This window comes from Camelus bactrianus, chromosome 17 (genome assembly GCF_048773025.1).
Source record: "Camelus bactrianus isolate YW-2024 breed Bactrian camel chromosome 17, ASM4877302v1, whole genome shotgun sequence".
NCBI classification, from domain to species: Eukaryota; Metazoa; Chordata; class Mammalia; order Artiodactyla; family Camelidae; genus Camelus; species Camelus bactrianus.
This window is the reverse complement of record NC_133555.1, coordinates 2,006,073-2,143,925: the sequence shown is the minus strand read 5'-3', so window position 1 is coordinate 2,143,925 and position 137,853 is coordinate 2,006,073. Positions and strand designations below refer to the sequence as shown.

General features: G+C 59.8%; 1 protein-coding gene, 1 long non-coding RNA gene and 1 other non-coding gene across 16 annotated transcripts; 1 reads left to right on the top strand and 2 right to left on the bottom strand.

The window, feature by feature from the left end:
- The first annotated feature begins 31,886 nt into the window (after positions 1–31,886).
- On the top strand, positions 31,887–135,042 carry IQSEC1 (IQ motif and Sec7 domain ArfGEF 1). 11 transcript variants are annotated; one of them, XM_074344235.1, is made up of 14 exons: positions 31,887–32,366; positions 98,786–99,080; positions 103,173–104,383; positions 111,324–111,485; positions 113,155–113,277; positions 114,589–114,755; positions 118,379–118,518; positions 118,922–118,951; positions 120,086–120,211; positions 121,212–121,311; positions 123,259–123,420; positions 124,136–124,312; positions 129,644–129,693; positions 130,916–132,004. In XM_074344235.1, the coding sequence occupies exons 1-14, from the start codon at positions 32,299–32,301 to the stop codon at positions 131,471–131,473; spliced, it is 3,369 nt and encodes a 1,122-aa protein (XP_074200336.1). In that variant the 5' UTR covers positions 31,887–32,298; the 3' UTR covers positions 131,474–132,004. The 11 variants fall into 11 exon arrangements, 9 of the variants coding, with proteins under 9 accessions (XP_074200336.1, XP_074200335.1, XP_074200337.1 ...); XM_074344234.1 differs by lacking the exon at positions 31,887–32,366 and adding an exon at positions 37,987–38,109; XM_074344236.1 differs by lacking the exon at positions 31,887–32,366 and adding an exon at positions 77,478–77,783.
- On the bottom strand, positions 39,630–57,460 carry LOC123618713 (uncharacterized). 4 transcript variants are annotated; one of them, XR_012499804.1, is made up of 4 exons: positions 56,149–57,460; positions 54,760–55,083; positions 54,351–54,402; positions 39,630–42,764 (listed from the first exon to the last, which is right to left on the bottom strand). It is a non-coding gene; the product is annotated as an uncharacterized LOC123618713 (long non-coding RNA). The 4 variants fall into 4 exon arrangements; XR_006727165.2 differs by lacking the exon at positions 54,760–55,083 and having other exon boundaries at positions 39,630–41,529; positions 42,578–42,764; XR_012499803.1 differs by having other exon boundaries at positions 54,351–55,083.
- TRNAG-ACC (transfer RNA glycine (anticodon ACC)) lies at positions 64,248–64,316 on the bottom strand. Its single transcript has one exon. It is a non-coding gene; the product is annotated as a tRNA-Gly (tRNA).
- Positions 135,043–137,853: the final 2,811 nt, after the last annotated feature.

Sequence of the window (137,853 nt, the reverse complement as noted above, 5' to 3'; positions counted from 1 at the left end):
GCAGAAGACTTACCTCTCTGAACCTCAGATTTCTTTTCTGTACAATGGGGCCTCCATCGAGGCTGGAGACAGCCCACCAGCTCAGTGGGGCCCCTGGCCCCTGCCTGGAGCCTGGAGTCATGGGACTGAGTTCCAGGGGCTCCGTGGCTGGGATGAGAGGGTTCGTGGCTGCATGTTTGGGTGAGTCCGCAGTCCCCCCGGTGCTAGGGCTCTGGCTGACCCTCCCGTCCCCCACTCGGTGTCATGTCTTCCTCTTTCTTAGCCAACTGGGACCTACAAATGAGAATCTTTTACCTTAGTCTTTCATCTTTCCTCTTTTCTCAGTGGTATATATTGGAAATTTTTTTAAAAACCCAGAAGCTGCCTGGGGCATTTTGAGTTATCCAAGAAAACGCAGCATCTACTTCAGGTCGACCTCACACCCTCAGGGAGGGGCCCCTCCCGGCTGTGCCAAGCCTCGCTGGGGAGAAGGAGTGTGGGGGAGTCAGAGCGAGGACTGGAGGACAGGCGTGCCCTGTCCCCATCTGTCAAGTGGGCCGTTTGGCTCTGAGGCCGGGCGAGGACACACAGAGGTGGCCGCGGGCAGCACCTGGTACTCAGGTGAGGGCAGTTTCTCAGCCAGAGTGGGGGCCGCGGAGGGCTGGGACCCTGCAGCTGGAGGAGCCAGCACCCGCTCGTTCGTCCTCGCGCTTCCCGGTTTACAGAGCGCCCTGGAGGCAGGAGAAGACAGGCTCCAGGAGCCAGTGGCTCAAATCCGGACCCCCGGGCGGGGGCTGGGCCGTGCACTCAGCCCCCGTGCTCCGGGCCTGGTCTCAGCCCTCTGTGCCCTCCCTCCTGTCCTCAGGGCTGCGCTTCCCCCTGCAGCCCCGGGTGAGGAGTCTCCTAGCCCGCGGGCAGGCCGACCCCGGGCCCTCCAGCCACCCGCCCGCGCCGGCCTGTGCTTTCCTCCATCCTGTCCTTGTTCACAGCCATGCCCTTGGCTGGTGTGCCTGCCAGGAGCCCCAAGTCCAGAAGGATGCCAGAGAGGGCAGGGCTCTCCCTGGGGGGCAGCCCATCAGTGGCAGGCCAGCGCGTGGGGACAGCAGGGCTGCTCACCCTCCCCTAGGGCCCCGTCTGTCCCTCTGAAGGCTCACGCGTATCAGGTCACAAGGTGTCCCTTCCCCACCCCTCTGCCTCTCTAAACCCCTTACTCTTTTTGGTGCCAACCCGCCTGGGTCCTGCCTTTGTCCTTTTAGGCCCAGCTTTCCCACCAGACTGTCGCCAGCCTGGGTGCCCGGGTCCGGAGCAGCACTGGGTGCGGTTGCTGCTCTGCAGATATCCCTGTCCTGGTGGGCCCAGAGCCCCTGGGGCTGCGGCTGGAGGAGGTGCCCCTGAGCTGGGCCTCGGTGAGGGGCCAGAGCCTGGCTCGGGGCAGTCCAGGTGTGTTGGTGAGGAAAAGGTGTCCCCTGCTGTCCCTCAGCCTAAAGTTAGTTTTCTCTCCTTTCATCCAGAAGCACGTCCAGAGGGCACCCCCATGCCAGGCCCAGGCTGGGTGGGGTGGGGAGGCTGGGAAAACCTGGAGGGGTCTGTTGGGAGCCATGCCCAAGGGTGTGGCTTGGGGGTCTGGGTGGGTGGCAGTGCCAGGGAGGGGCCAGGGAGCAGCCAGCTCAGTGTGTCTGTAGACTGGGGCTGGGACAGGCCCCCACTCCCACGCCCCAGTGAGGATGCTGCCCCTCCACCCACCCACTCGGCCCTGCGCCCGGGGCTCAGCCCTGCCCAGCTGCCCAGGGGCACTTCCCTGGGCTGCCGCCGCCGCCGGCCGCCCCATGGGCCGAGGGCACGTGAGATCTCCTGCCAGGGCTCAGCCATCTGCCAGGAGAGAGCTGCGCGTCGCAGGCAGAGACCAGACGCGTGGGGAGCCTCGTGCTGTGATGGCATCTTGCCGCCCCTGGAACGGACACCCCCATGCCACAGCCTTCAGGCTGAGCGCTCCTCCTCCTGGTGAACAGAGGTGGCTCCCGTGTCTCCAGGGACCACCACAATGGTGGGTCCAGTGGCTGGGGGTCCCCACTGTGGCTCCAGGCCCCTCTGCAGCCCTCCAGGAGAGCTGGGGTCCACCCCCTGCTGCTGTGGGCTGGGGTCCGCATCAGCTGTGCCAGCTCGGCCTCCTCCCCTCCCTCCTGCCCCACCCACTCCCCAGTCCCATACGCCCTGCAGTCAAAGGGTTTCCCGGGGCGAGGGGCCCCTCACTTACTGAGAGACTGGGGACCAGCCACCTCCCCTCTCTGCAGCCAGCTCTCTCCTCTGCAAGTTGGGGGTATAACAGTGGCAGTGCCCCTGGGGCGTTGAGTTGTTGAGTGCAGGGCCCGGGGGCCCATCCCAGCCTGACTCTTGTGGGTGTGCGACCCAGAGACTAGCCCTGGGGCCAACCAGGGTGGGCCCCACCCTCACAGGAGGGTCTGCGTGCTTCTGTGCACGCATGTGCGTGTGTGATGCTGTAGAGGGTGTTGTGTGTATATCTGGTCATGTGAGGTCAGCGTGGAGCTGAGAGTGTGTTGGTTGGGGTGCCGGCCAGTGGGCCCCGCATCGGACAGGGAAGGGGAGGCAACCCCGCCATGGTCCATGGCCAGCTTGGCTCGGCCCACGGGGCGTCTGGGAGGCGTCCACCAGCTCCAGAACAGGGGTGTTAGGGGAAAGCAAGGGCCGAGTGTCCAGATGGGGTGAGAGCCAGGTCACACGCGCGTGCACAGCACACACACCTGGGCATGTCCGTGCCTGCCCCTCTTTGCATAAAGGAATTCTGTAGGGGTTCCCAGGAAGCTCGTGACAGGACCCCCGGGGGGCAGGGGCTTGGGTGGACGTGGGACTGTGGGAGGGGGCTTTTCAACTTGACATCTTTTTGTTGTTCTTTTGAGCCGGGAGAGCGCATTAGAGATTTGAAAGTAATTTTGAAAAGTGTGTCAGTTACTGGGTTTGAAGTGAATTGGCTTCTTTTCCGGAGATTCGAGGGGCCCCCACCATGGAGAGACCTCCGCGTGTCCTCCACCCTCAGGGCCAGTGGGGTTGGCATATCCTGGTTGGGGGCAGCCGCCTGGATGACTTCCAGGGGTGGGGACCTGGGAGCAGAGGGCAAGGGACCCAGGCCAGAATCCGGGTGAGGCCTCTTGCCAGCTGAGAGGCCTCGGGCAGGTCTCACCCTCTCTGAGCCTCGATTTTCTTGTCTGTAAAGTGGGGATACGACACTCCAGCCCCTGGACGATGCAGTGAGATCATGGCAGCATCTGAAGAGGGTTGCAGCATGGCCCTCCCTCCTGGCGGGGCTGGACAGACTGCATCTCTCTGCTCCCTGCCTGCCAGCGAACCAGGCACAGGATTAACAGGACCTGGTTCCCAGACGCGACACCCAAGGGCACTGGGCACAGGCCTGTCCAGGCTCCCGGCTGCGAGGCAAGTCCTCAGCCCCACTCCCTTGAGCCAGGGGAGGCTGGACGTGCCCTCACCCTGAACATGCTCAGACCCCACCCTTGCTGCCCACCTGCGGGCAGTGCCCCCACCCATCCTGAGCGGAGGTCTGGGCTCAGGGGTCATGACTCCCTGGGGCTCTTCCCGGCCAGGGTCTGAGGGGAGCCCCCACCCCTGCTTCGTCTGTGCACCTGGTCACGTGGTCCAGCTGGGATGCGCACCTGCTCTTCCTGTCTGCCCCTCCCTCCACGGGCAGCGGTGTCTCTTACTCCCTGTCGTTTCAGCCTGGGCTCTGAATGATGCCTCTGTTTCCTCATCTGTAAAGCGGGCTGGTCGTGAGGGGTACCGGTCAGGACCAGGCTCTCAGAGAGCGGGGCAAGGCAGGGTTGCGCGGTTAGTAGGTGGGATGGACAAGTCCTTGTCCCGAAGTGGCCGGAGACACCCCCACCCCCAAAGTTAAGAGCCGTTTCTCTAGACAAACGTCCTCATGGTGCAGGTGGGGAAACTGAGGTGCAGAGAGGGACGAGGGGTTCCCCCCACCACCTGGTCTCACCCCAGGGCCCCTGCCACCGTTCCAGCTCTCTCTCCACACCTGTGTCCAGGGGAGCCGGGCAGAGACACCACCTCCCCCTGCCACGGAGGGTTTTCCAGACTCGGGTTGAGCTCTGGGCAGGGCAGCCTGGAAGGACGGAGGGGCACGGAGGCCAGCCCAGGACAATCACTCACTGTGCCTGCAGTCAGGGCTCTCTGGGGCCCAGAGCCAGGACAGGAAGGCTGGGATAGGCGGGCAGGGCTCTGTGGCTTTCTCAGCGGGAGGCCCTGGGGGGATTGGGGGGAGGGGGTGCCAGCCTGGCAACGCCTCACGTCTGTCTAGTATACAAGAAGCCCTCAGTCCGCCAGCCTCCAAAGCCCCTGGGGCAGGAAGATCACACCCATTCTACAGACAAGGAAACTGAGGCTGAGGCAGACTGGAACTGGGCACCCTGGCGGGTGACATCCAACAGCAGCTTCACCCCTCAGGGATAACTGGACAGGGTCAGAGGGCAGCCTGGTCACCTCCCACCTTCTCTGCATCCCCGATTCTGGAGCCCCAGAGAGGAAGGGTGACAGAGGTGACAGCTGACACCCGGGGCGGTGGTTGGGAGTGAGCGAGCCCGGCCTGGCTGGCCACTGGGTGCTCTCTGTCCGGGGCTGGCCGGGGACTCAAGAACATGGGCACAGGGAGAATGGTGCCCAGTGTCTGCCCCAGATGGAAACTTCGGGAGCCCTGGGAGTGGCAGACACCCCTGCCACTGTTGTGAGAGCATCAGTCCAGCCCCTTGGGTTGGCATCCATGTGTCCCCAGAGCCGTGCAAACATCCCGCCCTGTAAGCCAGAAATTCCAGGAACGGGTCCTAGAGACACATCCGCCACCTGCACAGAGACCTCATTGAGGGGCAGCCGCTCAGCCTCTGGATGGTGTCGGGGGACCACACGGGCAGCAGGGTGTGTGCCCGGGGTTCCGGGCAGCTTCCAAAGGGTGACACAGAGGAATGTTTGACAACCGAAAAAGCACATTGCAGAGAAGTGTGAAGTGAGGGGGAGCATGTGGTACAGGACAGAGCGTACTTTTGTGTAACCAAAAAGCACTAAGACCGGGTTTGGGTCCCAGGCGCACAGAGAGGCCGGCCGAGAGGTGTCCTCAGACACCACCGCTGGCTGGTCCCTCGGGAGCTGGGCCGGGGGCCGTTTTGTTTCCCTTGTGGGGCTCTGCTGTTACTTGCGGTGGGTACTGTGGGTACGTGTGACTTATTTAGTGAGAGGGAGGTGTGCGGTTTCCCTGCCCCTTTGGTAATGGAGGTAAATTTCACAAATAACCCCAGTCCAGGGCCCGTGACTGTCTGGAGCCACCCTGTCCCCCAGGCCAGGCCCCCACCCCCTGCTCAGGCTCCTGGGGGCTTTAAGCAGATGCCCTGGGGCGGGGGCCCCGGGGAGGGTCCCGTCACTCACGCCACAGCCTCCAGAACCTGCCCTCTGCCCGTCCTGCCCCTGTCCTCTGTCCTCTCCCTGCTTCTCAGAAACACAGTCACCCTCCGGCCAGAGACACAATGGCCCAGAGCCACCCGTGACAGCCCAGACCCCACCCTAGGGCCCTCCAGGGGTTTATTCCAAAAAGCACAGGGTGCCAGGAGGAATTCTTGCACCGGTCAACATGTTCTTTTTAAAATTAACAGAACTTTCTAGGCTGGGAGGGCCCTCGAGGATTAGCTGGTTAGACCCATCTGGGGAGCTTTTAAACACGGAGGGGCACCTTTGTTTCACTGAACAAAATGTGCAGGTGGCAGGTAAACACATGGGACGGTGGTCAGCGTTGAAAGCCATTAGGGCAACACAAACTGAAACCACAGTGAGATTTCACGCCACGTCCGTCAGCACAGCTGCAAGTAAAACGCGCCACGCCGAGCGCCGGCAAGGCCGCCGAGAGAAGCGGCCCCTCGGACGCGCTGCCGGGAGCGTGAACGGTCCGGCCGCTGGGAGGCGGTGTGGTGGGCTCTTCTCAGAGTTAGTGCGCTCCTGCCAAGCGACCTGGCTGCCGCACTCCTGGGCACGTGTTCCAGAGAAAGGAAGGCTTACGTTCACACAGAAACCTGTCGGAGAACACTCATAGCTGCTCTGCCCCTCACAGGCCCCCCAAAACCGGAAACTGCCCAACGTCCCTCAGCGGGTGAATAGATAAACAAATTGTGGTACATCCATGCCCTGGGACGTTGTTCAGCTGTAAAAAGGAAGGAACTATTGATACGTGAACAATTTGAATAAACGTCCAGGGAATGATGCCGAGTGGGAAAAAAAAAGCCAGTCTTGAAAAGTTATATACTGTACGATCCTCTTTGTGCACATCCTGAAATGCCAAAATGACGGACAGAAGCCATCAGGGGTGAAGGATGGGGAGAGAAGTGGGTGTGTCTGCAGAGGGAGGGGTGGCGCCTGGAGAGGGACCGGTCCCGGAACGCCCGTGGTGGCGGGCGCTCATACACAGCGATGTGTGGCAAAACTGCATCGCCTTAGACAGGCCTCTTCACTGTCTCGGGCCAGTCTCCTGTTTTCTCCATCCTGAGTCCCCCTGGGGTGCACTGCTGGGGTGGCTGCAGTGGCTGATGGCTGGCTGGTTGGTGGCATTTTTTGTCCACAGTGTTATTACTGGAGGAGGCGGGGGGAGGGGTCTTCCCTGCATATTTTATTTTGCAACTTAATGTGAATCTGTTGTTATTGTATTTTATTTTAAATTTATATTATTTTTTGGAGGAGGAGGTAATTAGGTTAGTTTATTTTATTTTTAGAGGAGGCACTGGGGATTGAACCCAGGACCTCATGCATGCTAAGCATGCGCTCTACCACTTGAGCTATACCCTCTCCCACCTGTGGTTATTTTAAAGTAAAGAGTTTAAAAAAAATACCGGAGGTGCAGAAGCATGCCCCCGGAGGTTCTGTCCTGGGCTGGAGCCCAGGTGTCAGTACAGCTGTGTTTCTTAGAGGCGTCCCAAGTGAGGACCGCGCAGCCCGCGGTGGAAGCACTGGCCACTGCCTTGCTTATTAGCAGAGGGAAACTGAGGCCAGAAAGGGGAATGGGACTTCCCAAGGCCACACAGCTGCTCCAGGAGGACCCTCAGTGCTGAATTAAGGCTTGGGTTTTTCCTGCTGCTCCAGGCTGGGGCTGGACCAGGCTGGTTTGGGTTTGGGGGTTTTTGAATGTAAATATGTATTGAAATCCAGCGTACGGCTTGTTGAATTGTCGCAAACCGAACCACAGTCATGGAACCAGCACCTGGGCCCCCAGGCAGAAACCACCTAGCCTCCCGGGATCCCCCTGGGGCCCCTGCAGGGGCGCAGCCCACCCCCGAAAGACCCCTCTTCCTGACTTCTCACAGCACAGGCTTGCTTTTCCTGTTCTTGGACTTTGTAGGTGGTCAGGTGCTGGTTGGAAACCGTGCCAGGGAGGCTGAGGGCCAGTTTACTCTGAGGGAGATGGAAGTGGCCTCCCCAGGAGCCTGATAAAGTAGGGCTGGGGGCAGGGATCCAGGGAAAGGACAGTCCCCTCATCCAGGGAGGCTGGGACGGGCTGTTCACCCCAAGCCCACGGTGGAGGCAGGAGGAGGAGCTGGAGCCCTGCCCGGCTGACCCAGAGCTCCGCATCCATGAGCTTGGTCCAGGGTCCCCCAAATATCTCGGGGCCCCGTGCGGGGGGCGGGCAGGAGCTCCAGCAGAGAGACAGAGCTCTGGGCTTGGGGCCGCCACACCTCAGTAAGAGCCAGTGGCACTGAGCAGGTTGCCTCTCAGAGCCGCGGTTTCCCCTGTAAATGAGGATATTACATATGTGAATAAAACAAACATCTACTAATACAGAATCAGTGTGTTAAAACGCAACACGTTAACATTTCATTTGCATGCTGTCGGAAGCATGCCTTCGTATGATGCGTAACGTAACATGCTCCTGTTTGGGGCCTTATCCTGGCCATAGCTGGACTCATAGAATGCTGACTCTGCGCTGTTCTCAGTGTACTAACCTATTTAATCTTCCAGAGCATTATAAAAGAGGAGTGAAAACTGAGGCACAGAGAGGTTCATTAACTTGCCCAAGGCCACACAGCCAGTACATGGCAAAGCTGGGATCTGAACCCTCGCCCTCTTGGCTCCAGAATTAGCGTTGTAAGCTTTAGGCTCAATAAACATCTCAATAAACACTCTTGGGTGTGCTGTTAGTAACAGCGTGTGGGTATCAAGGACCTGCCGGCCTGTGCCTCCCAGTTTACAAAGCACTTCTCCCCCGCGGGCAGCATCTCCCTTTCTCGCAGCATCTGGGCGAGGTGGGGCTGTTGTCGCTGCAGCTCGTTCCTGGTGAGGAGGCCGAGGTGTAGGGGGCCGTGTCCTGTCCCATCCTGGCCCTGAGGTTTGAGCCCAGGCCTTTGGTTCCCAGTCCAGCTGCTCCACGCTTTCCACGCACCTGCGCTCTGGGACCTGTCCTGCCCAGGCTGTACCTCTCCTGTTTGCAGTCTGGCTGAGCAGTGAAGGAGGGTGGTGGGCAGAGTAGGCCTCAATCTGCAGCTGCGTGGACCCGGCAGGGTGCCTGGAAGAGGGAGAGTGCTCATTCACAGTCAGTCCCAACAGGGCGATCAGGAGGTCAGCGTCACAGGGTTGAGGACTAGGCCACGGCAGGCCAGGTCAGCCCTGCTGGACTGTGAGGGCAGGTCATGCCCAGCAGAACATCCCCACCTTTGTGTGTGCTTTGGTGATGGTACTGTCTGATGGAAAATATTGTGCCCCCTGCAATATCTTGGACCCAGGTGCCACAATATGGTGGAGTGTCACCTTACCTCCCTCACAGGCTGTGATGGAGACTTGTCAACGGTCAAAACCAATGCTGAGTACATAGGAAGTGCTCAAAGAATATTCACTGTTCTTAGGGAAGTGGGAGAGAGAAGAAGGGGGGGCAGGGAAGGAGGGAGAGGAAAAAAGGTAGAAAGGAGTCTGATTAGGGGGACAAAGTAGGCAAAGAAGTCTGCACAGAGGAGTTGACATTTGAGTAGGGTTTTGGAGGGTGAATAGGAGTTTGCTGCAAGATAAAGAGGTAGGGAGTGGAATGGTGTTCCAGGTACAGGGAGCCCCGAGCCGCATCATCAGCATTTGTAAACGGGGATCATGATGCCATGTGCCTCCTGAGATTCACACGGCAGTTAGATAAGGAAGCGTTTGGAGAAGGGACTGTGAGCTGGGCAGGCTCTCTGTGGCAGGCCAGCATGGTGCCACATGACCATGATGCGGCCATAGCTGGACTGGAGCTGGGAGTGGAATCCCTTTGCTGGTGGCAGGGCAGCCTGGGGCCTGGGCAGGACATGCCCTGGGGAGCCCCGCCCCGCCTGCTGGCATCCCTGTCACATCGCAGTGGAGCTGCCTCATGCAGCACATCCACATCGGTGCGGCCAGGAGTGGGTCATCCTAATCTGGGGCTTCCTGGCGGCCAGGATTCCTCACCACACCCCACACGGGTCCCAGCACAGTCCCCGCAGGGGAGGGAGGGGAGGCCCGCCTGGCCATCCCTGCCCTCTCCCTCCTAGAAAGCCTCTCAGAGTGTTGGCCACACAGCATTTCCCTTCTCTGAGCCTGTTTCCCTCCTGGGGCGTCTGTGGGGCCTCGGGCAGGGCTCCCCCCCCAACTATACTCCCCACCTCTAACCCATGGTTTGTAGCAGGTAACAAGGTCAAAGGAGACTCCCCACTTCACCTCACCCGGAAGTAGGAAAGTTGTTGAATGTGATCAGGGACAGAGCACTCCATGCAGAGGCAACAGCAAGTGCAAAGGCCCTGGGGCAGGAATGAGGCTGGTGTTGCAGGAGCAGGGAGCCCCAGGTGGTTGGGGGCGGGGGTAGGATGAGATGAGGGTGAGGGGGCAGGGCCAGCTCATGCTGGGAAGGGGTTGTCTGTGCGGGGACGGAGCCCATGGGCAGAGCTGCCAGCTGGCGGGCTCAGGCCACACCCCAGGGCATAGCTCTGACTGCAAAGAACCTCTGCTGGGAGGAGTCCTGTGGAACCTTGGGCCTTGGCTTCCCCATTCAACGGGGAACAGTTGGACTTGACATTGTCAAGGGCCCCTTGGGACTGAGCGAACCCCCAACCTGGTGTTGGGGTGGGGACGGGGCAGCTGTTTGGCTGACCCATCAGAGGGAAAGAAAGCACATGGTTTCTCGCACGTGGGGCCAAAGGCTTTCCCCAGGGCTGCTCACCTACCCCAGGACCTGAGCTGGGACGCAGCATGGCCTGAGCTCGCATGGCCCTGGGAGGTTGTTGTGTGGGGTCGTCAGTAATCCTGTCTCACTTTTGGCACCTCAGGAGCTCCCTGGAGACCGGAAGCAGCCTCTCCAGTGACAGATACAGGTACTGTTGCACCGTCTACTCCTGGCCTGCACCAGTGACCAGGACCAGCCCGAGGTCCCCCCAGTGTCCGGGCTCAGCCCGAGGTCCCCCCGGTGACCAGGGCTCAGCCCGAGGTCCCCTCAATGATCAGGATCAGCCCAAGGTCCCCCCAGGACCATGCTCAGCTGACAGTTCCTCTGAGATCCAAGGCTGTTGGTCCCCCAGGGGCTGGGTGGCAGCCGCAGTTCCCATGACAACCAAGGTTACAGCCCGAGGGAGAAGTGACAGTTTCCATTAGTTTTCAGACCGTGCTTGGTGGACTTGGCGGGTGTTTGAGGGTCTTGAATCTTGGTGTTTCTGTAAGATGTCTTGAGAAGAAAGGGCTGGAGACTGGCCTAGGAGAAGGCCCCTGGACAGGGGTCAGCAGGTCTCTGCGCACGTCTGGGGGCATGAAAGACCAGGCACCAGCAGTTGGTCCTGGAGTGAGGTCGGCGGGGGGTGGGCTGGGAGGGGACGTCTGTGCCACGCGTAGGGGTGACAGAAGTTGGCGAGGGTGGGAGGTGAGCCTCTCCCAGGAGAGGGCATGCTTTGTGAGGCCCTGAGAGGAGTGGACGTGGCCGGGGCGCTGGGAGGGAGGAGAGGGCAGTGGCGGGGCATGAGCAGAGCCCAGCCCCCCGAGGATCTCGGCCTCAGTGAGAAGGGATTTCTGCAGTTCCCCATCCTGCCCCGTCAGGTGGCCATAGGTGCTGTAACAGGATGAGATGGTCCTAGTGACCAGCTCTGAAACCTGGAGGTGGCCAGGGCTGTGAGAAGGGTTGGGGGTGGCCATCTGGGTGCTGCCTCCCTGAGCCAGCTCGGGGCTGGGCATCCCGGCAGCCCTCGTGGAGGACGGAGAGCAGGGCCGTCCACACACGTCCACACGCCGTGTAGTCCTGTGCTCGGACGCTCCACAGCCACGGCGGGCGGTAACAGCGGGCGCTGGCGGTAGGGGAGGGCTGGCGGGCTCCCACTTCCTCACGCCCACACAGAGCTCCTCGCCCGTTTTACTGAAGTCCCTTGTTCAGGGTTCTCAGCTGGTGGGCGGAGCTGGGATTTGAACCCAGATCCTGGTGTGGACACTGCCTGGTGCTGCAGCACACTCCATGCCCGTGTGTGCACATTTCCTGCACAACCAGAATCCAGAACGTTCTCACACTCCATTCCCTCGGCAGCCAGACCCTCGCACCGTCACTCTGTGTATGGTTCTCGCACACTGCGGTCACACCCCGGTTTCAGCCCAAAAGTGATTGCACGCTCACACTCAGACATACCCACACACTCAGGGGCCCCTGCCTGGCTGGTCCCAGGTGCCCTGTGTGTGTGTGTGGGAGTCGTGGCAGGGCCGGCTGGGCCCCGGGGGAGAGAAGGTTCAGGAAAGTTCTGTAAGCAGCTGGGCCCTGACTGCCCTTCCCCCCTGGGGAAGGCCGCCCGCTCTGCCCCTGACCACCCGCGGCCCTGCCTGGGGTCAGGCTGGGGAAGGGGCTGGGTGGGCTCTGGCCCCAGGGTGTCTGGGGGCTGTGTTCGGGCTCCAGCGAGTCCCCTGCCCCCTCATGTTTGACCGTATCGTTCACCACCAAAGCTAGGCCCCGCTCTTGGCCACATAAGGCAGGGCGGTCATGGTCAGGGAGTGGCCACAGTGACCGGCGCTCCCCAAGGCTGGCCGCGCTTGGCCTCACAGCCAGTGGCCCCGTGCCTTCACAGCCGGGGGGACGAGCCGGGCCCCTGGGCTCTCCTCACCTCACCCCCTCCATGCTTAGACCTGATTTCCTGAGCACCCACAGGTGTTGGAGGCTCAGAGACCACAGCGAGCTGCCCGCTGCCCGCGCAGAGACACTGCAGCGGGGCGGCCAACGGACAGAGAAGCCGAGTTTTAATGTAACATGTCAGGTGGCGACAAGGGTGTAACCTCAAAGCTGAGTCACGCTTTATCCGGGGCCTTACTGAGAGTGCTAGGCCGGGAGACAGCCTTTCGGCCTCTGAGGGAGGCTCTGAAGAGGTCGGGGAGGGGCCAGGACAAGGAGGAGGTTTTGCTCAGGGCGGGGTGGGGGTGGGGGGTGGGGGTGGCTAGGCAGACCTACATCAAAGAAGGCTGCTGGTCACAGAAAAAGCCGTCTCAAGCTAGTGACTGCGGTGCTTCTCTGTGCAGGAAGATGCAAGCGTCAGGGCTCACTGAAACGGCTCCTTAGATGTGCATCTTAACTGCCCTGAATCCCTGCAGGGGCACCTTCAGGGGCTGCCGTGGTGGTTGGTGGATTGGTGACTAGCAGCATTCTTTGCTTCTGAAATGGCGGGCAACGTTGTTGTTGTTGTCCCCAAGCGCTATAAAGAAAGGTAAGCCAGGGTGAAGGGGACAGTGACGGGAGGTAGTCAGGGAAGGCCTCTTGGAGGAGGCATCGTTCAGCCAGACCGTAAGGAAAGGGGGGCGGGCAGGGGATGAGCCATGCGACTGTCTGCAAGAAGAGCATCCAGGCAGTGTGACAGCCAGTGCAAAGGTCCTGAGGTGGAGCTGGCCCAGCACGTTTGAGGAACAGCAGGTGCTTAATGAGCTCTGCCCGCACCCCAGCGGTCTCGCCTCACGTCTCACCTTCCCAGTAGCCTTGGGACGGAGGCAGAGCCCAGCTCAGACCTCCCATTTCACAGATAAGGAAAACTGAGACCCAGAGCCCCAAGGAATGTTGGTGCCAGACCCAGGCCCCCGCCTCCTGCTCCCGCTGCTGCCGGGCCTCTGCCCTTTCTGTGCAGCAGGGCCACTGGCCTGGCGGCTTCGTGGGAGCCTCTGAGCTGGCCGGTCCCACCGGAGGAGGGTCTGAGGCCTGCTCACAGCCTGGGAATTCAGAAACAAAGGTCCCAGCCAGTAATTGCCTCCTTTCAAAGACACAGCCGGCTTCCTCTGCTGGGCGGGCGTGAGAGGGAAGCTGATGTCCTGTCGGGGGAGGGTGGGAGGCTGGCTCTGCCGGCTGGAAACAGGCCCCCTGCCCTCCTTCCTCGCCTGCCCTGGCCGTCAGCCCAGTTACCCAGCGGCTCACCTCTCCCCAGCCTGGGCGGTGGACTGCGCCCCACCTGCGTCCAGCCCGGCCGTCCTAATGATGCTGGCTGCGCCCCCTCCCCTCCCTGGGCCTCACACTCCCCATTGGTAATTGGGAGCCTCCACGGAGCCCCTGGGAACGCCTTTCCATCCACTCCCGAGGGAGGGCTGCTCTCCAGAGCTGCTAGGCTGGGTCGTTCCTGGTGGGGGGGGCTGTCCTGTGCACTGTGGGACGTTTGACAGCATCTCAATGCACGTCCCTCCCCACTGTGGCAACTCAAAGTGTCCCCAGGCATGGCCAGTGTCCTGTGGGGGCAGGAGGTGGTGGCACAATTGCCCGGATGGAGAAACACCCTCCTGAGGCTGATGGCATTGTTTTTGGTTTTGCCAGCACAGGGGAGGGGGTGGGGGATGGGATCAGGCCTGGTTCCACACCCAACCTTGGGTGCCAGACAGCCTGCGTGGGATCCGCGGGCCCAGCCCTCCTGTGGCACCAGCTCTTGTCTGAGGCCAACGTGCCTGGATGTCATCCCTCATACACAGGGATGGGGTCTTCTCCGAGCCTCTGTTTCTTCATCTATGGATGGAGAGGAGCAGCGAGCTCTGCTTACGAAGATGCGATAAGACCACTGCTTTTTAAACAGTGTTGAGCAAACAAGGGGCCCCAGGGAGCAGGCGGGGCGAGTGTGGTGCATTCAGGAGCGCCCTGCCGTCCCGCCGTCCAAGACCCTAGACCCCTGCACCAGACGGCGATCGGGCCCCTGCACTGGCCCGGCACTGCGGCGAGCCGGGCTGGGCTGTGGTGCTGGTGCCGCAGGTCCAGGAGAAGGAGGCAGGACACAAGCAGACAAGTAAATAAATGGTCCTTGCAGAGGATGGCGTGTCCCGGGGAGAAAGCCGGGGTGGAGGATGCGGGGGGCTCAGATGGTCAGGGAGGCTCTGAGGGGGCTGGAGGTGCGGTCTGGAGGGTGGAGAGGAGCGGGGACGGCATTATCTAGCAGAGGGAGGGCCCAGAAGGCGGAGGTGGATCTGGGGACCTGACAGGAGCCAGGGGTCTGGGCACCGGGAGCCGCAGAGCAGGCAGACGGTCAGTAGGAGCCTGGGCACTGCAGGCCAGTGGATGATCGGGAGTTTGGCCTTTACTCTGAGAGCAGGGGGTGCCGCGTGAGGGTGTGGTGCAGAAGAGAGGCATTTTGAGGTCCCTGTGGCGGGTGTGTAGGGAAGGGGCCACGGGGCGTCCAGAGCGGGAGCTGGACCTTCCAGGATGGGCGGGGGCGAGGCTGGGCCTGGTGGTTCCGCTCGGCCGCCTGTGACCCGTTCTGCCTGTGGTTCCCGGACCCTGGCCAACAATGTCCCCGGCTGGCTGGCTGCCCCCCCACAGCCCACAGGAGTCCCCTCCCGGCAGCCAATGAGCTGCTGTCATCGAGGTTCCATGTTAGATTTTATCGGTGTGTCCCTGTCACCCGGGCAACCGCGCCAGGGGCCCTGTCAGTCTGTCTCCGCTGCCTGCTCCCACCCACACCACGTGGCTACATGGTGAGTTTTTGCTCACGGGCTGGATGGGGATTCCGCTAAACGTACTCGATCTGGCAGACGAGGTGGTGTTTGTCATCTTGCCCTCTCCCTGCCTGCAACCCCCACCCCCAGGTCTTCCTGGCCTTGGCCACTTTGGGCCAGGCAGGTGGCTGGGTGACGGCCTTGCCAGGTGCTGCTGCGGCCACCAGGGGCCCGGTTGGAAGAGGGGGCTCACAGAGCCAAAGTCGGGAGCCCAGACATCCAGGCCCCCAGGATGCTGGGCCTGGGGCCCCCGCAACTCGGCACAACCAGAGCTTCCCCCGTTCGCCCCAGGGTCCCACTGGGGAGCCCCGAGAAGCACCCGCCACCAGAGGCAGCCTGAGCCTGAGGTTGCCTGGCGAGCCCCGCGAGGAGTCGCTGGGCTTTTGTGCGCTGCTCTTTGTATTGGAGGCGTGTGCTGCAGGAGCCGGCCGGCGGGGCTGGGCCATGTGAGTGGGGCTGCCGTGGCAGCAGGGGCCGGGGCGGCCAGAGTGGCCCGTCCCTCAGCTCCCCAGCCCCTTTCCCAGTCTTGGTGGAGGTGCCACGGGGGTCGAGCCACAGACTGAGAGGCGAAAATGCTCAAGTTCAAGGCCTTTTGCCTGGATTACTGGCAGTTCCTGTGCCTGCAGCCGCTGCACGGAGTCTATAAAAGGTATGTGGACCCGGGAGGGACCGTGCCATGGGGCAGCGGGGCTGGAGGGACCGTCCCCGCCTGCCGAATGTAGGGCCTCCTCGTCCCTGCGCAGGGCCCCCGCTGGCCTTTGCTGTGGGCCACACTGTGCAACTCGGCTTAATTGTATCCCCCTCCTTCCAGCCCAGAAACTGGTAGGATTTCTATGGAGAAGTGGTCACCCGAGACAGCCCTGTGGCCAGGCGCTGAGTTTCATTGTTCCTTGCTGCTGGGATCGGCCCTGGAGTGGACTTGCTCTGAGCAGTCGGACCCCACAGGAGGGCAGCCCCCACCCCGGCCTGGCCCTGCCATCGTCCACTCCCTCTAACCTCACCGGCAGCTCATGTGACTAATGGGCTTGACTGCCTCCATCCCAAGCAGGGATCTGAAACTTATTTCGGGGTGGGGTGCAGAATGGGGAGAATCCCTGGCCTGGAAGTCAAGAGACCAGAGCTCAAGTCCCTCCCCCTGCTGTGTGACTTCAGGCAGGTCACTTTCCCTCTCTGAGCTGGATCCTTAGGGATTTGGACCTGATGATGATGTAGGGGCATTTGGGGACTGCTCCCTGAAATGATGCGGGCTGTGGACATGACCCCCATGTCAGGAAACCTGACAGTCTCTTCCGCGGGTGTGTTCTGTCCACACACACGCCCTGGCTGAGAACCACCAGTGCCAGGCCAGCGGGAGGGGCACCCTGGATCCACCGCTGTGGTCACCTTCAGTGGCGTGTAATTAAAGACCTTGGGGGAGGGCGGCAGCACCCCAGCTACTCGAGGGACACTAGTTTGATTCCGCACTCGGCGAAGTCTGTGTCTGCGGCTATTAGCATGCGAGCGGTTCTGGGGGAGTGTGAGAGCTTTTCTTTCTCTTCCAGAGGGCTTTCTCATGGGGGCGGGGTCTGGAGGTCTCACAAGCAGCCTCCAAAAGGAAGTCCCTGCTCCTGGGTGGGTGCCAGGGAGAGGGCCCGCCCAGCATCCGATGAGCACCAGCCCTGCCCGGCACACCCTACGCGCGTGCGGGGGACCAGCCTTTCCCGCCACCCGGGGAGTTTGTTCTTATGGGCCCGGGGCGCCTGGAATAGTCTGGCTGCTAGTTATTAGGCGTCCACCGAGGGTGCCCTTTACTCTCTGGTCAGTCCCCACCCCTACTGCAAAAGGGGCACTGAGGCCCCACTTTGAGCAGTTAAGACCCAAGGGCAGGCGGCCAAGTAAGTGTGGCCACAGGATTTGGACCCAGGTCTCTCTTGTTCCAAGCCGGACACTCTCTCTCCTGTTCCACAGCTCAGGTGAGGCAGTATGCGAGGGCAGAAGGGACAAAAGCTGGGTGGCCCCACGCAGCAGGGGTCAGGCAGACAAGGCAGGAGTTGTGGTCAGAGTGCTGATGGAGGCACTAGTGGGTCTGGACGTGGGGCTTCATGGAGGAAGTGACAGCTGAGTGGGCAGTGAGGTGTCTGGAGGAGTTGGCTGGACCGAGAAGGGGAGGGTGAGTGTTCCAGGCAGAGGGAGATGCACGTGGGAAAACCCAGAGGCTTTCAAAGGCCAGGTGTCTTCAGGTGGTGGTGAGAGGCCCTGGAGCTGGGAGGGGGTCAGGGTATCGGAGACCAGGACCAGGGGCTGGACTTCCTGCTGCGCACAGCAGAGGATGGTGGGCCGGGAAGGGTCTGAGGGAGGGAGTAGCAAGTTGAGAGTCACCTCTGGGAGTCACATGGTCCTTAGGGAGGACCTGCCTCGGACTCCAGGGGCAACCAGTGAGAGTGCCCTTGGCCCCGCCCAGCATGAGAAGTTCTTATTCAGAGTAGGTGCCCTTTTCTCAAGCCCCGAGTGTAGCCCAAGGACAAATGGGACACTGTCCTCAAGGAGCTCCCTGCCTTCTAAGGGAAAGAGACCCACTCACAAGCCTTGAGCGTTAAGGGTGGGGGATAAGTAGAGGCGGCACAAAGATACCATCAGCCCGAAGGAGGCCATCTGGCCTCGGAGAAATCAAGGAAGGCTTCCTGCAGGAGGTGTCAAGTCTGAGCTAGGCCTGAATGTAGGAGCAGAATTTTTCCACATAGGGAAGGGCACTGTTGGCAGAGAGCACAGCATGTACAAACATGTAGAGGTAGGACCGAGCCTGACGCAGTTCAGAAATGGTCAAAGCTGAGGCGGAAGTGTGGGGTACCTGTCAGGCAGTGAGGCTAGGAAGGAAGGTGGGGGTGGGACTGGTGGTGCAGAGGCTCACCGAGCATCGGCTACAGGACGTGGAGGATGCAACTGTCCCATTTCCCAGATGAGAAGATGGAGACTCGGGGAGGAGCAGTAGCTGGCCCAGGGTGGCCCGGCCTGGCAGTGGGGCCCTGGGACCTCGCCAGGCCGCACGCTGCCGGCTGAGGAGGTCCGACTGCGCCCTGGCAGATAAGATGCTTGGGGCTGGGGTCGCTCCTCTTTCCATTGATTAGTGTCCAGAAATAACGGTGGCATGTCAGTCAGTGAGCGAGAAATTCCATCTGTACGGCTAGACCTCGTCCGGCGGGGCTTCGGAACGTGCTAGGGGAGCGGCTCCTGGGGGCGTTGCGGGGTCAGTGCCGGGGAAGCACTCAGGGCGGCTCACGTCCGGGGCTTAGGAAAAGGCGGTCGCCGCGGCCCCAGCACCGCCCACACCAGGAGCTTCCCAGACGGACCAGTGGGCTTTTTTCCTGATGCCCTAAGTCCGCCTTGTTTAAAACAGCGACCCAAAACTTGCGAGTATGAAAAGGGTGTTTTGCAGACAATGCATAATTAACCACTTCTAAACACAGGGTGTGAGAGGCTCCCTCGAAGCTGTTAATTATTCTTCATTAGTAATCTTAAATTCATGCAAAATAATCCTGGCATCCTGCCAGAGGCTGGGGCTGCGGGAGGAGCAGAGCTGCTGATTTCAACTGGAAAATGCACAGGAACGTTCTGGGCATCTCTGCCTGCTGCCTGGGGCGATGGCCACCCTGCAGAGCCTCAAGCTTGGGCCCAGAGGCCACCGTGGGAGGCACAAAACCCTGTCCTCCGGCCCCAGGGTGCAAAGAAACCGGGGACAGTGGTCTACCCATCTGTAGCCTGGCTTCAGAAAGGAACTGTTAGAACGTAGGAGACGGCTGTCAAGTCCCATTCCACACCAGTCCCAGCGCCAAACCTCAGCAGGGCCCCTGTTTGGGGTGTTTATGTCCCACACACGTTTTTATCACTTTGCTGACACAAAAGACCATTCTGTGCGTTTGGGAACTTTACGTAAGTGATGTCGTAATTTGCTGCTTGCTTTTTCAAAAGTTTTAACTGTGGTAAAATACACGTAACTTGAAACTGACCGTCTTAACCATTTTTGAGTGTGCGGTTCAGGGACATTCAGCACGTTCAGGCGCTGTGCCACCCGCCACCCCTGTCCATTCCAGGACTTCGTCATCTTCCCAAACTGAAACTCTGCCCCCGTTAGCCACTGACTCCCCGGTTCTGCTCCCCCACCACCCTGCTTTCTGTCCCTATGAATTGGACCTCATGTAAGGGGAGTCTTCGGGGTTTGTCCTTTGTGACCGGCTCATTTCACTCAGCATCATGTCCTCAAGGTTCAGCCATGTCGTAGCAGGTGTCAGAATTTCCTTTCTTTTTTAAGGCTGCCTAATACTCCGTGGTGGGTCTAGACCACGTTTTTATCTGTTCATCCACTGATGGACACATGGGTTGCTTCCACCTTCTGGCTATTGTAAGTGAGGCTGCTGCAACCTTGGGTGTGCAGACATCTCTTTGAGATTTCCTTAGTACTATTCCTTCAAATAAAGTAATTTGGTGCCCTGCCACCCCAGAAAAAAGATGCAACTTGGTTTTTTGCAGTTCACATTTTACTGGTGAGGGTTGTCTGTGTTGCTGGGTCTGTTTTCACTTGTGTATAGTATTCCACAGTACAAACACCTGTTTCTCTGTTAATATGTATTTAGGTGGTTGCCCATTTTTGACACTCCAGGCGGGCTGCAGGGCGTGTTCCTGCGTCCTCTTCCGGTACCTGTGTGTGGAGTTCGTAGGGTTGGTACCACGGTGGCAGCTGAGTGCCTTTGACTCTACTGGGCTTTGCAAACTGCAGCAGGCTTGGGAAGAGAAGCTACCTGGCACCAGGGTGCCCGGGACACACTTGGAACTTGATAAATAGTTGGGTCTTCTTTTTGTCAATGAAGTGAGTTGGAAGAAAGTGTAGGTGTTATTCAGGAGACGGAGCGATCATTTCAACTGGGAAAGTCAGAAAGCGTTCTTGTAGAGCAGAGACGGTCTTGGGGGATGAAGAGGGATTTCCCACCAACACAGGGGAGGCAGTGCTCCTGGCGGAAGAGGCACGGAGAAGATGCGAGGACGGTGGTGTGTGAGCCTTGGGTCCGGTGTAGTCTGGTGGTGAGCCTCAGAAGTCCCGTGAGGCCAGCAGAGACAAGGGAGTCTCCTGGCCCGCTCCTGCGCGTTCCGGCGGTCAGCAGCTCCGCACCCTGGGTGGGGGAGGCCAGGCCGCAGGCCACCGGGGAGGGCGGTTAGGAAGGCGTCTGTGTGCTGGGCCGTGCCAGACGCCCCTCGTTTCCTGCAAGCTTTCCCTGCTCGGGCGCTTCTGCTGGACCAGGTGAGGCGCGGGTGAGACACACTGAGGGCTCCGTTCGACCACGTGGTCGGGGGACTTGAGAAGCATGTCTTCCGCGGGGAAGCCAGTGAAGGTTTAGGAATCCAGCAGCCCGAGCCAGACTCCACCCCGGGTTGGAGAGAAGTGTCCCCGAGTAGGGCACCAGCATGTCCTTGCCAGGGGCACCCAGCGGGCGCTTAAAGCAGGCAGCACAGGCGTGGAAGGGCTTCGTCCCCTCTGCTGACGGCGGCTTCCTGTGTCACAGCCAGAGCCCGCTGATGGCTGGGGGGAGGGGATGGGTGGGACGGCCATGGAGATTTTACTCAGGGGAATGCTGCTGCCAGGACAAGGCCCCATGGGCTCTCCCTGACAAACGCGTCCTGCCTTCGGCAGCGGGAGACTTAGCGCGTGAGAGTAACCCATGCTGAGCGGCCGTCTGCACCGCAGCCGTGTGCCGGCGCCCCTCGGGTGGGTGGGCAGCCTGCCTGGGGTCTCAGGTGCCCAGGCAACTGAGAGGAGGGAAGAGCCAGGCCCGGGGCTTCTGAGCTGATTCTCTTGTCCTTCAGGGCCTGCTGGGGGCGAGTTGTGTCTCCCAGAATTCGTATGTCGAAGCCCTAACCCCCAGTGCCTCAGAATGCGACTGCAGTTGGAGAGGGGGCCTTCAAAGAGGTGGTTAAGGTGCACGGAGGTCACGAGGGTGTCCCTAATGCAGTAGGTGTAAGAAGTGGAGATCAGGACACATCCACAGAGGTACGACCACGTCTAGTGGTTGATGTCATGCATCTCATCGACGGGCCTTGGGGCACCCAGCTATTTGGCTAAACGGTATTCTGCAGGTTTCTGTGAGAGCGTTTTTGGATGAGACTCGCATTTAAATTGGTGGACTTTGAGTAAAGCAGGCGACCCTCCCCGGTGTGCGTGGGCCTCGTCCAATCAGCTGAGAGCCTGAATAGCAAAAACATTAAGCCGGAACTACACCTGCCTGACTGCCCTCCGGTTGGGATACCAGGTCTTTTCCCCGTGTCTGGACTCAGATTGAAATGCCGGCCGTTCTGGGTCTCAAGGCTCCAGGCGTGGGGATTAGAAGCTTTCCTGGAAGGGCTAGAATTCAAGGCCGCCAGCTCGCCAGCTGCAGATCTTGTGACTTGCCAGCCTCCGTGGTGACGTGAGCCAGACTTTATAATAAGTAAATGTATGTATTTGTTTTTAAATAGGTGTGTGTATAATCAAATAGAGTGTGTGTATCCACACACACACACGCACGCCCTAATGGTCCTCCTTCCCTCGAGAACCCTGAGTCACATGCCACGTCAGGAAACGGGGAGAAGGAGGCCGTCTGCAAGCCAAGGAGGGAGGCCTCCGAAGAAGCCAGCCCGGTGGACACACTGATCTCAGGCTTTGGCCTCCGGCTGCGAGACAGTGAATTTCCGTTGTTTAAGCTGCCCGCCCGGCCCGTGGTCTGTTACAGCAGCCAGAGAAAAGTGCTCCGGGACCTCGCTTGCTTCATCTGTGAAATGGGTACAAGGACCCACCCTCAGGCTTATCAGGGATCTGTGTAGAGCACAGTGTACGTGCACACGCTCTGCTCACCCAGCAGAGCCCACATGTCCGGTGTGTGGTGGTCAGGGCTGGATGGGAGGCAAGGGAGGCATCCGCCTTGGGGGCGGAATTTAAACGGACGCCAAAAACTCTCAGCGATGAAGCAGACAAATGTCAAAACAGGACGTGCAGGCAGGCTGCTGCTGTGGGTCTCCCAACCCTGTGTTACTGTGTGACCGGAAAGGTCACTTCCAAGGAGCCACAACCCCCTGCAGGGCCGAGGGTAATGTGTGAACAGGCAGGTGGTGTGGAGCTGTTTTTATAGGCATTTTTTAAATTTTCAAACTTTGTTAACTTTTTCCCTTGGGTCAAAAATACAGAGGCCAGAAGGAGGGTACAGCTCAGTGGCAGAGCACGTGCTTAGCATGCATGAGGTCCCGGGATCAGTCCCCGGTGCCTCCGTTAAAAAAAAAAAAAAACAGAGGCTGTTGTGGAAGGTGTGTGGACGGGCGCATTTCCCATCTGCTTTAGCCTTCAGCACCCTGGCCCGGAGCTGGCCGATCCGCGGCTGCATCGTCCACTCCCAGAGGGCCGGGCAGTGCTGTCCTTGAAGGCCGTCCTGAGAACACATTTCCCTCTGCTTGTTTGCAAAGGAGGCTTACGGTCAGGGACTGTTTCTCCGTAGAGGACGTCGTCGGTCGGATGGCACCGCTGGATGAGATCTGAGGATTAGATAGTAGTGTTGAACCGGTGTGCACGTCCCAACTCTGAAACCTGTGCTGCGATTATGTCAGAGAAGGTCTTCTGTTTTCCGGGAAGACACTGAAGTAGCAAGGACTTGAGGTGGGCACCGATGACAGGTGTGCGTGTGTGTGTGTGCGTGTGTGTGCGCACGCCCATGGATAGAGAGAAGGCGTATGATAAAGCGAATGGGGCACAACACAGGACCCTGATGAACAGTGCACAGAATTCTTCCTACTTTTCTTGCAACTTTTTTTGTAAGTCTGAAGTTAACTCAAAATCTAAAGTTTGAAGAAAAAAAAAAAAGAGCCAGAACTTGCTGAGGCCTGTGCTTAGGCCCTCATTTCTCCTGGCGCCGCCTGCCCCTAGGTCTCTCCCCCTGGTCCCGCCTCAGTGCTTCGAGTCTCAGCCCAGGTAGCACCTCCTCAGAGAAGCCCTCCCTGATCACCTCATCCTGCACCCCCCGATCTCCCCACCCCTTCTTTCACGTCCTCCAGCTTTGTTTCCTTGTTTGTTTGTTCTATTTTTTCTTTTATTGTAGTATAGTTGATTTACAATGTTGTGTTAGTTCTTGGTGTACAGCATGATTCAGTTATATATGTGTATATATATATATATATATATATATATATATATTCTTTTTCATATTCTTTTTGAACCCAGCTTTGTTTTCTTATCATCCTTACCAACATCAGAAGTTACCTCATTCGTTTGCTTAGCGTTTGTCCTCCGTCCCCTGCCTCCAGTGTCAGCTCTGTGGGACTTTGTCTTGTTCGCCCCTGCTCCTCGTCCCCTGTGCCTGGCACACAGTAGGTGCTCAATAATCATCTGTGAACAAGGGAGAGGTTCCGTGATCGTTGGGCTGAAGGCCAGAAAACCTGGAGTCTTGTTGTTCCCGGTTCCCCTCGCCCAGACTTGCCATGGGACCCTGGGCAGTGCCTGCGCCACCTGGACCTTGGTCTCTTCGTCTGTACCCCAGCTCTGAAGCAGGTGGATCACGTGATGCAGGGAGGCGCAGGCTGCCGCCAAGGCTGAGTCCCCACCGCACCCCTCTCTGCTGCAGAGACCGCTGCCGGGGTGGGCCTGCCCCCCCCCCAGCTCCACTCCCTGACGGAGAAGATGTACCTCGTGGGCCTTACCCGCAGCCCCGTGCTCCTGGGCAGGTGGCCCCTGACGAGCGTGTGCTCACCCCCTCCCTGGGCTTCCCGGAACAGAGGCGAGCGGGCGGGTTCACGCCGGCATCCTTGGCAGGAAGCGGTACCCTCCCGACATCGGATAGCGCTGTCTTGTTTTCTTGGTAACCTTCTCCTCACAGTGAGTGACACTAGTTTTCCATTTCAGGGAGCAATATCAAATTTCCTTTTGAAATAAACATATTCGGGGGAGAAACCAGTTAACCTGGTATTTTGTGCGTTGTTTTTTAACTCGTTATGGTTACAAATTGAAACTCAGTCGGACGCAGGGAGAATGCTGCTCGGAGCCCCGCCATGAACCACAAGCCAGAACCGGACATCGTGGCTTTGCCAGAGTGTCAGGTCCCTGCCCCCCGCAACGCGCTGTTTGTCACATTCAGCTTTGTCCCAGATGGTCTCCAAGAAATGTCTTTTTACAATCGATTTGCTCAAATCGGGAGCCTAACGAGATCCACGCACTGCGTGCACCTCTTATGTCTCCTTTTCTCTGGAAGCGCCCCGCCTGTGTCGTCTGCGCAGTTCTTTGTTGAAGAAGCTGGGCTGTGTGCCTTCAGCACATCCCACGTTCAGAATTTGGCTGAGTTTCTCCCCAAGGTGTCCTTTTTCCTTTTCCTCTGTCTCCTGCAGCTCCTAACAGGGAGTTAGGTCAGGAAGCTTGATTATACTAGTCCAATTTTTAAACCAGTTGCTTTTAAAGGAAACACTAAATAGTATCAAATTAAATGCTAGAATGTCCACAGGGAGGGTCTTGGGAATTGTCTGTCCGTGGAGGCAAGCCATGGGGAAGGTTCAGGTGGGGCACTGCCCTGGGACAGGTCTGGGTGTTGGGAAACAGCCTGGAGGCAGTGGATGAAAAAGAGAGGGGGCAGGTGGAAGCAGGTACCAGCCCAGGACGGGGCAGTCGTCCTGTCCTCTGTGCGCCCGCGCACCCACACCCATCGGGGAGGCTTCCCGTCTGGGTAACTTGGCCTGCGTGCCAGGACCTGGGGAGCTGAGAGCCAGGGGTCAAAGAGTTTAGCCCTTTCGGCACAAGATGGGGATCAAAGGGAGAGCTTTTCTCCTTTGCCCAAGAAGGAGCTGGGGAAGGGCACAGCCTGCAGCAAAGGGGATTGAGGTTAGACCTGGAGAAGGACTTCCATGCCAGGCTGGGGCAGTCGTGGTGCAGAGTGGTTAAGGTGTGTGTTTGGGAGCAGAAATTGCTTCAACTCCTGGCTCTCCCATTTCCCATTTGTGTAACCCTCGGCGTGTCCGTGAACCTGTCTGTGCCTCGGTTTCCTCGCCCTGCAGACGAAACACTAGAACCAGCCTCTAGGATGGGCCTAAGGAGCCATGAGTTCATCACACCGGGGGCACTGGCGCCAGGAAGCACCAGTGACCACTGGGTGTTGTTAGTATCGGACGATGATGAGATGTGTCTCCCTGGAGGTTGTAGGGGTTGCTGCACGCAGAACATTTGAACATTCTGCTGCTCACAGAACATTTCGTTTTGCAGAAGAGGACGCTGAAGGAGGGGAGGGTGTGGGGGTGGATTGCAAAGACCCCAGCCAGGCAGGGCAGCACCCTGGAAAGGTACAGGTCTTGGCGTGGGGCCCCGTGCAGGTCCCAGATCTGTTCCCTGGCTGTGTGACCTTAGGTAAGTCACCGCACGCCTCTGAGACTCCTTCTCTGTCCAGCCCTGGGAACCGGGCTGAACCTCTCTCACCTCTGCCGTCTGATTTCTCTCCGTGGCAGGTCTGGGCACAAACCCTGAAGGTCCCTGGCACTGACTGCCGTCCTGGGGCGCAGAGGGAACTGGGTCCGAACTCTCAGAAGAGAGAGCCTGGGAGGGCTGGCAGTCGTTTTAACTGACAGCAGATGTCAGACCCTGCCCTCTGGGGCTCCCTCTGGCCACAGCCAGGCCACCTGCAGCAGTGTCCAGTCTTAGGGGCTGCCTCTGCCCTGACGCCAGTTGGCGGCCACCAGAGCCCTGGGGTGGCCCCCCCCAGACCCTCGGGAGCCACCCAGGATCCCGTGTTTCCCTCAGGCGGCAAAGCTAGGTAACATTATGCAGCTGTCACCATACTTCCTGCTCTCCTGGCCTCGGAGGAAGCTGACTAGCAGGCTGGCCAGTAAGCAGGCCCTGGACCCAGACCCCACCCTGGGCAGGTCACCTCCCTTCCCTGGGCCTCAGTTCCTCATTTGCAAAGTGAATGGCGGGAGGATCAGGTGAGAGCGCTGTTCATTTGTTCGGCAGATGTTCAGTCACCAAGGCCTCCTCTTAGCCAGACTATTCGCTGGGGGCTGAGAAACTCATAGACAAACCCACGTCCACCATCAAGTCACTGCCAGTCTGGCATTCCCAGTGCTGTGAGGAGGCACAGGCATCTCTGGAGCTGGACCAATCATGGGCGGCTTCCCGGAGGCAGTGGCAGCTCAGTGAATCTTGGGTGAGAAGGAACAAAGGGTATAAGAGGTGGCCTGTGGGCCAGACACCCACAGATGTACTTTATTTGGTGTGCATGGGATTAGCCCACATGGGATTTTAAATTTGAATTACTGCAAACATCTATAACCCAAGAGCCTTTAGGAAAAAGGCTGGCTTTCTGACTTCTGAAAAACTAGAGCCCTCATTGCTACAGAGAGACAATTTTCCCTTTAGACCAGTCATGGGCCTCCCCGCTCTGCCGCCCCTGATCACCCCCATCCCTGCTCCCCCCTGCCATCCCCAGGTCCCCGTCGCCGTCAGTGGGACCTCCGTCCGCCCAGTTGTTTGGGTGAGAAATGCAGGCATCACTGTATCCCCCTCCCCACCCCCTGCTGGCTCCCCACTGTCAGCCGCCCCTGCTGGCCCTGCTTGGCAGATGCTCACAGAGTCTAATCACTTGTGCCCCCTCCCAGGCCACCACTTAGCCGCTGCTGCCTGGTCCTGGCCCTGCCCCTGCCTCCACAGCCTCCTCCCTGCACGCCCTGCCGGGGGCTTGGACACTGGCCCTCGTGCCCCAGCCGCGGACTTGGCGAAGCTCTTTTCTGGCTTCTGCACCCCACCTGCCCCCTGAGCCCTCAGCGGCCTCCTAGGCTTGAGATAAGATGGCAGAACTCAGGTTAAGCTGCGCTTGGGGGCTGAGAGCCCACGGGGGTCCCTTGTGACCCAGCGCTCTTAGCCTTCAGCTCCTGATTTCCCATCTGGAAGATAGGGACACCCAGTGCCCCCTCCTTACAAGGTACATGCTGCTTAAGAAGCAGGACGGCCATGGGTTTTGACTGGTGGAGCGCCTGCCTGGTGCTGGGCCCTGCTCTGGGCCCTCCTGGAAGAGGCCAGCGTCCGCAGACACAAATGCCAGTGACACACTTTGCTTTCAGCCTGAAGCAGGGAGAGTTCGACTTTGGAGTCAGGCTGGCAGCGCGGGGACTGGGTGGCACCCCGGGCGAGGGGTCTGACCCGCGGCGTACGTGAGTGTGTGGAGAAGGGAGACCGTAAGGACGGCTGTGGCGCAGGTCGCCGCAGGGCTGGCTCGGATAACGTGCGCGGAGAGCAGAGCCACACGGACGTCCTCCTGCACCTCCCACGGGCCCGCAGAGCAGAGAGGCGGGGGGCACGGACTCGGGTGCCACAGGATGAGGGCCACAGCCCAGGCTCAGGGAACGGGGGTTCGGGGGCAGGGAAGGGGGACCAGGGAAGGCTCTCAGCACAGGAAGCTGTGCTTTGTTCCTCTTCCTCGGGGCACAGATCACTGCCGGGGGCGTCTTGGTTTATTTGCTTACTTGGTGCTGGTCATTCCTTCCAGCTGGAGTGTTCGCCCCACTGGGCCCCACCATCTTTTTCATACTGTGCTCAGAGGGTGTTTGTTCCTGAATGGATGAAGGAACAAACAAATAAGTAGTTGGCTTCCTGGAGGCGGTGGCCTTTGAGTTGCCCCTTGAAGGGTAGTGTATCAGGTCCTGGCAGGAACGGCGGGGTCAAAGGAGTCAGAGTGTCGCGCCGGCTGCGATGGGGCTGTGTGCGGGGGCAGGGCGCGGGGCATGGGGTTCAGGGAGCTTACAGGAGAGGGTGCAGCCCCTGGGCTGGCAGTGGGGGAGGGCCTGACCAGCCCCGGCAGGGTGGGGACAGGACCCAGTTACAAGAACCCAGAAAGAGCTGTGTGCAGAGGCAGCCCACCAGGCACCGTGTCTGCAGCGGGCACAGGAGGGGCAGCAAGCACCCGACCCCCTCCTCCTCCACCTGCCAGGGCCTCCCGCTGGCCACACCCACCGGGTGACAGGGACCTGGTGATGCGGTCCGTGGCCCAGAGAGTGAAGAATCGTTCTGCAGGCGTGGGAGGGACAGCCAGCCCAGGCGTGGGCCCCCTGGAGGCCCAGGAAGCCCTGCGGAGGCAGGTGGCTGGAGGGGGGGCCACTTTCAGGAAGCTCAGTGCAGGTGGCAGGCGGAAAGGGCCTTGCCCACCTGACCGAGGTCAGGAGGAGGGAGGGTGCTGGATGTTGGCGCAGCCCTATGGGAGACCAGGGGAGACCGGCCAAAGGGTGCCCACTGGAGGGGCCACACAGAGACCCAGCCAGCAGGGAGAGGGCCAATGTCTGGTCTCAAAGACGCCCTCGCCGCCAGCTCACCGCCAGGGACGGGTGGGGGACTCCTAGTTCCTGGATGAGACGGGCAGACGGGGACAGCCCCTGAAGTCCGAGGAGGGAGTCGGGCGTGTTTGGAGCCCTGAGATCGTGGGCACTCCTCACCAGACAAGTTGACAAACCTGGCTGGGCCTGGAGGCTGGACTGAAGCTCGTCGACCTCACTTGGCCCCCAGGGGAGGGCCACACCCCCCGACTGGGGTCCTCACCCATCACCCTCCCTAGTGAGGCTGCTGCCTCCCTCCAGTGAGTGCGAGCCCCCGCGGGCCAAGTTCACTGCGGTCAGCATCTCCCAGGAACAAATGTGTCCATTCCTCCGCCTGGGCGGCAGTGACCTCACCCCCAGGGGGCCGTGTGAGTCACTGGGCTGAGGGTGGAGGGCCGGCCAGCTCTCCGCAGAGGCCCGGGAGAGGGAACAGAGGAGGGTGTCAACATTTCCACGCCGACCCGCTTCCCACCGCCACCACTTCCTGCTGTGGCCCTGTGTCCTACTACGGAGGGAGGAGGGACAGTGGTCACTGGGCCCCTCACACATGCCCAGTGGTGCCGGGGGCTTTTGAAATGATGCTGACGTGAGCTCACACTGTCCTTCAGAAGACGGCCCGTATCCCACTCCTCGCCCCAGCCAGGAGGGGAGGGACATTTGTTTTCATTTTGGAGGGGAGAACACTGAGGCTCAGAGAGATGACACACGTAGGGACAAAGGAGTCAGATGAATCAGGAGTCTGTCCCCGTTCTCAAGGACAAGCCACTGTCACTGATGAAGATCGTCAGCATTCAGGAAGCCTGAGAGCTCTCAGAGCCTCAGTTTCCTCATCTGTAAAATGGGGATAATGATACCCACCCCTCAGGGCTGTTGGGAGGCTGAGAGAGGACCTAATGGGAGCAGGGTTGAGACGGCGGGGCAGCCCCAGCACACCCCTGGGCCACCCCGCCAGGCACTGCTATGTGACAGCTTCCGCTGCCGTCCCATCAGCCCCTGGGCTGGTGGGGAGTGAGGGCGGGGCCGTGTGCAGCTCAGGTGCGAGGCTGGACCAGAGTGATGGCCGTGGGGTGGGGGCTGCCAGGGATGCAGAAGGTGGTCGTGATGGAGAGTGTGGGAGGTGGCTCGTGGGTTGGCCCTGCTGAGTGGTGGGGCCGCTGAGTGAGCGCCTCTTTGCCCGCGGACTCACTCCAGGGGTTTCCTAAACCCTCGGACAGTCTCCCCAGCCCATCCGGCCAAGGAAGCCGGCGACACCCTGGGAGCTGAGAAAGCGGCACCCATCCTCGTGCCTCAGTTTCCCCGTCTGTAAAGTAGGGGGAGGGAAACCCTAACTCGATGCTGTTGGAAAGGCAATGGACCAGGTGGATGCAGCCAAGAGGAGGGGTGAAGAAGGGGGGTCCAGGCCCTCCAGGGTTTTGGTGACGGGCCAGGAGTATCCTCCAGGATGAGAGGGACTTGGAAGGGGCCCCCACAAGGGTCTTGAGCCTCTGGTCCTGAAAATAACACTCTCTGAGATAACCTCCAGTGCCAGGAGTGCCACTTGTCCCTCTCTGCCGAGTGCCTGCCGTGCCTGGTGTCTGGCACAGAGCCAGCATGGAAGGTGTGTGGGACGATGACTCCTCCCAGCGGGGTGGTGAGTGTCCCTGGTGCGGAGTCTGCCCCAGAGCCTGGGGCTGCAGGAGCCAGGAGACATGGGACAGCAGAGCCTAGAGGGCAACGTGAGGGCATGGGGCAGAGGTAAGGAAGGTTCCAGTTTGCCAGGGAGGTGGCAGGTCATGGGTAGAAACCTGGGGACTAAGTGAGAAGCAAGGGGTTGACAGGGAGACTGGGAGGGTCTCAGGAAGGGGCACCAGAAGAGAAAGAGGTTCCTTCAACCCCTGTTAGAGCTCTTGACCCTGTGGGGACAAAGGGGAGTGAGCGAGCAGGTGGGTGGAAGAAGGGAAATAGACGGATGGATGGACAGTCGGGGAGGGGATAAATGGAGGGGTGGTTGGAACGGAGGGAGGGACGGAGGGAGGAAGGTGAGAATGGATATGAATGGATGATTGAGTGTGCCGATGGTCGGGGGACGGGGCGGGGGTGGGTAGATGTGTTGTGCAGGAGTGGGTAGAGATGTGTAAGTGGAGGCTGCCTACACCCACAAAAGGCATTGAGAGAACGTCCACTCGTGGGAGGACAGGCCAGATAAACCCTTGAAAGGAGACCTTGCTCCGGGTGGCACGGGGAATCGAAGGCAATATGGAAGGTGACAGGCAGCCTCTGTCGAAGGGAGAGTTTCCTCAGGTCAAAGGAGGCCCACAGTGGAATGGGCAGCTTTGAGAAGTAGTGAGTTTCCCATCGCTGGGGGTATTCAAGGGTATTCAAGCTGAGGATAGGCAGCCACTTCCCCAGAGTGCTGCGGAGGAGCTCCTGGGGTAGACGGGTCCACAGCGGTGGTGTCTGATAACAAGGAGAGAGAATTTGGGTTCCCCAGGCCATGGCCCTTGGAGAAGTCCATCTTGCTGTCAGATAAAAAGTTCTCTCCTGACTTGAGGGACAGACAGGCGTGCAGCTGCTATCCTCACTGTGAATCGGGCTGGAATCCGTGACGAAATTCCCATTCCGCACAGGCCAGGGCAGGGGGCCCAGGGACAGAGACCCGGTCAAGCCCAGCTCCACCCTCCCTGACTCTCTGCGGGCAGGTGATGCCCCTCCCTGAGCCTTGGTTTCCTCGTGGGTGAAATGGGGGCCCTGGGGACCCCTGGACAGCTGAGCGTGATGCCCGGGGCTGCAAGGCACCAGGATCTGGGTCTCCCTGCCCTCTGGGGGACTTCCTGGGGGCTGTGGGTGGGGAGAAGTGGGTTCTGTGAACACTGACCTTGAGCTGTGAGTCACTGTCCCTGGGGCTTCGCCTGGGAAGCCCCGCTGTCTGCCCTGGGCTGGGCCTGGGAGCAGCTGGCAGGGGACGAGGGCAGGGGCTCCAGTGGGAGACTTTCTGGAAAGGCCCAGACCCCGCAACTTGAGGGTGCAACCCTCAGTCCCCCTTGCGACCCGCCTCCACACGGCGGGGCCGGCAGGCACAGGCTGCGCCAGCACAGGCTCCTAGAGCCAGGCTGTGTGGTCATGTCGCCCTCCACCACTTCCCAGGGCCGTGAGCTGGGGTGAGCGACCTCCTCGGGGCCTCGGTTTCCTCATGTGTGAAATGGGGCTGATGATAAAACCCACTCCATAAGGTGGGTGGGAGAATTGGATGAGAGCTCAGGGCTCCGCGAGGCCAAAGTGGTCTGGGGAATTGAGGCCGAAGAGGGGCCAGGCACACCCAGGCGAGGAGGGGTTCCAGCCAGGGCTGGAAACCCCATCTCTCCCACCCTTTGGAGAGCCTTGTGGGCCGTGTTCTCCCAGGAAGCAGCCCGATTGTGTGTCTGCTGTTTTCCGTCCACCCCAGGCTTCCTCCAGGAGCGAGGGCAGACAGCCCCTCTCAGTGTCCTGGCCAGAGCTTTAGTGGGCAGGGCTGCGGGCGGCGGGTGTTGGGTTTAGGCCTCTGGGGACATGAGGGAGGATGTGGGCCCGCCCTCGCCTCCCCGCCCACCGCCCACCGCCCTCCTCGCCGGCTCAGCCTCTCCCGCCCCAGGCCAGCCTCTGGACGCAGGACCAGCCCCTGGGCTCCGGGCAGCTGCGCCTTCCCTCACCGGGTGGACGCCCCCCACCGTCCCGCCCCGAGTGACTCACTGCTCCCCTGGCCCACAGCCACTGCTGTCTCCTGGCAGGAGGCAGGCGCAAGGTTGTGCAGAAGCCACAGGGTCTGGTGCGCGAGGGCCGCTCGGCCAGGAGGGTCTGGAGCTGCCGGACAGGGCCAGCACAGCCCAGAGGCTGGCCTGGGGACAGCCAGGCCGGTGGCGGGGACCTGCAGTGGCCTGTGGGAGCCATCGCCTCCCCCTCCCTTGGCTCGGGCCTGTCTTTCTTCTTCCCACCATGGAGAAGGAAGTGACCTGAGTGCCAGCCCACTGGCCGGAGGAGACCCTAGGCTGCCCGCTGCCCACCTAGCCAGGCATGAAGGGTGGTGGCAGCGCCGTGTGGAGCCTTATGTGGAAGTACTGCATCTCTGTGAGGACCCTCAGGTACCAGGGGACACGTGTGTGGACGCAGCTCTGTGGCTGTTGCCTGGCGGGTGGAGGCGGGCGGGCACCAGGCTGGTCCGGTTGCACTGGCTCCGTGAGGTCCAGGCAGCCTGGCCTGGCGGGGAGCAGGGATGGAGGCAGGACAGGCCCCGCCTGACACTCTTGGAGAAAGTCAGAGTCTAAGGCAGAGGGGGGAGGGTCCAGGAGCACGCCCGCCCGGGTGCACCAGAGGGTGCCTGGCACTTCCAGCGTGGCTAGCACACGCCAGTGGGCACAGGAGCTGGCGCTTGTCACACAGCACACTGGCCCTGGCCACAGCTGAGTGACCTTGGCCCCGTCCCCCAGCCTCTCTGAGCTGTCACCCACCGGTGGGGCTCCTTCAGAACACAGTGCGTGCGGGACTGTTTCACACCATCGTCCACACGGTTGCTGAGTGCCGAGCCCGGACTCAGGCACCAGGCCTCCCGCATTTTCCTGGCTCTGGTGGGGTGAAGCGGCCTCGCGTTTCTGGCCAGAGGTTCCCACCTGCAGATACTTACAGGATTAGCATGAGGATTAAATGAGGTAACAAAGGGCAGGGCCTGGCACTAGGCCAGCGTGGGGTAAGCTTAGCTGCCGCTGCTACTGGACTTCCCCCCACCAGCGGGGGAGGTGTGCCCGGATGGAGCCCTGCACAGTGGGTGGAGCGGGAGGCAGAGCAGAACGTGCCCCTGGGGGGGCACCCCCGCCCCCGCCCACCGAGCTGGCCCCAGCCCCCACAGCTGTTGAAAGGGTTCAGACCAGGAACAGCGTGCCCGATCCTGAGTGATGTCAGGGGAGGCCGGATCTCAGCCTCAGCCTGCAGAGGAGCTGGGAGGGGCTTAGGGGCCACATCTATTTGGAAGACATCTATTTGGACAACACCTTAGGGCATATTTTTCACTTCAAGGTAAAGGGTTGGAAGAGTCTCCCTCTTTCTTCCCACCCTCATTACCTGTATGTAAACTATACAAACTTCCCCTTGCTTCCTTCCTTCCTGCCTGCATGCCTGCCTTCTCTCCTTCCCAAAATATTTGTGACCACTTATAGGAAAATACCTACAGTAAAATAAACAATAAAACATCAGGATCAGGAAAAGCACAATGTAGTATAGGATGTCATGGCCTGGGAGGGGGATAGAATGGAACAGAGATAGGCAGGGTCCTGGGGTCCTTCAGCCGAGATGAAAAGTGCTGAGCTTCCTAGCAGCCAAGGGAAAAAGGGAAACCCAGCTACCGAGGTCATGCTCACTGTGATAAGAGGCCATCTTATCTTATAATGGCCACAGTTGTCTCTGCTGCTGGGTCAGAGTGTTTGGGACCCTGGATGGATGGGTGGGTGAGGATGAGAGGCCTTTCAGGGACAGGCCTTGGGCCTGGCTTTAGGGAAACAGGGCAGACAGTGAGGACTGAGGCTTTCTCTTGGGTGGTGATGCAGGCTGGCTGTGGGAACAGAGAGAGGAAAGCTCACCCCTGGAGTGAGTCAGCAGCCGCCTGTCCCTCTGTAGACCCTGGGACAGACCTCCCTGGGCGGGCACCTCGGAGGCCAGGTCAGGCAGGGTGAGCCCCTGGGCGCCTTTCCCACTAACTGCAGAAGGATTTTCCTGTGTCTTGTTCTGACCCGTGGTTTCCGGGGATGGGCGCTCTGGAAATCTCAGGGGTTGTTGACAGGATGCAGTGGGCCCAGGCCTGGGAGGCCCCACCGTGCTCCGCCGGGGCTCACCCCTCTGAGCAGGAGCATCCCAGCCTCATGGAGCCCTGCAGACGGGCCTCTCCACGTCTCGGTCTCCTCATCTACAGGGCGGGGATGAGGGCCGGCGCAGCTCGTGGTCAGTGCCCACCGAGTGTTTGTGGGCACTGCTGGCCATGTGGTGGCGATGAGCAGGCCTGTGGTGCGGGGTTGGTGTGCACACTGGCACGGTGGCTACCTGGCCGTCAGTGACAGAGGACCCACTCAGGGTGGGCGTGGACACCATAATTGGCGCTGGGCTTGCCCCAAACCCTCACTTAGCACCCGTAAGTACAGGGCGCCGTGTGGTTATCCAGGGAGGATGGGCCCTGGGAGCTCCAGGCTCGAGGCGACGGGCTCTGCTCTCCAGACCCCCACCCCATTTTGCTGGGGGCTCCCGAGAGGGCGAAGGCCACTCCCTGAGACCGACAGACCTACTGACAGACAGAGCAGGCCCTCGGCGGGATCCCAGGCCCCTCCGCTGCCAGGGGAGACCTGAGTCAGCAGGTCTGCGGCCCGAGGCGGGGCTGGCGGCGGCCGCAGGGACAAATTGGAGGGTTGTGATCGGACAGCGCATAGTTTTCCACTTGCGTCTTCAGATTCCCCTTCGTGTGCGCCTGTCGCCCTGGCTGAGGCCGCTCACATCTGGAAAAGCGCGAGGTGTGTGGGGAGAGGCTGCCGGCCGGCCCTGGCCCTCTGCCTGGGGCTTCCGCGGCTGCAGCCTGGAGGCCAGGGGCACAGTCTCTGGAACCTGGGCCTCAGGTCTATGAGAGGGGATCCTTGGGCTTGGAACCGTCTCCTGGACAGAACTCCAAGGAGCCGGGCACAGGGACGTCAGAACTGCCCATGGGAGGTGGTAAGATGAGCGTTCGGGGGCCAGTTCCTAAACATCTCGAGCTGGGCGGGCTTCTTGGGGAGACCCTCAATGGGTTCTGTTGGCTTGGCAGCCAGTGATCCTCGTCCCCTCCCCTCCCCAGAGGGAGTCAGAGTCCGGAAGCAGATGACAAAGCCAGTGGAGCCAGCTTAGCAGTCAGGCCGACCTGAGTTTGGAACCGGCTCAGCCCTTCCTGCAGGAGAAGTGACTGTTCTGAGATTAAATGAGGTGCTGCCCGCAGGCTGCCCGGGCGGGGTGGGTGCTGCCTGGAGCCCTGTCTCTGAACACACACCTCAGGAGCCCTGTCTGTCACTCTGTGGTGCTGGTAACCCTCAGCCTCTGGGGTCAGGTGGTAAAGTCTCTCCGGAATCTGGCATTATTTTGGGAAGGAAAGGTCGTTTTTTGCCCTGAGGGCCCAGTGGGGCCAGTGGGGCATTTGGCTGCTGGGTGGGGGTGGGGCGGTGGGGGAAGGGCCGAGCAGACCTTGCCCCAGGCCCCTTCCCTGCGGTGGTACATCTGGGGAGGCGGGCTGGGGAGCAGCTGGCAGCCAGGCTCTGGGAGCTTCCAGGGAGCTTCCCGGACAATTAGCCATCTGATGTCCCTCGGTGGGAGGCCTGTGCGCACAGCTCCTGGGGCTGGGAGCGCCCCCGCCTCCCAGCCTGGCCGGGCCTGGGCTCTCTGGGCAGGGAGGGTCTTTCCCAGCCTGGCACCTCTCCTCCTGTGATGCCCCCCACCCTAGCCCTACACACACACTTCGCAGGGTGCTGGCCCTGTGCTCTGGCCCCTAACCCATCTGCTCCCCTGTTCTGTCTGCAGTGGCCAGGACTCCCTGAGGCTGGGGATGGGGTCTCCAGTCCGGTCCTCACCTCCTCTGGACCCGGCCACTCTCTGGGCACGAGAGCCAAGTCCAGCTCTGGCGGGAGGTCCTGGGCCGGGCAGGGCGGAGTGCGCCCTCACCTCCCTGCTCTGGGCGCTGCGCGGATTCTCTTGGCTGCTCCCCCTCACAGGCAGGGCTGGTTCCCCTCAGCCCTGCAGGCCTGCCTGCCCCCGCCCCCACGCGTGGCCCCGTGGCCTGCGCCCCGCGGAGTCTTGGTGCAGGAGCTGAAGACTCTTCAGTGGCCGGCACCGCGCGTGCACGCCCACACCCGCCGTGGAAGGGGCCCCGTTCCGCCGGGAGAGGAGGAGCCTGGGCCCACGGGCCTGTTATTAGTCATAGGGTCCCTGTGAGGGTCATCGGTGAGGCCCTTCTCCGTGGGGGTGGCACTTGCCGTGGGAGAACCAGGCAGGGGCATCTCGTGGGTACAAGCAACCCAGCAGGTGGCGAGAAAGGCTGAGCACCCGCTGTGCACCAGGCCCAGGGGTCCGGCCGCGAGTGCGCACACAGCCGGGCCTCATGGGGCTGGCGTTCAGGCGAGAGAGGGACAGTAAGCGCAACAGGCGGACGAAGGTGTCTTCTGACAGGGATCCGAGGAAGAGGATGAAGCTGGGCGGAGTGACAGAGGGACCGGGCAGGAGGGCCACGTGGCCTGGGTGGTCCTTCCGGAAAAGCCTCTCCCCGGTGTCCTGCCACTGCCGAGCGGGTCTGTCCGTACAGTGAGATGCGAGGCAGCCGTAAAAAGGAATGACGCACTGATCCATGCCGTGACAGGTATGAACCTTGACAACACCAGGCTACGTGAATGAGCCAGTCATGAAAGGCCACAGAGTGTATGGTCCCATTTACGTGACTGTCCGCAAGAGGCAAGTCCACAGACACAGGAAGCAGGCTGTGCTTGTCCAGGCTGGGGCGTGGTGCCCACGGTGACTGCTTCACGGGGACAGGGTTTCTTTCTGGGACAATGAAAATGTTCCAAACTTAGATTGTGGTTGATGTCTGCACAACTTTGGATATGCTGGGATTACTGAATTGCACACTTTAAATGGGTGAATTTTATGGAATGTGAATGATACCTCAATAAAACCATTTAAAAACAAACAAGAGAAAGAACAGAAAGGCCTGTGTGAGAGGGGGTGGCCTTGAGTCAAGAGTGGCAGGAAGGAGTGAGCTTGGGGAGACCTGGGGGAGAACGGTTCCAGGAGGGAAGACAGCAGGTGCAAAGGCCCTGAGGCCGGGCATTTGGGATAAAGGTCAGGGAGGCAGGAATGTGCCATCCCCAGGGTCCAGAACCAGACTCTTTTGAGGACTTGAGAGTTTACTGAGGTTGAAGGAGAGACAGGGCAGGGTTTTAAGCAGGACAATGATGCGATGTGCTTTCTGTTATAAAACAATCATTTGGGCTGCCATGAGGAAATGAGACAGTGCAGAGGGCAGGGTGTGGGTGCTGAGGGGGTGGGGGAAAAGGGAGACTGGTCAGGAGTCAGTGGCCCCGTCTCAAAGAGAGATGGTACTAGCAGCTGTGGGCAGTGGGAATTCAGAGGGGGAGCAATTCACTCGCTCTTGGAGGGAGGCTTCCTGGAGGAGGGGCCTGGGCAGGGCCTCCAGGAGTGGGGGATGGGCCAGGCAGTGTCGGGAGGGGCCCAAGGGCTGTCCAGGTGGCACCACTAGTGTGGGGACAGGAGCTGAGTGCATGGAGGCCTCAGAGACCCACCCAGCCACAAGGGACCAGGCTGAGCACCCCGCCCCTCCACCCCAGGTCCCGTGTGGGCCTGCGTTCAGACTAAGTAGGGCAGCCTCCCTCCAGGCCACCTGTCCTGTGCCTTTGTCCTTCGGGCTGGCCCTCAGTGAGAGTGGTAGCGCCCATCGGGCCAGAGACCCAGCCAGGCCTGGCACTCTGAACAAAGCAGCCTGGACGAAACTCGAGTGTCCCCGAAACGGGATCGGTCACGAGAGACCAGCAGGGAGGATCTGTATTATTTATCTAGTGGAGCCTCTGGGGCCTGCCTGGTCTGGGGCACTCGGACTGGCCAGTCCTCGAAGAAGGGCGCCCCCTGGGCAGAGGGCTGGCAGGAGCCCCAGGGTCCCCAGGGTGCCCAGGGCGTGGTTTCCTGGATGCGGGCTGAGCAGGGAGGAAGTCGGCGGTCAGGCCCTGCAGTGGGAAGGGCCCGGCAGCTTGTCCCCAGGGGCCACGGAGGCAGCAGGGCGCTAGGGCTCCAGGGAGACCCCTGGCCTCTCCGGGTGACACTGTGAGTACCGACTGCCCGTCCAGGGGTGGGGAGGGGGCTCGGCCGCCCGGCAGACCTGGGGGGAGCTGCTGATTGTGGGGGGCAGCAGCCCCGGGGAGGGTCTCTGGGGCTCCTGTCGGAGTTGTGGCCGCTTCCGGGAACTGTTTTCTGCGCCCTCTTCTCACTGCCTGGAGGGTGCAGCCGGCCCGGTCCCCCAGGTGTTTCCCCGCAGCTGCCAGGAAGGCAGTCTCAGCTGCAGGCGGGAAGTTCGTTCGCTCCCCTGGGGGTTGGACCAGCCCCATGCCCTGGAGGGGGGACGTCCGGGGCCCCACAAACACCCTGAGAAAGAGGGGCTGTGGCCCACACCCACTTCACAGCTGAGTGAGCTGAGGCCCGCAGAGGTCACACAGCGGCAAAGGGCCCGGAGCGCGGCTGGTGCGGCTGCGCCCCTCCCCGGGGAGCACACACTGTGAGCGCGGAGGCTCGGGCGAGGGGGCAGAGGCTTCCCGTTCGTCCGTCAGTCCACGGGGTCAGCTTTATGCCGGGAGGACACTGCCCTGGCAGGTCTTCCCCGTCACTCCCCCAGGGCCATTTCCCCAGCTGAGCAGTGGTCTGAGCATGTCCCCTGGGGAGCTCCCACACCCGCGGCAACTTCAGCTTCTTCCTAAAATGGTCCAGAATGGAACCCTGAGGATCTGCAGATCCCCGGGGCAGGAGGGACTGCAGGGACAGTCCCAGGGTGGGGGCAGCTCTGGACACACGGAATGAGAGATTCGGTGAGGCTCTGTGCTGTCCTGCAGGAAATCCCCTTTGGCGAGGCGGTGGACCGGGCCACCTGTCCCACAGGGAGGTTCCCCGGCACGTTCTGCTTCAGAGTAAGTAGGGCGGCCTCCTTCCAGGGCCACCTGTCATGCGCCCTTGTCCCGCCTGCTCAGGCTGGCCCTCTGAGAGTGGCAGCACCCCTGTGGCCCTGACAGCGCCTGGGAAGGGGAGTTCCTGTCACCGCAGGTCCTGTGGAAACCCAGGCCCAGAGACATTAGGGGTCTGTGCAGCGGCTCCCAGCCAAGTACACTGGGAAGGTAGGGTCCGAACCCGGAATGACTCCCAGCCTCTGTCCAGGGTGCAGGGGACGGGGTGAATGATCCCATGGTGACTGCATCCCTGGGTCTCAGTTTATCCCTTTGCAGTGGGTTGGGCTCCAGTCCTCAGGAGGGGGCTGCCTGTCCCCGGGCCCCCAGTAGCTGGGACTAGGGTCGGGGAGGCTTGCTGATTGCTGAGCGTGGCTCAGCAAAGGCTTTGCCTGACCCGTCCATGGAACCCCTGAGCACCCCAGTGAGCCGGGGCCATGGGAGGACCCCAGTGGTCGGGCCGTTCAGAGCCCAGGGCCTCGGCCCCCAGCGTGGCGTCTCCAGCAGTGACCTGCCTTCCTGCGGGAAGACCCCTCCTGTCCAGCCGGGCAGAGTGCACCCCGCGGGCAGGCGGGGGGAGAGCATCAGGGGTCAGGACAGGGGGCTCTGGGGTAGGGGCCTCTGCTAGCTTACAGGGGCCCCCAGACAGGCTGCCCCCTGTCCTGAGGCCTCACGTCCTCACCTGCGGACCGGCCTGGTGGAGCCGGGAGCCAGAGCGCCCCGTGACTCCCTGCAGAGCTTCAGCACCTCACTCATTCAGTCATTCAGCCAGCATTTATTGAACACCTGCCGTGTACCAAGCACTGTGTTGTCTCGGCATACAAAAGCGACAAACAAACCAGATAAAAAGGTGGTGGTGGGGTGGCCAGCAAGGGAAGGGCACCTGGCCGGATGTGGTTTATTTTCAAAGGTACACATTGCTGCCTGGAAAACAAAACCAGCTAGCGTACCAGATTCGTGATTTCACTGGTGTCAGTGTTTAAGATGAAGCAAAGCTAGAAAGTAAAAAAGAAGTAGGGAGATTTGAAGTTCATTTGGAGAGCAGGTGGCAGTCAGAGAGGGCCAGAGTCTTTCAGGGTCGTGGGAGCCTGGGCTCGAAGCGCTGAGCAAGGGAAGTGGGGGCTGAGGGACTGAGCTTTGCCGCCTGCAGCAGGGAGACAAAGCCATGCTGTGGAGGGAGCCCGGGGGCAGCCCAGCACTCCCTCCCCGAAACCCCTGGAAGTCCCCAGACCAAGGGCCAGTTATACCATGCCCCTCCTCAGCCCGGCTCCGCTCAAGTAGGTTCTCGCGCTCAAGCATCACTGCTGCTGGTCCTCCTGGTTAGCGGGTGGGTTGCGGCTGCATTAGGGGCCGACGGCCCCAGCGGGGGCCGGGCTCCGCACCCCCACCTCCACTTGCTGGAGCATAAAGGAGCCTGCTTCCTGGTCACCAGATACATCAGGTTTGGATGCCTTCCCTTCCTGTCCCTTCCCTGCCACACCTTGAAGAGCCCGCATCCTCAGAGAGTTGTCCTCAGGCCTGGATGTTTTCCAGGTGACCCTTTCTCCGGGGGTGTGGCCTGTGGTGGGACATGGAGTCCACGGAGCCACCTCTGGACCCCCGCATCTCCCAGAGGACTGCCAGCCTTGTCCTGTGTAGACCCCTCCCCTAGGTTTGGAGTGAGCAAGGGTTTTGCAGGACCTTGACCCCCTCCATCAGAGAGCCAGACCCCTTCTCAGAAGTGGGGGTGCTGCCGAGCTGGGAGGGCTGGGAGGACTGGCTGGGCGTGGAGCTCCACGGAGCCCTTCAACTGGAGGTGGGCCATCAGCCAGGAGAGGGTGGGACTGAGGGTCCGCACTGCAGCCTCCCCCCTCCCCGAATCCCCCCACACGTGAACCAGGCCAGCGTGCGGCATCCTCTGATCTTCACTGCAAGCCTGTGCAGGAGGGGTCCTTAGCCCCATTCAACAGATGAGCAAACCAGTGCCCAGAATCCCTATCAGTGTGACACCACCTGCTTCTAGGAAAGAGGTGGGAGGGCTACTGCCAGGCAGAGTGGGGCATCAGCTACACCCAGGCTGCTGGGCCTGGGTGCTGGGCTGTGGTCAGCTACTGAACCAGGCTGAGAGCCAGGCTCTCGTACCAGAGTCTCACTCTGCTGCTTTCTTGGTTATATGACTTTGGCTCATCAGATCACTTCGCTGAGCCTCACGGTAGAGGGCCATCTAGCTGCAAGGGACAGAAACATCCAAATCAAACAGGCCTATGTGTAAAAGGGGCTTTACTGGCTTATGGAACTGCAAAGTCTAGGAGACACTAGCTTCAGGAATGGCTGGATCCAGGAGTTCAGTTTAGGTATTGGGTTTGGACTTTGCAACACTCACCTTGCTTTCCTTTCCTCCCTGCTGGCTTCACTTTGAAGGAGACCTCCATGTGGGTCCCTGGCTCTTTGCCTGGCAGGTAGGGCATACTCCCTGACCCTGCAACGGGCCAGCTACAGCTGCCAGGATGTGGTGAGCCACACGCTGTTTCTGTCTTGGGATGTCGACAGTGCCCTGGGGGAGGTAGGACAGGAAAAGGAGTTACCACAAAGGCAATCAGAGCTGAGCAGGGGGAGCTCCAAGGCCCACGTGAGCCCAGAGGAAGAACATCAGAGTTTACATCCGGATAGGTTCCCCAAGGGCTTCCTGGAGGAGGTGGCAGCTGAGCTAGACTTTGAGGGCATAGGAGTTGGCCTAGGGAATGAGAAATGAGGGAGCAGAAGCCCTTGGGTCCCATCTGGGGCTCAAGTGGGCTCAGGACCCGTGCACAGTGGGGCTGACGTGGCTGTAGTGGATTCTTGGGGTTCCAGCCCAGGCTCAGAAGTCAGGATCGGTGCCTGGGTGGGCCAAAGGGGAGACTGGGCCTGCATGTGGGCAAAAGATGGCCTGGCTTCCAGGCTGCAAGGACAGGAAAGAAATCGCATTTAGTGAGCACCTACTGTGTGCCTGTAACTTTCCACGTCGCCTCATCCTGCTGCACAGTGGCCCCTGGATGTCCCTCATCCCCACTTTGCAGAGAATGGGTGCGGGATCAGCACAAGCCTTTTCTAAATAAGTCAGTCAAGTGTATTTCCCCACAAATTTAGAATGTGCAGCTCACGCATCGGCCAGACTCCGTGGGCTCTGCTCTGGGATGCCCCGGGGACAGAGTAGTATGGGGAAGTCAACACATTCAAAACAGTTGTGTGTTGAAACACCTTCCCAGCAGACTAACCACCAGGCCTCCCATCACACCCGGAGCAAACACAGTAAATCTGAAACCCGATGCCTGCAAAACAGGGGCGTGTCGGGGCCAGAGGCCAGTGAGAGTTGTGGCGCCCAAGATCCTACCCCCCACCCTCACCGTGGGCGCGGACAGACGCCCTGTTCCTCAGCAGCCTGGAGACCAGCTTGGTTCTGAGCTTTGAGCAGAGAATTTTTAAACCACTTCTAAGCTGCGCCCAAAGAGTGTTCACTCGTAGCTGAGATCGGCCGGGGGAGGAGCCGGGTAGGGCAGGAAGTTGGGGGCTCAGTTCCCAGCGTCCGTTCCTGTTGCTGTGACCCCTCGGGCAGCCCCCTTTACCTCTCTGAGCCTCAGTTTCACAAGGTGAGGATTAAGCAGCATCATACGTGGGCGGGTCCATCATACGTGGGCGGGTCCATCATGTGTGGGCGGGTCCATCATACGTGGGCGGGTCCATCATATGTGGGCGGGCCCATCGTACGTGATGACGTGGCCGCAGTTCCGCCTATGTCAGTGATTACTACCCCTGAGGAAAAATAATGTTGTCAGTTTGACGATAATGTTTTTTGTTTGTTCGTTTGTTTCTGTTTTTGTGGAGGAGAGATAATTAGATTTACTTACTAGTTTTTTTAATGGAGGCACTGGGGATTGAGCCCAGGACCTTGTGCATGCTAAGCATGTGCTCTACCATTGAGCTATACCCTTTTTTAAATTGGCATTTTTGCAACCATGAAAATGTTTGGTTCAGGGTATAAGCCCCTGGAGGGCAGACATCAGGCCGTCCAGCCCTGTGTCCACCTGTCAGACCTGAGGTTCAAGAAATGCACTTGGGGAGATAAAGCCACATTTTGAATTTGTCAAATTCCAAGTCAATCCAAGGTGTTCTTTTCCTAAATGACGCAGTGAGACAAAAGAGAAGACAACTGGACGTTTCCCTGGGGATGTAATCAAGCGTGGAGGGAGGCTGCAGCTAGCTGCCTCTGGCTCTCCGGGTGTGGGAGAGATTTAGGAGAGGGTTCCCGGGAGGCGACCTCAGAGCCAGGTCTGGAGTGTGAGGAGGACTGAGTGGGTGGAGAGGGAGGAGACTTTGGGCGGACCCTGCAGGTCAAGTCCCCGTGGTGTTTGGGGAACAGCCGTCGGTGTAGGGTGGCCCGGGGTCTGGAAGAGATGAGGCTCAGATTGAGGCCAAAAGCAAAGGCAGGTGGGGCCCGGAGGCCGGACTGCTGCACTCCCTCTGTGGGCAGGGCCGGCAGGGCTTTTGGGCAGGGAGGTTGGACTGACCAGTACTCTTTTGGTTGCAAGTGACAGTAACAAAGAGCCCAGACTGGCTTATGCCTAAGGCTGAATTTACTGCCTTCTATTTCTGAAACAGATGGGACTTCAGGTACAGTGTGATTCAGGGGCTCACAGTGTGTCAGAGGGACTGGTGTTTCTTTCTCTTCTTTCACGACTTCGTGCCCAGGCAGCCTCTCTGCTCGTGGTGGCCTCAGCAGCTCCAGGTTTGCAGTAGTCTGATAGCCAGTCATCCCAGCAGAAACTTCCAACAGAACGCCCAGAACAGGTTTGGGCCACCTGCGCATCCCTGAACCAGTCAGTCTAGTGAGGAGGGTGGAAGGCTCTCAAGTTAGGGATGGAGCCACCAGACATAAACTCAATAGACTAAGAGTGGAGGAGGGGGTCCCCCTGAGAAAACTGGGGTGATTTACTGGGAGTGAGAATGGAGGCAGGGCGGGTACAGACGTCCCGCATCACCCCTGTGACCTGATAAGGCACTCTGCTAGCTGACTGGACCTGCGTCATCCCTTCCTGTCAGCCCAGGAGGTAGGGTTTCTCCTGATCCCTATTTCTCAGATGAGAAAACCGAGGCTTAGGGAGGTACAGTCACTTGCCCAAGGTCACACACACCATTGGCAAATGGCCTCAGACCCTAAATCAGCTTGAGCCCGAAGCCCAGGCTCTGAACCATCTGGGCACCTGCCTCACAGTGATCAGGTCTGGGTTTGAAGAGGATGCCTTAGGACCTCGGATGGGGGACAGACCGGCGGGGGAGACCGGAGGCCAGGGAGGAAGAGAGGAGGGAGCCCTGAGAGAGGTGGCACAGGCTTCTGCAGCCCCTTGTCCCCGAGGCACTGCCAGCCTGGCTCTCCTGTGATGTTTCCTTAAGCAGAGAAAATATCCAGTGAAGTGTGTGTATTCATTACCGTGCCTCCTGGTTCCTGCTTGGGGCGATCTTAGCAGGAGCGTGCCAGATGTGAGGCACCTGGCCTGGAGGCTGGATTTATGCTCCGGCTGTGGGCACAGGGGTACTTCTGGGGGCATTTCCGGAGGAAGTGGTCAAGGGGAAGTGACCCCCTCACCCCCGGCACAGGGCCAGGGTGGGGAGTGCACGGGATGGGGAAACCGGCACTCCTCACTTCCCCTTTCAGCCCTAAGACTTCCCAGGCCAGAGTGCTGCCTCCCTGCTGACGTCACACCCTGTCAGAGTCATCCTGCCCACACCCTCCTTGCACAGAGGGGAAACCGAAGCAGTGGGGGCACAGCACGCTCTCACCTTGCTGTCACCATGTGGGGACCTCTGGCTGTCTGAGTACCAGTATTAGATGGCCTGGGGCAAGCCACTGGGCTGCTCTGGGCCTTGGGGTTAACATCTGCAAAATGGACCTGTAACTACCGAACAGGGTGGGCAAATGAAAAATCCCTGGAAAGTCCAGGCCCAGTGCCTGGGACCTCACAGGTGTCCCTGAATGCCGGCTGCGACGATTCCTTCCTTTACATGGTGAACTCAGAAGGGACAAATGGCTGTAGATCCCAGAAAAGCTGGGCCCAAGACCCAGCTCTCAGCCGTACAAGCTGTGTGGCCTTGAGCAAGTCCCCTCACTCCTCTGGGACGCAGTTGCCTTATCTGGGAAATGGTTTTCAGATCACCAGGGATCACTGAGCAGATTAACAGAATGCCCAGCCCACAGGACGGGATTTTCTGGGGTGTCTTTCCCACCGGGAAGCCCCCGGCTCCTCCGCGTCCCTTCCTGCCCTGGGAGGGGATCAAGTGAGTTACTCTGTTAAAAAGCTGTTTAGCTAATATCTACCAAGCACCTACTGTGTGCCTGGCAATGTTCTGGGCAGTGAGGAAGTCAGACCAAGCTCCCTGGCTGCCCCGCTCCCAGGTGGCAGTGGGCCCCCTCCCAGTACCCCCACTGCCCCATCATCGGGATGTTGGCCAGTTATGGGAGGGGGGCCCCCCGGTGTGTCTGGGTGCTGCATGTCTGCTGAAGGCAGAGTCCTTTGCTGACAGAGCCCCAGCCTTCTTCTGGGGGTCCGTGAGCCCCCATCCTCCCTGCGTGGGGCGCTGGGTCTGTGTCCTACCCGCAGTGTGGCAGGCTCCTGTTGGCTTCCCCTCGTGGCTACAGTTGGGAGCTGGAGGCGTGTCTGCAGGGCGTCCACTGCCCTCGGGGAGGGGGCTCCTGGTCAGCGGAGAGGACCAAGAAAGGATCAGGAGGAGGGCAAGTCCGAGTGGGGCGACTTGGACGAGGGTCTTTGCCCCTGAGTCTGTGTCCTCCCATGTAAAGGGGAGAAGGACTCCCACCCTGGCAAGGGCTTCATAACCCTGTACCGTAGAGGCACCAGGAGAGGCCGCCAGTCCCACGCAATCAGAGCCCAGCTCAGAGCGGGCCTCAGGCTGTCCCCAGGTCTACATCCCTCCACCCCATCCAGGTTGCTGTTGTGTTTGAAGGGCAGGGAAGCTCCCCGGGGGCGAAGGACCTTGCTCACGGCCCCCACCCCTCCAGGGAGCGCTTTGGTGCCCTGGTTCTGCCTCCCGGGCTGTGGCCTGGGCCGTGAGCTGTGACACCCCCAGACAGCCGCACCCGTGATGAATGTGGTTTTTTGGGGTTCATCTAGCATTTGCTGTGTAACAAACCACCCTGAAGGCACTGGTTTCTTACTGGGCCTGACTCTGCCGACTAGAAAGCCAGGCCATCCCCGAGGGTCCCCCTGGGCTCCCAGGAAGGTCCGAGGTGGCCCCACTCACATGGCTGTGGTTGGTGCTGGGGGCACCCCGGTCCCTCTTCCCGTGGTCCCCAGTGGGCAGCCGGCGTCCGTGGCGGTCTGAGGGCAGCCTTGCAAGAGGGCGAAGGTGGACCCACAAGACCCTTGAGGTCCAGCCTTGGAACAGACACGACCATGACACCTGCCACGTTCTAGTGTGCAAAGAAAGTCATGTGGCCAAAAGGCAGGAAGATAGACCCCCGCTGTGGGAGGGGGGCGTCCCAGTGCCGAGGGCCTGGGTCCCGGCATGGGGGGAATTTGTGGCCATATTTTGCAATCACAGACTGTATCATTGGGATTTTGCTGGACTCACTTACAAAGGCTGGAATCAGGGCCAAAAACAGCCCAAAATTACCCGCGTAAACCTACCCTCAGAAACCCCTGAAGTTGCCTGTGATGTGCAGGAGCTCCGAGCCACTGAAGCCGTGAGTCTCTGAGCCAGACCAAATGGGGGACAGGGCTTGTCCAGGCATCGCAGCTTTGCAGCGAGGGGGGGACCCGCAGTCCCAGCTGGGAGTTGAGGGGTCTAAGCTGACTGGCTCACCGACTCCGTTCTGAGTTTCCCTTCAGCCTCTGCGGCTGGGCTGCCCAGGGCAGAGGCCACTGGCCACAGACGGCTGTTTAAATTTCAACTGATGGAAATCAAATTTTTAGAAAATTCAGCTCCCTGACTAGCTCCATTCCCAGTGCTCAGTGGCCACACGGCTAAGACATGGGGAACCAGGAGTCAGCTGGCCCCAGCCCAGCCCCTGTCACCCAGCCCCTAGGTCATGGTCACCCAAGCCCAGTGCTGGCTTTTTGGGACTCAGAAGTGACTCAGCCCCGTCCCTGTCACTGCCCTTGAGAGGCTCTGGATCTGCTGGGGCAGGCAGGCGGGAAACACATGGTGACAGTGTGAACCGGGTGGCCAGGACCCCGGAGGCTTGCTTCAGTGGGAGTCCTAGAGCCTCACCCTCACCCCCTCGGGCCCTGTCCTCGCCCCACGAAGCCAGGGGGCTCCATGTGCACCTCCCAGGCTTTTCCAGTAGAGGAAGGGTGCCTTTGCATCACCCAAAATTTTAAGAAACCTCCCTCGTGCACCCCACCCCCGCACACCAGGGTTGGTGTCCGTGACTGAGAGTTACAGTGAGCCACTAAGAACCCATTTTACATGAATTTTATAAATTTTATTCCTCGCTCAGCATCTGTTTTGGTTTGAAAGATGTCAATGTGTGAAACGCAGTATTTACTTGGTCTACCAGCCGTGTTGGGTGGGTATATGGGATGCAAGAGCCCCGAAAATAATTCAGGGGCTTCCAGCTTGGGAATCTCTGAAATCTCCAGGAGCGGGAGGCCCTGGGCAGCTCCTGGGTGGTGGGGTGGAGGCCACCTTGAAGGGTCTCCAGGTGGCAGCTCTTTTCGTTCTGGTGGTGGGAGGGGAGCCAGGTGCCCCCTTAGCATCCTATCCCCCATCCTTGACTCCCTGCACTACCATAGCCGGCAGGTACACTCCCCCCCCACCCCACCCCACCCTCGCTCTTGCTTGTTCCAGTCTGAGGTATTTGCGCAGCCCTGCCCTCCAAGCCACAAGCCCCAGGGTTCAAGAGCCGTGACCCCCTCTGCTGCATGGGAACTGAGATCATCTGGGGAACAGGGAAGGTTCAGATACAAATCCCTGCCCTCCAGGGGTTTCCACATCCCCTCCCTCTCCTGCAGGACCCCCTCCCCCACCCAACTTCCGGCGTCACCAGGGCAGGGATCTGTGCGTGTCTGGCTCACGGCTGACCCCTTGCACATAGTAGGCACTCAGTAAATACTGTTGGGTGGATGGATGCTGGCTGTGGCGCACACAGGCACGTGTCCCGACCCCATCCCCCAGGCTCTGGCTGTGTCTTCTCTTTGGGGGCCCCGCAGACGTGTGATGAGCAGGGACACCCCCTATGGGAGGTGTGTTCACAACTAGATCAGTGCCTTTTCTCCTTCTGGGATCTGTGGATTTACTCCCAGGGGTATTCAAGTTCCACTTGAGAATATTTGTATGTGTGGAGCCTTTAAGAGTTGTGAGAGTTATTCTGTAATAATTTCAATCTTGAAGAAGACCTGCAAGAATAAAAAAAATTCTCCCACGTACCCTTCACCCAAATTCATCATAAGTAACATTTCACCAAATTTCACTCTCTCACAACGACATTTTTTTCTCCCAGAACTATTTGAGAGGTCATTGCAAACACGCAACCTGATGACTTTTACTCCTAATTCTTCAGCATAGATTTCCTAAGAGCAAGGACAGTCTCTTACGTAACCACGATCCAGGAGCCAAATTCAGGAAACCTAATATGGACACAATTCTGGGATCTAATAAGCAGTTTAAGTCATATTTCAGCAATTATCCCAATAATGTCCTTTAGGCAAGTTTTTCCCCCAATCTGGGATCTCACATTGCATTTCATCACCACATGTTTACTTGAAGCTTAATCAAGGTATAATTTATGTACCATAAAATTCACTCAACTTAAGTGTATGATTGAATGGTTATTAGCGTATTTACAGAGCTGTGTAACCGTCACCACGGTTTTACTTGAAATCATTTCAAATCACCTTTGAAAGAAACCGTCACTCTCTTGTCCCACCCCTGGCTCCCAACAGCCACTAAGCTACTTTCTGTCTGTAAATTTGCCTTTCTGAGCATTTCATATACATGGAATCATCCAGTACGTGACCTTTCGTGTCTGGCTTCTTTTATTTAGCATCCTGTTTTCAGGGTTCAGCCATGCCATAGCACGTGTCTGAATTTCATCCCTTTTCATTGCTGAATAATATTCTGTTGTACAGAAAGACCGTATTTAGTTTATCTATTGTCCTAGGTTGATGGACATTTACGTTGTTTCCCAGTTGATGGATATTCAGGTTGTTTCCACTTTTTGACTATTACAAATAATACTGCTAGGAATATTCACATATGTATTTATTTTATTTTATTTTTTCTTGAAGTATGGTTGATTTGCAATGTTAGTTTCAGGTGTACAGCAAAGCAGTTCAGTTATACAGATATATACATATTTTTTTCAGATTCTTTTCCACTATATGTTATTACAAGAAATTAAATGTACTTCACTGTGTTCTTCAGTAGGTCCTTATTGTTTATCTATTTTATACATAGTAATGTGGATCTGTTAATCCCAAATGCCTAAATTATCCCTCCCCTACACATACGTTTTTATGTGGACGTATATTTCCGTTTCTCTTGAATAGACACCCAGGAGTGGAACTGCCAGGTCATAAAGTAACTCTGTGTTTAACTTTGAGAGAAACACCCAACTGTTTCCCAAAGTGACCGCAGCGTTTTCCATTCCCAGCAGCACTGTGTGAGGGTTCCAGTTTCTCCACATCCTTTCAACACCTGTTATTGTCCGTCATTTTTTTTCTAAGCTTTGAGATTCTTTTATGGTAATAAAGATGTGTGTTTAAAAATAATCCTTAAAACAGAAATTTTAATTTGTGCCCAATACATTGATTTTTTTTAAACTGAAGTATAGTTGATTTACAATGTTGTGTTAATCTCTGGTGCACAGCATAGTGATTCAGTTGTACGTTCCTTTTTACATTCTTTTTCATTGTAGGTTATTACAAGATACTGAATATAGTTCCCCTGCTGTGCAGTAGGACCTTGTTGTTTATCTGTTTTATGTATGGCAGTGGTAACAGCTGATACTCTGCTCCCAGTTTGTCCCTCCCCACCCCCTCTGCCCTCTGGTAACTGTAGTCTGTTTTCTGTGTCAGTGAGTCTGTCTCCGTTTTGTAAATAAGTTCGCTTGCGTCCCTTTGTTTTCCACTCCAGCCGTCCCAGCAGGTGCGGGGCGGCACCTCACTGTGGCTGAGCTGTGGCCCCTTGACGGCTAATGACGCTCAGCGTCTTCCCAGGTGCTCACTGGCCGTTTGTGTACCTATTCAAAACTTTTGCCCATTTTCAAATTGTATTGTTTTCTTACTATAAAGTCATAAGAGTTCTTTCTATATTCTAAATACAAGTCTCTTTTTGATTTCGTGATTTGAAAATATTTCCTTCCAGTCCGTGGCTTTTCATTTTCTTGATTGTGTCTTTTGAAGTGAAGTGCAAAAGTTTTGAATTTTGCTAAAGTCAAGTTCATCATTTTTTTCTTTTTTTCTCGTGTCTTTGGTGTCATATCTAAGAACCATTGCCTAATTCAAGGTCAGAAAGATTTACTTCTATGTTTTCTTCTAAGAGTTCTAGTTTTAATTCTCATATTCAGATCTTTTATCATTTCAAGTTAATTTTTGTGTATGATAGGAAGGAAGGGTCCAAACGCGGGCCTTTCTGTGTGGATAACCAGTTGTCCCAGCACTGCTTATTGAGGAAACTATTCTTTCCAATGAATTGTCTTGCCAGAAATCATTTGACTATGATACAATTTTTTTTAATTGAAGTATAGTCAGTTTACAATGCTGTGTTAGTTTCTGGTGGACAGCATAGCGATTCAGTTATACATATATATGTATATATACTCCTTTTCATACTCCTTTTCATTTTAGGCTGTTACAAAGTATTGAATATAGTTCCCTGTGCTCTACAGCAGGACCTTGTTGTTTATCTGTTTTCTGTATAGTAGTGTGTATCTGCAAATCCTGAACTCCCAATTTATCCCTTTACCCTTCTTCCCCCCTGGTAACAGTGAGTTTCTTTTCTATGTCTTTGAGTCTTTTTCTGTTTTGTAAATAAGTTCATTTGTGTCCATTTTTTTTTAGATTCTACATATAAATGATATCATATGGTATTTTTCTTTCTCTTTCCGGCTTACTTCACTTAGTGTGATAATCTAAGTATGACAATCTCCAGGTCATCCACGTTGCTGCAAGTGGCATTATTTCATTCTTTTTTAATGGCTGAGTAGTATTCCATTGTATACATATACCACAGCTTCTTTATCCAGTCGTCTGTCGATTTAGGTTGTTTCTATGTCTTGGCTATTGTAAATAATGCTACTATGAACATTGGGGTGCATGTATCTTTTCGAATTAGAGTTTTCATATTTTCTGCATATATGCCTGGGAGTGGGATTGCTGGATCATATGGTAGCTCTATTTTTAGTTTTTTAAGGAACCTCCATACTGTCCTCCATAATGGCTGTACCAAACTGCATTCCCACCACAGTGTAGGAGGATCCCCTCAATAGTTTTTTAGATGTTATTTTCCTGAAGATGATACCCCCATCCCATTTTAGCAGACATGTGCTCCAGGTCACCTGGACGACTCTCTGAAAGCTGAGTTCTGCCACCCGGTTTCTGCAGCTGCCTTTTCTGTGTGTTTATGCACATGGGGTCATCGGGGGTCCCCAGTGTGGCAGCATTTAATTTAGGCTGCAGTGAGCCTGAAAGCGGGGTCTGATGAACGTTACAAACTGCTTTCTTAGGGGTCCACCTGTTCCTGAGTTTGAGAAACTCTTGCTGTAGAGCCGTTTCTCAGATGGGAAGGTAGAGGCCTACGTAGGGAAAGTCACATGTCCAAAGCCAGGCCTCTGTGAGTGCCCACACGCAAGCCTGGAGGCTGCGTGGAGTAAATCAGAGTGACTAGGTAGTTGCTAACACCCCCACCCCCCGCCCAGGTTTTCTCACCTGTAACATGGAGGGAGCATCACCCATCTCTGAAAACTGTAGGCGGAGAGCCCAGCTCGGCACCAGCAGACACAGCAGGGCATGACGTGTGCGGGCCGTGTTTCTCACGAGCCTGGGGCTGCCCCATCCCCGGCCCTGCCTCCCGCTGCCCCTCTCCTGCAGCACCTCCTCTCCCCAACACAGCAGCCCTGTGGCCAGCTCCAGGCTCCAGCCTTCCCTCTGCCTCACGCACCTCACCTGTTCCCCCTGCTTAGCCATTTCCTGGGCCCTGAGCTGATGCTGGCAAAACAGAGATGATTCCAGCTCCACCCCTGCCCTTGGGACCCGTGGACAGGGAACAGACTCACTAGCTGACGATTAAAGAACAGCATGGCAGTGGTTATTTTTATTATTAACAGCTAACATTTACTGAGTTTCTGCACTGTGCCTAGTTCTGGTCTAAGCACTGTCTCAGGGTGTACAGGGCATTGTGGGAGCCAGGATGTCTCGAGGAGGTGACATTTTTGCAGCTCGGTCTAAAGGGTGGGTTTGGACTTCAGCTAACCAGCAAAAGGCATTCATTAGGAGTTTTTGCCACTTTGGTGGGTGAAATGATATCTCACCCTTACGATGTGTGTCTCTTTATAAGTGAAGTTACTTTCTTTGTAGGTTTCTAGGCCATTTGTTTTCTTTTTCTCTGAACTACCTAGTTAGAGCAACTGGATACTTTTATTTTGCGTTCATGTTTTTTTCTTACTGATTTGTTAGAACTCTTTATATATTGAGAAATGGAGACAATAGTATGCGCAAATACACAGTGTTGTGAGACAGCATGGTGTGCTCGAAAGACATTAAGTATAGCTTGACTCTGGGGCAACAGCTGAAGACGGAGCGAGACAGGGAGGCAGAAGCTAGTTCTGATACTGAACTGAGGAGCTTAGACTGTCCTGCAGGTTATGGGGCGGCATAGAAGGGTTCTGAGCAGGGAAGGGGTGTGATGGAAAATGCTTTTTTTTTTTTGCTCTTTTTGTGGGGAGATTGTTAGGTTCATTTATTTATTTTCTCAATGGAGGCACGGGGGATTGAACCCAGGACCTCGTGTGTGCTAAGTGCGTGCACTGCCCCTGAGCTCTACCCTCCCTGCCACCAAAAAATGTATTTTTGAAAGTTGCTTTAAATAAGGGACAGTAGTGGGTGGATGGAAGGGCTGGAAGGATGGAGGCCAGAAAATACAGCACCTTGAATGTCCAGCCAGAGAGTGTCTCCTTGGTTTGGTGGGCATTGGGGAGCCACAGAACATTCTGGGTAGTGACTGGGGGTGGGCCAGAGAGGCGGTGGGGAGGGAGCGGGCTTGCGGGCAGGGCTGATCCCTGGGTGGGGTGAGTGGTCCGGTTCCCTACATGAGGCTTGGCCCACGCTGACATCTCAGCCCACACGGGTGCCCGGTGCTGTGTCTCCCACCCAGACAGGGGAGCGTCGCAGGGGTGATCTGGAGAGGAAGTGTGAAGCAAGAGTTCCCAGGCAGGGCACTGTGAGTGGGAGAAGGCACTGGGAAGAGCGCAGAAGTTGTGCAAGCCCCCAGCCTCCGCTCACCACCAGCTGAGTACCCCCGCCTCCCAGCTGCCAATTCACGTCAGGTCAGCTCTTCTAGCGAGGAGGGTCTGGGGCTGGGAGGGTGTCAGTGCTGCAAGGAGACTTGGCACCTGCCTTATCTCAGCCTTCCTGTCTGCCAGGTCGGGGGAACCTTGAGGCTTGGAGGGAAATTAGCCTCCATGAGGGCGTCCAGGAGTCACCCCAGCCGGTGTCAGAGCAGGTCCTAGACGCCAGCCCCTACTCCCTGTCCAGTCTCAGAAATGATTCTTTAAAAACAAAATGGCGATACATGCACAGAGCACAAATATATTTAAATGGAACATTTCTGTGAAAAGCCAGTCAGTCTCCTTTGCACCGTGGCCCCCAGTTCCCCACACCCTTCCCCATGGCACCGCTATACCAGTTTCTTAAGCCTTGTCAGAGGTAATACAGGCACAAACCAGCTTGCACCTTGTACCCCCTCTTTTTAACCTAAAAAGTACCACCCATATCCTGTACTGCACCTTGCTTTTTCCACTAACCAAAATATCTTGGAAATTGTCCCTCATCAGTCGTGCACAGAAGCTCCAGCCTTTTGACAGCTGCATAGGTTTTCCCTGTACTGATGGCTCTTCGTGTTCATCTGATGAACAATTCCTCACTGGTGTGCTTTGGGTAGTGAGGAGATTCCAAAAATTTGTATTCGCTTTAAAGACAGTCACCTTCAGCGGGGAGGGTGGAGTTCAGGGGCAGAGCACGTGCCTAGCATGCACGAGGTCCTGGTTCAATCCCCAGCACCTCCGTTAAACAAACAAACCTAATTACCCCCCAAAACAAAATAAAGACAGTTACTTTCATCACATCTCATTTGTAACTTTATGAGTTTACGGATGTTCACTAAACTTACTGTGGCGATCATTCTGCAGTACGTACAGGTACCAGAGCATGATGTTGTACACCTGAAATGAGTACAAAGTTATATGTCAGTTATATCTCAATAAAACAGGAAGCAAAAAGAGAAAAAAATCAAGACAGTGCTTTCATTTTTTAAAGGCATGAAAAGGAAAAGATTGAATTGGCCCCTGAGGCTGTGCCTGTGTCCAGAAAACCCCTGGTGACTTTTTCCAAATCAGCTAATCCTCAGAAGAGTTACAGCTCCTCCCACACCCATTCCACACACCCCACCATCCTCCCAAAAGGTAGCCATCCATAACAGGTCATGGGTGTGTGTATCCTTTGGGGAAAAAAATAAGGAAATTCCAGTCCACATCTATGTATAACCTTTTGAAATGTATGCAGAAGGGATGGTAACTCACACAGTCCTCCGTCCCCTGCGTTTTTCAGGAGAAACGCTTCCTGGAGATCTTACCGCGAAGCCCCAGCCCGTGGGGGTGTCTTCGCACCAGCTCTCCCCCGACCACTGCTGGCCACCAAAGGTGTTTCTCTTCTCTCTTTGCTCACTCTTAGACAGAAGGCCGTGTGCACTGCCGTGGTGTTTTCACACCCGTGTGCTGTCCAGCTTTGCAGGTCACCCTTCACAAAAGTTCGCTTCACCTTGCACCTGCCCGGCCGGTGCATTGGACGTAGTCGGTTCCTCCCTCAGCAGCAGAAGCGTCATCACACTGGTTCATTCTTACCAGCTCGGTAGACATAACAAAATGACATGCATGTTGGGTTTGGGTTTGTGTTTCTTTAATATGCATTTAGTTACAAGTGAGATTGAGCATCTTTCCACGAACGGCTTGTTCATAGCCTCTGCTCTTCGTTCTCGTTGGCTCGCCATCTGTTTCCTATCGATCTGAGAGAGCTGTGCGTCAGGGAAATCGGCTCTCACTTTACTGCCCTCAGTTAACTTGTCCTATGCACTGCAGATACTGTTTTGAAGTTTACCATTGGCCTTTTTTTTTTTTTTTTTTTACTTTGTGGCATGTTTTACTCCATTTAGAAGTTTTAATTTCTATAGTGTTAAATTCATCAGTCTTTCCTTCATGGCTTCTGGGAATGCAAATATTTATACCGTGCATTTTGCACAGCCTTTTCACACATTATCTCCGTTGGTCCTCGGAGCAGCCTTGGAAGGGAGGCGGTGCGGGGAGCTCTAGCGTCTTTCTGTTTTACAGATGAATTCAAGTGAGGCTCAGTAAGGGGGTGGGACTTACCCAGGCTGAGCAGATTCTAAAACCCTGGCCCTTCTCACCTCCCTCAGCTCCCTTCCCACCAGCCAGGTAACTCACTCCTGATATTGAGAACAGACGACGTAGCTTCGCTGACTGGGCATCTTGAATTATTAAAACTAGAAGAATCTTTTCTTTGAGTGCTCTTTTTTAAAAAAAGCTTTTGAAATGATACAATTCATAATTTTTAACAACAAAACCTCCGACAATACAGGAGAGTGGAGCACGAGGTTGGAGGTGGGGCGCATGCCTTGCCCTGGAAACCCATCTCCAAGGGTGACCACTGTCCTGTTGGCCGTGAGCGCCAACAAGGGGCCACGAGGGTGTGGAAGACCCACCAGGAGCCGGAGCAATCCGTGTGCGTCTCTGGCGCCAGGGCCTTGTCTATTGCAGGAACACCTTAGATGCGCATAAATGCTGCAAGAGATGGAGGTGACCAGACACTCCACTTAGCCTCTGCAGCCTCACAAGCCCGTGTTCAAATCCCAGCTCAGCCACTTAGCAGCTGGGGTGGGGGTGCGGTTGACTTACCTTCTCCGTGTTGAAGGGTCCTTGTCTGTGGAACTGGGATAATAGTTTCCAACTCATTTGTTTGAGGTGTCCAGCACAGAGCGCCAAACTAAATGTCCACCTCTCCCCTCTGATCTGCCGGTTCCTTCCGGGGTCCACTGCCTACTCCCACCTGGCCCCGGTATCCAGGGTCATGGGATATCAGAGCTGAAAATCAGGCTCCTTTCCTCTCCAGAAGCCTGGAGAGGGGAAGTGCCTTGCCCAAGGTCACACAGCCCACGGGTGGCAGGGCGGGCAGGGACTCCAGTCTCCTGACTCATTACATCATTCGCCCGGCCTCCTCTCTGCTGGACCACTGCAGCCCGCGCCTCCGGCCTCCTGTCTCACCCCTTCTGGCCACCAGGGGGCGCGGCCTAAGTCCAGCTCCGACTGCTGGCGCCCTTGCTCCAACCTGGTCGGGGGCTCCCAGCTGTCTACGAAAGGAGCCTTCCTCAATCTGGTGTTCAAGGGCCCTACACACCGGGCAACGCGCCTTTCCATGCTTGCTTTTCCCTTGGGTACAGTCCTGAAGCACCCTCTCTTTCCTGCCCCTTCCAGGCCCGGCCTCTCCTGCCTGCGCCACTTCTTCCCCACGGATTGAGTCCCCCTCCAGTGCCGTGCCACCCCACTCTCCGCGACAAGTGCCAGCTCACTGAGGCTTGTCCCCAGCATTCAGTTGGTGCTCAGTCAGTTTGTTGTGGGGTAAGGGGCGCCGCCGGCAGGCCCGCACCCTCCTCCCCAAACTGCCGGGAGCGCGCGTCCTGGAGGGGACATAGAGCTCCCGCCCCAGGCGCCCCCCACCCCGCCACGCTGTGCGACTCTGGGCCAATGTCTGCCCCTCTCTGGGCCTTAGTCGTCTCATCCGAGAACTGGGGAGGCTTCGGGGAGGGGGCTGGGCATGGCGGGCGGGGACTGCAGTTCTCCTTGGGAGGGGCCAGGGACCGACCTGCAGCTGCGTCTACTAGGTGTTTATCTCTGGGGTCTTGGGGAGTCTGAGCAAAAGGTCGGGGCCACAGCGCCCCTCCACCGCGCCCAGGCTGTGCGAACCCGGCGCCCCGGCCCGTCCCCGCAGCGGCCCCACCGACCTGGGCGCCCTCAACGGGCCCGGGCTCGGGTGACGTCGGCGGCCGGGGCGGCACCGGTTCCCCCGCCCCCACACCCCTGTCCGGGGAAACTGAGGCCGGGCGCCGACTGGCCGCGCACGCCAAGGTCACGGCGCGCGCGGAGACCGCCGGCCGGCGGCGCTCGGGCTGAGGCTCCCGCGCGCCCGGCCCCCCCGCGCCGCGCTCCTGCCCGCCGCGGGGACGGCGGGGCGGCGGGGACGGCGCGCGCTCGGAGGCTGCGGGCGGCCCCGCGAGGTAGGAGGCGGGCCAGCGGGGGACGCGCGCGGCGGCGGGCGGTGCGGCCGGGGGCTGGGGGCCCGCGGGGGTCGGCGGGGGTTGCGGTTGCACCGACGCGCGAGGAGCTCTCGGGAACCGGGCGGGGGTCCCCGGCGGGTTTGCAGAGCCGGGCCCGGGAGGAGGGCCGAGGCCGCAGTCGCGGGGACGCCGCGGGCCGCGGGGTTGCAGGGTTGGGCACCAGCGGCGCCCGAATCTCTGGGATTGGGGGGGTGGGGAGGGCGCCGATGTCCAGCTTCTGGAACCGGGGCTCTGCGGTGTCGCTCCCCGGACGCAGGAGCTGGAGCCTCCGCGGCTTTGCGGACGCGAAAGGCGCGACCTAGGGGGAGGGGGGCTCATGGTGTTCGTCTCCGCCCCTGTATAGCTGGCTGCCTCGCCCCGGCAGGGAAACGCGAACCCAGACCCCGAGCGTCGCAGGGGGAAGCTGTTCGCTCCCCATCCCCACACGCTCCCTTCCTTTTCTGCCCCCTCCTCCCTCTCCTCCGCGGAGAGATCCTGCTGCGGGTCCAGGGGCCGGAGCCTGCGGGCCGGGGGTTGAGGCATCTCAGGAATTCGCTGGGAGGCAGATAGACGCTCCTGGGCTGGGCTGGAGGGCTGGCCCGGAGTTCAGTCCTGCCCCTGACCCCCCGTGTGACCTTGGGCGGCTTCTTCCCCAGTACCACGTGGGCAGGGGGCCGGTCTGTAGTTGGGGGTCCTCTGGGCCAGACCCCCAACAGACCCGGAGTCGGTGTAGGAGGCTGCTTAGGGGCCGGGGCCCAAGGATCTCCCGACACAGTCCCAAATGGGGCAGGGGGCCGCAGGGGTTGGAGAAGTGATGACGGCGCTATTGCGGGTATCAGGACGCCATGTCCCACCTGCCAGCCTGATGTGGGACCCTCGTGGACCTCTGGGCAGGAAACCCCTGCCCTGCCCCAACCAGCTGCCCTTGGGGCGGGAGTAGGCCGGGTGGATTGGCAGAAGTGTTCCAAGTCTGTACCCCGAGTCATGGGCAAAACCCCTCCCAAATTTCTGCCAGGCAGTTGCCGCTTTAAATTGCCAGGCTCAAAACTGTCACAGCTGATCTGTTCCTGGAGCAAACGGCGCAGAAAGATGACAGTGGGTGTCCCCTCCCCCGGGCCTGTCCAGGAGATGAGGCTCTGGGGCACAGCAGTCCGCTCTGCCTGGTCAGCTTTGTACATTTCACTCTGCGCATGCTCTGTAGTTGGTGGGGGGGCAGCGGGGCACTCGCTCTGCGCTGGAAGCAGGAGCCTAGCTGTGCACTTTGAGGAGCCTGTGCTCCGCTCTGTGGTCAGTCCCCCCAGGACAGCGTGGGTGCCGGCCTGGGCAGCCCCCTGGGAGCAGCCCTGAATGAAGATGGCACAGGGGTGTCCTCTGGTCTCCCTCCCCTGCCCCTAGCTTTATGCTGGCTCCTGACTTGGGCTGGCATGGCGGCCAAGCCTCTGAAGCCATGTGTGTCCAGAGACCCATGTTCAGCAGTTGGGTTTGCAAGGAGAGGAGAGAAGCAGCCCCAGACCCCCCAGAGGCAGGAAAGGACACCCAAAGAGGTGTTTGGGGTGCCCACAGCCCAGCCATTGAGCAACCGCGCTGGAAGGGGGGCATCTTAGGGCCAATCTATAAAGATGGAGAAACTGAGGCCAGAGAGAGGCAGGGACATGTCCAAGGTCACACAGCACCCCGCTGTCCCCAGCTCTCCAGCAATCCAGCTGTCCTGGAGTTGCAAGAGCCTGGAGAAGGCTCAGGGGAATCGGTGTTCCCCTCAGAGGTCCTCACAGTGGATGGACAAGGAAGGGGACACTGGCTCCCGCACAGTTTGCAAACATTAAGTAGCCTTAAGTCTCATGACCAGAGTTGCCACCCTCTCCCGTGGCTGCCTGCCCTTGCAGCCTGTTCTCCGCTGGCGCCACTACACCACCCATGATCTGTCGTGCCTTGCCGTTGTGCAGAGGGGATGCCAAGGCCAAGCCGAAACTGGGACCCTCTGGGACCTCAGCTTTCCTCCAACCAGTGTCCTAACTGCTAGGGTGCTAAGCACCTAAGCATCTCTAGAAACACAGCCATCCTTTGTTCTGGTAGTAAGCTCCCTGTCACTGGGGTGTGCAAGCTAGAGCTGAGCACTGACTCGTCACGGAGGCTAGGAATTTGGGCTCTGGTGGGTGAGCTGACCAAATGTCTCATCACTCCCCCACACCCTGGCCTCAGTCCTTCATAACCAGGGATGGGGAGTAGGGTTGCTTGCTCCTATCAGGAAATGCTTCTTGCGTGAAAGAGGCTGGGGGAAGGCACTGGGGGAGGCCCCTCTATGAGGCCGGGTCCCACCTACCGCCGTTGCTCAGACCTGGTGTTCACTGCCACTATGAAGTGACTCCAACCTGCTCATAGGAGCAGCGTCTCCCAGTGCCCCCTGCCCTCCCGCTGGACCCAGCCTTCACCCTTGCCCCGTCTTGGCTCCTGCAGGGACGCACACCCCAGCCATGCAACCCGGAAAGCTTTGTTCATCTTTCTTCACTCATCGATGACACAGACTCTTCAGCAAAGTCTGTCCTGAGTTTCTGCCTTCCCTAGGGGCCCCATTGTCCCTGAGCAGAGGAGGGGAGCAGTGTGCAGGGACATGGGTAGGCCTGACTTCAAGACACCCCCCCCCCGCCCTGGGCTCATCAGGGCAGCTACCGCAAGTGCCAACGTGGAAAGGCAGGACTCGGGTGGCCAAGTTCTCAGGGACTCTTGGAAGAACTGAGTGTATGTGGCCTTCTGACCCAGCACAACTGCATCTCAAACCCTGCAGGTGTTTTTAAGCATCTGCTCCGTGCCAGACCCCACCGCGGAGCCTCCCAAATATCGTCCCATTTCATCTGCAAAACCACAGGCCCATCCACTCCCGTGTGTGAAGGCTCTCGGGGCAGGAAGTGAGAGCAGTGCCGTCAGTCCGCCGGCCTGTGGGCCCACGGAGGACACTGTGCCCGCCTGCCCGCTGCAGCCTGAGTCCTTCCGTGACTGGGACCGCGGCCCCCAGCAGCTTGGGGTGGCGCTTCTCCAGAGGGGTTCTCAGAGGGCACCATGTGTGAATCCACACGGCCTGCGTGGACTGCGATGGGAAGGCTTGCCGGGGGACCCCGACCCCGTCCGTGAGTTCGGGCCTCGCACGCTGCCTCTCTGGAAGGCAGTCCTGCTGGAATTTACTATCTTCTCTGCAAATTCCCTGAGGGCGGAACAGTGGCGAGGCACCTGCTGGCCCCTGCGCCTGGGGCTAATGTCAATCTTTGTTGTGCTCGGCTGAGGGGGAGCCAAACCAGGAGCAGGGTAGTGAGTTCCCCTCACTGGAGGTATGCAGGCTTGGGGTCCAGAGCAGTCCTGTATCTCAGCTGGGTTGGATGCCCTGGCGGGCCATTTTAGTTCCAGGGCTCCCAGAGCCAATGACTTTTTTTTTTCAATTATTGTCTGAGGACTTGGTGAAACCCATCAGGGTGGTAATACAGGTTTGAAAAATGCTAAGCGAGTGCCAGGGTGTTTTAATAAAGTCAGTTGCCTAGGGGCATTATGGGAACACCTCATTATTCAGCTCATCCAGATTCAGAACCAGGACCAGCTTTTGCACGTAGCCGAGGGGCCTGAGGCTTTGGTGTGAAGCAGGAAGGAAATTGAGAGTCATGCTAAATTCAGGAGCATGGGGGTCACTGTCCACTGTCAGCCACGCTGAGGTCAGAGAACTGAGCTCCCTGTTGCTTTGGACAAGTCCCTTCCCCACAGAGGAAGGAGTTTGGAAGAGTCCAGAAAACGCTTCCGAAGTTGTGAGGCTTGGTTGGGGGTGGGAGGAGGGGACAGGAGGGGCCGAGGCAGCAGATCCCATGGGCTCAGGGGTGTGGACCAGCTGAGGGCCAGCCTGCCTCTGCACTGGATTCCATTCCAGCTCTCAGCTTCCTGGCTCCGTGACCCTGGACCAGTCCCGAGACCTCCCTGAACCTCAGTCTTCTCCTCTTGAAAAGGGGGGTGATGATAGGGCCGCCCTCCTAAGGTAGGTGTGAAGGTAATTCTGGAAAGTGTGCCAGTGTCATGCGGCCATTTTCCGTTTTCTCCTTTGGGGATATCCAGAAGCTACGAGGTATTTCTAAGGCCTCAAGATCCAAAGAGAAATGCCAGCTCCCTTGATTTTCTCATCCAACAAATATTTACGGAGCACCTACCTACTCTACCACCACGGGAGCAAAGCAGACGCCCTTCCCTCCGGGAGCTTTTATTCCAGTGGCAGGAGACCCACAGCTATTAAGTAAACAAACAAAGAAGAATTTCAGAGAGTGCTAAGGGCCAGGAAGAATGAGTCTGTCCTGGTTGGTGTTAAAGCTGCTTTGCAAGAGAAGGACTTTCCAGAAGGGAGAGGAAAGGAGCCCCCTCACCCTCATTTGTGCTCCAGGAGACCGAGACTCCAGTCCTGGCCCTACTGGCTTCCCACGTGCTGTGCCACTTTGGGGAAGTTCCTTCCTGTCTCTGATCCTGGATTCTTGTTTGTGAGTTGAGACAGCAGATCAGCCCCTCCAGTTCAGATGTCCCACATGGCGGGGGTGGCTGTTGTGTGGAGGTCACTGCCCTGTGGTGCTGTTGTCATCGCTGGGGTCCCCTCCTGTCCCCTATGTGTGCCGTACACAGCTACCTTTCTGTTTGAAATGTGATATGCAACCTGTCACACAGAAGGGGGAAGACATACGTGCAGCAGCTTAAAGGAACATAAGAGGAACACACAGGCGACCGCCACCCAGGGCCAGAAGCCCTCTGCCCGCCTGTGGGCTCTTCCCCAACTATGGCCCCTCTGAGATGCGCGCCGCCCTGACAGTTGTGGTAATACTGTCCTTGCTCTCACCGTTTCACCATCTATCAGAGCAAGTCTTTACAACACAGTTTTGTGTTTCTTGTCTTTGAGCTGTCTATAAATAGACTGAGGCTGTAGCTATTGCTTTGGGTCTGGCTTCTTTGGTTCAAAGTCATGAGTAGCCGTAGCTTTCCTTTTTAATGGCTGTATAGTATTCCGCGGCATCGGCGGGCCACGGTGTATGTATGTAGTCTCTGTGCTGGACATGAGTGTGTCTTCAGTTTGGGGGTTCGGGGCCATATTCTTGAACCTGCCCACATCCTAGTGCTCCTGTAACCTTCTCTCCAGCATCTGTCTCAAACTGGGCAGCGAAGTACCTTCAGTTTCACAGAGCAGAGTCACACAGTGCCCTTCCCTCCCGCTGCCCCCCCACCAGCACCCCATTGCTAGTCTTCGTCATTTTCATTCACCTGCTGAGTGTGTGACGGGTTCAGCCTGCGTTTCCCTGCTTGGCGATGGGCTCGGGCGTCTTTTGTGTGTATCTTGGCTGTTTGGAGCTCCTCTTCCATGAAGGGCCTGTTTGCACTGTCTTTCTATTTTGTTGTTGATTTGGAGGATTCTTCAGGTATTCCGGATTCTAATCCTTCATCAGTTCAATATGTTGTAAATATCTTGCCTTTTTCGCTTTTCCTGGGGTCTTGGGATGAACGTCTTAATTCCAGGGGTCAAATCTGTCTTTCTCTTTATTATTAGCATTGCATGTGTTTTAAAAAATCCTTTCCAATCCTGCGGTCATGCATTCGCCTTTTACATTAGATGTTTAATCTGCCTGAAATTGATGTTAGGATGTGGTGGGATAAGGGTCCCTTTCTCACAGACACCCCCCCCATGTCCCAGCCTGCCCAGCATCATTTGGTGACATGTGTGTCCCTTTCCCCTATCCACTCTGCCTGTCCCCCTCCTCCTGTGTTCATCCTTCTCCGGGGCAGGCAGGGGCCCCAGACTGCAGGCTCAGGGCTGGAGGACCCAGCAGGGACAGCCCAGAGGGCAGGGCGGACAGCCCTCCCCCACTGGCCCAGCTGCTGCTCCTGCCAAACAGGTCTGTGGGGCTGTCACGTGTCCGGCTGGCGCTGACTCGGGCTCTGGCGGATTAAGCAGGGGCTCAGGGCTCAGGACCCGCACTGGCCCAGGGGAGGGCTGAGGGAGCTCGTCGCCGAGGGCCACAGAGGAGGACCCCCGAGGCCAGCGAGGCCCCAGCCAGGGCACTGAGACAAGGTGAGAGAGGGCCAGGCTGAGTCCTGGCCATGTCTTCCCTGCGCAGCTCTGGGTACTTCTGTCTGGAAAATCAAACGTCCCCCCCAAGCTCTTGCCAGCTGGGTCTGTTTGGGGAAGCCGAAAGCCAGGAGGTGGAGGGTTACAGCCTGCAGCAAGGACCTGGCAGGTCTCAGGTCCCCATGCATGCACCCCCGAGCTCACGCACACACTCCCAGGCACCTGCCCAGTGTCTCCCAAGGGACTCTGCATCCCCTTCAGTGTCCAGAGCCTGCCCACTAGGCAGGGGGGTCACTGACAACCTCCAGTCTGCTCCCCAGATCCAGGTGCCCTTCCCCAGGCAGCAGCCAGTACCTGGCCTGGTAGGACACAGCCAGCCAGGGACACGGCCTTCCTGCTCCTGGAACCACCAGTGCAGGGAAGGGGGAGGAAGTGGGTACGAACTGAGCGCCATTTACATGCCAGGAACCTCCTTTGTCCTCTTTACTCCTACCCTGCAAGGTGGGGAAGATTCACCCATTTATTTTTTTTAATTTATTTTTTATTATTATTGTATTTGTTTTGGGGGGGGAGGTAAGTAGGTTTATTTATTTATTTTTTATTATTTATTTTAACAGACATACTGGGGATCGAACCCAGGACCTCATGCATGGTAAGCATGCACTCTACCACTGAGCTACAGCCACTCCCCAAGTTCACCCATTTGATAGGTAAGGAAACTGAGGCTCAGGGAGGGGCTGTGGTCCAGCCAGGGCCCGGACAGGGAGGATGGCCCCCAGCATCTCAGCAGCCTGCCTCCTGGATCCCAGAAGTTGCAGGCCCTGCTCAACCCCTGCCTGAAGGTACAGACCCTCCGGCGCAGAGCTGCGCCCGGGGCCTCTCTGAGAACTCTAGGTCCCTGGGGGAAGTCAGGGCCAGGAGCACCACCCAGTACCGTGAGACCCAGCTCACCCACGGCTGGTGGCTAGGACTCAGGCTCTGTCTCCTTGTTTGTGCCGTGGGGGTGACAGTAATAGACCCCACCTCTCCTGGTGACTCTGAAAGGCCACCGTTGGGAGGAGGGTGTAGCTCAGTGGTAGGGTGCATGCCTAGCATGCATGAGGTCCTGTGTTCAATCCCCCAGTACCGCCATTAAATAAACAAACAAATAAACATAATTCCCCTCCCTCCCCCCAAAAAAAACTTAAAAAAAAAAAAAAAAAGAAAAGAAAGACCCCTGTGCATTTAAGGGCTTCCAAACACCGCCACCCCCAGCAGGCACTGGGGGACTTAGCTTCTGTTTTTACAGGGAAGGTCAGACCTGAGCTCACCATGTCCTCTGAAATTCTGAACTCCTGTCTGTTTTCCCTGGGCCTTTTGTGTGTGTGTTTATTCCTATGGGTTTAATATTTGCTTGGAAGTACGGGCAGGTGGGAAACGGGTTCAGCAGGATAAGAGCAGACGATGCAAACAGTATCTGTCCCTGCCCCCTCCCCAGAGCAGACATGAAAAGCACGGGGTGGGTATCTGGTCAGAAATGTTTCTCCGAGTCTATTTGTTCCCCGCGCCGTATTTTAAAGAGAACAGCCGGCAGCTGGCTCTGCCCCCATCCTGTGACTTGCCTCTGGGCCTTTAAATGCACCCACTCGGTTGGAGAGCCTGCTGGCCGCCTCCCTCCAGCAGGCGGGCATGGTCATGGATGCTGGCACCAGATTGTCCTCGTCAGCAGGACTCGAGGGAGGCTGCAGCCTGGCACGGGGCAAACAGGGGACTGTTGAGTAGCAAAGAACGGTCCCTCTGTGCCCAGGGAAGGCCCCAGTTGGAGAGCAGCTTCCCCTCCTCCCCACTCCAGCAGATCTGGGGCTGGAGCAAGGGTGGAGCCTGGGGACCTGGCCGAGGCCCAGCCTGGCTGCCAGCTGTCCACTGAGTGACCTTGAGCTGGCTCTGCGCCCCTGCCTCAGTGCAGAAGCCCGGGGCACGTGGTGGCCTCAGAGAGGGGACTGAGGGTCTGTCTTCTAAGACCCGACAAGGCAGCCCTCAGCCATCGCACCTGGGTGAAAGGCCGGTCTCTGGGCTGGAGTTTTCACTGCCTCCCTGTTAAGCTTTGCTGTTGCTCCACGAGGCAGCCAAAGTCAGTGCTAAGTCTGCTGACATGTTCTCTGTGGGCTTTGTGACTCCTGGACCCGCCGGTGTCTTATCTCTGCCGTGTAAATCTCCCAGCGGGCTGGGCAGGGCTCTGTCCTTCCTGGCGTCTGAGAAAAGAAGGCAGCAGGTGGCTACATGCAGCAACATACCCTGCATGCCTGACTACGAGGCCTCATCAGAAGGGCTCCTGCCCCCTTGAAGGAAGAGTAGGGTCCACCTACTCTTGGTGTCAGGAGGGTGGCTGGGACCGTGGATCACAGTTACCCAGTGGGGCAGAGCTCCAGGCACTGCCAGGGTGCAGATGTTCAGGTTGTGCACTGCACAAGAGCAGTTGGCAAAGGAAGAATGCACTCTCGCCAAGCCGCAGGCCTGAGAGGCAGCATCCACCAGAAGAGGGCACCTTTTACAAATTCGCACATGGGCCCTGCGTGCTCACTGGCAAAGGAGCGGTGCCTGGGCGTGGGGTCTCCTCTCTACTTACGTGGTCTTCCTCTGCTGAGTTTTCTAGAATCTCCCTCCAGGACTCTGCTGGTAACCCCAGGGGAAAGTGAGTGCCCAACTCCAGACACCCTCTGTCTGCGTGAGCAGCTTGAACAGACCCAGCCCGGTGAATCCTCAGAGGAAACCGGGCTGTGTCGCAAAGCAGACCTGGGTCGGTCCACATCTCGGCTCTAGCTACTGCTGGTCAGGACATCTCAGCACACCCTCCACTTTAGCATCTGTTAATATCCCTGCTAAACCTCAAGGGTGAAGGACCCTTACCCCTGTGCCCGGCCGCTTGAGCAGGGCCTCTTTATTTCTGAAGGTATGTCGATTTTGGGACAGGGACTTATGTAAACTAGACATTCATTTCATCCACAAATATTTTTCGAGCACGTAGTCTATGCCCGGCACTGTGCTGGGGCTGGAAATAAGCAGAAATAAACACAGACATGATGTTTACCCTCCCAGAGCTGCCCAGTGAAGGAGAGAACACTCCGGTGAGCAGCATCGACCAGGGGCAGGGAGGAGTTGCTCAGTGGGGCCTGTGAGGAGGTTAGGGAAGGCTGCCCCGAAGGAGCCCAGCATGAAGGTGGAGTTGGGATAAGCAGGTGAAAAGAGAGAGACGTAAGCACCAGGCAGGGGGGAACAGCATGTGCAAAGGCCCAGGGGCAGGAGCCAACTTGCTGGGTATGAGGCTCAAGCCAAGTGGAAAGAGCAGAGGTAGGCAGAGTCCAAATCCACAGGGGCTTTTGGGCGTGGCAAGGAGTTTGGTGCTTATTTCTTAAGGAGTGAGAAGCCAGGGTTTGAAGCAGGCCAGTGACTTGTTAGATTGAAATATCAGTGAAATTGGTTTTGAGTCCAGGCTGTGCTCCCTGACTGAGCTGCACTCCCGATGTCTGACAAGGAGGGTCGAGGTGGAGGGTGTCTTAGGTTGTGCAGGAAGGACGGCGGAGATTTGAATGAGGAAGCTTAGGGTGGGGCCCAGAGTCTGTTTGAGCTGCCCCTCTGGGCACCTGCCAGGAGACTGGGGCACCACCCCATGTGGTCAACTTGGGGCTGGGAAGGCTAGACTGCAGTTCTCCAGCTGGGCAGCAGGTGGAGCCAGCCCCCCAAAGGTGGCAGGTAGGCTGGCCCAGCAGGGACCAGCACAGTGACAGGTGGGGCTGGGGACGTCTCTGGTCCCGGCCAGGGCAGGGCCGCGCTTCCCCTTGCTCTCACCTGCAGCCCGAGCGGTGCCCAGACTGCTGGTTCGGTGGCTTCAGCCTGCAGTTGCCAAAACCCTGTCTTTCATCTGCTCCGAGGACCATACATCAGCTGTGCCCTGAGCTGCCGTTTTAAGCTGATCTAAATTTGCCACCGAGCCCGACCTGGGGACAGCTGGGTGAAAGCATCCACTGCAGGGGAGTGCTGGGGTCCAGATCTCTGCTCTGCAGGCTCAGCCAGTGGAATGCAGTTAATGAAATGTCCGCTCCCAGGGTGGGCGGACGTCAGCACACAGTGAGTGCCCAACGATTGCTGTCTCAGCCAGGGCCAGGCACCCAGGAGGCCTGCAGGGCCTGGAAGTGCCTTTCCTGAACCGCCCCTGCACCTGGCACGGGGGCCGGAAGCACAGAGGAGCCAACATGAGTTGAAATGGGAAGTGCCCTTCCGACCAGAGGCTGTGTCCTAGAGCGGGAAAGCTCACGCTTGTGGTGTCGTAGGTATGAAGTCTCATCTCTGCGTCTGGTGGGCGATCTTGCCTCTTGGGCAGGTGGTTTGGTCCTTCAGATCTCTGTTTCTCTTGTGAGATGTGGATGGTGCCCTCCCTGTGGTTGGGAGGGTTGCAGACACCCGGCGTGAGCCCCTTGCAGCACCCAGCACAGAATCTGTGCTCGGGACACTGCCACTCGGGATACACCAGGCTGTTCCTGCCACGAACTGCAGGCGGTCACCGGGGGAGGCCAGGGCAGGAGCTAGAGCCTCGAGGGCAAGCAGCCTGCAGCAGGCTGGCCAACGGACACGAGAGAGAATTTCCTGGAAGGCAGCATCTTCTCCAGCCTGTCCAGGGAGGGTGGGAAGCAGGCCAGTAACAGGGCCCCTCCTGAGGGCGGGAGGCAGGTTCCTCCAGGACTGACCCCGGAAGGGGTGTCCACTTCTCCCTACATGGGTGCCCGCAGACAGGTGCCTGTGAGAGGCCCACCGGGTGCAGCTTTCCCCCGGAAGGAGGGATCCTGAAAGAGGACGTGGCCTCGAGGAGACCCCCCCAGGCGCCAGCCCAGCCCCCCCGCTGCTGCCTGTCCGCGCTGGCCTGGGTGTGGGTTACCCTCACCCAGGGTAATGATTACTGCCGAGTCGCCGACATGGAACAAATTGTTGTGTGCTCGTAATTACAAATTTCGTTTCTGACACTCCAGGGGTTTGCAAAGCTTGGTATCTGTGCTATTAACACATAAATTACAGTCATTTATGGAAGTTGCCAGAGAGACCAGAACTCTGATGCTGTGTGAGAGATGTGCAATGTGGAGGCACTCCAGGAACCAGGGGTGGCCCAGTGTGGGCCTCGAGCTTTGCTCGTATTTCACGGGGTCAGATTCCCTCACCCACCCTAGACCGCACACGTGGGCCTGCAGGATGGAATCCCAGCCTTGACGCCACTCACCTGGGTCTCGGTTTCCCGACGGACTAAGTAACCGGGCTTGATGACTGATTCCGTGCATCAGGGTACGTCTGGCTGCAGGCACCTGCCTCCAGGCACAAGGTGCTCCCTGGGGGCCTGTCCTCCTGTCGTCATGATGCAAGCAGCCTTTGTTCCCAAGAGGAGGGGACCAGGGCCTTGGAGCCCCGGCTCTGGCCCCCGGGGTCCCAGGCAGCCCTCCGCAGCCTCAGAGGGCTGGGAAGTCATCACGTGCTTCAGGTGTTGCTTCTTGCTGCAGAAAGTGCGTTCTCAGATCCCTGTAACCCTCCAAGCAGGGTTTCTGGAAGTGTGAGACTCAGGCCGCCGGTGAGCGTGGAAGGCTTCCGGGTGACCCCTAGGTGCTGCACTCAGTGACACGGACCGGGAAGAAAGCTGTTCCCCCGCCCAGTGCACCTCCAGCCCCTGAGAGTCCATCGAGCCCCACGTTCCAGTCAGCGCTGGTATCTCTCAACACCTCTTTACCACTCAGAAAAGGCTTAATTAAATTTCAGGATTTTATGAGAAGTGCTATGTCTCATGATTCAAGAGTGAGAGATAGAAAAGACTGTATGACAGTGAGCCCCCCAGCCCCAGCCCCCCAGAGGTGGCCTCTGTCCAGAGAGACTTTATGCATCTGGAATTGTGTGTGCACGTGTGCGTTCTTCCCCCATGCCTCTTTTACCCAAGTGTAACATTCTTTTTTTTTTTAATTATTTTTTATTGAAGTGTAGTCGATTTACAATGTTAGTTTCAGGTGTATAGCAGAGCGATTCAGTTACACGTACACATACATATACACGCGTATGTATGTACTTCAGATCAGCGTTCTCCAGCTTTGCTTTTTCACTTCTATCTCGCAGTTCACTCCCTGTCAGAATATAAAGCGCATCCTTCTGTTTTGTGACTACCTTCTGTAGCACGGATTCTCTGTACTCTCTAATCTCTGTCTTAAACAAAGAGCAATCCTCAAGCACAGGCCTTCTGTGCCGATAACAAGATCTGAGCAGGGTTTTATTATAGTGTTTTGGTTGGGGTGATTTATTTGTATGGGAAAATTCAATTTATGCTCAGTGAGACTGGCTTTTCATTGAAGGAGCAGATAGAACATGTCCTGATAAGAAGAATAGTACTAAGCAGTTGGTGTGCAGATGCTACGGGGTTGTTGGGAAAACTAGCCTGGGGGTAAATCCAGGCTGTTTCTGCTGACTTCTTCCCGCTGCAGACACACCCGAGGGGTGGAGCCCCTGCCCCACCCTCCAGTCTTGTCACACTGCACATGTATGCTGTTCCTTTTACCTGGAGTGCCCTTCAGTGAATTCCCATTCATGCCACAAATCCCAACACAGGAGTCACCTCCCCCAGGAAGCCTTCCCTGATGGCCACCCCACCAGCTCTCAGCCGTTCCTGCCTCTATGCCAGGGAGATCCCGTGACTGCATTGGTCACCCACTCTGGCGCTCTCGCATAGGACAGAGATCCCCACATTTCTGCAGGTGTCAGAATCACCTGGAGGGTGAGAATTTGCATTTCTAGTGACTCCTAGCTGGGACTGCAGTTGCTGCTCTTCCTAAGACCACACTCTGAGAACAAGGACACAGACTGAGCATCAGCGTCCCTGGGCTCTCATCCTAGCTCCATCACTTGTGGGCTGTGTGTCTTTGGGCAAATTACTCACCCTCTCTGGGCTTTGGGGCCTCTGTGATAAACTGAGATGTGAAGGCCCCACGTAGAGCTGCTGTCAGGATCGTGCAAACGCGTGTGGGAACAGGGCTAACCCTGCAGCCCCTTCCCCACCGAACTTCCCGAGGGCAGGACCCACGTCTCGTGTGTTCTGGATCCTCTGAGACACCCAGCCCGTGCCTGAGGGACAGCTGCTGACCACACTTAGGAACGCAGGTGTCCGCGCCCAGTTACAGACTCATTCACATTGTCCATTAATCTAGGGTCGGGGAGCCCGGTCAGGCTGGTTGCAGGCTCCCTCCCACTGGGACGAGAGACGGTTTGGTTTAAGCCAACAACGTAAAGGAGATTGCAGAGGGGGGTGTTTAACCCCCTTAAGAGGAGCTGTTGTTTTCAGAGTGCTTGGTGGCATTGGTTTGCAGGAAAGGGGTCCCCAGCACTTAGAAATGATGGATCTATTCATTGAAGCAGAGGCTCCCTGGGGCCCCGGCGGGCGTGCCCTCCTCGGCATTGTAAGCGCGCAGTCAGGAGCGGGGAAGCTAACATGGCATTAGCGATCCACTGTGCTTCAGGTGCAAAGTGAAGTGAAGCTGAGTGGGCAGACCGCTCCCCCGAGACTCCCTAGAACCTGGACCCGGCCCTGCCGCGGCTGAACGGGCAGCATGTTTCAGCTCGTGCGGGTCTGTCTCCCTCCCCGACCTCAGGCCTGGGGATGCGGCTAGGAGCCCCAAACTCCATGGTCCCCAGCTCCCAGGGGCCTCGCACCCAGGAGCCCTGAGAGTGGGTTTGGCCCTGGGCCGGGCGTGCTGATGGGGAGGTGTGGGCGGCTGGGCAGGGGAGGGGAAGGCAGGGCCTGCCTCCTGATTTGGCCCCACCTGGCCCTCTGGGGACGTTTTGCTTTTTGTTATTCTCTGTGCGGAGGAGAAGGCATAGGTCTAGCTTCATGGTTATGGTCATGTTTGGGGGCGAAGTGCACCTGGGCTCAAATCCCCATCATCCAGGCACTAGCTGTGTGGCCTTAGGTAAGTTACTCAGCCTCTCTGAGCGTCAGCTTATCTATAAAATGGAGGGTTGTTGAGAATTGAATGTGATCACTTCTGTCAAAGGCCTGATGCAGGTGTGCACCCTGTGAGAGGTGGCCCCAGCTGTCAAGAGAGGAAACCGTCCCCAGGGCTTAAGGAAGAGGCGAGAAGAGACAGAGAGGGGGAAGGGGGCTCAGAAAACCCAGTCCTCTTGCCTGGGGTCCAGGACTGCACACCAGATCTGGGAACTGGGATTTGATTGCAGGTGTGAGCGCTGCCACTCTGGGATGCAGCCCCCTGGGCGGCAGGGCAGGTACGAGGGCCCTGAGGGGACGGGGAGGCACTGCCAGCCTCTGCGGGCGCCCTGGGTGCCCGGCTCTGGCTGGACAGCTACAGGCGGTGTTGCCAAGCCTCACACCACTCCTGCAGGGAAGGTGCGGCCACCCCGCTGTGTGGGTGAAGACACCGAGGCCCTGGGAAGCTGGGGAACTTGCCCGAGGTCTCGGGTTGGGGTGGAGGAGCTGGGGTGTATGTTCTAGCCTGCCGCCCGGCCTGCCCCTTCCCTCTGGGTCAGAGAAAGGGGTGGGGGGAGACCGGCTTGGGCTCTGTTGCCGGCACAGAGAGTGAGCACGGGGGCAGGCCCAAACAGTCTGGAGCCTGCTTCCTGGAGCCGTCCCTGAGGGAGGGCTGCGCCCACCCGCGTAAGCGTCACGGGTCATACCCCTCCCCCCCAAGGACCTGGCGGTGGCTTCCTCGTGCCACCAGCCAGGAAAAGAGGGTTGAGGATGAGGGACTGAAGTGGGGGCACTTCTGAATGTGTCCTGGGGCTGGTAGGGCGCCCGGATGGGGAGTATGATGAGCAGTGTGGTTTCGGGGCTTGGGGGAGGTTGGGGAGAGCCCATCGCTGGTGCAGGTGGTTCAGCTTCTTTCCTTCTGAACACCTTCCTGATGCCGTCAGGCCGCTTGAATCCTGCAGGCACCCTGACGCTTGGCCATTTCCCACCCATTTGATAGACTCAACTCAAGTGGCCGCACTTAGAAGCCACGGGTCTGTTTTCCGCAGGCCCTGTCCCTGGGGCTTTAGACGAGCAGTCCAGCTCACCTGGCCGCACCCAGCAGAGGGACGGGGGGTGGGGGGTGTTCACACAGGAGCCGCCAGGCTGGGGAGGGTTGTGGTGCGCACGTTCTGACCGTGGCCACTGCCACCATCTCTGTTCACTTTGACAACACTCCAGCATCGGCTGTGTGGCAGGGGTGGCGGGTGCGCTGGGGATCCAGGCTGGGGGGGGCTTCTTGGAGGAGGTGATCATTCCTGGCTGGCTGGCTTCTCTGTGGAATTCTGTGTTCTGTGCAGCGTCTCTGGCTTTTCACCGCATCCAGTGCTCATACAAATAAGTTCTGTTCCATAGGGACCCACAGGTCACCCGTGCCCAGGCTGTGTGTCGGGCTGTCCATGTCCCTGCTGTGCCACCCGGCAGCGGGGGACTGTGGCCTGGGAGGCAGGAAGCTGGGGTCAGCGGCACTGTTTCCAGGACCTGGCCACATGCTCAGTGCTCACCCCTCACCCTTCGGGGAACCTCGGTTCCCTGTGGAATGAAGAGCTGGGCTGGAGGGCCTGTCACAGAGCCCCCTCCTAGACCCGGAGTCCCAGCGGTGCTGCAGGGTGTTCCTCTCAGTGATGTGAAGAGGGACTCTCGTGATCAACAGACAGGGAGAGAGGCTGACCTGCTCAGAGAAAGGCCTGAGAGGCAGCGTAAGTGCAGCCTGGAGCCTGGGGTCTCTGCGCACTGGCTCTGCTGGGCCTCGGAATCCCCCAGAAGGTGCTCGAAGACCTGTAGTCCCTTGGACCACCGTGTCTTTTATTGATTTCTTCATTTGACTGCTTTTTTTTCTCTGCAATAATAATCACTTGTTTAAATTTTTGAGAACTTTATGGTTCAAAAAAGCTCCTCTCCGTCCTTCCCACCCCGTACCTCAAGCTTAGATGGCAGAGGCCCATCTCCAGGAGCTTCTGGAACCCCCAGGTTCCCTTCCCAGAGGCAACCACCAGTACCTGTTTCTTGGGGCTCGTTTAAGAAACAGTCTATGACCCTATTATCCTGCACAAACATAATCTTGTTCCGTGTGTCGTGCTGTGTGTGCGCTTCACGTTTGTCTGGACTTTTTATCGCAGTGTGTCTCAGGTCTTTTCCTGAAGGTGTGTCCTTTTAACACAGGGCTCCGTTGGTTCATGCACCACAGTTTACGTAACTAATCCCCACTGAGGAACGTGGTCTGTGTCCTCCTCCATGGTCTGCTGTTACAGCTAATGTTCTTGGCACATGGGTGGGTAGCTCTGTAGGGTCTGTTCCTAATGGAGAATGTCCTTCTTGTCTGAAGCTCACCTGGCCTGGCCCTGTTGGATTTGGTTTTGTTTTTGTTGTTTGTGAATGGAGGTACGGGGGACTGAACTCAGGACCTCGTGCCTGCTGAGCACACACTCTGCCACTGAGCTGTATCCCCACCCCACCGGCCCTAGCGTTTTCATCGCCATCTTCCCCCAGGAGATGTGGACTCTGCTCTGCTGGGTCTTGTCCACAGGGCCCGAGGCAGGACACTGGGGGTTTGGCTGAATGGTCAGACATTCAGGTGGAGCCAACGCAAAATCCCATCGGGGAGCTTCAGTATTTCAGGCTGACAAACCTTTTCTGTGGAGAGCTCAGTGTATCTTAGCTTGCAAGCCCTAAGTCTCTGTTCAGCTCTGTTGTAGCACAAAAGTGCTACATAGACAGTGCATAAATGAATGAATGTAACTCTGTTCCAATAAAACTTTATTTAAGAAAGCAGGCAGTGGGCCGGACTTGCCTCCTAGGCATTAGTTGGCCTTTGATTTATTCAGCTGCTGGGACCTCAGTGCCCAGGCCCATAGTAGGCACGGGGGAAGCCACAGAGCAGGCCTGGCCAGGACAGCACGGCTCATTGGTGTGACGGGTGAGCAGGGGCAGAGGAACCCCCGAGCGTGTGGAAGGAGGCTCGACTGGATTGGGAGCCAGTCAAGGTGGCCTTCTGGGTGAAGTCACATCAAAAGCCGAAACCCAAGTCCTAGCCGTGAGCCAGCAGAGTGGGGAGGTGGCAAGGTCTGGAGAGATGAACCAGGTCAGGCTTCCCAGGGGCAGGCCTCTGGGAGAGGCTCTGCAAAGGTTGGCCTCTGGCGGCGTGGGTGCCGCGTGTCTGGTCAGAGGAGAACAGGGAGGCTGTCAGAAGCCTGGGGCTGGGGGTGAAGTCAGACTGTGTGAAGCAGGCCCAAGGCAGGTAGCTCAGGACTGAAACCCAGCACGACGCAGTGCAGCCAAACTTCTTCAAGCCTTTCCTGCATCCTGCAGCCTTGCAGACAGGCTCCTACTCACCCCTCGAGGCCCAGCCCAACTACCCCTTCATTTCCGGAGCCTCTAGTGGGGCAGAGTTACAGGCTCCTTCCCTTCAGGTCGTCATCTCATCAGACCCAGGGGCTCGAGTCACAGCAGTGTCCCCCCACCGTGCCTCAGGAGACAGGCGTGGAGTCAGCACTGATAAACACTTGACAAATTAAATTCAACGGCAAGGTGAGTTAGCCAGGGGAGAGTGGCCCGTGAGCCTCGCCTTACGGTTGAGGAAACAGACTCAGAAGGCTGGCAATTGGCCCGAGTGGTGCGTGCAGGACTTCTGCCCCGCCCAGTCCTCCCAGCAGGAAGAGGGACCTCCTCTGCCTCTCTGGGCCAGACCTTTCCCCACCTGCCTCACGGCTGCCCACATTATTCATCTGCAAAGCAGTCACCTGGGAGCAGAAGCAGAAGGCACACTTTGCAGAAAGATTGAAACCAAACCAAACCAAGAGAATGAAGAGGCATTTGGTTTCCAAGGACTCCATCCTCTGGCAGTTCGAATGCTAACAGGGAAATTCAACCCCCTTCTTCTAAATCCCAGCCGGAACTATGTCGCCAAGACTATCCTGGCGGGTGGCGAGGCCCTGGGTCTGGAGAAGTGCCTGGAATTCCTGGAGAATCCGGGTCGTGCGGCTGTTGAAGCCCGTGTCTGGAGTGCTCCGGCAGCTGGGCCGGCGAGTTCTCTTGGCTCCATGTATTACAGCCTATTTTTAGAGGGCAGTTCAAGCTGGGGTAGTTCTCCATCCCCCGCCCCCAACTGGACTATTTCAGCTCTAACAGCTCTATCCCCCACTCACCTCCCACCACCACCACCAGGATGCAGGATGTGAATGAAGGTCTTCTCCTTCCAGAACCCTGTGTGCAGGGCTTCCGCCTGTCTTGATTCCAGCTGTCCTGGTGGCTGCGAGATGATGCCGCACTGTGGTTCTGATTTGCGTTTCCCTAGTGACTAGCGATGTTGAGCATCTTTTCACGTGCTTACTGGCCATTCATACATCTTCTCTGGAGAAATGTCTCTTCGGATCCTTCGCCAATTTTGTATTGTTTGCCGTTTTATCGTTGAGTTGTAAGAGCCTTTTATATAGTATGGATACTAGACCCTTATCAGATACACGATTTGCAAGTAATTTCTCCCCTTCTGTGTCTTTATTTATTTTTAACATGAAACATGAGAAGTGAATGGGAGGAATGTGAGGTGGGCTGTGAGGGCATTGGATGCCTAGGACCCCTGGGGCACAGGCCTGGCTGGAGGCATTGCCCTTTCCCATGCTGCAAACTGGCCCGCCCAGCCCTCTTCCTCAACTGTTCCCCACCTGCCCGTTTCCCCATCTGGGAATAACACTCCTCATCAGGCCCTTTGCACCACCCCCTCCGAATGAAAGATGCAGCCGGGCACAAGATGATGCCCCTGCATGAGTGGCTTCCTGCAGCTTCCTGACTCCTGCAGACCTGCCATATCCTGGCCCTCCAGAGATGGCCTTGCAGATGGGGTGGCCTGGGACAGGTGGGGCTGGGATTGTGTCTGTGTCTGCTTGGTGTCTCCCAACCACATGTGGGTGGAGGACAAGTGTGGGTACTGGGTACTGTGCCCACCTTCAAGGAGCCCAAGGACAGATGATAAATAAGAGTGCAAAGTGAGACCAGCAAGCGTGATTGCTTATGGCAGGGAGAGCTGTGCAGCCTGGGAGAGGTGGAGGTGAGGGAAGCCTCTCCAAGTTAACTCAGTTAAACTGAGCCTGGGTTTCCTCTTCTGGAAAGTGGGGCATGTAATAATGCCACCTGCATCACAATGTCGTCTTGAGGACCAAACATCAGTAGAGAGCTCTAAAATGCTAATTAGTATTGCTTTAAGTTTGCCTTGGGGCCTGAAGGGTGTCTCTGGGTGAGGGAAGGAAGGGCAGGGGGTTGGGTGGGCTTAGGGAGAAAGAAGCTGCCTCCACCAGATCCTCACCAAAAATGCCCCCTAAAGGGTGTCCCTAGCCTCAGGATGGGACCCACTCCCGGATCTCTGGGGCAGGGGCCTCCGAGCCCAGAACCACAGCACCCATTAAAGCAAAGGTCCCATTTTATAAACTGAGGCCAAAGTCAGGATTGGCAGAGGTTGGCGCCGTCAGCAGAGTAGGCTACAGTCGGCTGGTTTGGGGGTTTGTATTTGTTGTGCTTACATACGGCTACTGGGGGGCTGTGTGTTCGAGGGGGCGTGCAGTCCTCCCACGGGAGGGTCCAGAGGGCCGGGACAGCGGATGCCGCCACGGAGAATCCGCCACTTCTGCTCGCAGCCCCACCCCCGAGCGCCCGCCTCCGGCCCCGCCTCCTGGGATCGGCCCCGCCCCCTTCCCGCGGCCCCGCCCCCGCCGCTCGCCTCCCGCCGCCGGGCCCCGGCCCCGCCCCCGCCCGGGCCACATTCCTCCGGCCCGGCCTCGCGCTGCGCCAGGCGGGCGGCGGCGGCGGCGGCGGCGGCGGCGGCGGCGGCGGCGGCGGCGGCGGCGGCGGCGGCGGCGGCGGGGCGGGCGCGGCCGGCCTGGGGCTCGGACTTGGGGCCGGGAGCGGCGGGGTCCTGCGGACGCTGGGCCGGGCGACCCGAGGTGGTCGCGCGGCGGGTGGGCAGGTCTCGGGCGGTCGGGTGTCGGCCCCGGGTCCCGCCGCCGCCGGCGGGAGTCGGCGGCGCTCGGCCGGGCCTGGGTCCTGGGCGCCCTGCCCCGCCAGCTCCCGCCGCGGCCGCCATGTGGTGCCTGCACTGCAACTCGGAGCGGACGCAGTCCCTGCTGGAGCTGGAGCTTGACAGCGGGTAAGGGCCCCGCGCGGGGCGGCCGTGCGACGCGTGTCGGTGTGAGTGAGCGCCCGGGGCGGAAGGTGCTCGTGTCCCTGTGAGCGCGCGTGGGGGCCGCGCGCGGACCCCGCGGAGCGCGGCATGTGTGCGTTCGCGCCCGCCGGTGCCTGTCGGGACGGAGCTCGTGCGCGGCGGACTTCAGCGGAGAGACTGACGGGAGTTGGTATCCGGTGCAGGCGGGCCAGCAAGTGGTCGGGAGTTTGTGAGAGGGAGGTGGCCAGCGGGCGTCTGTGCTGGGTCAGGTCTCTGGCCGGCGGGGGTGCCAGGGAGTCCTCCTGCAGGCCTGTTTATGCCAGACCTTAGGCCTGGGTAGCCTCTGCCCAGGAGACCCCGAGTCAGTGTGTGGGTCCAGGAACCCGCTGGGGGGCTACACGCAGGTGGCCCGGGTGTGCCCTGGCGGGGCCACCTGGGAGTCCCTGGGGCACCTGGAGCCCAGGAAGGCTGAGTTCTGCGTGGCCGCTGCTGTGACTGAGTGCAGCGGCGAGGGGTCTGCTGGCGGCGTTGGGGGTGTCTTATGTGTGTCTGGTGTGGTCAGGGACGGGGTCTGGTGGGGGTGAGCTTGTGTCCGGGAGACCAGCCCTGTTCTGCTTCAGGGCCTGTGGGGTGGCTGTCTGAGCATCCAAGGGCCCGTGTTTATGGAGGGAGCAGGAGAATGCGTATGTGCTGGGAATACCGATTTCCTCGCTCTGCTCGCCAGCACAGCTGCCCCTGAGCTGTCTGCAGGCTCCTCGGAGCAGAGCTGCAGGGCAGAGAGGATTTGTTGACAAACTGACTTAGCTTGTGTTGGGCCCCCTGGGAGGGAGCCCACCTGCAGCCGTTTGATCTTTGAATTGAGAAATTCTGCAGTGTGTGTCTGGCAGTTGCACTGAGAACGCACATGTGTTCCCCCCCTCCACCCCGGGGGCCGGGGCTCTGGGCCTGAGGCTCCAGGTGGGGTTGTGGGGATGCGGTTCCCTAGGACCCACTGCTTCTTGCAGCAGGGGCGGAGGCCAGGCAGGCTGCAGCTGCAGAGCCAGCTGTCTGGAATTGGTGGCATCAGTCCGAGAATGGGGGTCGCGATATTCACATCGCACACGTGCCGCAGCCTCTTACGTAGCTGTCCACCCGTTTGCACTCTTGGCCTTGTGATGCCGCATTCCCATATTGCAAGGGTGCAAACTGAGGTCTCGTCAGCACCAAGGCTCTGTGGTTTATTGAGTGCCTGCTGTGTACAGTCCCTGCTCAAGGCACTGGGGACATAGCACTGAGCAGAACTCAGAGTCTTTGTCCTCCTGGGGCTGCAGGCTGGTGGGGACACAGTAACAGGCTCGTTCTGCTGGCTGTGCCTCCTCCCCACCCCCAACTGAGAGGGTCTGAGGAGTCTGTGGGTCCGTTAGGACTTCTCTGGTATCACCCTTCCAGTTGGGATGTCCACGCACCTCTCCGGTGTATTTCTTAGTACTCATCCCTTCTTATTGGAAGTTCCTCCTGGTATCTGATCTAAATCCTCCAGCTGCAAGGAAGCCTGCTTAATCCTTTGTGGTCAGGGCTGGTGAAGAACAGCTGCTCCCCCAGTCACAGCGTGGCCAGTTGCCCTGGTGATAGACAAGCCCTGCGCAGACCCAGCCCACAGTTTGCCCTTGGGCTTCAGAGCAGGTGGGTCCCATTTGCCCCGAAGGAAGCCTGGGGAGGGCGGGAGAGATCAGCCCAGCCCTGGCCTGTGGTGGCTTAGCCAGGTGCTCCTGGGGCTGGCCAGCTTGCTCCCCCGACCCAGAGTCCTTCCAGGTGGCCACTCACCCCCTAAACCCAGAGAGGATCCAGCACACTCCAGAGACCTCGGGACACCCCCAGTCTGTAAAGGCTCAAGACACCCTGTTGCGGTACAGCCCTGCCACCCCCCAGCGGCCGGAGCCTCTCCCCACCTCCCTTTCTAAATGGGCACATCGAGGCCGGGCGTCGGGGGACTTGACCGGAGTGTTACCAGGCGAGCCCAGAGGAGAACCCCAGTGTTCTGACAGAGGGCTTGTAGGGGCACCCTGCTGGGCCCTCAGGCTTTCGCTCAAGTAAGTCGGACTCTGAACTAGTTGTGCTAATATTTACACAGCTCTGGTTCAGAAACGGATGGCACTGCGGGCTGCACAGTCAAACAGTGTGATGACTGGACAAATAGGCCTTTCTGGAAGAGATTGGACAGGGCTCCCGGGCTGCAGGAGCTCAGCATACACCCGTGCCTCTGTGCGTATGCGGGTGTTATCTGGCCGGACTCTGTGGGACGGGAGACCATGGTTTGCCAGGAGAATCCATGGGTCCAGGTCAGCTTGGGCTGTCAGGAAGGAAGGGCTCAGGGAGGTAAGCAGGCTTTATTCTAGATCCCAGCTCAGCCCCGTGAGCCTCAGCCTCCCCATCCTGGAAAGGGAGTAATGCCACTGCTTCATGGTGGTGCTGAGACCTTGCAGGGGGTCCAAGGCCTTCACTCGATGGGCCCCCGGCCTCAGTCAGATGCTCAGTAGCCCAGGTCAGATCTCTGCTCTTCCCCCGCCTGTGACCCGCTGGATTTTCTTCCTTCCTCTTTTGTAAATTTCCTCTGAATTATGATGACGTGTGGAATATCCGCCTGGTTAGCACAGAGGCCCGGCGGCCGCATGGCGCGGACAGGCTGGGACCCGCCAAGGAGAGTTCTGCAGGGGCGGCGGCCCAGGGCCCCTGGAAGTGTGCATGTCTGCATGGTGCGGGAGGGCGTGCCAAGGCTGTGGAGAGTGATTTATCACTTGTCCTCAAAAGCAAGTCGTAATGAGTTTGAAGGCCACATGGCTCTTGAAGAATTAATTGTTCTGCCCTTCAAGAGCCTGTCTGTTGCCACTGCATGAGCTGCTACCGAGAGGAAGGTGATAGCGATGGTGGTGGAAGATGTGGCGTGGTGCCACCTGGACCCGCCACTCTTCTGGCCACCATGGCTCTGCCCAGGTTGGATGAGTGCCCCTTCGAGCCCCGGGCTGTGCCTCGTGCATGGCACTGGCCACATGGTAGGCACGACCATCGGCAGCAAGTGGTGCTCCTGGCCCAGAGGAGCTTTGTTGTTTAGAGAGATGTGTGCCACCCACATCACACTTACTGCGTTCCTTCATTCAGGGCCCACTCTGTCAGGCCCTGGGCTGGGTGTGGAGGAACCAGAGGACTCTTGTGAAGCCGTGCGCCCCAGGGCCCAGGTGTCAGGTTAGACTCCGCCTCTCCCCAGCTGTGTGGCTTCAAATATGTTGCCTCCCCATCTGAGCCTTGATTTTCTCATCTGTAAAATGGGGCCAGAAAATACCTGGTGGGACGCGTGCAGCTCTGCCGGCTGCCTGACATCACATGGTGTGTCCCCATCGTCGCGTGCTCCTCTCCGCTGGTTTCCGGAGCCTGCAGGGGTTTCTGTGTGTTCTGTCCTTGAGCGACTGGGTGGGGCCTGGGGTTCTCTGACTCTGACCTCTCTCAGCGCTTTAGTCCTCCGTGGCTGTAGCCTCTCTGCTCCTTGAGGGAAAGGGCCTTTTATGTCTGGTTTACAGCTTCCTACCGTAGTGACAATTTACCGTGAACCGAAGGCCCTAGTGTCATGCCCTAGCCAGAGTCCCCTCCCTCTTTGCCGGATGGGGAGACTGACGGCGTTGTTTCTCCCTCCCTGCTCTAAGCTCAGTGCGCTAACAGTAATAGCGGGGGCTGGCGGCTGGTGAGCCGTGTGAGCAGGCCTGGGTTCTCAGAGCACTTTGTGAGTGAGGGCTTCTGCTGTGCCCGTTTTTCCCCTGGAGGGAGGCGACAGATGACTCCCCAGTGTCACCAGCCGAGTCCTAGAGCCGAAATTTGAACTCAGTCTGCCCGGCTCTGCGGTCTACGCTCTTCAGAGCCACTGTCTGCTTCCTCGGGGTTAAATCGTCTTCAACAGAACATGTCCCATCGCAGAGGGAACCTGTTGCCTGTTTCCCAAACCACAGAACAGGCATCTAGTGTCTCCTGCCTTCAGGATTCCTCAAATGTTCCAAATGCCCTAGCCTGCAGGCAGGTGGATGACAGTGCCTCGTCAGGCCCTGCAGACCCTAGAGGCGGCTTCCCAGGCACTCCAGCAGGCTGCTGGACAGTGCCCCTTGGTCCCGAGGACTTGCCGCATCTTGAGGGTCACCCGCTTGCCCCAGGTCAGCTTCGATGTCGGGGTGTGGCACGGGTCTCGGGGACAGAAGCCGCCTGTCCCCTGACTCGCTGTGGGATCCATGCAAACGCAACTGGCTTCTGCGTGGTGAGGACACCCAGGGCCAGGGCCTTTGCCGTCACTAGGGGGGACACGTGTGTGGGCTGCTGAGTTCGATCCCCTGGGAGGAGAGAAGGACCGTGAAGAGAACTGGAGAATTTGGAAGAGTCCCGGCTGGGAGGCAGCCTCCTTGTTTGGGTTCTGCGAAGTGGCCTGTCACCCAGGTGGGGTCGGTGTCTGTCTGCCGGTGCGAGGACTACTCCCCGGTGCCTGTTCCAGGAGAGGAAAGCAGACGTCTTTGCTTTTCTGCTTCTGGCTGGGAGGCCACGTGGTATAAGAAACAGACACATCCGTTCGCGTGCAGCCTCTAAGACGATGCCTGCCGTGGTGCAGAGGGAGCTCGGCAAGTGCACTGCGGTCCTTGTCAGTGATGTCGTCTGTCCTGGCCCTTGTGGAGCTTGGAAGGGTCCCTCCCTCCAGAGAGGAGGCCCTGGCGTCGGTCATCACATCCCATCCCCTTTCCGGGCCCCCGTTTCCACCTCTGAAGACAGGGGAGCCGTAGCCCCTGGGGTCGTTTGCTGAGGGAAGATGATTGTTCCAAGGTTGGGGGCAGATGCCGTAGCCTGGACCTCAGCCCCAGCTCTGTGCCTCACTCTCTGTGGTCTTCGGCACATTCCTTAGCCTTTCTGGGCCTCGGTTTCTCCATTTGTAAAATGTGAGTGACACACATTGCCCAGAGTTGCCGTGGGGATTAAATGAGTTAGTCCCCGTAAAGTGCTTAAACACGCAGTGTGCACACCTTTAGCTGTCCAGAGCCGAGAGGTTTGCACTGTTCTGAATGGGGTGGGTGGCCTCCCTTCTTGGCCGCAGGCAGGGCCGGGGGTCGGGGGAGCGGTTCCTGGGCCAGGGCTGGTCACTGAGTGAGGTGACGGAGCCTGGGGGGGCCAGAGCGCAGACTTGGCGAGACGTGGTGCAGCCCGTGGGCTCCTGTGTCCTCACAGCCCACTGCTCCCAGCTGAGGACTTAACCTCCCACTGGAGCAGGGCAGTGAGGGGTGCTTTGCCCGTGGACTGGAAAAACGTTCACAGCTAGAGTGAAGGTTTCAGACGGGGCGGGCAGGTGGCCTGCACGTGGGTGGGGAGCGGTCTCTCGGGGCCTGGGCACGCCTCAGGGCTGGGGCACGCGGGCTGACGCCCTCCCCGTGGCCAGTGGAACAGGGTGGCCGTGCCTCTGGGGCTCTTAGCTGGGGGCCTGTGCTGGGCCATCTTGTCCTCTGTGGGCTGCTTCTGCTGCTAACGTAGCCGAGAGCCCCGGGGCGCGGCCTCGCCCTCGCCAGGTGGGAGGGCAGTGGCCCCTGGGGCTGGCGGGACTTGTCAGGAGTCCCGGCTCTGCCCTCCATGAACGCGTGGCCAGGCAAGGTGGTCACCCCCGCGAGCCGTGATGGCCTTACCTGTCGGGTGGGGGCCGTGGCGGGGAAGCACTGCGGGTGCACGCACACCCGGGGCCCCATCCTTGCTGGCAGGAAGGGGAAGGGTTCAGCTGGGTTGGGCATATCACCGCCTGTCTTTGGGGGGTCCGGACAGGTTTGAGCGAGGCTAGCACGGGCTGCAGGATGCTATCTGACGTTCAGGGGGGTGGGTAGAATTCACACGCTCCCGTCCTGTCGGGGCCTCCCAGGAGCCTGGTGAAGTAGCTGGTGTCACTCCCGCATTACAGACAAGGAAGCTGAGGCTAGAGAATAAAAGCAGTGTATTTAAGCTTTGCAGACTATAGATTTGGCCTCCCCTCCCTGACCTTGTTGGGGGGCTTGGGCTTGCTAGAATGGAGGATGAGGAAGGGGCCGGGGGGCGGAGGAGCGGGGCAGACAGGAGCCTGCAGGCCCCCTGCCGAGCCCCGGCTTCCACACACCCAGACTGCAGCCTGGGGTCCTCCCAGGAGGCACACGTAGATGGACAGAGTCCACTTTGCGGAGTGGACACAGCCCTGTTGAGGCTCTGGCTGGTGGCCTTGTATCTCAGAAACATGTTTATGGCCCAAGGGTCTAAAAAGTGTCCCCCAGATTCCCTGACGTGTTCGAGGACTGTCCCCCGGGCGGTGGGAGAGCAGGAACCAGGACGGTGCTAGCATGGTGGTAGGGGTTCAGGAAGTGCTGGCTGCTCCCAGTTTCTTGCTCATTGGTCTCAACTACAGTTACTGTTCTGGTGGCTGGTGGCCGGTGGCCTGTATTTCCCTGTGTAGATCCTGGACGGGATCCGTGCGGGGGCTGGAGAGGAAGCGTTTGGGGAGGGCATGGGGGAGGTGCAGCCCTGCAATTCCGAGTCGCTGTTCCCTCTGGTCCTTGTTGACTTTCTTAAAGCCATAAATTAAATGTGCAAGGTTTTGTTTTTTTTCCCCTACTCAGTAAAAATGGCAAAATGGCCCAGGAAGACATCGGCCTTGACTGGATAGCAGGTTCTCAGCAGTATTTTAAACTCTTTCTCAGGCAAAACTTTAAATATATACAGACTAGAGAGAATGGCATAATGGCCCCCAGATTATTTTGAAGCAGATCCCACATGTTTTGTTGATTTTAAACCAGTGGCTTGTCATGTGTTAGCTCTATCCGGTAGTGGAGGTGTCTTGTTGCCGGCGGGGGTCCCCAGAGCAGATCGCACGTTCCCTGAACAGCCCCTGGCCCATCCTGGGAACCCAGAACCTGGGCCAGTTTCCCGGCTTTGAAGGCCAAGTGATGCTCGCCGTATGGGGGGAAATCTACCCGGGAGGCCAGGCCTGTAGATTCCCCCAATCAGACAATGCTTTCCTGGGGGAGGGGCTCTCAGCTCTCCCCTCAGCTCTGGGTGCCCCAGGCGCCTGCCTCCATGCCTCAGGTCCCCAGGCAGGGCTGGGGCTCTCTGCTGAGTGTCCACACAGGGCCCTGCCAGGTGGTAGGGGTGGGCAGTGGCATCTGCGCCCCTGTCCCTGCAGACATGATGAGCCCTCATCTTGCTTGGCCTCTGAATGGCCTGACACACTGCCTCCAAACTGGGCTGCGAGACAGCCCCTGGCCACCCCTGCCGCCCTGCGTCCCCCTGCCCACTGCAGCTCCTCTTCCCCGCATCGGTCAGGCCTGGGGTGGCCGGGGCCCCTGCCAGGCCCTCTCCCCTTCTCTCCATCCTGCAGCTTCTCCTCTGGCTCCTTAGCTGCCTCCCCACCCCGAGGCTGCTCCCCCCACCCCCAGGCTCCACGCGGAGTGCCAGAGTCGTGCCACCTCTGCCCGCCCCACAGCGCCGTGCCTGCAGCCTGGCACACGTGGGCCATCAGGAGATGTTAGTTGCCATCATTCTAAGTGGACACAGAGGACCCTCAACCAAACGTAATCAGAAAGCCAACAGGGGGTCCGAGTTCCACTGCAGTCCTGCTCTGAGCCCGGGCCCTTGTCAGTGCCCTCCTCTGTCTCCTTGGCTGTGGGTGCCGGTCTTGGGTCACAGGGTCTGATGCCTATTTTTTAGCGAAGGCCACTCCTTAAGGCATCTTCCCACCGCTGCCCACTCATCCGTCCTGGTCCCCGTGGTGCCTGTGCCACCAGGGGCGGCCCGCCCTGCGCTGCGCTACCAGCAGCTGCCTGAGCGCTTCCTGTGTGGCAGGCTCCAGCTGAGGACTCATGCCTGCATTGCCTTGTGGCCCTCACAGCCGCCCTGCAAGCTGGACGACACCCCCACTTAGGGCTAGTGGGACAGAGAGGCCTAGCCACTTGCCCAAGGTCACACAGCTCCTGCCTGCTGGGTGCCAGACAGGGAAGGGCTCTGCTGCAGCTGGGGGAGGTTGAGGGGGTTGCTGTTGCCTCCTTGCCACATGGGCTCTGGGGGCCGTGTGGGGATGGGGGCCGGTCGGTGAGGCGGCAGCTCTGGGTCCCAGGAGGCAGGAGGCGGTCAGTGGGCCGACAGGGCAGGTGGCTCCCCCTGCAGAGTCAGAGATGACGAAGGTGAGGGTTGCAGTGGCCTGGCCTTGGTCAACCTCACCCCTCCCTGCCCTCCCCGCCCCATGAGCGTCGTGTGGCTTTGCGTCCCCTCTGTGCCTCAGTTTCTCGAGTATCGGCAAAGTGGGAAGGTGATGTGGCCCCTCCCCCAAATGGTGGTTCTCCACACCCCAGCACGTGAGCCCTCCGCAGACTGTGGCCTCTGGGTGAGGACGTGCCAGCATGGCTCCTGGTTGTGACAGGCCCCGCGCTGGTAGGGGGTCGACCGTTTGCATGTGTGGAGGCAGGGGTGTGGGGGCTCTGTTCTTTGCATTCAGTGTTGCTGAGAGCCTAAAACTGCTCGAGGAAGTAAAACCTATTAAGAAAAAGGTTGTTAACAGGACGCTGAGGAGTATTCCCACAGGAAGTACCCACGGGCCTGGCGCAGTGGCCGTCACCACTTCTCACCGTCAGGTCCTTCATTCACTCATCCTGCTTCGGGCAGATGCAGCGTCTGGCCCCACCCCAGGTCAGCTCCCAGGCAGGCCGGGAGCCCGAGGCCTCTTGTGGGCTGTGCTCCCTCTGCTGTGGGCACCAGGCGTCTCGGGAAAGGGGACAGTGTGAGCAAATGTGCAGACGGCGCCCCACGGAGACGGTGCTGGGGCTGGAGGGAGACAGGGTGGGCAGAGCCCCGTGGGAGCAGGCGTAGGTGCCACCTGGAGGAGTGGGGACTAGGACTTGGCTGATTTGCAGTTCAGAAAGTGCTTTCTGGCAGCTGGGATGGGAGCAGGGGGTGTGGTGGTGGCCTGGTGGCCATATGGGATGGGATGGAGAGCTGCGGCTGTAAGTGTCCCAGGCCCGAGAGGGCCCCATGCCTGGCCCTGGCCGACCGGGTGGGCCGCGGGCAGGAAGCCTTCTCCCTTCTGCCCACACTCTCTCCTGGAGCCGGCCTCCCCCCCCCCCCCCGTGCCTCCCGCCCGGCTCTCTCGGGGCGTCCCTGGGGCCTGGCCCAGCCCTGTCTGCTGGAGCCTCCACAGAGAGCTGCTTTATTTAAGCCCATTTAGCGCGTATGGAAATAACTGGAGGCTCTGTATTTAATTTGGCTCAGCCGGCGAGGTTTTTGGCTCTGTGTGCGTATGTGCGTGTAGTCTGAAGAATCTTTCCAAGCGAGCCCGGGGGTTGGAAGCCCCAGTCACCCTTATGCCAGCAAACCACCGAAACCAGCAAGAACCGCCTGGCTTAGCCGGGATGAGGGCCTGGCGGAGGGCGGGCCGGAGGACACGGCCCACAGGGAAGACGCAGAGAGGGGAGAGGTGATGCGTCCGCGGATGAGAGCACACAGGTGAGGGAAGCAGCGCTGTAACCTTCAGGTGAGCTGCGGGTGGTGACAGGAGAGCAGCTTCTGGAAGGATGGAGCTGTGCACAGACACACAGCAGCGTCCCTGGCCTCCGAGCAGAGGTACTTAGTGTGCTGTTGGACTGCAGCCCCTTTGCCGACGTCCGTCTTTCTGGCCTCAGGGGACCCAGCGAAGATTCTGGGCCGGGCCTTCTCCTGCCCATCTACGCGGAGCAGAAGCACCTCGCGCGTTCACGCAGGGCTTCGCAGTGTGTGGAGCGTGTCCACTGAATTCCCACGTGCTGGCTGGGGAAGCGGGCGGGAGCGATGCGATTGCAGAGATGAGACAGCGGAACCCAGAGAGGTGAGGTCACCTGCCTTGAGTCCCTCAGCCCAACAAGTGGGCCAGCTGGTGCTCCGGTGGGTCCAGCCTCTACCCACAGCAGCCCCCACTCCCTGTGGATGCTGCCGGAGCTGTCTGGACGGGCGAAGGGGCTGCTGAGAGGTGGGCAGACCCCAGGATGGCACCTGGGCACACAGTTTGGATCAGCACTGTTTGAATTACACTCTGTATGAAATTGATGAAGGAGGACGGCTGGGGGGCTGAAGCTTGGTGGCCACGCTGACCTGAGGCTGTTGATCATCACCCGTGTGGCGGCACCACTTTGGTGGGTCTTGCAAAAGTCAGATGCTTAGAGGACACAGCTGAGGGAAGGTCTGGGCGTTCCCATAGTGGTGCGGAGCTGTTGGAATTCGGAAGCTCTGCCCCTCAGGACTTTTCTGTTCTGAATCGGGTTCCTTGGGAACAGCAGATCCCAGAGCTGCAGGTCTGACTTCTGCTCTTTGCGACGGGTCTTGAATTTTGGTCCTTGGCAAGGACGGCACGTGCAGATGCCCCAGCAGGTGGGCAGGTAGTGCCAGGGAAAGGCTCGGCCAGGCGGGGTGTGCTCCAGGGAGCGGTGAGGACAGTGGCGATGGGAGGGCCCTGGCCTCCTGCGGGGGCGGCTGCCACGCAGCTCCTGCTGATTGTGGTCATGCAGGAATGTGGACCCACGTGGCCTGATCTCAGCTGCCGGTTTGGAGCTGTGTTGAGACCTTGTGAGCCCCCTGCTCAGAGAGCTTTGTGCCTTCTAAGGTGCCCCCGTGAGGAGTGGCAGCGTGGGCGCCAGGCCTCCCAGATGGCGGGGCTGCGCCCGTGCTTGGTCCTAGCCCCAGTGGCTCTGGGGAGAATAAAGGGATCTTCCACAGCCTGTCTCTGGAAGTGCAGCCTGTCCTGGGTTCAGCTGCGGGGCTGGCCTGAGAGGCCAGTCCTTCCTCTTGGTTGGGGCCTGGCTGTGGTTCGGTACTCGGGTCCCCGGGCATAGGGTGAGCTCCTCTGGCAACTGGGGCCCCCTCAGGGCTCATAGGATGCCGCGTGAGCTGCACCTTTGGAGCAGCGGCCCCCACCTCTTCCCCACAGCCCCTGCCCCCACCCACAGCCTCCTGGCTCCCCTGCCAGCTGGCTTTCAGCCCAAGGAAAAGCGCACATGAACCTCTTCCTCTGCCTCCCGTCCAAGGCCCCATGGGTGCCGGCCAGCAGGCCTCCCAGGGCCTTGGGAGCTGGGCCATGGTGTCCCCCAGGCGGACTGCATGCAGCCTCTGCTATTTTCTGACCCGAGGCCTGGGGAGCAGCGCTCTGGGTGCAGAACATAAATCTGTGCCCTGGAGAAGCTCGCTGGGGTCTGCAGCCGTTTGGTGTCACCGAGGCCCACCTGCAGGGCCAGGGAGTGAGTGTGGACACGGGTCTGGGGTCACAGGCCCCGTAGAGGCTGTGCATGTGTCAGGTAGGACCCGGAGGAGTCTGTCCCCTTCCAGGCCTCGGTGCCCCTGCCTGTAAATGGGGGTGGAGTCAGCCCCGCGGCGGGGTTGCTGGGAGTGACCGAGGTGGCCCAGGTGAAATGCCCCAACTGGCGGGTGAGGTCTGAGAGGGAAAGGGGCCCATGGCCCTGGTCCGGGAGGAGCTGGGACAGGGCGGGGGTGTGGGAGGGCAGGGTGGCGGTGTGCCAGCACCCAGCTCTGCGGGTCTGATCCCAGTCGTCCAGTGGTCCTTGCGCGTCTCGCCTCCGTGTTTGTTGAGTGAACGAACGAATGAGGGACGCTACTTCCCAGGTCCTTCTGGGCCCCAGCGTCACTGGGGTCTCACTCGTGGGGCGTCGCTCTTGGGGCGTCGCTCATGCCTTGTTGTCAGCCCTGGGGACCCTGAGCTGCAGGGAGCAGCACCTAGCCACCCGCTCCCCCCAGAGCCGGCTTTCCAGTGTGGAGACTCAGAACGCAGGAGGAGAGGTGGTCAGATGGGGAGCCTGCTGGGAAGAGCTCCGCGCAGTGGAGACAGTGAGGTGCGGGGAGGCGGTGCCCATAGCTGCAGAAGCCCCTCTCCCTTCCCTCCTGCCAGGGAGCCCCTGCGCCCCAAAGGACGCCCAGCACTGGCATCCACGTGCCATGAGGGGCCTCCCCTGGCCCTGCGTTAGGCACCGTGTGTGCGCACAGCCGAGTCCCTCAGTGCTCTCAGCTGGGGGACCCCAAAGTCACAAACAGACAGGGAGACCTGATTGCTGCAGGTTCTTGAGTCTGACGTCCTATCCTCAGGTCTTCCGGGCCATTTTAACAGGAGTGACTCACTCGCAGAGCCGTAGGGGGTCCAGCCAGTCTCCAGGAGGCAGACAGGCGTTCTTTTTGTTTGGGAGCAAGGCCCGCACCGCCACCTCCCCGGGGCCGGAAAGGCGACTTAGAAAACATGTTGACAGGACAGGGCGAGGACCTGGCTTGGCGCAGTGGGCTTTTTTCTTCCCTCCGGCTGTACACTGATGAGAACAAGCCTGTCTGAGGAAGGGCGCTGCCTGGCCCCTCTGGGGTGGTTCCTGTCCAGTGAGACTGGGCACCAGCTCTCTGCAGGGCTCCTTGGCAGGGTGCCATGTCCCTGACCCCCTGCCCCGCCGTGCAGGTGGGAACAGACTCAGGGAAGGGGGCCCAGAGCCCTGTGGTGGCCTCCTGCCTGGGCTCACGCTGGTTCACATCAAGACGCCTTCGGGTGCTGAGTGTGTCGCAGGGCCGCGCAAGCAGGCGGGACCCAGGGTGGGGAGTGTGAGGCAGCTTCCCCGACAGCTGAGGCGCCCCAAACCCCGCACCTTTCCCGCTGATGCACTGGCAGCCTGAGAAGACCCCGCTCCAGCCACGGCCCATCTCCAGCAGCTGGCAAACGGGGAAGTGCTGAATGCCCATGCAGTAAGCTGAGTGCTAAAAATAGCCCCCTGCTTTGAGATAGTCGTTGTTCCGAGTCCTGATTCTCAAACGTGTATAAAAGCTACTCCTGGGGTGATGCTGCTGCAGCTGGGAGGTGGGGCTGGGCCAGACCTCACCTCCCGGCGTGCCGGCCTCAGGATGGGGAGTCAGGGCCACGGGCCTCTCCCCAGAGGGGATGGGGCAGTCGGGTCAGCGACCTGTCCCCACGTGACCAGAAAGGTGGTGGCTGGACTGCGAGGGAGGGGCTGTTCCAGGCCTGAGGGCCATGGAGGGGTCTGTGGGTTACAGAGGGCAAGAGGAGTCGGGGTGGAAACCAGGGGCCGGAGGAGGGGCTGTGGGCCCTCCCTACAACTGGACAGAGAATGGTGGAGTAAACCCCGCTTCTCTTGGTTTGCCGAATTCAGACCTCAGGCTCCCAAAATTGGCCCTGCCTGAGTGTAGCTTGCTGGGAGGGGGGGTCAGGCCCCCTGGGCAGCCCACTGACCACTCCTTGCCCATCAGGGAGAAGAAAGACCCCTCCCCCCCAGGGTAGGGGCTCCCCACTGGCTGCATCCCCGCAGCAGAGGAGGGGCCTGGTCAAGCTGTGTTTTAACAGGATCTGAGTGGAGGAGGGCAGAGGGGTGCGGTGAGAGGGCCTGGAGGAGCCCACTGGAGGAGCTGTGGCAGTGGTGCAGGGAAGACGTAGGGCCACAAAGACCAGCCTGGTGGGGGCAGGCCAGGCCGTCAGAGGCTGGCTCTGTTCTGCAGGTGGAGCAGCCTGACTTGCTGACAGTTGCAGAGTCGGGTATGAGAAAAAGAGGGCTGTCAAGAGAGCTGTCAGGTTACTGGCCTGACAGCCAGACAGACGGAGCTGCTGTCAGCCGAGATGGGCCACTGTGGGGTGCGGGTGGGGACCGCAGGGGCTCAGCTGAGCCTGGGTCCAGGGCTCTGCTGGGCAGCAGAGGGCGTGCCTGGGGTGGAGGTTGGGTTATTCGGTTCCTTTCTCGTTACTGTGCAGCCTCGTTAAAGCAAGTAACTGGGTAAAAGTGGAAACCGTCTTGACTCTCCCGACCCCCACCAAGCCCTGCAGGGGTGCCTCTGGATCATCCAGAAAGCTCATCGCCTCCCTCCTTTGGATGCAGTGCTCCCAGTTATCCAGCGAAAAGTCACTTTGGATGTTTCGGTGGGTGTGGCTCTGGCCCCACCCCTGCACCCCCTCTGCCGAGGCCTAGGGGTGTCTGGAGGCCTGGGCACTCGCCGTGGACTCACCCGCGCTGCCCCTCGGTCCACCCTCCCTAGAGTTCCCCGGCCCTGCCTGCTGGGACACACTGCCTCCTGCTTACCACCCCTCCTGAGGCCCCTCTAGGTCATGTTCATCCAGCCTGCCCACCAGGGGAGATGCTTAACACTGCCAGGCCACAGTCTAGGAGGTCCCCCTCCTCCTCCGAGAGGCACAGGGCTTGGGGGTGTCCCCCATGTCCGTAAGTCCCTTTGCTTGCCAGCCAGGCGTCTGTCCTCTCTAAGGACTGCTTATCAACTGTGGTCCGGGCTGTAAGGCATTAGGCCTCCCTGGAGGTGCTGCCTCCCCCCAGACCAGGCAGGAGGGAGGGGGCGTGTGGGCTCTGATTTCACTTGCCGAGTGCCCTCCGGGTGGGCTCAGCCTCTCTGTGCCTGCAGGCTGGGCGAGAGGACTGCATGAGCTACGTGTAAAGCTTGGAACACTGTGGACTGCCTAGACACTGGGTATCATCGCTCCCATCAGCGTCGTCGATTTTGGGGTGAACAGCGGGCCCCTGCTTCTGCCCAGAGCCTCCTCTAATGTTTTTCTTAAGAAAAGTCATTCGTGACTTCGCAGGCCATAATTAGAGACATCCGTGGCCCGAGAGGCCAGGGGCCCTGCCCTGACTCACTCCCTGGCTGGAGTCAGGACGTGGCATCTCAGCCGGGGGGCCCAGTCCCTTTCTAGGACTCTCCCTCCCCTTGGAGACCGTCACCAGCATCCTGGCCCACAGCTGGAGGTGTGGGTCCACAGAAGCAGAGACCCATCAGCAGGCAGGGCAGCGACCCTGCCTGGGTGCCGGCCCGCCTGCCCCTCCCGCCTCTCAGTGCTGGGACACGCAGGCTCAGCCCTCCTCTCAGTCAAAGGATAGCTGAAGACAGCAGTTAGAAAGCGCTTTTTATGAGCCAAGCAGCTTTGACGGACTTTACCTGTCCTGCAAGCCTCACAACAATCATGTGAAGTTGGTGCTCCAGTCACCCCCATTTTACCGGAAAGGAAACTGAGGCACAGAAGCATTCCTGCCTATGGTCGCACAGCTTCCAGGCCAGACGTCTGGCTCAGAGGCCGCAGCCAGCATCCCATCCAGCCTCTTCGCTTGGCAGAAAGGAGGTTGGGAGACTGCAAAACGTGTTCTCTGTTCTTACGTGGTTTCCGTCATCCTCGGGCTGTCGGAAACTCTTGATGCTGTTCCGTAGTGATCCAGCCATTTCCCCACGTAAAAATAACACAGACTAGCCTTTTGTGCAAGAAGGCATGTTTGGGAAACTGGAGAAGGGGAGGAGGGCCCCGGGGGCAGCTCGGTGACTCAGAGCTCGGAGCCCCCAGGTCTGCGCGGGTGGGGCCGGGGCCGCTGGGGCTGAGCGCAGACACCTCCGTGTGCCCCTCCAGCCCTCCGCTGCCCTCCGGCCCCCAGTGGGCCGGCCCCACCTCTGGGCCCCCATGGTGCCCGTGTGGGGCTTAGTCTCTTGGGAGGGAGCCTGTCTTTGCTGGGGGCTGGTGCTTTCGGGGACCCAGCCGTCACAGAGCAGGACTCCCAGTGGGGTGGGCAGACCACACACACGCTTGTCCAGGTCATCTCCACGGTGACCAAGGGTGCGGGATTGGGGGCTGCAGCAGGAGGGGGTGGCCTTGTGGAGATCTGCATGTGGCCTTGAGGTCAAGAAATACAAGGGCGGTGGGGCAACGTGGTGGGGGCGGGTGGCGCAGATGGAAAGCGGCTTCCAGCCGGTGCAGGAGCCTCCCACCACACCTCTGGCAGGTGTCGGGCCTGTTGCAGCTCCCGCCCCTCCAGAGTCAGGGAGCTCATCACCTCCGAGCAGCCCACGTGGGAGCATCGTTTCTCCAGCCGGGCGACCCGGGTCTCACATCCCAGCCTTGGTGGGAGGCGGCTTCCAGACCCCGCACTCTTCTCCTGGTGGACGTGCTGTGATTGGGGTTGGTGGTCTGGGGAGGGGTGCGGCTGGTGTCCATTGCGTGGCGCCTGTGCTGGAGGACCTGCAGAGGGGAGTCTGATCCACTGGTGATATCTGCCCCGGGCCGGCAGGGAGAAAGTGGGGGCAGGTGCCCCCAGGCTCCGGAGGGTCTCCCGCTGTGATGTGATACTTGCAGTGGACAGCGGACAGCCGGGCTGCTTCTGGCTTTTCACTCGTTCACGTTAGTGACCGGCTTCTCAGCTCCATCAGCCGAAAAGATCCCCTGGCCTTTTTTGTAAGAGCAGCTCTCAAGCCAGATCTTCCCCCATCTTGACATTGAAACCATTATCTTGATGTATGTTCAATTTAGATCAGTCCCTTGTCGACAGGCATTTAGATTTTCTCGGCATTTCTGTAACTAGAAAAACACCGCAGTGGACTTGCTTGCACTTACCTCTTTGCAAATCAGTCTTATTTCCTTAGCGTGAGTCTCTAGAAAGGGGACTGTTAGGTCAGGAGCACCTGCTGAGAGTGCTGGTGGCAGCCCCAACTGTCACAGGATGTCCCGGAAACTCCAAGCTGTCAGAGAAGGGCAGGGACTTGGAACAGGTACCTGTCCAGTCCTTGGTTTGCATGTGGCCTGGGAGTCTGAGTGACTATGGATTCCAGTGTGCAGTTGAGGACCGACTCTGGAGTGTCCGATCCTGGCTGATGGACACAGGCTTTGGGAGAATCATCCCCAGAAAAGAGGACCTGGGTGGAGACCTTGAGCTCCCGTCGGGAGGGCGCTGTGCTGAAGAAGTGGTGTGTAGGGCAGCCTGGGGGCCAGGGGCTCAGGAGGGCAGAGGCAGTTGGTGGGGGCTGCTGGGCCAGGGCCTGGCCCTTCCCTGACGCTGAAGTTCACCAAAGGTCTGTGTCCCTGGGGCAGCCTGCGGCGGGTGTCCTGCGGTGGGAAGGCAGGCAGTTGGCTGTTCTGCTCACTAGACGGTCCCTCCTGCCCCAGGAAGGAGCTGGGGGCAGAGCCGAATGCTAATCAGGACAGGGTGGCTTGGAGCCTGTAGCTCCAGGCTGTGGGTCAGCCGGGGAGAGGTCAGGCGTCTCCAGGGTTCCAGCTCGATGGCTGGGTCTAGCCAGTACTTGGAAGAGGTAGGCCGGTACATCCCCGTCGCTGCACGTGCTTGTCAGCACTGGGCATCTTCACTTTAAAACCTGTCTGTCACCAGTGGCTTGGCTCGGATTAAGGGGTCTCTGTCACGTCTAACACCCTGTAGCTTCTGTCTGGGACCACGAAGAAGTGATGTTCTCCAGCTCAAGACAGCTTCTTGAGCTCCGTGCTGTGCTCACTGTCGTCCATTCATTTGTTGGAGGGCAGCTGGTTGCAGCAGGATGGCCTGGCCCTTTCTTATCAGGATGGTTTGAGGCTGGTTTTGATTTGGGGATGTGGAAGGGCTGTCACATCCCACAACTCAAGGGGACACCGTTCATGTAGATGTGGCAGGACTTGGGGACAATGGAATGCAGTGGGGTTGAGGGGTTGGCCATAGGGGAGGGCTCTGGCTCGGTCACTGCATAGTGATGGGGGGTGGTCACATTCAGTTTGGGGCACGTAGGGTGTGCGGCGGGGATGATGTCAGAAACCGTGTTTGAGGACCCAGCACATGGTGGGCCTGCGAGGTGCCTTCACTCCCTCAGCAAGTGTTCCTGAGCTGTTCTGGAGCAGGTGTGGGCACTTGGGGAGCATTAGTCAGGAAAGCCGAGAAATCACCCTGCCCTCGTAGAACGTAGGTACCGACGTGGGAGGCAGACAAGCCAGAAACACCATGAATGCATGTTACAGTGTTGATGGTCAAAACCCACCGAGTAAGGGACTAGGAATGCTGGGGGGGGAGGTTTAGAAGGCGGCAGTGAGTCAAGATCCAAGGGAGGTGAGGGTGTGGTCCATGTCCAGATCTGGGGAATGCGGTCCAGGTAGAGGGAACAGCCAGTGCAAAGGCCCTGGGGCAGGAGCGTGCCTGACCCCTTTGAGAAGAGAGGAAGTGAGCCAGTGAGGCTGGAACAGAATGACCAAGGGGAAGAGGGACCAAGATGAGGTCAGCCGAGCTCAGGCCTGAAGGACACTGCAAAATGGACGGGGTCCTCTACGTGTGCTGGGGAGCAGGGAGGCCCTTCGTCTGGCCCCTGTTTTGTCAGAATTGCTCTGACTGCCATGGAGGGGAGAGGGGCAGGGGACAGTGAGGAGGCAGCTGTGATGCCCAGGGAGCCCTGATGGTGGCCTGGACCACCTGCTGAGAAGCGGGCAGAGCCGTGATGTGTTTGGAAGGTTGGGCTCACAGGGGAAAGGAGGCTGGAGGTGACCTCGACCCCTTCTCTTGGCCTTGAAGGAGGCCCGGCCCTGTCCCCCACGCACATGCTGGAACCTGCTGTCCCAAGACGGTCAGAAGCCAGGCGATGCCCAGAGCAGGACTCCTGGGCCGGCCCAGCCCTAGGAAGCCCTTGCCTCCCCCCAACCACCTCCATCTCTGTCAGGTCCAAACAGCACCCCCCGCCCCCGGCCCGGGGCTCCAGTCTCTACGTGGTGGTGGCGCCGTTCCGGTGTTCCGCCCGTGAGCTCAGCCCGGCAGCCAGGCCCTTCTCCTGTGCCAGGCAGGGCGCAGCCGTGGGTCCAGTGGCTGTCCACTCTCCTCCCTCTCCTTCCTCGGCCCCCTCTGCCCCGACCCGGCCACCTGGGAGTGACGTCAGGTCCAGGCCCTGCCCCGCTGTCTCTTGCCTGCTCTCAGTTACCCTATGGCAGGTGGACACGCCCCTTTGTCCTGGGGCCCGCTGGGCATTGGAGGAGGGTCCTGGCCCCCTCCCTGGCAGCAGCGGGCGCTACCCTGGCTTCCATGTCCTCTGCAGACTCAGGGTCGCAGGACTATTAAAAACCCTCATGAGCAGGGCCCTGGCTTTGTATCTTCAAGGACACAATTTTGCTTCCTGTCAGCCTCTTGCTTGGAAAGACAGACCAGGCCCAGATGGAAGCATTTCCAGTGGGGGCACATGCTTGTGTGTGTGTGGGGGGGGGTCCTTGGGGGTGCGGGGGGCAGGCCAGGGGCAGGGTCAGCACGTGCACAGCCAGGGTATCCATGGCCTGCGGGTCCCACATGGGTCCCTCCCTCCCCTACTCAGCTGTCCTTGGAGGGTGGATTTGAGGGCTGGGCCACGCGAAGCTCCATCAGGAGGTGGAGGGGTTGGAGCTCAGCCTGACCCGCCCCCACCCAGCACACCCATGAGGCCCAGAGATAGTCGCTGCTGAGTGACTGAAGGCAGGAGGGTCTGGGGAGGGGGATCCTGAGGCACCTGGCACAGCCCACCTGTGTGACGGACGGACGGCGGACAGGCGTCAGGTGAGGGGAGCCCTGACTCACAGCCACACGCAGGCCCCCTCGTCACACTGTAGCCTCCAGGCAGCGGGATGGGATGGCCTTTGCCACAGGGGCCTGCTGCGTGTCCCGCGGGCCCAGGAACGGAAGGCCGGCGCTATTCTTAGACTGCCCGCTGGACAGCACGTGCAGGGCCCTGCAGCCAGGGGTGACATCGGGGACAGGCTGCTGCCCGTGGCCTGGGTGTGTCGACTCTGGGCCTCCTTGCCTTGTCCCCTCCCCCAGGAGGCGGCCAGCAGTCTCGCATCCCACGCTGGGCAGCAGGCCCTGCCAGGCCCTGTGACCCGTGGGGACAGAAGGCACAGAGCTGGGTGTGGTGGCCCTTCTGGGAAGCCGTTAAATGCAGGGTGTTCCCACGGCTCCGAGGACCCTGCTGGGAGGACTCCAGCCTGTGGGGGTCTATGTGCCTGTCCCTCTGCTGAGCCACTGCCAGAGGGACCCCCGCCCTGGCCCCGGGGATCCGAGGGTCCTTAAAGGTTGAGTGGTCTCCTGCAGGGACAGGAGATGGCGGGGCGTCCCTGAGAGGCTGCCAGAAGCAGCCAGAAACTCGGTTGCATGTTTCTCCTTCGCTCCGCGTCTTCTGAGTTCACTTAGGATGAGTGAATCCGTGAATCCGCCCTCTCTGTCCCCCTCTGGCCACCCCTGCATGGCTCTGGGAATGCTGAGAGGTGCAGCACGTGCTCCGGGGACGAGGACGAGGGCGATGGGGGGGGAGGGGAGCCCCCAGTCTCAGGCTTTAATCCCTGCTTACCTGTGCGACCTTGGGCAGGGCCTGTGCTGTGTGGGCCTGGGTTTCTTTACCTGAACAAGGGAGTTAATGATCCGTTCTCCACAGACTGGTTAAGGTTTAGGGAAAACATATGCAGGTTTCCAAGCCTGCTGTAACCAGGACCAGTAGCCAGGACCACAGGTTGAAACGTTTGTTCCTCCGGAGCCTGGGGGGCCGAGATAAGGTGGGCAGGGTGGGCTCCTTCCGAGGCCCCTCTCCTGGGCGTGTAGACGCGGTCAGTTGTCCCTGTGTGTGGGTCTGGGTCCTGCTCTCACCTTGTAAGGGCCCCAGTGAGATGGATTAGGGCCCCTATGGCCTCACCGCTACTTAATTACCTCTTTAAAGAGTATCTCCTAACACAGGCGCACTCTGAGGTGCTGGGTTAGGGCTGGAAATACGTGTATCTTGGCGGGGAGGGGACGGTTCAGCCCAGAACACACACCCGCACAGTGCCCGGCCCTGGAGGGTATGCAGGGGAGAGTCACTGTGTTAATTGTTGTTTCGAAGAAATGCAAAGTGGTTTACTTAGTCTGGGTTGTGGGAGTGAGGGAGCAGGGGGGCGGGCCCTCTAGGGACCAGTGGGGAGGACGTGCTGGTGTAGGACCGGAGCATGGGGGTCAGGGCGGGGGTCGGCTGTCAGGAGGTGGCAACATGTAGCAGGAGCTGAGCCCCGAGGGGAGGGGAGCCTTAGGAAGGGGCAGAGCAGAGGGTGGCCGCAGCCCCTGGCTGCACGGGGAGCCAGCTGGAGGGGCCGGGTGCGTGGGGTCCCTGGGAAAGCGGCGGGCGGCCTCTCGGCTGTGGGGCCCTGGGTCCCGGATTCCCTCTCACAGGAGGCCCCCTCTCTCCCTCTGCAGCGTTGAGGGCGAGGCCCCCAGCAGCGAGACTGGCACGTCACTGGACAGCCCCTCGGCCTACCACCAGGGCCCCCTGGCGCCCGGCGCCAGCCTGAGCCCGGACCACTACGAGCACGCGCCGGCGGGAGCCTATGGGCTGCACTCAGGGCCGCCCGGCCAGCAGCAGCGCGCGCGGAGGCCCAAGCTGCAGCACTCGACCTCCATCCTGCGCAAGCAGGCCGAGGCGGGGGCCGTCAAGCGCCCGCGTTCCCTCTCCGAGAGCTATGAGCTGTCCTCCGACCTGCAGGACAAGCAGGTAGGCGGGAGGGTGGGGGGGGGGGGGCTCGCGGGGAGGGGCGGCAGGGTCCCAGCGCCCCGGCGGGAGGGGGCCGGGCAGGCGCCGTCGCCCGCAGACCTGACCGCTGCCCCAGCTCGCTCCTCCCGACATGCGGAGGCTCGGGGGGAGGGGCTGGACGTGGGGCGCTCCTGCTCTTGGCCTCTGCCCGGTTCACAGCCCTCGTGGCCGGGCCCGGGGGGCCACGCTAGGCGTCGGGCCTGACGTGGCCAGTGCACGTGGGCTCCGTGGTGGCCATAGAGGTTCTGGGGTCCAGGAGAGAGGCCTGAACCTTCAAGGGTCTGCAGGAGGAGCCCTAAGGGAGGGGCAGGTCTGTGTGCCGCAGAAACGGCACGTGCTCTGAAACAAGCCGGCCCCAGCCAGCAAGGCCAGGCTGCCGGTTTACAGCTCCATGTTCTTGTGAGGAAACGCCTCCTTGTGGGGGCCCCCAGGCCCTCGGCCCAGACCCACTGTAGGGTCAGCAAGGGGGACTCACGGCCCACCTGCTTGGCCTCTCAGGGCTGAGGGAAGAGAGGGGAGGGGTCCTGTCTGGTGGGTGAGGGAGGGAGTCAGAGTACAGGCACATAGTAGGCACTTTAATGAGAATTCTTGTGTGAAGCTGATGGAAATTTCCAGGTCTCAGGAGAACCCCCAGCCTGCCGGAAGCTGGGCAGCCACCTCTGCCCCCGCCTGGTCCCAGGACCCTTCCCTGCAGCCCCTCAGACAAACCAGGCTGCAGAAGTCTCCCTCCCCCCCAGCCTGGACCCTCTGTTTGCTCCCCTGCCTTCCTGTTTGTCTTTTATGGAGCAGAGGTCTGGGCCTGGTGTGGCCTGGGACTTCTTCCGGGAACAGTGCAGGTCTTCCCCCCGACAGTCCCCTACCGGCCCCTCCTCTCCTCTCAGTCCTGCCCTGTGACCTTGCACAGCCCTGCCTACCTTGGCCCTGATAGTCTTGATCCTTCTACCTGTGAGTTGGGACTGACCTGGGGGGAGGGGGGCAACACGTGGCCAGAGCCAGAAGCGAACGGCCCCTTGTCAGGCTGTGGAAGCAAATAGCCCCCGTCCCCATGGCCCTTGGCCCTGTGGCCAGGCCCACAGCAGGGGCCTCTGTTCCACTTATCAGTTACACCCAGATCCAAAGTGGATCTGAAACAGTTTATGGCAACAGACGTCTGCAGCAGGACCACTGAAATAGAAGCGAGAAAGGTTAAAACTTAATAGAGGCCTGTGGAGGTAGCCATATGCTTTTTACGGACTTACTGCGGCCACAGCTGTTCATTTTCATCCCCCGCATATTAGCCGAGGACCCACCATGTGCTGGACACTGTTGTCCAGGAGATGGACCAGAGACAAGTTAGCAGTAAAGACACAGTTTAATTCCAGACAGTGATACAACCTCCGGAGATGACGAAAGAGCGGGGAGAAGGCGAGTGCCTGTGGGGGTTGATAGCGTTGGTGGGGGCACCTCTAGTGTAGTGTTAGAACTGGGTGTTCGCGCAGAGGGCCTTCCAGGAAGAGGGGACAGCGGGAGCAAAGGCCAGAGGCAGAACAGCTTGGCGGAAAGCATGGCAGTAAGAGGTGGTCAGGAGGTGAGGCAGAGGTTACACGGGGGGCCACTGAGCGTTCGACTCTCTGCTGAGCTTCCTGGCAGTCAAAGCAAAAGTGGGAACAGAACAGAGTGCATGGGAATTTCCAAGTGAAGTAGGTGTCCAGTTCCATGAGGGCTTAAAGTCCAGGTGACACAAAGCCTCGTTTTAGTAAAAGGAGCCCAACGGGAGGCCTAGTGGGAGATCGTGCGGTCCCTGCCCACCCCCCAGCCTGGTGGCTTCTGGAGGTTTGCTGTCAGAGATGGCGGTGGGAGGGCTGCCCTCTTGGTTCCCCGTTCTTGCCCTTGAGGGAGTGGGGGCTTGGTGGGAGAGCTCTCCTTGGGACTGACTCCTCCTCCTGTCACTTCCCTGAGCCCCTTTTGTCCTCTAGGTGCGGAATCCTGGGGCCCCTCTGCAGCCCAGGGTCTCTGTGTCGGGGGAGGGTGACACAGCGGTGAGCACACACTGACCGATTCCCTCCCCTGTGCCCACACTTAGCCTCAGACGGGGCCTCGGGTCAGCTCTGGCCCAGAGGGAAGACTGACCACAGTGAGGCTGGGGGATGAGGAAGAGCGGGCCTGGGTCCGTGTGTCCCCTGGGGGAGGCCAAGCAGGAGGGACTTGGGCACTTTGAGGACCAAACACAGCCCACTTCTGCCTCCCCGAAGTCCTGCATTCTCTGTCCACCTGGGTCTGGGGAGACGGTCTCAGGCAGAGAGCGTCTCTGCCTGGTTGCTGAGACCCCACGTGAGCAAGAGAGGAAGACCCTAAGTGAGCGCCAGGTCTGTGCCGGGTGCCCAGCCCGCCCCTCCAGCCAAGGCAGGCACGAGGGGCGCGAGCTGAGGGCCTTGGAGGGCAGAGGAGAGATGGCTTCCCGGAGCTCAGCCTTGGACGCTTTATTGGCCCCGTGGGCTTTCCAAGCTCCACTCCAAACCCAGAAACAGAAACTCTGCTTACAGATGTGGAAGTGAGGTCATCTCTTTGGATGCTGTTCAGTAACTTCAGGGCGAGAGAAGAAGCAGACCCACCCCGGCTGACTCTGGGCCCGGCCAGACTTTGAAAAGTCTTTTTGATCCTCACACACCCACCCCCAGCCCCCACTCCTCTCCGGCGAGGGGCCTCTCTGCCCAGCCTGCCACTCCCCCTCCCTGGGCCCCGGGGAGCTGGCACGTCCATGTCCGGGGGGAGCTGGTGTCCCCGAGATAGGTGACCTCACAGAGCCGGGCACCTCTGGTTTCCGGAGAGGTGAACAGGCCACTGAGGGACGTGGGGGACCAAGATCCACACTGAGCCGTGAGTGAGGTCCGAGCCCGCCCTCCTCCCTTCCTGCCCACCCCCAGGCAGCTCTGAACAGCCCTCTCCCCCAGCCGGCCACAGTCTGGATTGGCTGAGTCTGTTTGGCTTTGTTCAGTGAGTGTGTGCCTCTGTCTGTTCTAGACAGACTTGGCCTCTCCAGGGCGGAGACCTTGTCTCTCTGCCACCAGCGAGGGTGTGGTGCCGCAGAGAGCAGGCAGCGGGGCCTCGCTGCGTGGGGTGCGGTGCTTTGCCCCCGGTGCGGGCACACCTCACTCCCGGGGACCTGCACCTTCTGGCCCCACGTCAGGTGCCGCTCAGCCCAGCAACTGAGGGCTCTACTTGGCAGACCAGCCATTCCTTCTCCTGGATTTTCTTTGATTCCGAAGAGCGGGCTCTAACCTCAGTCAGGGGCAAGGGATGGGGAGCAGCCCTCAGGGTTGTCCTTGGCCTCGGGACTTCACAGGCCCACGTGGCACCCTGGGGAGTCCAAGTCCCCCCCTGCCTGCCTGCAGCCCGGCCGCATAGCTGAGCTCATGGAGCTCCCTCCAGGGTCTGGAGGCCTCTGAGGATGTGTTGGGTCTCTTCTTTGGGCCTCAGTTTCCCCATCTGTACTGTGAGGGAACTTGGGGACCCCATGAACCGTCAACACCTCCCAGGAATGCAGTTGAGGGTCTTGTAGCCCCTGTTGGCATGTGCTGGGGGTCTTCCCTGTGCCCACCACAGTCCTGCAAGGTAGGTGTGATGAGACAGAGGAGCTGAGGGTCCTAGGCTTCTCAGAGTCACTCCACAAACAAGGGCAGGGCCCAGACTACAACCCAGGCCACCATGGGTGCCACAGAAGGAGGTCAGGCTGCAGGCTGGCAGCCAGGGCTCCATGCCCAGGGCCCGCCCAGGCCGCTAGACGGTCTCTTAACACCTGTTGTGGGCCCCTTGTCTCTGGAGGGGTGGCCTGTACTCTTCCACCATCTCCAGTTTCATTCAACCACATGCCCTGGATGTACCAGGGCCAAAGTCCTGGGCAGCCACCACCCTTTAAGTGTTCTGAGAAGTCCTGCAGGGAACTTGCTTGTTTTAAGCTTAATGCAACGTTTCTCCGTCTTCCTGGGCCTTGAACCTTGTTGGGCACAGCCCGCCCCCAGGCCTGGGGGAGGGTGCGACCCTGGGCCATCCTCACCTCCTCTCCTCCCCCCGCAGGTGGAGATGCTAGAACGGAAGTATGGGGGCCGCCTCGTGACCCGCCATGCGGCCCGCACCATCCAGACAGCCTTCCGCCAGTACCAGATGAACAAGAACTTCGAGCGGCTGCGCAGCTCCATGTCTGAGAACCGCATGTCCCGCCGCATCGTGCTGTCCAACATGAGGATGCAGTTCTCCTTTGAGGGGCCCGAGAAGGTGCACAGCTCCTACTTCGAGGGCAAGCAGGTCTCGCTGACCGACGAGGGTGCCCAGCTCGGGGCCCTGGTGCCGGCCGAGTGCAGTGAACTCAGCGAGCCGCCCGCCCTCAAGGCCCCTGCCCCAACCGGCGACTTCACGGACGCCATCACGGAGCTGGAGGACGCCTTCTCACGGCAGGTGAAGTCGCTGGCCGAGTCCATTGACGACGCACTCAACTGCCGCAGCTTGCACGCCGAGGAGGCGCCTGCGCCCGACGTGGGGCGGCCCCGGGGCGCCGAGCCCCGCCCGCGGGACGAGATGACAGCCTCCTACAGCGACGTCACCTTGTACATAGATGAGGAGGAGCTGTCGCCACCCCTGCCCCTGTCGCAGCCGGGGCGCCGGCCGTCCAGCGCCGAGTCGGACCTGCGGCTGCGGGCCGGGGGCGCCGCCCAGGACTACTGGGCCCTGGCCCACAAGGACGACAAGGGGGACACGGACACGAGCTGCCGGAGCACGCCGTCACTCGAGCCGCAGGAGCCGCGGCTGCGCGGGGAGCACCTCCCACTGCTCACCATCGAGCCGCCCAGCGACAGCTCTGTGGACCTGAGCGACCGCTCAGACCGCAGCTCGCTCAAGAGGCAGGGCGCCTACGAGCGCGGCCTGGGCGGGCAGCAGGGCAGTCCCAAGCACGGCCCCCCCAAGGGCCTCCCCCGGGAGGAGCCGGAGCTGCGGCCCCGGCCCCCCAGGCCCCTGGACGGCCACCTGGCCATCAACGGCTCGGCCAACAGGCAGAGCAAGTCCGAGTCGGACTATTCGGACGGGGACAACGACAGCGTCAACAGCACGTCCAACTCCAATGACACCATCAACTGCAGCTCCGAGTCGTCCTCCCGGGACAGCCTGCGGGAGCAGACGCTCAGCAAGCAGACCTACCACAAGGAGACGCGGAACAGCTGGGACTCGCCCGCCTTCAGCAACGACGTCATCCGTAAGCGGCACTACCGCATCGGCCTCAACCTCTTCAACAAGTGAGTCTGCCGGCCTCCCCGCCTCCCCGCCGTCCTGGCCGTGGGCCGGGCCAGGCCAGGGCTGCTCTGTGACAGAGCGCCGTGAGGGGCTGTCAGCCCCTAGCCCGGCTCCCGTTGGTGCCCAGGGAGCCGTCGTGCGAGGGCCAGCGTGTGTGTGGGCTGGGCTGCACCGGCCCTGAGTTTATTTCCTGGGTGACGGGAGCATGGAGGTCTCTGAGCAGGGGTGTGACGCGTCCGCGTCTGTGCGGGCTGGGCTCAGGTGGACTCTCAGCTCAGCTCTCTGGGAGGCGTGTGAAGCGGTCTGCTGAGTGTCACTATGCCACTGGGATGGTTCTGGTAAGGTGCTGTGGGTGTAGTCCCGAGAGCAGCTCTAAGGCAGGAGACTGGTATTTAAAGCAGACTATTCTTAGCACGGCCGAAAATAGCACATGGACGGGGAGGAGGGCTGAGCGCTCCCTCGGAGGGGACATTGGCAGCTCTGGTCATTGAACCTTGGATTTCTCATCGTTTCCATCCACCCGGCCTCCTGACTTGGGGTCAGCAGATGCCGGCCTGGTGCTGGCTCCTCCCGGGCTGGGGCGCGGCTAGCCGGCCTGCTGGTTACTGACACGCACGCTGTGCTTCCCTGTGCCCTGCTTCCTCTTCTCGACTGGGGGACTTGGGGGCACTTCTGAGCCATCTCTAGTGCAAGTGTCAGTGCCGTCTGAGAACTCAGAGAGTCCCAACCCGGAAGGTGAGGGGAGGGAGCCATGCGTTCATACAGGGGCCTCCAGGGGCTGGGGTCATTGGCCCTCGGTCAACTGAGAACAAAGATGGACCCGTCACACCCGCCGCGGTGATCTCTCCTCAGACTCCCGTCTGTGCGGGAGGTCCAGTCCCACCGCCATGTGAGCCGTGGCTGGAACAGCACCCTGGACAGGGAGGGTCCCGCACTGCTGGGCCCCTCCTGAGCTCCGTCCTGGAAGCCCACCCCACCTGCTTCTGGACACAGCCAGCTCCTGGATTGTCTTGGACCCTTTCTAGGGAGGCTGGTGGAGCCTGGGGGCTCCCCCGGTGCCCCAGCTTCCCTCATCCTGATGTGGGAGCCCCAGCTGAGTAGATAGGTAGCGGCCAGAAAGAACGGTCTCCTGGACCAGGCCGGTCGCTGGCCCTTTCCAGCTCTGTTAGTTTTAATTACGCCTCTAATGCATGAACACGCTCTCCGGAGAAAATGAAAGTCTTCCAGCTAGGCTGCCGCCCCCCGCCCCTGTCCCTCTGGAGTCTCCCCTCCCAGGCCTGCTTCTGCGCACCTTTGCTGTGCTCCCTGTGCGTCCTCGGGCCGCGCAGCCTCTGCATGATGGCGCCGAGGCCGATGGTGTCGCCTCGCGGGGTGTGAGGTGCTCAGAACAACGCCGGTCAGGCAGTGAGCCCCGTGATGTCACCTCGGCCCCCGGCTGTGCACGCTCTCCCGCTGCGGTGCCGCCTCGCCGTTTGCTGTTGCAGAGCTTTCCTGTCCGTGGCGTGGGCCGCCTCATCCCTGTGCCGCTGTCTCGGGCCCGCGTTCGGCCGTCCATGCTGATCTGGCCAGTTAATTCCACTTTCTCCTGGTTACCAGTGCTATCACAGTGAGCGTGGACTCACTCCCCAGAGAGCCCCCGGTGCAGGAGACGGTGGGGGGGTCGGGGCTCACGTGGACACGTTGGTCACTGAAGTAGAAACTGCAGCTGGATCTGAGACACGCCGGACAGCACTCCGTGTTTCCTTCTGCCCCAGTCGAAGCACAGGAATAGTGTCCCTTTTGTATTAATTTGTATTTCCCTGGCTGCCCCTAAGACGGAGCCTCTCCACGTGGGTCTTCGGCCATTTGCCTTTTCTCCTGTAAAATGCGTGTATGCTTATTTTGCCCACGTTTCTGTTATTTGTCATTTTGATTGACTAGTCGTTCTTTATATATTGCAGACACTAATCCTTCGTGATTACAGTTATTTTTCTTTCTGTCCTTGTCCTTTTTTTTTTTTTCCTTCTGAGATAGCACTCACATACCAGTGGTGTTTTATTATGTGTCCTTTAACTTTGTTTTTGCTTTCGCAGTCTAACAAGAAGTTACTAATTTCTTTGCTTTCTTTTGAGGTGTGATTGACATGTAATACTCGTTTCAGGTATGCAACATATGATTCAATATTTGTATCTGTTACAAAAATCTTCACCAAGATAAATTGAAAACCTCCACCATCATACATAGTTACAAAGTTTTTTCCTTGTGATGAAAAGTGTTAAAAATCTACTCTTAGCAACTTGCAAAACGCAACACAGTGTTCCTATTGTCACCGTGCTGAACAAGAAGTGCCTGATTTTAACTTATCTTTTATCAGTGTTTTTTGTTTATTATTCTGGTTTTTCATGTTTTATTTTTAAAAGGCTCGCCCCAGGTGTATTTTAAAATACAAAAAATATATGTATTTTAAAATATATTATGACTTATTATATAACCAAAAGTTATTTTTTTCAGGACTTTCATAGTTTTATTTTATATTCTGTGAGACTTTAACCTGGAATTTGGCGAGGGGTCTAGCTTGTATTACTCTGTACAGATTAGCCAGTCACGTCCAGACAGTTTATTGAATTGTCTGCCCTTTCTTTGCTGACTTGAAATCTCATCTCGCCCCGACATGAACAGGGTCTGCGGACCCTTGCACCCGCCTGGCAGACATCTGTCGCACACCTGGTGCGTGCTAGGCCTGTGTCCGCGGCCTGGGGCTTGTCAGTGAGCAGAATTAAGATCTCTGGGAAGTGCCGCCCTGGTGGTCAGAGCATCTCCCTGACCCTCTGCCAACACCAGACTTTCAGTTTTGCAGGTTTCCTTGTTAGGGCAGAGCCGCTCTTTTGTTCTCTTCAATAGTGGGCTTCGCTCTCGTGGGGTCACTCTTCCCCGTGGGCTATGGAATTGGTTCTTTAAGGCCATGAAAAGTATTGGACTTTGCCCTGGAGCCCCTTCACCCTGGGGGCTCTCCCAGGGGTCTCTTCTCCCCACCCTCTCCCTACCTCCCCAGCCCCCGCCTCGCCCGCACCCCAGGCTGCCCCCAGAGAGCTCTGTTCCCATCCCGCCCCAGGAGCGAGCTTTCCAGTGCAGACCCCCTCCCAAGGGGTCTGTGGAGGGGCCCGGTGATGCATCGGGAAGAGAGAGGAAAGCAAGACAGACGAAACCCGAGGAAGGGGAGCAGGGTGGCGGGGAGGAGCATCCCGGGGCCGCTGCCATCTGCCCGGAGCCCAGATGCTCCCCCCAGGCTCTGGGGCTGCACGTCGGGCTCGCAGCACCAGGGGCAGGGCAGGGGCAGGGAGCCAGAGGCAGGCGGGTCTCAGCCCCAGCTCTGCTGCGGGGATTGTGCAGGTCCTGCACCCTGAGCCTCGCTGGCTGTGCCGGGAAAATGGGTTCCCGCCCCAGGGCCTGCTGAGGGTTAGGGTGGTGACACCAGGAGCCTGCCATCAGGCTGTCAGGGGAGCCTCCATGCTTCCTGTCACTTCCTCCCCCGGGGAAGGGGCCATTACTAACCCACTTCACAGATGGGTGAGCCAAGGCACCTGGAGATAGCCTCCCTGAGGTCACACAACTGGCAGGTGGCCCGGCTTAAAACCCAGTGCAGGGACTGGGACCTCGCATGTAACCCTCCACACCCCTACCTGCTTGCGGGTCCACGTGTGTCCACTGAGTCCAGGGGGCCGGCCACGCTCATGGAGGCCTCGCAGCCCTGGAGCAGTGGTCCTGGCCCGCGCAGCGGCAAGAGCTGGGGTGTGCGCCCCGCAGCCCTGAGGGCACCCGGCAGGACCTCACCAGGACTGTCGCCTGCTTGCCAAGGGGCCCCGCTTGGGTGCCCCACACCCACATCCTTGCCCAGGACACCATAGCCACTCGGGCCCTCTCCAACCTCTGGACGAGGGCTGTCCCCAGGGTCACCAGATGCAGCGGTGCCCTCAGAGGGAGTGGGCACCTCATCTCTGAGGAGCAGGGAAGCAGGGCCTCTGGGACTGACCTCGTGCTGCGCTGGGGCTGTCAGGGCGGGGCCCTGAGGTCGTTCTGGCCCGGGCTGTGTCTGGGAGCCAGTCTCCCTCTCCCCATGCCCACCCCCGGGGCCCGGAGTTGCTGCGGGAGGAGGCAGAGAGCTTCCCACGAGCCTGGGCTGCTCTGAGGTTCCACCTTCGGCACCCGTGGGGGTCGGTCCTGCACGCCTGAGGGGAGCAGGCTCGGGGCTCGGCCAGCCGCCCAGCAGACAGCAGAGCTGGGCTTGGGCTCTTGACCTGCTGGCCCCGTGCTGCTTGCCCGGGTCGTGTTTGCTGTAACCTGTGACTGTGACAGTGGTGAAGCCGGCCTGTGCTGAGCACTTCACGTGCGGCGTCTCCCTAAATCTTCACTGTGACCCCGTGAGGTGTGGCGCCGGGAGCCAGGCGTGGGGACCCGGGCACCAGTCAGGGCCCCAGAACGAGCAGAGCCGTTCCCCGAGCCGAGCCGGCTGTGCCGTCGCAGGTGGTCCTGCTGGCTTACGTGACTGGGTCTGCTAGGAGCACTTTGAGTTGGGCCTGGAGATCGGGGTCCTATTCCCCTCGACGTGAGCCCACTCAGAGCCCTGGGGCTGGGCCTCGGGGAGGAAGACAGTGCCCAGGTGGCCCCCCGGGCACTCCAACCACGTCGGGGGGCTTTCTTTTTTTTTAACTGAAGCACAGTTGATTTACAATATTGTGTTGGGACACCAAGCCCCAGCACTGCCCTGTCCAGAGCATGCCAGGCTCCTCACTGCACTCCTCCGAGGAAAGCCAGACCCCCAGGGCCCGCGCAGTGCTGTGTGGTCCAGCCTGCTCACCCCGCGCCAACCCCACCATCCCCAGGGCCCCTTCTCTCCACCTTGGAGTGGCTTCACAGCCTCCATCCTGCAAAACGCACTCCCCCGTCAGGGCCTTTGCATCCACTGTGGCCTCCACCAGAAGCTCCTTGACCACTCTGGTCACTGTCCCGTGTCACCTGCTCAGAGAAGCCTCTGTGTCCCTGGCAGGAGCCCCTCCCGCCCTCACTTGGCCCCTCTGCCCTTCAGACTGGGGAGCTGCAGGAGCTGCGCTGGGCATTCCGGGGTGCCGCCCGGAACGCAGTCGGCACGTGATCCGTGAGGAGTCTGAGTCCCCACGGCCCCTTGACAGCTCGGCCTGCCCGCTGGGCTCGGAGCCCCTCGGGGTGTACCTGGAACCTGTGATGCCGCGTGACGTCGGCATGTGAGCTCAGGAGGGAGCAGCTGGGGCAGAGAGGGGAGAGCCGGCACCCCCGGGGCAGCAGGAGGAGGCAGGGCTGGACCAGGACATCATGTTAGGGCCTTGAGGGGCCAGGCGGGCCCGGGCGGGTGGGTGCCAAGGGCGCCCAAGTTGGGGAGGCCCAGCCCGGCCATCCCAGTCATTCCCATGTGGGAACGCAGGCCCGGGGTGCCAGACCGTCTCTCGAGAGAAGCTGGAAGTCGTCTTCCAGGTCCTGTGTGCGCTCACAGTTGCTAAATGTTGGCAGCTAACTGGAATTCTTTCCTGTTAACGTTGTGTGGCCGAAGAAATCACATCTGCAGGCTGGCGTTGGGGTAGAGGTGGGCAAAGGCAGGCGTGGAGGGGACCATTGGGGGCTGGCGTGGAACTGGGGACGAGGAAGCCCAACCCCTGGTCGCTGCATCAGCAGCAGCAGCCAAGAGGGTGGAGCCCTGGTGGTGGGCGGCCCCTCCTTGGAGACCCCAGAGTTGGGGAGGAATGGGGACGTCGGGGAGCAGGGCCACTCGATCACCACTTTGTGCCTGGACCCAGCTGGCCGGCGGCCACTCCCAGCCAAGCTCCTGAGGGCCAGGTTGGCGTGTGCGGCCACCTGGGTCGCCTTGCAGCCGGAGGTTTGCCTGCACGTAGAATGTGCCATCTGTCAGACCCGCCTTCAGCCAGGAGCTGCACAGCTGATGGCGCGAGGCAGTCCCTGGCCCTCACCTCCGTGCCCCCGGGGGATGGCAGCACACTGGCCTCTAGCCTCTGGGGTAAGGAGTAGGACTCAGCCCTCAGTTGGAGGCGACCCTGCTATCTGGCCCCTGCACAAGTGCCAGGCGCAGCCCCAGGGCTCCGCAGCCCCTCGTGCGTCAGAGGCTCCGGGTTTGTCAGAGGGCACCGCCCTCCAAGTGTCAGACGTGCATGGGGACTGGCGGCACCTCCCACTACGCTGCATCTTGACCACTGGTGCCTCCTTGGAGGGACAGCCGAGCTGGCACCAAGCAACAAGGCCCAAGGCTCGGAGGGAGGAAGGGGCCTGCTGGCTCACTGCCCTGCCCCGAGGGGCCTCCCGCCCCCACAGCCCCTGGGCCCTCCTGGCCCACGGTTCCCGGTGCAGGTGACACACTCGCCCCGCTGGGCGGGCTCAGCCCCCGTTTCCTCTGCTGTCAGTTGAGGTTAACCCTAACCCTTTCTGACGCTTACTGTGAGCATTGAACACCGTGTTAGGCGCCGGACCGCGTTTGCCCAGTAAGTCCAACCAACAAGGGCGCTCAGGACCCAGCGAGGTCACACAGCTGTCAGGCTCCTGAACAGCACAGGTGACAAGCATGCCAACCCCAAGGAGCAGTGTGGGAAGCGAGTGGGTTGGCTTGTGGGGTCCTCAGATGGTGGCAGCACAGAGCACGTGCTCGACAGGTGGCAGGTGGGGTTCGTCTTGGGCAGGTGGGCCTGTGTGTGCCCGGCGGGGCTCCAGCACACAGGGGCCGAGGAGCTAGGCCGGGTAAGGCTGTTGTGTGCACGCAGGCACTGGGGTGGTGCAGGGCTTCGGGAGGGCCCCACTCCGCACCCACCGCCATGCACCGGGTGGGTCCAGTTCCCCCACGTTGCGAGCTCAGGGTGGGGCGGGCAGGGTGCCGCGGAGGAGGGGGTGGCAATGGTGCCCGGCTGAGCCTGTCTCTCATCCCCCCAGGAAGCCCGAGAAGGGCATCCAGTACCTCGTGGAGCGCGGCTTCGTGCCCGACACGCCGGTGGGGGTGGCCCACTTCCTGCTGCAGCGCAAGGGCCTGAGTCGGCAGATGATCGGGGAGTTCCTGGGCAACCGGCAGAAGCAGTTCAACCGGGACGTGCTGGAGTGAGTCCGGGCAGGGGGCAGCGTGGACGCGCACACGTGGGCTCTGTCCCCCACACTCGCCCTCTCACCCGAGCCCCTCCCCTGGCCTGGCTGTGACTGTCCTGACAGTGGCAGGGGCAACAGGAGGGGAGCCACCAGAGCTCGACAGGAGGAGGGGATGAGGATCCAGCCAGGCTGGCAGCCAGGCTCTCCGCTACTTGGAACCCTGCGGAAAAGCGCTTTTCCAGTGCCCTGGGCACTGCTGACAGTGTTGGGAAGTGCTTCCCACGTACACCCTACGTCCCCCAATCCTCCACGAGACGTTTGGACCCCGTGCCCACAGGGCAGGCACATACGGGTCATGTCTTCACCTCGCCCACGAGGGGGGCGTCAGGGACCCACAGCCCACCCTCAGGTGGCGAGCCAAGGCCGGCAGTAGGCTGGCTCAAGCAGGTGTCCTGTCCTCCTTCCTGGGACCTAGGGGAGCAGCTCCAGGCCCACCGCAAGGTCGTTTCTGCCCCAGGCGATCGCATGCGGGATGGGTGACCCAAGCCGGCAGGCCAGGAACAGGAGCAGAGCAGGGTAAAGTCTAACCAGCAACAGTGGCCCTGGGTGAAGGAGGCAGCCGGGGGCGGGCATGCGCCACCTCTGGGCCCCCTGGGAGGAAGCAGGTGGGTGTTGTGGCCTCTGCTTCACAAGTGAGCAGACCCAGCTCCGGGGGGCTGGCCTGGGTGCCCCCAGACACACACACACACACACACACACACGTGTCCATTCGGTCACGCACAGACACAGGAGAGGCAGCGAGCCTCTGGGCCTGGCATGTGGCTGGTGTGGCTGGCTCCCAGCAGATGGCATCTGGGCCGCCTGGGCCGCCTTCTCCCTGCCCAGCATTTCTGTTCCAGCCCCTCGCTGTGCGTGTGGTTAGTGCCCCCTCCCCTTTGAAACCTGGGAGGAGTGGTTCAAGGACTTGCTCTTTAGTGAGTGGGGCCCAGGACCAAACGGTCCAGCCCCGTCCCCTGCAGCTGCCCCTGCGCTCCCCCATGCCCCCTCCAGCCTGCTCCTGGCCGGTAGGAAATCCGAGCATTGTTTTCCTTGGGTCAGAAAATAGCAGCGGCCTCAGGAAGTAGCGAGACCCCCCCACCCAGGCGTCCTGCTCGGATGCAGGTCAGCAAATCGTCCCTCGGGGTCCCTGCCCCCACCTTTCCCTCGATGGCAGCATGCGTGCTCAGAGCGGGTGGGATTGCCAGTGCCTGTCGCCCCAGTGGGGGGGGGGGGCCCACGACCGAGGTCTCTGCAGCCCCACGGAGGGTAGTCATGGCTTCATTACCAACAGATGCCGTGGGCACCAGAGTGGGCTGTGAGGGTCCCTGGTGCAGGCCCACCCTCTCTGCTCGGGGGTCATGGCCAGAGGCAGAAGCAGACTGTGCCGGGGTGGGGCTGTGACGAGTGACCCTCCTTCTGGCAGGTGAGGACGGCACAGCCCTTCTGGGTGCCCCGCAGGGAGGCCCAGGAGAGCCCTGATGGGGGGGCGGGCCCAGGGCACACTTCCGGAGCTGACTCCTGCCGCCCTCACTCTCCATCCTCCCTGCGGTGACCCCAAGTGCTCCGTCCACCCTCTGCGGGCTGTCCTCACCTCTCCGGCAGGAGGCCGACAGGGAACACTGAGGGCCTTTGTCTCTCGTTTCAGCTGCGTAGTGGACGAGATGGATTTCTCTGCCATGGAGCTGGATGAAGCCCTCCGGAAGTTCCAGGCGCACATCCGGGTCCAGGGGGAGGCCCAGAAGGTGGAGCGGCTAATCGAGGCCTTCAGGTAAGGGCTGCACAGGTGGGGCAGGTGTTGGGCAGAAGAAGGGTCCCCACACAAAAGCAGTGTCTCCAGGGCTGATCCCCCTTCAGGGTCAGGTGGCAGTGAATTCAGCTGGGGTGCCAGGCATTGTGCTGCTTAGCTCTAGCGCCGAGACTAGAAGTCCTCGTCTTCCTCCACGTCCTCCGTGTCCTGGTTGGTTCACGAGTCCATCTGTGTCGTCATTCATCTGCTTACTCACAGGGGCAGAGGCTCCCTCAATGAGGGCCTGGTCTGACACCCACGCCACTTACCAGCTGTGTGACCTTGCGCTGGTTACTTAACCTCTCTGTGCCTCATGTCCTCATCTGTAGAGAGGGGATGACGAAAGCATCTACCCTGGTGGAGGGTCAAAGGATTAAAGCACTTAGGATGTGTGGGCACGTTTAGCCCAGTGCCTGGCACCCCAGAGAGCCCGTGGTTGAGGTGGGCTGCCCTGCAGTTTTCCGTGCCCGGGCTGTGTGCACACTGGCCATAGAGGGCTCCGTGGTCCATGCCGGCTGTGGGAGGCCCAGCCCTCTGGGCTCAGCCAGAGTGCTGGGGCCATGGAGGGACAAGGTTGTGGAAGGAGAAGCCCCAGGCCCTGGGAGGAAGGCTTCCTGGAGGGGGTGGCACTTCACAAGGAAGAAGGAATTGAAGCCCACATGGTCTGAGCTCCAACGGCTGCTGCCTGTGGGATACAGGCCTCGGTCCTGGTGCCCCACCAGAAGAAGGTTCCTCTTCTCCATCCCTGCCGCACCCCAAAGGGTCGCCAGAGGGGCCTCAGGGTGGGTCGGGGGCACAGTCGTGGTAGCGAGGACAGTGAATGGATGATGCCGTGAGGAGCATTTCAGTCAGGCTGTTAGTTAAGCTGCTCCAGCAAAGACCCTGCAGGAGCCGAGACTGAAACACACGAGATGGGCTCCCTCTGAGCTGACGTGGAGGAGGCCTGGACTCCTGTCATCTCTCGGTCCCAGGGGTTGGGGGCAGGTCCAACACCCACCGTCACATCCCCATTCCAGGCGGGCGGAGAGCCTGGGGGCACAACCTTGAGGGTGCCCACATCCCACTGGCCAGAACTTGCCACATCCGAGGGATGGGTGGGTGCGTCTTAACTCACGCAGGAAGGGGTGAGTGGACGGTCAGGCCAGCTCTGCCGGACGAGTGTCATCGGGGTTCCCAGATGCAAAAGCTCGGCTGCGGGCAGTGACCAGCCGCAGGTGCAGCGGCCGCGCCCCGGGGGGGGGGGGCGGGCTGGCCTCCCGCCCCGGCTGAAGCGGCCCGTCCCTGCGCCCCCAGCCAGCGCTACTGCATCTGCAACCCCGGCGTGGTGCGGCAGTTCCGGAACCCGGACACCATCTTCATCTTGGCCTTCGCCGTCATCCTGCTCAACACCGACATGTACAGCCCCAGCGTCAAGCCCGAGCGCAAGATGAAGCTGGACGACTTCGTCAAGAACCTCCGAGGTGAGCCCGGGCCCGCGCCTCGCGCCGCGCACGGGGCGGCTGGCGCCGGGAGGGCGCCGGGTGCCGTCAGGTGCACCTGCGCCTCGGGAGGAGGTGATGTGTCGTCTCGTCTCGAAGGGCCAGAGGGTTTGACTGGCCCAGGTGTCGAAGGGCAGAGGCCTGAGAACACGGCTCAGCACAGCCAGGGCCGGGCTAGACTCATCGACCCAGGCCGGTCGTGGGGGCCGAGGGAGCACAGGCTGCGGGCCGGGTCCTGGGCACCCAAGGCCTCCGAGCAGGGGGCCAGCACAGCCCCGTCCCCGTCCCCGTCCCCACCGCCCTCACTGCGTCCCCCCACACCCCTACACTCAATGTTCCTTTTGAAACCAACTTGGCCTCACGTCGCAACCAAAAAGGGGAAGCTAGTAGCATTTGCCACGTGTGGGCGGCATTTGCGACAAGTCCGGAGAGAAGACAGCTCCACTGTGGATGCAGCAGAGCCGTTGCCCCGGGGCGGGCTGCCCCTCCCCCTCGGCAGGTGGGCCCTTGTCGGGCAGGTGCAAGGGGGCGGGCACCGAGAGCCTGGCTCCCCCTGGTGTCACCAGGCAGGGAGAGGAATTGAAGAGGGAATGGCAGGTCTGCAGGTCCCTAGAGTCCCTGGACTCCTGGAAGCAGGCGTGGGGGGCACTGCCCCTCCCCTTGGGGAACGCCAGCTGTCAGGGGCCCGGGCCCCTTTAGAAGGGGTACTGTGACTTTATAAAAGGGAAAGAAGCTGGTCTGAATCAAACCCAGCTTCCTGGGCCTTTTGAGCCGTTTAGATCTCTTACCTCGTCCTCTCCCTGCCCTGCTGCCCTGCTGCCCTGCCTGCCCCTCTCCTGGGCAGAGGGTCGGTGCTGGCGCGCCCTCTGCTGGTGGGCGCCACCCCGGCGGGCGCGGATGCTCAGAGGGGGCCCCGGGAAGGCCGGGTCTTAGCTGTGGTCCTGGGAAGCCAGGGAGTCCGGGGCCTGGGTAGATCCAGGCAGGCGAGTAGAGCGGTGAGCAGGTGCTGACAGTCTGGGAGGTCTCCTGGCTGGGCTGAGCCTGCCGGGAGCTGGCCCTGCACTGCGTGCTGCTGGAGACCCTGGGGAGTGTCGGGGACTGTTTTTCCCTCTGGCTTTAGCACCTCACCCGTGTAATCTGGGACCCCCTGTGTGAGAAGTAACAGAAGTGAGCCCAGAGGACGGGCTCAGGGAAGACAGGGCTGCTGGGACAGAAGCCTGCCAGTCAGCCGCCCGTGTCAGTGGCTTTGTGGTTGTGTGCATTCTTGCGCCCACCATCCCAGTCATCCCAGTCATCCCAGTTCCCAGGTCAGGGTCTGAGCACCCAAAAACCAGGAGAGTGAGCCAGGACTGTTCCCACTAGTCACCTCTTTCCAAGCCCAGGACTCCAGGGTTTTCTGCCGCATCTTTCTTGAGCTTCAGAAGGGGTAACCAGGGTTCGGAGCGGGAAGGGACTTGCCTGAGGCCACACAGCAAGTGAGTGTCAGAGGAGGCAGGACTCCGGTCTCCCAAAGCAGGGTTGGCACTCTATGCTGAGCACACATCCAGCTTGTTTTGTTTCAAGGAAAGCTTCCCCCTACACTGGACACACACTTTCTGTGGAATCGCTCAGTTGCCCAGTGGGTCTGGCAGCAGGCGGCCCTCTGGGAGTTCAGGGGTAGCTGGGGGAGGGGCCCTCCCCAGCGTGGAGGCCAGACACGCAGTATCTTGCTTCTATTGATACTTGCCTTTAACCTTTTTAAATATACATTTTGAATGGGTGTTATCTTCCCGTAGTTCAGAAACCAGAAAGTTCCATCCTCCCAGTAATCACCCTCCTTGGTATTTACCCAAATGAGTTGAAAACTTAGATCCAGACAGAACCTAATGTGTTTATAAGCAGCTTCATTCATAATTGCCAAAACTTGGAAGCCACCAAGACGTCCTTCAGTAGATGAACGAATAAACTGTGGTCCATCCAGACTATGGAATGTTATTCAGTGTTGAAAGAAGTGAGCTCCCAAGCCGTGAAAAGACACGGAGGGAACTTAAGCGAACATTGCTAAGCGACAGGAGCCGCAGGGAAAGCCTGCAACACTGCAGGACCCCAACTGTACCACGCCCTGCGGGAGGCAGCGGTGCTGGGACGGCGGGGAGACCGGGGGCTGGGGGCTGGGCGGAAAGGAGACACCCAGAGGGTTTTTAGGGCGGTGAGAGTACTCTTTGTGGTATTACAGTGGTAGACACATGTCAGCGGACATTTGTCCAAATCCGTAGGGTAGATAACACCAGAGCGAACCCTCGTGTGAACTGTGGACTCTGGGCTTCTGATGGTCAGCGTCGATTCTGTAGCGAGCGGACCACTGATGGGGGATGCTGAGAGTGGGGGAGGGGTCCATGGGAACTCCGTGCTTTCCCCTTAATTTTGCTATGAACTTAAAACCGCTCTAAAAAATAACTTAAAAAAAACTTCAGTATGAAAGGTCCGTAGCAGGACCCCTCCACCCCTGCCGTCTCCCCCGGAGATCCTCGGCTCCGAGTCCCTGCCTTGCCCCCGAGCGCCCCCCGCTGGAGCCGTGTGGGTGTGCACGATCGGTTTCTCCCTCTTCTGCTTGGTGTCTCACTTTTCCATTTAATCCGCGTCAGCTCGCTGTGGCCTTCCATGCCCGTTCCTGCAGGGGCACAGTAATCCCTAATCCACAGTGCTCGCTGTGGCCTGCCGTACTCGCTCCTGCGGGGGCACGGTAACCCCTGGGCTGGGAGTCCCCGTGTGAGGACGGGTCAGCAGTCCCCTGTGAGTGGTAAATGGGCTCATCCCAGTGTTCTGCTCTTTGGAAACAAGGCTGCAGCGACTATCAAATCCCATGGGACAGATCCCCCAGGTACACTCAGTGGACGGAAGGTGTTAGAATTTACGACCGTGACATGAGTGCCAAGTGGCCCACCAGGGGGCCCGACGTGTCCTGCTGCCCCACACCGGTGGTCTGCAGTCTGAGGGTGGAGGTTCACATCGCTCTCGTGAGCAGGGCTGTGTGTTTCTGACAGCAGTTTCAGGCCGTGTAGCGGAAAGAGCACGAGCTTCCCGTCACAGCAGCCCAGGTTCGAGCCCAGGGACCTGGGGCAGCGGCTACTCAGATGCACTGAGTGCTTGCTTTTGGGGGGTGCCCCACAAGCCACCCCCATTCCCTGTGAAGCTGCCATGCTCTTGGTGGCCTGTATGATGGAGGGGAGGACTCCCAGCTCAGAGAGACTGATAAGGGGTGAAGTGAGGACGTGGCCCCGGCCCATTGCAGCCTGAACTCACAAACCCCGTCTCCACGGCCTCCCTGCACCCTAGCCCTTCCCCAGGCCTCGGCTTGCCCCTCCGTGGGACAGGGATCGTGTGCCCGCCCCACGGGGCGACGGTCAGGACCAAGCGAGGCAGTGTTTGTAAAGCCCTCTGAGCGTGGCTGGCCCCTCGCCCCCAACGCTGGTCCCAGGGCTGTGCGGGCCTAGTCCCTGGGGCATGGGTTCTGCACCTGTGGGTCTGGAAGGCCTTTGGCTCTGCTGCGGACTGGTGGGGGGACGGCTGTCGGGTTTGGCCTGGAACCTGGAGTGTTGCCTGAGCCCCGCCGCTGTCCCTGCCAGGCGTGGACGACGGTGAGGACATCCCGCGGGAGACGCTGGTGGGGATCTATGAGCGCATCCGGAAGCGGGAGCTGAGGACCAACGAGGACCACGTGTCGCAGGTGCAGAAGGTGGAGAAGCTCATCGTGGGGAAGAAGCCGGTAGGTGGGGCCCCGGGCCCCTCACCTGTGATCCCGTGCCCCTGGGCTGCCCTGCTGGTTCTGCTTCGGCCAGTGGCCCTGACGCCTCTGGACCCTGGTCCCTTCCAGGCAGTGTTGGTGAATTGTGCTAGGTTTGGGGCTTCTTAAATGGCTCCTAGTATTTGGGAGTGACAGCCATTCCCTTTGGGGCCCATCTGAGAACCCAAGGCTCTTAATAAGCCAGCGGTGGCCGGGACTGTGCGGTGGTTCCCTGGAGCCTGCTGGGGCTCCCCACTCGCCAGTTCCCTGCAGCACCGTGGGGGCTCAGGAGGGGCTGCGGGAGGGGTGTGCCCCACGGGCTCCGCTGGGCCCGATGCACCTTCGGGGCGTTAAAGTCTTTTCTTGTCTTGTGGTTTCCCCCCAGATCGGATCCCTGCATCACGGGCTGGGCTGTGTGAGTACCCCCCGCCGCCACACTCAGCTGACCCCCGCCCCGGGGCCAGCCCGTCCTTCCTTTGCTCGTCGCAACCTTGGGCTCCCAGACCTCCTGCTCTGGCTGCAGGAGTTAATTTCTGGAGGGAGAAGAAAGCTGGTTTTCACAGTTACCTCCGCCTCAGACCTCTGCAGGCCTGAGACAGCAGCCACGTGGGGAGGGCTGCGAAAGCAGCGGTCTCCTCCCCTCTCATCTGGGCCCAGCGGAGCGCAGAGACCCCCAGGTTGTCCCCAGGCCCCTAAACCATGCAGATGACCTTCCCCGCCCAGGCTACGCTCTGCCTCTGCTGGCCTCCCAATTCCGTAACATGCCCAGTGCCTGGGGGCTGTGCGCCCACATGTCCCAACACACGCACACGCAGCCCCGCCGGCCCTAGTGTGGCCTTTACCTGTCGCTGGGCAGCCAGTTCAGCTTCACAAACCCTCTGACAGCCCTTCCCATCTCCCCCTGCAGAGGGACCAAGACCCCCGGTGCTGCCCTCGGCCACCTCCTCAGCCCCACGCCCCCTGCCCTGTCCTCTCCCCGTCACACTTGCTGCAGACAATGCTGGGCCTGTGTCCCCTCCCTCATCTGCAGTTCCCTGAGCTCAGGCACCTCCCCCCAGGTGCCCCTCAGAGTTGACCCACTCGGGCCTCAAGAGCAGCCGGGCTTCTGCCAGGTGGGCACGTGTGCAGAGGGCTTGGGAACGGCACCAGCTCCCCGGGACGTCGGGCTGCGGCCGCCCTTTAGGAGGGAGGACCGGGAGGCCTGGGGGGCCAGGATCCTGGGCCCTGCAGCTCCCTGCCTGTGCTACTGCACGTGACATCACCTCCGGCCCTGGGTCCCATCTGGAGCAGACCCCCAGTGTTTGTGGGGCCCACGGGCATCGGCACTGACTGGTGCTCTGTGGACCCTGAAGCCGCGTGTTGACACGTGTTGCTGGGGGTGTGGGGGTGTCCTCTGTGAGCACGGTGTTCTGACAGGAGTCAGAAGGCAGTGTCCCTGGAAGCAGGGGTGCCTGCCCTGGACCTCTGGGAGGCCCCCGAGGGAGGACAGAGGGGGGACATCACCATGGGCAGAACACGCGTGGCTGACATGGCCGTGCCCCCTGCACAGGTGCTCTCTCTGCCGCACCGGCGCCTGGTCTGCTACTGCCGGCTCTTCGAGGTTCCAGACCCAAATAAGCCCCAGAAGCTCGGGCTGCACCAGCGAGAAATCTTCCTGTTCAACGACCTCCTGGTGGTACGTGGTTCCCGTGGGCAGGCCCGGCTGTGTGACCCGGGACACGCACGGGGGTGGGAGTTACCCAGGAGCAGAACCTGCCTCACACTGCTGCCCACAGAATCAGCTCTGCTGGCTCGTGCAGGAGCCCAGAGGGGTGTGGGAGCTCGGCCCCCGCCGCCCCCGGAACTCAGGCAGTGTCGGCCGAGCTCCTTGTGTGTCTTGGGCAGGTCCCTTCCAAGGAAGGAAAGCCGACCTCAGCCGCTCCAGCCTAGTCCCGCCCCCGGCTGCTGGTGGGGTGGCGGCGTGGGGCGCTTCCTGAGTCTGAGCAGCAGTCTCGTTGCTGCCCCCTCCTGAGCCCGTCTCGGGGGCCGGGGAGGCAGGGGTGGGGGTGCTGCCTTGTTGGCTGGCCTGGGTCTCAGCCCCAGGACTCATGGACTGAACGTGGCAGAGAAGGGTTCCCCAAAGGGAAGTTGAGGAGCTCGTGCCCAAAACCAGGTGGCGTGGGAGTGAGCCCACGGGAGTAGAGATGTTCCTGCAGAGAGCAGGGGGCCTGCCCCTCGCCTCCGCATATGGTGGGCTTTCTTACCCAAGACCCCTGTCCTCTGTCTCCATCTGCTCGAGGACCAGCTGCTCTTCTTGGATTCCTGAGGTTGGAATCCAGACACGTGGGCTCAAGTCCTTATGTAAGAGTCCCTGACCTTGAGCAAGTCGCCTTAGTTTCCTCCTGTGTGAAGTCACCCCTCAGAAGTTTCACGGTGCCTTCGGGCCGTGCGTGGGGCCGTGCCTGCCACCACTGCTGAGTGGAGGGCTTTGCTGCCAGCCAGGATGGCCTCAGGACTCACAGGAGCAGAACCCAGTGTCCACGTCCCCCGCAGACAGGCTCCTGGCCTCTGGGCTGCAGGAGGGCTCTCCCAGGAGAACGCAGACCCCGACGGGTCCACTGACAGTCCTGAGCGCCGGGGTTGCTAGCGGGCAGCGCGGACCCTGTGGCTCAGTGTATGTGTCTGGCCGCCCCCAGGTCACCAAAATCTTCCAGAAGAAGAAAAACTCGGTGACGTACAGCTTCCGACAGTCCTTCTCCCTGTGTGGCATGCAGGTCCTGCTCTTCGAGAACCAGTGTGAGTGTGTCCTGGGGCCGCCACGGGGCGGGGCGGGGTGGGGTGGCCTGGAGCCGCGTGGGGAGGACGCCCCCCCATCCTCCTGGTGGCATCAGGAATGGGTCCCAGGTGGTGCCTCGGATGCGCGCACTCCCGCTTTGCCACTTGAGGGCAGGCTGCAGGCCAGCAGTGACCAGGAGGACCGTCATGCCGAGCTCACTTTCGCTGGTGTTCTTGCAGGCGTTAAGGCTTTTTTCATTTAGGGCAGAGTGAGTTTATTTAAATAAAATGTTGATAGGAAAACATCAAATAAATGGCATAGGTGATATGCAAATGTGGTCAAAGAATCCGATGAGAATAATGCCAAGAGCGACTGCAGAGCTCAAGGGAGTGGTGGGAGGGGAGCCCTGGGGCCGTCCGCTCTGGCCTTAGAGCGTGAGGCCTGGCTGTTTGACCTTCCCGGGCCCTGTGCCCTTGGTCCACCTGGGGCGATGGGTGCGCCCGCCTCGCAATTAGATGCGTCCGCACACATCAAGTGCTGGAACAGCCCTGCACGGCGGAGGTGCTGGGTCAGGCCTTGGGGTGTGAGTGGGTCGGGGAGCCTGGGGGGCCCAGAGGGGCGCTGGCTGCCCCCAGGACACGCCGCTGACAGTCCCTTTGGTCTTGCTCCTTCTCAGCCCGCACGCCCCTGCCTTTTTCTCTCTCCCTCTTTGCCCCCTCCCTGTTGGAGGTCCCCGAGCTGCAGGCTGAGCCAGTCCTGGGGGGGGTGTCCCGGGGGCCCAAGGAGGAGGCGGCCACGATGGAGTGTCAGGGCGTGTCCAGCCACAGGTCCCACAGTCCTGCCCCATCCGCCTGCCTTCTGAGGGTGAAAAGTGCCAGGGACCCACGGTTGGGCCTGCCAGAAACACGGGACCCGGGGACTTGGATCTGGGGCTCTACCCCTTCTCCGCTAAATGGACCAGCTCCTGCGAGCCCCTCCTTTCCCACGCGCCTGGGAGGAGCCCAGGATGCTGACCCCACCATTGTCCCGCCCCAGGCCGGAAGGCCTACGTTGCCTTGGGTTCTACCAGGCAGCACCAGGGAAGCTGGTGCCCCGCGCCCCGTCCTGACCAGCAGGCCCCTCTTGGTGGGCCGACCAGACCGAACTCTTGGGCAGAGGCTGCTCCTGGATCACCTTATGATTCCCAGGGCTCAGCCCCCGGCCCTGGATGCAGATGCCCTCAGAGCCAACCCTGACCTTCCCATAGGACATGCCTTCACACCTGGGGTCACACTGGCGTAAGTGGCAGCCCGTGGGTTGGTCCCAGCTCAGTTACGTTATATTTGGTTTGAGCTTTTTCTTGTTAATTTGTTGAGCTGATACGTAAATCGTCACATGAAATTTATGTATTCTCGGTTTCTCATTAAAATCAGGTTTGGCATAGCTAGGCCTGCGTTCCCGCTGGCAGACGGTAGCAGGCCACATACCCGCCCCCGGTTCTCCAGCTGCTCAGTCTCACCTGGCCCCCTTCCCGAGTTTAGGGAACACTCTAGGTGTTTGAGAGGACAGGACAGTCCGAGGTGACTGCATAAGGCTGCCCATCCGTGCAGGACACACCTCCGTCCACTCCCAGGCTCAGCACCTGGCCAGTCTCAAGCCCCGGGCAGAGTGACCAGTGACCTTGAAGTTAACGGTCTGGGCTCCAGGCCCTTCACATGGGGAAGAATGAGGGCCTGGCTTCGCCTCATATCGGACAGATCTGCCCCCACAACATGGGCCACGCGGACCCCGATCGGGAGCCGGAGATTGTCTGGTGGCCTCTCCGGCCTGCGCTGGGCAGCCTCTCCTCCCTGGACAGACATGGCCCTGGGAGCCCGGCATCGGAGTGCCCATCCCACCTGTACCAAATTCAGACATGCTGGTTCTTTGCTGGCCAGAGGGCAGTAGCAGAGCCACACTGAGGCCCACGGTCTCCTCCTCTTTTGCAGATTACCCCAACGGCATCCGGCTCACATCTGCGGTCCCAGGAGCAGACATCAAAGTGCTAATAAACTTTAATGCTCCCAACCCCCAAGACCGGAAGAAATTCACGGATGACCTGCGGGAGTCCATCGCGGAGGTGCAGGAGATGGAGAAGCACAGGATAGAGAGTGAGTGCAAGGCCTGGAGGGGATCCGGGGCCCACATCCCGCGGGACCCGCTGGACTTGGCATCGCTGTGGTGCCTCCGTAAGCCCGCAGACCTGAGATGCCCCTGGCCTCTTCTGGCCTTCCCACGGCCACATGACCAGGCAACCCACCCGCCCAGGCCACATCGCATGCCCTGGGGAGAGCCCCGGTCCCCTGGTCACCCCCTGGGGCAAGGCCCCAGAGTCCTGGAGCTGAGCCCTTTGCCCTCGAGCGCGATTGGTATTTGTCTTCTGCACCCAACCAACTGTTGGGGTCGAAGCTGAGGCTGTCCCGTGACTTCTGTTAAAACCGAGTGTAGCCCTCCTCCTGGCTCCAAGCCTCCCACCCTAGAGGCACAGGGGCGTCCCCACCTCTGGCCTCTATCCACGGCCAGGCTGGGTTAACCCTTGCTCCTCTCCAGACCTGGGCAAATCTGTCTCCTCCCCATCAACCCCCAGGCCTGGAAAGTAGCTGACTTTCCATAGACCCCGGGCACTCTGGCCCCTCCAGCCTCCTCTCTGGGGTCTCTTTTCAGCCACTTTGGTCGAAGAGGGCCATCACTCCTGCCCTTTGGAGACAGCGGCTTGTCCCCTAGTCCTCTGCATTCCCCTCCTGGTGGGGCCCCCAGTCCTGCGCCCTCCCCGGACTGCCCTGGGTGCCACTCCACTCACCGGGCCCTTGCCCACCTGTGTTTCAGCGGAGCTGGAGAAACAGAAGGGCGTGGTGCGGCCCAGCATGTCCCAGTGCTCCAGCCTCAAGAAGGAGCCGGGCAGTGGGACTCTGAGCCGGGCCTGCCTGGACGACAGCTACGCCAGCGGCGAGGGCCTCAAGCGCAGCGCGCTCAGCAGCTCCCTGCGGGACCTCTCAGAAGCGGGTAAGAGCTGGGCCCATGCCCACCTCCCTGCCCCGTGCACGCAGGGCCCAGCCTGGGCGCGTGGCTGTCGGGGCTGGCATTGTGTGACGGGTGTAGGGGCAGTGGTGGAGCTCAAACGGAGCTCCCTTGGGTGACTCACCCTCCCCAAATCACAGCAGCATCTAACCACGCAGAGAGGGCGCCCCTCAAAGGCGAAAGGAAACAGGACCGCTTGTCAAAGGCGGCCAGCTGGCAGTTAGCGCTCTTCTCCTTGCTTGTTTATTACTCATTCTTTTATTTGCTTTCTGACAATCGCTCCCGCCCAGAGCACGCCAGCCCCGCTGACGGACGTGTCCCGTGTATTCTGTGCCGCCCCGTCCCTGTGTTTATGCTGATGAATGAAATGGAGTGAACCCTTGAAACTGTGTGTGGAGACTCCCTCTCCTGCTGTCTCTGGCCTTTTTTTCCCCCGCGGAGGTCTCTGTTCTGGGAAATGCAGGGCCTCAGTCCAATGCAGAGACCGCAGCCACCCTGGCTAGGGGTGTCGGGAAAGCCCTGGCTGAAACTGTGATTTTTGTTGTTGTTTCTTTGTTTCTGTGTGTTTCATTTGCTGCCAGCCTCTTAACCCTCAAGCAAGCAGCACCCCTGGAGCTGCCCAAATTTCCAGGGTGGGGGTGGGGCAGGGGTGAGCCTGGAGTGCCTGGAGCGTCAAGGGAGCTTCTGCTGGGGCAGGGGAAGGGAGGGAGGTGAGCGCTGTGCCAGCCTGCTTTGCCTGCTGGTGCCATCACAGAGCCGTGGGGTGAGGGGTGCACCCCGGCAGCCCCTTAGCTTCCCACTAGGTTGTCTAGGCAGGCAGCTTCTCCAGGGAGGAGGCTCAGGGGCTGCGGTGGAGTGGAGAGAGCTGGGCACGTGGGCACTGGCACCGTAGACTCCCGGTCTACTCCCTAGGCTCCTGCCCCGAGGCCCCAGGTGTCCCAGCCCCAGAGCCTGGCAAGACCCCCCGGTTTGCTGGGGAAGGCCCTCACAGGCCGAGGTCGGCCCCCTCCTCTCCAGGGGCTCGCTCACCCCACCCTGCCTCAGGCATCGCGTGTGGCCAGCTCTGGGCCCCTCGGAGAGCCTGCTCGTGTCTCTGGCCCGTCCCTGCCCCAGCAGTTCTGCCCCCTTACAGCTTATTCATTTCCCAGATATTTGTTTCTTTGTGTTTTGTTTTTTTGTTTTTTGTTTTTTTCTTTTTGATTTGTATTTTTCTCTTCTGTTTTTGCCTTGTCATTTTTTTTTTCCATAGTAAAAGTCAGAATTCCATTGCCAGCATGAGAGTTAACCCAGGGCTTCTCAACCCCGGTACCGATGGCACTTTGTGCCAGATGACTCCTTGCTATGGGGCCGCCCGGTGCGGGGTGGTTAGCAGCAGCCCTGGTCTCTACCCGCTGGATGCCAGTAACACCCGCCGGTCGTGACAATCTTTTATGTCCCCCCCAAATTCTTGGGTGCCCTCTAGGGGGGCAAAACCACCCCTGGTTGGCCAAATTGCCCGTGGTTGAGAATGACTGGTTTTCCTGTTCCTCCTTAAACCCAGCTAAATGAACCTGGACTGCTCGGGGCCTCTGCAGGCTGGGGGCCTGGGGCCCGTGTTAGGGTTTGTGCAGTGGGCAGGCTCTGACCCCTCTGGCTCTGTCCAGCCCCCTCAGGTGGTGGTGGCTGTCGCGTAGCCAGCCATGGCCACTCTGGCTCCTGCTGGTCAGGGCCTCACCAGTTCACTCCCTGTTTGGGGGCCAGACAGAGCCGTGTGCCCAGGTACATGGCCATGGGAGGAGTGCAGCTCTGAGGTGAGCCTGATTTCCATCTATTGCCATAATTGTCATTTTCCTTTCGGGATTCTGAACCGAGAGTGAGTCTTCCCATGGTCCTGAGCCACAGCGAGAAGAATCCCCAGGAGACAGCCCCCCGTACCTGAAGGTGGGAGGCGGGGTGAGGTGGGCGACTGAGTCCCCACAACCGCCAAGGCCCCAGCCTGGGACAGGCCCCCGTGATCTGCAGAGGAAGGCCGGCCAACGTCGGCTGCCTTCTGGGAGATGCCGGACGGAGACATGTGCTGCGTGCCCTGGCCAGGTCAGGCCGAAGTGCGCTGGAGGTAGCGTCACCCCCACCACTGCGCCCACCATGCCCTGGCTGGGATGAGCTTGCTGAGAAGAGACAAGGCTCAGGGACAGCCTCTCCCCTCGGGAAGTGGCGCCCAGCGCCTCCCAGAGCAGCTGCCCGGATGTGAACCTCGGGGACCCAGGAGGCAGTCGTGGCTTGATGGCCAGGAGGACTCGGGTAGCAGACATTCCGAGAGGTGGAGGGAGGGGCCTGGCCTCCAGCCGCAGCTCCCTCTGAGCTGCGTGGCCTCGCCCGGTGTCTCTCCATGTGGTCTTCCTCCAGCTGGGGCCCTGGCTCGTTCCAGTGGCACCAGAGCCCTTCCTGCTTGAGATCAAGGACCTGCAGAGACTGTGGACACAGGTGTGGCTGGGCCTTAACCCCTGCCCCAGATTGGGCAAGTCGTGCTGGACGCTGCACATGGGCCCCTGAAGTCCCCCTGCCCTCCCCAGCCGAGCTGCTCAACACCAGTCCCCACGGAAAGGGCCTGTCTCCCCACGCCAGCAAGATGTGTCTACACCGTCATTGCCCGGGGCAGGGCTGGAGACCTGCCGTGTCCTGCGCCTGTCGGGGGGAACCTGGAGACTCCTGGCAGTCAGTTTCCAAAGCTGCGCCTGCTGCCTCAGGACTGGCACTCTGCTCGTGTAACGGCCAGGGGCTGCCTCTCCTGGGGGACGACCACCCAAGCCGAGCCCAGCAGAGAGCCGTGCAGGACACCAATTCTGGGGTCACACAGTGAGAACTCCCTCTGCCTGCTGTTCTGTGGCGACAGGGCCCTGGCCAGGTTACACCCCTGGGCCTCGGGTTCTCCAGGTGCGGGTGGAACCAGCACTTCCCTCCATGGAGCTCTGTGAGGGTCCATGCACGTGAAGCATTTGGAGCGCGGCCTGGCCCAGTGTGGGTGGCTGTCATCACTGAGCACCGCTGAGGGCCACAGAGCGTGACCACTGGGCAGAGCCCTGCCTGCGTCCTGACCCAATGCTGAGAAGCCAGGAGGGCTGTGAAGAGCCCTGCTGGGAGCCGTGTCCACACACGCTAGGGGAAGTGCCAGCCGTGGCTCCAGGGGAGTTCCTGGCTGGGGCGGGGCAGGGCTCACCCGAGGCTAGTGCAGGACCCAGGTTGGGGGGTACCAGGAAACAGTGCAGACGAGGGCTGGTGCGTGAGCGTGAGCCACTGCTCCAGTGCCTCTGCCTCCATCGGTAGATGGTGTGCACATGCCTGCTTGTGGGTCTGTCTTGGGCAGGGGTCTGCACATGTGCCTGGGAGTGGAGTACAGAGGCTCCTGCAGGGACCCCCCCCCCATGTCTCCTGCTGACCTGAGAAGTTGAAAAGATGAATTCTAAGAAACTCAGCCTCACTCAAGGGCATCTAAGTTAAAGTTCTCTTGAGCCTCGGCCCACGTAGGGGAGGAGGAGGCCCTATTCACCTCCAGGTCGACAGGCATGAAGCCCCCACACCCTGCTCCAGGCCTGGCCCAGTCCTGTTGGAAGAAGCAGGCTGGCTGGAGGGTGCTGCTGGCACCAGTGGGGCAGGCTGTCTCCCTGCGTCCCTGGTCCTTAGTCGGTCAGAGGAGCCCCTCCAGCCTTAGAGGAGCCAGAGAGCTGAGTTAGAAACCCCAAGGACAGCAGAGCTCTGAGCTCAGCCCCCAGGGGAGTCGGGGGTATGCCTGTTTCACCGGTGTGGAAACTGAGGCAAGTAGTCAACGGAGTGCCGGCCGGGTCGACCCCGGCTGCAGAGGCGGGGCTCTAATCCCGCTCCCGTCCCTGGGCGCCTGTGTTTGGGACAGAGGCAGGAAGAAAAGGTCACCTTCAGCTGGGACTGAGGGCTGGGTCCTGCTCGACACTCTGTGGTCCTCAGCAGCCTTGTCTGCATGGGCCCGTCCTGAATGGGCCCTGAGGCCGCCCCACACACGCCAGCGTCCAGCATGGCCGTCCCTGGACCCCAGGCTCCCAGCAGAAACTCAGGTCCAGGGTCAGCAGGCAAAGCAAAGGCAGCAGACCTCCCCAGAGCCTGCTGGTGTGTGCCCAGGCCCGAGGCCCCATCCCAGGCACACTCAGGTGCCACTGTGAGGCCCGAAGGATCCATAGACACACCCTCTCCACCAGCCTGCCCAGGCCTGCCCTATCATCTTCCAGGCTCCTGGGCCTGGCCTGGGTCCAGCTCAGAAGGCAGCGTGGCCAAGATTTCCAGATGCAGAGGCGAACGGGCAGACCCACTGTGAACCCTGCCCACTGTGGGAATTGAGCCAGTCCATCCATCGGCCAGAGCCTCCCTCTCCTCCCAGGCATGGACAGAGGACTCCTGTCCTGCGTTGCAGTGGGCCTTGGCCAGGGCTGCACACTGCATAACACCCTGGAGACCCCCCTTTGCTCCTCCTCCTGTCCGCGTTCCTGGAGACCTGGCTGGAGACCAGACCACCAAGCCTGGGCACTGTTGTTACCAGTGGCATCGGTGTCCTGCAGAAATCCTTGGAGGAGTCTTCCGGAGCAGCTGTGGAGGCCAGGGCAGACCCTGGGTATCCAGAACCAAGAGGAAGACTCAGCCATCACGTCCCAAGGGCCTGCTGCATGCCAGGTGCTGGGACAGAGGCACTGGCAGTGAGGGTTCACAGATGGGGGTGGTGCCCACAGAGGGGACGCAGGACTCCAGGCCCTGGGCTGGGAGGAAGTCCTCCCAGCAGCCCCCACCCCTGGCGAGACACTGCACAAACCAGACACTCAGCCCAGAGGCGCTGGCACCTCCGCTCCACCAGGAGTGGGAGGGCACGGAGGTTAGTCTTCTAACCGCCCGTCCCACCTGCAGGGAGGAGGCAGGTGTGTGTGTGTGCGCTCCCGTATGTTCACGCATACGTCTGTGAAATCCACCGAAGGTCAGGGCCGGGCAGGACCGCGCCCGCACGTTTTAGCTGCTGGAGGAGCCGCCCCCGCCCCTCTCCTCCGCGCGGTCGGCCGGCGGCCCTCCAGCGCCTGCCCCTGCCGCTCGCGCGGAGGCCCCTCCCCGCCGGCTCCGGGTCCAGGAGAGGGGTATAAAGTCGGGCTGGTAGAAAAGATCTTTTTTTTTTAATTTTCTTTTTTTTTGTTCTTTATAAACACCGTTGTCTTTTTAATCGTTACTGCCCTGCCACCGGCTTCCCGGGCGCCAGGCGGCGGCGGCGGCGACGCGGGGCCGGGCAGGCAGGCGGCGCGTCTAACCTCTGGTATTGCATGTTCTGGGCAGGGAAGCGAGGGCGTCGCAGCAGTGCGGGATCGCTAGAGAGCAATGTGGAAGTAAGTAGGAAGCCCCGTCGGCCGGCTGTCGTGTGCCTCCCCGTCCTCGGTTGAGCCCTGTTGTCCTTTTTTGCCCCCTCCCCCTCCCGCACCGAGGCGCAGCCCCGCCCCCGCCCGCCTCGTCCGCGCGTGCATGCCGCCCGCCTAGAGCCGCCTGCAGTGCCCCGCGCCCCTCACCGCTTGTCTGGGCTGGAACGGCGGGGGTGGTTCTGGATGTCGTGTTTTAGTCTCCGCTTAACCCCGTCCCCGTGGTCCCGAGCATGGTTAACCTCCCCTGCTTCCCGGCACTTTCCCCGCCCCCCGCCCGAGGCCCTGCTCCTGGTAGGAGGCGGCCCGCTGGGCACCCTCCACCCCAACCCTCGCTGTCGGGGTCCTGCCCATCTCTGGACTTCCATGCTCCGCCATCCCCATCGCTTCCTTCCTGGAGTTTCGATTGCTGTGTGTCTGCAGCCAGGGCGCCAGGGAATTGCTCAGCTAGCTGGGGGAGGAGAGCCGTGAAAGAGACATTCAGTGTGGATTTCATGAGATTTCATTCATTCTCCCGCCATCTCTCTATTCCTGTTCACATCTTAACCTCAGCTTGCAGGTCTTTTTGTTTCCTCCTTTCTCCGTGTTTGGTCTGCAGTAGGTGGCTGCAGCGAAATGCCTAGGCAGGCCCCCACCCCACGCCCCGCCCCAGGACAGGGCTTCCCCAGGCCCTCCTGTCCCTCTCATTGCTCCCCAGAAACCTCGGGACCCGCACAGGCAGAGCACACGCCTGCAGACCCGCTGAGAGGACCATGGAGAGCATAGGGACAATTTCAGCAGGAACAGGCTCCCTCCCCTGCACATGGCCCACTCCACCCCACTCAGCACACGCCGCCACTCACAGACACCCCCAAACAGACGGTTCTGGTCTGAAAGCTCAGGCTGCCTTCCACCACAGGGTGCTTGTCAGGCCGAGAGCAGGAGTCGACCTTGAACTGCCGCTGCTGCCGACTGCAAAGGGGGTACCCCCCGCTCCCCCCCAAAGGTTCCCCTCAGGGCCCCCCCAGCTGACCTGCAGGGTAGCGTGAGGAGGTGGCACCTGAGTCCAGCCTCACCCAGCCCCGGCCTCTGCGGCCAGTAAGTTGAACTAAAGCTTAGTCAGTGGGTGAACTTTTTTTTTACATTTAAAAAAAATCATTCTGACGTAAGTGCTTTAAGCTCTTTTAATTTTGGTTTCTATGAATTTCCTTTTTAGGGGTCCATCATTAGCAGTCCTCACATGCGCCGGAGAGCCACATCAACCCGAGAGTGTCCACCTCGCCCACAGCAGACCATGCCCAACTCATCCTCCCTCCTGGGCTCCTTATTTGGGAGTAAGAGAGGAAAGCCCCCTCCCCAGGCCCACCTGTCCTCGGCCCCTCCCCAGCCACCCCCCCACCCGCCGGGCCTTCCCCACCCGCAGCACCCCGCGGCCGGCCACCCCCCGGGGCCCGCGGAGGGCCCTCTGCAGGCCCAGGTGCACGGGCACCACAGCCAGTGCTGCTACCTGCAGCAGAACCCGCCCCCCTACCACCACCACCACCACTACCACCCCCCCCAGCACATTCAGCACGCACACCAGTACCACCACGGCCCCCACGGGGGGCACCCCTCCTACGGGGCCCACGCACACGTCCACCCGCCGCTGCCCTCGGCCCACGCCAGCCACCCAGGCCATGTGGGCCACGTGGCACACCACCACGGGCAGCCCCCCGCCCCGCCGCCCCCCACCAGCAGCAAGGTCAAACCCAGTGGCATCAGCACAATTGTGTAGACAGCCCGGGCAGGGGTCCCAGACCCCTGTGCACACCACACAGAGGCGCGCCCGAGGGCGGCCGCCCCAGACCAGACCCAGGGCACTTTCTGTTCCCACCTCTCCCCTCTGCTTCCCCGGCCTGGACGGAGGCCCCTGAGCCCGGGGCTGCTGTTGTAGGGACAGCCCCTGGTGTGACTGAGCGGTGGCGCCCCGGGCTCCCTCCGCCTCGACCCGGGGGGACCTCGGCCACCATCAGCCTTGAATCGGTGCCGTCGGCCAAGCAGACGTTGAGCTCCCCCCCCGCCCCCCCGAGGCCCACAGCTGTCTGCTTCCTCACTGTACATGCACATGAGAACCCAGCCTAGGAAGAGAAGAAGCAAGACACAAAAAACCAGAGACAGAACCAAACAAAACCCCCAAAACTTGCTGCATTATTGCTCTTTTATTGACAATGGGCAAAAGTTAAGTAGACCTGATATGGTTGATGAAAATCCGTAAGTAAACTTTATATAATATAAATATATAAATATATAAATATACATATATATATATACTGTATAGGTAGCATTTGTGTGTGAAAGGCAAGCGTCTCAGTCCACGAATTAGCAATATAGACTCCTGAGGAGCTCCACTCACCTGATAGGAAGGCGGCACCTTAGACGCGTGTGAGAGCAGACCGAAACCTTAAACGCTAGGGCAGATTCAGATGCTTCCATATTTTCATAAAAAGAAGTCCCCCAGGACTGGCTGAGGTCTTGATGCGCTCATTACTAACTGTGCCAAGTAACATAGCACCGAACTGTTTTAAAAGTCCGATATTGCTTTGTATAAATCCTTATTTTATTAACAGAATACTATCACAAGTAATCAGTATTATAACCGCTCTGTTATTTCAGGTAAGCAAATAGACAAACTGCAGTAGACTCTACAGCAGCAACTTGGGACAGCTAGCTCAGGACTGGTTGTCTCAGACTGCTGGCTACCCAGACTTAGACACTTTAATGGCTGCAATAACTGTGAATTTCCATGACCCATATTTCTTTTATATGCATTTGAGTCAGTGCACACTCACTCAGAGGCCTCTGAGAGGGGCACCCATACACGGCAGAAGTGTTCATCTCCAACATGGCAACGACCAACTCATCCTCGTCTCCCCAGCGCCATAGCTTCCTCATCCCCTTCCAACCTCCCGGGCAGACGCCCGGCCGTGTCCCCGCCAGGAGCCGCTCCCGGACCTGAAGGCCGATGTAGCGTTTAGCGACCCAGGGCGGTGTGTGTGTTTCCCGCTGTGTTTTCTGAGTGGTGGCCGTGATCATCGTGACTCCATGTGGCCATGTGCTAGCACACCCCCGTGTCATCACCGCCGCCCCTCCGACCCCGGCCTCCGAGCGCCCGGCCCGGCCCGGCGCAGCCCCGCCGCCGCCCGCCGTCTCGGTCCGGGCCCTGCCGGGGCATCACGTGACTCAGCTGTGCTCTTGTCGCTTCCGTGTTGTGGTGACGCCCTCAGCTCCCCCGGGTCTGCGCCCGAGTCACCCAGGGCCGTGCTTTGTAGTTTCAGCCTTTCGAGCCACTGCAGCCGCCCGTGCTGTGCTCCTAAGCCATGGGACCCGAGCAGCGCCCGCGGGGCCCCGTGGACGGCGGCGGGACGACTGCGGGGAGCCCACCCTGTTGGCGGCGGGGCTCTGCCCACCCCCACCCTCCCCTTTGCTGCATCATCGAGGTCACCGTACCAGCAAGTCTGCAAACCGAGCACTTTGTTAACCTCCGCAGTGAGCACAGCGGGCCAGAGCTTAGCCTGTTCTCCTGTTGTTCTCTTGCAAGAAGAGTGACTCTCGCCTGCCCGCCCGTCTCTCCCGCCCGGCCCTGCTTCTCTCCGGGCATCTGCTCAGGGACAGGAGGGAGGCCAGGTGTGGGCGTGTCTGATTCGCCCCCCGCCGCGCCCGTTCCACCGACCCCTAGACTCCAGGGTGTCCCTCTGGAGTCCGGCTCCCCGAGGCGTTCTCTGCCCTGCGGTTTCAAGGGTGTTGCCCTAACGAGGAAAAGGCGAATTGCACTGCATGTCCTCCGGCGTCAGTGCGTGAGGCCACGCTCTCTGTGTCGTGTGTTTGCAAACTATATCAGTGTTACTGTTGACAAATAGTTGAAGTAAAGTGCTAACATATTAAATATGTCGGCTTTTCTTCACCTGTGTACCAATCGTAGGCTTTAACTGTAAACCCTACGTTGTTCCAGAAAAGATGCAGGCTGCTTGGCACTGGGTCGCTCTCTCCGTAGGGCAGTCATTGACGGAAACACATCCCAGGGGGGACAGAGCCGGCAGGGGGCAGGGGTGCCCCCTCTCCGTGGGCCATTCAGAGCCTCCCCCTCTGAACTGTCGTCAGCATGTCCCGGGGCTCAGCCAGGCCCACAGGGCCGGGAAGCGGAGTATTTCTCCCCGTGTTCCCACCTTCAGTACTGTGTTGGCTTCAGGTCAGTGAGGTGTCACCATTCTACCTGTTTTGTTTACAAACTTAATGTGGGACACGTGTTTCCAGAAGGCCCACCATTCTGCCGAGGAGGCTGGGGCCACGCTGCCCCAGTCTTGTCTGGGAAGCCGGTGCCCCCGTGTAGCTTTCACAGGGTTCTTCTCCCTCGATCCTTGCCCGTCCCAGGGTCGCCACTGTGGCCTCCCGCGGTTCGCCCCCCGGGGTTGGAGGAGGAGGCTGAGCCCCCCCCCCCCCGGGCTGTGTGCCGTCCTTTCTTACTGGCAGGACACACCTGGGGCTTTCTTCTCACTCACAGACGATTTCAGCAGGAGACCCTTAGAGGAAGCAGCCGGTAGCATCACAAAAATCTTTTCTGGAACAACAATTAAATCATGTCTTTGTATTTTTTTTAAGTTTACGAATGGATTGTACAACAATGTAAAAATAAAGTTCATCCTAATATGATGTGTACATCTTGCTTAAAAAATGTCTTCAGTTGTCCAGTGTAGAGCGACTTTCCCACCTCGCACTGCATGCCGTGGAGGCCTCTCGGTTTCCTTTAAGCTGAGCTGAACAGACAGCAGACACGTCAACACGACCCTCGGCGCTGACTCGGCACCGTGCGAAGCTGTCTGTACCGGGGAGCATGCACCTCACGGTTCCTTGTAAGATACCATCACCCTTCCTGCCTGAAATGTGAGTGACTTTGTAAGTATTTTAAACACAACAACACAAATCCAGGAAGCAGGTTGCAGGAGTCGGCGAGATGTGGGGGTGGGGAACGGGGGGCCGTGGGAGGGGCTGCGTCACTCGGGCCCCTCGCACGTGAGCGGGACCTGCCTGCGGTCATGGTCACGCTGGGGTCCCGGGCAGGACCGGCCCCTCCCGGGCAGGGCGCTGCCCTCCGCCTTCCAGTCGCTTTACAGGGTTGGAACCAGGTCTCGAATGCAGGCTGTTCAAGGGCTCCCAGGGGCACGCCGCTCCCAGGAAGCCCGGCACCCGCGCAGGAAAAGAGTGCTTTTGTTTTTAATATGCATTTTGTTTGTGGGTAGTAACAGACTCTATCGATGTAAAACCATAGCTGTGATCATGTGGAGAAATCAAATAAATCCTTTAAAACTCTCGAGTCCTTCCTTTTTCTGGGAGGTCCAGCTGTCTCCCTGCTGCTCAGACACAGATGACAGGCTTGCCCGGTCCTCACCGTGACGGCTGTGGGCTCCGGCCTTCCCGGAAGACACTGGACGGACGTTAATTTGAGGGTGCTGATGGAAGGCTTACGGCAGAGGCACACCCCGTGGCGCGGGCACCGGCAGACGACGTCAAGGGTGTTTATCGTTTCTTGCAGCTCTCAGTGCAATGTGCACAAAAGCACACTGCCTGTGCTTCCACTGAGTTTAGGGAGAGGAGATGGAGCCTGTGAAGGGCTGAGGTGGATGGGACTGACTTACAGGGCAAGAAACACCCGGTGGCCGAGTCCCCGGGTGCTCGCAGGGAGATGGGTTTACGAGGTCAGAGCTGCCCGTTTTCCCATGTGTCAGGTGAGCAGGAGGGTGAACTCCACGGAGGTGGGAGTTCTGTGAGAGCACTCTTTTCTCCTGCCCTTGAGTCAAATCAAATTAAGTTGCACAGACCACCCCTAAAAGTTTCAGTACATAATCATACAATGAAGTAAAACTAGTAAGTCTCACTTGCAGGAAATAAAAAAGGTTAATGTCAGTGGCAAAAGTCCCCTGTGGCCCACCGTTTGTAGAGAAGTGAATTCCAGTTGGAAGATGCCCTCAGGTTTCTGCAGCTGGGTGGCCGTCCCTCTCCGCAGCCATCAGGGCCTCTGGGAGGGCGGAGCCGGTGGCTGGAATGCCCCAAAGTGCTCAGGTCCGCTTCTGCCCTGATGCCACCACGCACAGGGCCGCCCCCCGCCTGCTGCTCCGTGTGGCTGGGCTTCTGAGCCAGCGCCTCAGTGCCCCCCTTCTCTGGGTTTTGTCTTTGGCTCCCCAACCAGACTGCGAGCTCCTGGGGGGCACAGGGCGTATCCAACCCCCTCCTCTGTGTCCAGTGACCGGCACGGGGCTGGTCTGGTCAAAACGCATCTGAAAATGAATTGGTGGTTGGAACTGGGAGGGGGTCACGGCAGAACCGCTGGCCGGTCTCAGGGTGTGTAAGTCGTCATCAGCATCAGGACTTGAGGGACAGCTGTTTGCTGAGCCCTCTGCTACTCCCGACACTGAGAAGTCTAGCTGGGGACCCACGGGACCAGTGAGACTTCTGCAGGAGCGGTCCTGCTCCCTGGCCCTCCAGGCACAGGTCACCCTCCTCCCACGTGACTCAGCAGCCTCCGCACTGCTCACACGTCCCCTCCGGACACCTGTGGCTCCTTGGATCGCAGCTCCCCTTCCTCTCCCGGGAAGCCTCCGCTGTCTCCGTTGCAGGCTCGTGTCTCCCGGTGGAGCCGTGAAGTGCTGGCCTCGGGACCGCAGAAAGCCCTTTCTTGCTGCTTCTGGGCAGCGTCGCTCAAGGCCACAGCCGCCGCCGCCTCTCCACGTTCCCGTACAAATCCCCACAGGTGAGTCTCCAGCTAGACCTTTGCCCCGAACGCCCGTATCCCTTGGACTTTTCAGCAGCATCTCAAACTCTCTCCAGGACCAAATTCTTAATCACACGTGGACCTGGGGTCCCCACGGTGCCCCCTGGTTGGTGAACAGCATCCCCACCAGGGGTGTGAGTGAGAACTTGGTTGTTCAGGACACCTGTCCTCTCCCTAAGTCTCCAAACCTGTTCTGTCACCAGGCTCTTTTGGTTTTTACCTTGAGTCTGCCCATTTACCTTCACATCTCACCCTCCTTCAGGCCGTCATCTGTCTCTCCCTGGACTAGAGCTCAGTACATGGGCTCCTGGCCTCCGCGATGCGTCCCTCAACTGCATTCTCCACTGGCCCCAGAGGAATCTTTTTAAGGTGCTACCTGCTACGCTGATGGCTTCCTGTTGTCCTTGTGATTAAACATAAAATAACACAAAACCCTGACATGGCCTGCGGGAGGCCTGCGTGGCCTGACCCCGGCCCCTCCTTGACCCCCACTGTCCCCTTTCATTCCAGCCGCACTGGCCCTGCAGGTGCTGGGACAAGCCGTGCTCCCCCTGCCCCGGGGCCTGTGCGGGTGTGACCCCCACCCCCACGGGGGATGCCCACCTTTGCACCTTTGTTGACTTAGCTTCCATTTCCTTCATCACATGTCAGCCCCCGCACTTCCCCCTCTGAGACACGGCCGCGTGGTTACCGTGGTGCCATCGTTCCGTGGCCATCTGTGTCACAAGGTCAGGGCAGTGGCGGTCCTTGCACAGACCCGTGATCTCAACACGTGGCACAGAGTAGGACTTCCGTGTTTGTTGAACGAAGAGATGAGAACCACAGCTCGGAGAAGGAGCTTAGTGCTGAAGTGCACTACACGCTTTGGTGGCTCACGCTGAGATCAGGGACCTAGGCGAGTGGCGTGGGCCAGAGGCCGGGAGAGGTTGGGTCCGGCTGGTTCCCTGGTAGTTCAAGGAGTAACCTGGGTGGTGGCTGGAGGCTTTTTTTATTTTAATTGAAGTATAGTCCGTTTATAATGTGTCAGTTTCTGGTGTGCAGCATAATGTTTCAGTCACACATATACATATATTCATTTTCATAGCTTTTTCATTACTGCAATATATTGAGTATAGTTCCCTGTGCTATACAGAAAACCTTGTTCATCTATTTTCTACATAGTAGTTCATATCTGCAAATCTCAAACTTCCAATTTATCCCTTCCCGCCCCCTTTCCCCCCTGGTAACCATAAGTTTGTTTTCTATGTCTGAGTTGCTTTCTGTTTGGTAAAAAGTTCCTTTGTATCATTTTTTTTAGATTCCACGTGTAAGTGATACCGTATGGCATTTGCCTTTGTCTGACTGACTTTACT

What these genes read in the sequence shown, in the direction of transcription:
- IQSEC1 (XM_074344235.1), top strand. Translation starts at nt 32,299, where the DNA reads ATGAAGGGTGGTGGCAGCGCCGTGTGGAGCCTTATGTGGAAGTACTGC. An exon ending in CCGACCTGCAGGACAAGCAG is followed by an intron (nt 99,081 to 103,172) that starts GTAGGCGGGAGG and finishes CTCCCCCCGCAG; the next exon opens with GTGGAGATGCTAGAACGGAA. An exon ending in CGCTAGAGAGCAATGTGGAA is followed by an intron (nt 129,694 to 130,915) that starts GTAAGTAGGAAG and finishes TTTCCTTTTTAG; the next exon opens with GGGTCCATCATTAGCAGTCC.